The sequence below is a fragment of the Galleria mellonella genome, unplaced genomic scaffold (assembly GCF_026898425.1).
Source record: "Galleria mellonella isolate WM207_F2 unplaced genomic scaffold, CSIRO_AGI_GalMel_v1 utg270, whole genome shotgun sequence".
Classification (NCBI taxonomy): Eukaryota; Metazoa; Arthropoda; class Insecta; order Lepidoptera; family Pyralidae; genus Galleria; species Galleria mellonella.
In genome coordinates, this window is record NW_026442062.1 from 3,166,193 (window position 1) to 3,298,522 (window position 132,330).

Consider the following 132,330-nt stretch of genomic DNA (forward strand, 5'->3'; position numbering starts at 1 on the left):
TGTTTTAATGATGTCTTAAGTAAAGAGGTCATGTTATTGAACAAAAGTTATGTCATGTTACCCGATGACCTACTTATATAAAATGTAGCACGTACATTACATATGTTTTAAATACACTATTGGGACTAAACGTTACGCGATTGTACATTATTAGTACCTATATACCTTTTCTATAATTTGAATAAACGACGCGAGAGTTTAAAATTAGCTAAGTATTATGTGCGTAAATATATCTAAATAAGATATAAGGTATGATGCCACGTGACTGTGTATTTACATAAGAACGCTCATGGGGTGCCTTCTTAAAAATGAGACGAGAATGTGATCAGCCAGTTTGAACACGTGCAGTACCTGTTTTCTTTTACACATACCCACAAACTTTTAAAAGGGAAAGTCACAATACATATATAACTATAGATATATATATGATATAGAGTACACCAGCTTTATCCATATTTTTGCATTTATAAAATATTCCGACTCTCCCATACTAACGAGTTGTGTTACTATGGGAGCTGTTGACAGCTTGGTTATCCAGTTTATATATATATATATATATATATATATATATTATAGTAAAGAAGCTGATGACCCATCTAATGGAATTCATCATCATTGCCTTGCCTTTTCCCATTTATTTGGGGTCTTCTACAACGTCAACTGTCATTTCCGGAGTCACCCCTCTTTTATGCATATCATCTTTCATACAGCCCATTCACCTTTTCTTCGATCGTCCCCTTCCTTCACATCCATCCACTTTCATACTTAACACTTTCTTTAAATCCTAATGGAAATGACAACCGTAAAATAATAAACAATATACAATGTTGTTTTTTACTTCATAACATTTTTATTCATAAAAGAGTACATTTCAAAACTTATTATATTTATGTTTTACTGGGATAAATATACCAAATAAATTATATGTACATAAATGACGTATAATAATAACCATTGGAGTTACGAAATATCATATAAAAAAGAACTATACAGTATTAGGTCTTTTTCGATATAACATTATTAGTAATGTACAGTAATTTATTAAATTACAAGATTGACTTGAATTGAAATATTTTTATTATCAAGATTACTAAGGAATGTTTCGTTCAAATGGAATTAATCTATTTCATCCAAGCTGTAACCTCGTAGAATAATAGAGTTGATTAAATTTTATCAAAAGTTATGGGGGTGATTACATTTCCAGTAAATGAAAATAAAGGTCTGAGAGAAGAGCCCTGGGAAACGCCTCTATGTAATTTCTAGCCTTAAATAATAATTCAAGGCTTGAAATTACATTGTGGTTACATTGATAAATGTATCAGTCGATATTTCATTCAAAGTTTTAGGTAGTTTGATGATTATTTGGTAGTAGAAACTGGGAATGGAGAGAGAAAGTATATAGAAAAAAATATAAAGCGAAGAAGATAAAAAGATTTAGAACAGCATCATTATAGAGAGACAATAAATAGGATTAGAAAAATAAATTATAAAATATGCATTAATTATGAATGGCAATTGCTAAGGAGTACCATGAGCGGCACAGTATATATCAATTGGCAACTGTTGCCATTGGGTAACGTTACAATTGGGTCGTCAGCTTGTTTGTTATTTTAAGTTTCATAATAAAGCCTTTGTTTAATAGTCATTCATAACAACTATTATATAGATAGGTAAATACTAATTTCAATTTATAAAAAAAATTCAATATCTCTTCATCGTTTTTTATTTAAAAATGGGGGTAGTAGAAGTATTTTGAGGGTTACAAGTACAATAAAAAAAATTTTCTTGTACTTAGATTAAACTATTAATCTAACTCATGGGGGTAAGATTATATATGGATACGTTATACACATCCCATATTCGAAAGACGATAAATTTTAATTATTTAAGATAAATTATGGTATTGAATATCGTATCAAATTCCTTCCAATCTATTACATCCAAACCACGATTTTCCATTAGGGTGGTATTACACAAGCGTTTTTTAGTCGTGCCACAATCCGTATCAAAACAACACACGTCTAAACACACACACACACACACGCACATGCACACTTTTGCGCTCACACGACCATACACACACGCAAACATACACTTCCACACACACAAATTTTATTTTTTTATCTTTCTTAAATTACAGCAACGTAGTTCAAAAGCCTCTTATATAATACAGCTCTGAGAGTTGTATTTAAATAAATGCTTAATTCAGTCATGATTGCTGTTAACAATTTCATGGAAGGTTGAGAATAAAAAAAAATTTATAAGCGAGCTTCTAGTTCTTATATAAATTAATTTGAGACTGCTGCAAAGAAAGTTATTCACGGAAAAGGAGAAAAATTTAAAAAAAAAAATGTTGTTTATTTTCCTCTATTCGTCTTGGGCGAGAACGTCGCTGACGAATATTAAAGTAAAGGGCTGTCACATGTCTATTTGTTCAAATTAAATATTATTGTAAGAAATCAAAAGAAATGGTCCTATTAACGTTAGTTGATGATGTGATATTTTTAACAACATGTATTTATGAATTTTGTTCTTTTTACACTCAAATGTGTTCATTTTTATTTCCTATTTTTATTTTATTTTATTATAATAAGTAACCGGCAAGCGTGTATGAAAAGATTGATGAATGTGGAAGAAGCGAAAGAGGTTTGTTTGAATCGCATTTGGTGTTCCATTGTTTCTGCCTATCCTAATGGGAGACAGGCGTGACAGATATGTATGTATGTATAATAAGTGTATATGTCATCACATATAAATATATTAAAAATAACTTAAGTCGATTTCAATAGAAAGAAAATAATTGCATATAGTAATTAAAAAAAAGATATAGAAGTTCAGTAAAGTAAGTTCTTTCTTTAACTATTTTTTTTAAAGATATAACTGATAGTTCAATTTAATTATAAAAAATACGAATAAATTATTATTATTAATTAAGAAAAAAAAATTATGCTTTGAAATTTTAATAAGTAAATTTTGTCAACACTAACTTTTACAGTTCAATCAGAATAACAATCAGGATAAACATTTATTATTTCCATTGTTTACAATCCATTCCTCACGTCACAATTCGGGACAGGAAAATTCCTTATTTCACTTGACGATTTAGTAACGAAAGAGATTGATGGACGGGTGTGCCGCTGGTTCGTTAAGTGAATGTGGTATCCACTTTGTAACCTTACAAATTGCTGCAAGTAAATGGACGCTTTAAAATTTATCATAGCTAATGCTTGTGTAGTTAGGTTGGTTATGGCAGTAAAATAACAGAATGAGGAAGCATAAGATCATAGCATAGGCCACAGTGCATTCTGCAATATCTGTGGTATTGTACCGTACGACATGGGTTGGTGGTTGTATAGATATATACAAGCACATTTAAATAAATGAGTTTAAAAAGTTACAAAGGATGATCATGAGTGTAGAGAGAGACCTAAACAGAGAGGGACTATATAATAGTTGGCATGTTTCGAAAGAGAGTAAATACTGAGTTGTCTTAGGTGCAAATAGAAATGAATAAAAAGATACGCCAACTCCGAATAAAGAAAGGTTAGGAGGATGATAACTAGTAACAATCATGCCTATTTACAATTATTTATATACACTTCCTAGTAATAAGTAGGCGGCAACCCTAATAGGAAACGTTTTATTTTCCCCTCGGATCTCTACAACTTATGTCGCCATGTACTTTGACTGATTACCTGGGCAATTTAAAGCTGCAATCGCTCTAAAATTATACGGCATTACTTTAAAAAAAAGTCACTGTAATAGACAGATGTTGAATACACGATTAGTCGTTTTACTACAAAAAGTTGTCTAGCATTTCTTTGAGCCTAAACAAAAGAAGTCTGACTTATTAAATATAAATGTTTAAAGTAATAAATTTTATTATAATATTCTATAATTTTTATGTAGGCAACGTTTTAAATTTTTTTTGTATTAAGACCGGATTGACCTCATGAAAACGGCCACATAGCAATCTATTGTGAAATGCTCTTGCTCGACTGTGAGCAGAAGAGGGCCTCATCGACAATCTACTATCATCATAAAAACCACAACCACTCTGTCAACATTGTACGACTGAAGAGAGAGAGAGAGAGAGAGAGTAAGATCTTTAATATCATGTAAAACACAAGTTTTAATTTTTGTGTATAATTTTTAAGCTTAAAAACATTTAAAAATAAAAAGTAATTTTTTTACATTTTTTTATTAATATTCTATATTTATATTTTTAATTTATATATGTTGTAACTTTTTATTAAAAAATTCTTTTGATATAAAAATAACATAGTAAACTTTTTTTAATTTCAATGGAATAGGTACCTATGTTTCTTAAGCGTGGTTTTTCTTTCAAGTTTTCCCTATCTTCAAGATAATATTTTCTCATCATTTAACGCGAAATGTTGAGGAACGATCGACATTTATACGACGTTCAATTTATTGCGTGATTATTTATTGTAAGAAAATATAATAATTGTGTTGTTTTCGTCCGCAGTAAGTAGATAACAATTTTAAACCCTTCAATTAATAACAGCTGAATTAATTGAAGTGACACTCGGATGAATAGATAAATTATTTTCTTAGTAAATAAAACAAAACAAGTATGGCGGATATTTATCTTGTTTTTGATGTAGCATAATAACAATGTAACAAGACAATTTCTAGAAATCAGTCAAATCGTTTAGATTACAGTGATACCAAAGATTATGCATCTACATCCGAATATATTTATGAATTTTCTTTATTTGGCAATCGAATAAAATAAATAGTTTTTATTTTCTCGACTAAATTACACGTGAGTTAAACCAGTAGTTATTATATTAAAATGTAATATCTACTTACGAAACTTTTAATAATAAAATAGGTTCGTCATATCATTATCACATCAGTAGTCAATTGTCCACAGCTGAATATAGGCCTCCCTTATTAGGAGGGGTTTTAGTAATAGTTGTCACGCTTGGTAGGCGCGTTGGAAACTATAGGTAGGCTTTTGGTAATGTTTTAAGTGGGACGTTGATGCCCATCCCTCGGCCATTAAGTTCCCTTGGTCATCTCTTACAACATTCACAGAATAGGAAGCTGTGGCCTATTTTGTGTCGAGACACATGGCAATAATTAACAGAATTTAGTAATTAATATTTTAATTACTCGAAAAATCGAGCCGAACATAAATCTGTTGTGGTTCTTTGAAATTAATACATACTCTGTTTTGGTTTTGTGAAACTTATATATAAATTATATTTAAACCAGTTTCATGCTACTTGTTTCGGTAGGCTTAAAGTTTGGCAGTACATTTAACCTTTCTACGATTCAGATCACACAGCCCCAGAAGTGGCTAAACTAATGGACAAGGGTTAGGGGAAGATATAAATATTGTATAGCTGTTGAAACAAGTTCAGCGTGACGTGATTCTGTAAACTGAAATGTAATAGAGAGCCTCTTTCCAACCGTATCACGTACTGAATGATTTTTCGTGGGGAATCATTTGTAAAGAAATGTCTTGTACGTTGAATATTCTATTACACTGCTAATGAAATTAGATTATTTTGAGCTAAGAAAATAAAGTTTAACGAGCTCTTTATTTTTTTTTATTTAAATAGACTTTATTGTTTTTAACATTTAGAACAATACACGTATTAGACAAAATACATAATAATAATAAAATTCTAACGAGAAGATAAATATACATATATAAATTAAAAAGATAAACGGTAAATGAGATATATTTAAAAAAAATATTGCATGGAGTTCTTATTAAAAGAACAATAGAAGCCGAAACAATATTTTTTATATTTTTTTGTCTATCTGCCTGTATATCATTTCAGTATTACGAAAAAATACTGCATCATTTTGAATGCGGACTCAATAATTACATTTCTGAAGGTCTAACATAAAATCTGCAGGCCTGCTCTTGAATTTAATACCAATATCAATCCAATCTAATGTCAATGACAATTTTGTAATTCACTGGCGAAATAACAATTATATTGAATTAAGTTTAAATTGGAATCGTTTTGCAATAGTTTGCATTAGCAAGTTACACTAATATGAATCTATTAGAACGGTATTGCAATTCAAGAGTATGAAATGTTTCAATTACAATATCGATCTATTGGAATTTAATTCAAGAGTAATCACACTGGTGTATGAATTTTTTTAATGGGTGATAATGGAATTGTAATTTCGCCTGCGCTATCGATATACACCGGCGATAGGTGAGGATGAAGCAGGTCAGTTAGCCCATCGCGATGAATTTAACAAGAATTGTTCACGATGGTTTCGAGGGGAAACCACGTGGAGGTCGACCTAACAGGGCATATTGCTAGCGACGGGGCTGTCAAACTCCATTGCTAACAATCCCTTTCTCCCCTGGTGTATGTATTATCTTGTAGTTGCCACATTTACCAAAATCTTTGCGAATTTGCAGGAAAAAGCTATCACAAAAAATACTACAATACCCATGGCATAGATATCTACTTTGAGTACTCCTTCTCTATGTTGTGCAATAGCATGTCAAGATTATGTTGTATTGTGATTAATCAGGGTTATGAAATTAATAAGTGTAACCTCATAAATCATATTTTACACCATACATAAAGTCGAAAGCACAGATTTATAGCTGCGAAGTTTCGTCTAACAGTAATTTGCAAGCTTTTAGATTTAGTTTTGAAGTTTATTTGAAATCGAGTCTATAAATTGTACAAGGAATTTCTTGTAGAATTTACAGACGTTGGCTCTATATCGGGCAATATTTGAAGTGTAGATTTGATAGAATTGGCACAAATATTTGCAAATGGTAGGTTGATTTTCCGTTACACCGAATTGAGGAAGCGAACTTTTCTAAATTAACTCGGGTCCGGATGTTATGGGTTGTCAGAGTATGCTGTCTTTGCTTATGATAATTCTACAATGAATGTGAAAGCGAAGTAGAACAAAAAATATAATGATCAAATAAATAAAAAAAAAAATTAATAGCGTTGCTATAGATTGGCTGTTCGATGTTTTTGTAATTTTATGTATTTTTCATACGCTTCATTTATATACCCACATTTATATATAAGATTAAACATAAATAATTTTCTGCTAGGAGATTTATTCATACGTGTAAAATGGTGAAAATATTAAAATTGTGAAACGCCATATTCGTACAAAATTAATTGTATTTTAACACAAAGTACACAAATAATATTTGGAAATATGTTTACTTTCCTTAATAGAATACTCTCTTAAAAACATGCTAATGATATCCAACTCACCTGTATATACTTTGTATCACTTATCACGGGAGTTTTCCTATGATTATATATGAGTATATTGTAGAGTTATTGAAGTGGTTTAATTTGAAGGAACATCGTAACCTGAATAATAATAAATGAATCAACAGAGATCTGCAAAACAAACCACAAGCGGCTTATATCAATAAATATTAATTATGTAAGTACTTCAGTAAATTTACTCGAATTTGAATGTGAAACAGTTTGTAAACTTTCTTTTAACTTTCGAGTTTCAAGGCGAATTGAAGTCGTGAAGGTTTTATATATTTTGTTTGTCTGTTCTGGTTAAATTTTACAGTTCAGTTGTAAAAGTAGGACGTTTAATTTAGGTCTTCAAGGTTGTCTTGTTTTCTTAAAAAGAAACAATGAAAGAAGTTTATTAAAAATGAATAGTCGACAATTTTAATTATAAACAAACGTTTTCGTTTTTTATTGTCGTCTAAATTATTTATCTGACAATTTTCAATATTATTTTTTTTTATTTACTTATTATTTGAAAACTACTCTAACGAACTAAAACGTTAATCATAAAATAAATTACTCAAAAATACTAATAAAAGATTTGCATCTACTTCATATTTTGCCTTAAAAATTTACGCATATATTTTGCTATCAAAATGCAAATTTTTACGGCAGCTTTATAAAAATCTTGTTGCATGTTTAATATTTTAGTTCGCTGAGATTGCACTTTTTAAATAATCAATGAAAGATATTGAAAACTATTGAATTTTAATCAAAATTTAGAGACAGGTCTGATATTGCTGTCTTCGCTTTAAACTGTTAAAGTACAACATAATGACAGTGAGGTAAATCATAATTTCAGCTATTATCCGTCCACTGCTGGACTTAAGCCTCCCACATAGGCTGCCATTAAGAACGGTTCTGAGCCATTGACTCCTTGCAATGCATTTCAGGTCGTCACTCCATCTAGTGGGGGGTCATCCTACACTGCGTTTGCCTCTACGCGGTCGCCACTCAAGAACCTTTCTTCCCCATCGATTAACATAACATGACTAATGATAGTGTAACATTAATTAAAGATTGTAACCTTTTTACGTGGTGTAAGTGGAGACAGCACGTAGATATTTTATTTGGTCTGTGGTGTAAAATAAATATAGGTATATAAATAAACAATAATAAAATCTTTATTTCACTCATTGTTACAATATAGTGTGAAGTCCATAGTCATAAAAGGTTAAATCTTTATAAATTAAATAATCAGATTTTTTGCGACTTTGTCACTTCCATTTACATGACAATGTCACAGAATATTTATCGTTTTTATATTATAATTTGTTCGTTATTTTATAATTTGTTCGTTATTTTATAATTTGTTCATAGAAATTTATTAGTACTTTTATATATAGTAATAAAACCTATACATCAGCATTGATGCGTAGGCTGTTAAAGAGGGCTACGAGAGGCACTGGAGTATTCAAAGTGGCACTCAGAACTCAAGTTGGGACAGAAAACCGTTGATTGGCTTTGTCGTATTATGCTCGTCAGAATTTATGTAGTAAGACTGACAATGTTTTTTTATCATCTATAAAATACCTTGTGATAAAGAGATATTGACTATTGCAAACTATTTTGATATATGTTGTCTATGCTTTTAAGTGACTTCGAACAGGAGAAAATTTTGAATGTATATTTTTGTGGCTATGTTATGTGATTATGCCAGTTTCGTATCGATTTTTATACTTAATTTTTTTTACGTTAATATTTTTTTAATTCTCATTCTTATAATAATTTTGCGGTTGTTGAAACTGTCAGCTTTATTTTCGGAACAAAACATTGTTTTCGTATTCTAAATTTAAAGATTTTCAATTTATGAACTTAGAACATTTATGTGTCCATGAAATATCTCATGTACAATTTGATTTTGTATAATTCCAAGGTATGACTGTTAGTTAATTGCTTCCATATTATAATAGTATTGTATAAGTTATATAGACGTAGTGCTCTGTTTGTGTTTATGAGGAAAACGTCTTCAGTAATGCTTCGGTCAGAGGAGTATTATATTCCTTGAAATCTTGTAAATATTTTTACTCGCACAATTTTTAGTTTATTGTGTTTCGGAGACTTGTTCCATTTTATGGTTGACAATCTATATACTGAATGATAGATTAAAACTCAGCTAATACTGCTATGTACAGAAACATGATTTTTTCCTAGGATTTCTTCTGTAGGTTTAATTGATTACTAGAAGCTTTCCTAAGTACTTATAATGAACTAACATGTATTATTATTGTTAAACTGTGTTTGTTCATACTTATGAGAAGTATTAACAAGAGAAATAAAAGACAAAAAGTCTTTTTTTATATTTTCAGTTTGTGGGAAATAAATTACAAATTAAGACGTTTCACATTCACGAATTGTAATACTAGCGACATAATGGTTCTATATTGTTCTGATAGATGTGTATTAGTGTAACTTGCCAATGCAAATTATTGCAAATCGATCTCAACTATTAGATTGTCATTGGCAATGGACTGAATAGATATTAGATACAAGAGATAGATCTTCTGTGCGTATGTTTGTTCCGGAACCATGCAAAAACGAACACACTACATCGGATGTACTTCTCATTAATGTACTCGTGAATGTTAAATTTAAAATATAGTTTATGTTTTATCTTTACATACCATTTAAAAATTATAGTAATTTATTTTAAAACTTCACAAAAAAGAGGTCACGGGTAAAGGCTAGTCAAGTAATAATATTATCTATTATAATAAAACCTAGTTATACTGAACGTTTGTGGCCTTATTGAGCGAGGTAAAAGAAAACAAAAAACTAGCTAGTGGTTCAACACGGTGCTTATTTATATTAATACTTCCATTATCTCGAGCCTAATGGACTCCAGGATTACTTTACGTAATCGTATGTAATCCTAAATAATAGTCATATTTGTAATGTTAGTATAGATTTTATATCGTTACTACTATAAGATAGGTATGACTATATTTTCATACGTTTTACATTATAATATTTACATGTTGTACATATATGAGCTTACATATTCCATTATATTTAAAATATTTAGTGCTGTACTTATTATAATACTAATAATAATATGATAAATGTATTAACAGCTTTTTTTAGAGCAAATTTGAAATAAATTGATATTCCATTGTTTTAAAATTCATTTTGTACTTATAAGATATTTTTTTGGCGAGATACATAGATAATATTTTTATATTGACGATTTAAATTGTTAAATATATACGACTTTTCCTTGAATATAAAATATCTGTAAACAGTTTTTTTTTTATTTTCCTATTTCTTATCTTAATACCGGTGTATTTTCTTATTTTTTGTCAGTTTGAAATTTTATTTTTTTATATCACTGGGGTGGCCAACAAGCTTACGGCCTGATTACCTGTATAAAAATTTTTATTTATAAGTATATGGTTTGAGCTAAGAATCGAAATTGGTTATTAATAGAACATGAAACTTACAAACGCTAGAGGTACACGATAGACTCAAAAACTTTTATATCATTATTTGAAGTTACAGAGGGATAAATTTGATCTGTATCGTCCATTGTTGAACACAGTTGTAGATTTGTATTACAGTATCATGCTGACCTAAATATGGTATAGAATTTTCATAGTTGGGTTAATTGTGATATTTAGCTTTCAATTGACGTAGGAATGTGCGACTATACACTGTATGTGCGTAGCTATGAGTTTGTATGCTTGTATTTATACGTGGGCGTATAGGCGTATAATATATACCATATACAAAATAAAAATTATTATTTATCCAGTATTTTAATATAATCATTTTGAATAGTCATTTCTTTTTTTTTTATATACTCGTATACAAATCTGCCGCCCAGTTCGAAATGTAATATCAGCAGAACTGGCAAAAAACTCAACTGTTATTATGTATATATATAGGTTTGTATTAGGATTTATATATATACGTTTATATTGCATTTTATTTTAAATTCTTGTAATAATTAGTAACTAGTATTATCTTTCAAGGAGTCTATTTATCGCCAACAAACTGTCGTGCAGTTTGTCGATTTAATGTAATATGTTAATAAAGTGTATTTAGTGAATAAAAAAGGTATCAATGTAAGTGGGCGCCACAGGAGATATTCATTAGTAAAGAGTCGCATTTAATTCGATTTTATATTTATACATGTAAGGGGGCGTCACTTCATCATTAAAGAATCTCATCAAATTCGATGTTATGCTTTACTTATACTTTTTAATTGAACAGCGAGTAGCAGGACGGCGCCAACAGACTGTGTGGTACAGATAAACTTTTTTAACGAGATGAAAATAGAATACCCATTTTGCCTGCGCTATCGGTATACGCTGAGACTTCGTTTATTTACTTGTACCAGTGACTAATGATAGATATGAATGAAGTCAGGCCAGTTAGCTCGCCGTGATAAATTCACGTGTGAGACAGCGTGGAGGTGATTTACCTACTTTATTGAAAACTCTTTCTGTCTGTTTCTGCGGGGACTGCCATAAAGTTTTTCCCATGGACGCCGGATCAGTTAAAACCGATCCTGGGTGTAAAAATGATCTGTATTGTATGAGAATTAGTAAAATTCATTTTAGTTTTCACTGTGATACTCAATATTCCCAGATTTCACCGAGCATACTTGAATCAATCACTGCAAGGGCAAAGTTAGGTGCTATCGTATTTCAGTTTAATTGGGTTTGTTGAATAATAACTACTTACTGTGAGTCACTGAATTGTAATCCTATCAATATTATAAATGGAAGAATTTGTAAAGTTGCTTGGGTATTTGGATTTCTATGACGGTGTGCATGTTACTCAATCACGTCTGCATTAGTGATTTTACTTGCATATTAATTGGTAAACAGATAGAGCTTATCTTGGATTAACAGGATAATGAGAAAAACCGCACGATACAGTTAGTTACTTATTATTATTATCGGCTTTGGTATAAATCATATGAAAACGTTTATATAGCTATATACTCAAACTTACTAGCGTATAGCTAGTAAGTATGAGTATCAAACGAAAATGTCTTGAGTATCACAGGTTTCTAAAGATACGTTTAAATCATTGAAATTATATATAGAAGGAACAATAAATACAATTAAATATTAACCCAGACAATTCACGGCGTACTCTATTGTACGTTAAAATAAAAAACATACAGATAAATGTAATTTATTCATAATTTTTACATAATTTATGTTAACATTAATTGACTGTATAATAACTGAATACTTACAATTAATTACATGGCCCACACAAGTCCATGATGAGTATTTTATTAATGTTGTGTATAGGGAATTATTGCCCTTAAAAGATAAGAACCCTCGTCTGCGCAGTTCTCAACAGTAGCCACTGTGAAACTTTGTATCTTGATTGGTCTCAATTTCATTGCATCATATGGGCTTAATTATTTACAGTCAGGAGATTCGATCTCTCGGCTGTAAATCGCTAAGCTGGGAACTGAGCCATGCAACCGGGGGTTTATATGCTGCAATGCGTACAATGCTACGCAAAACTAATTTAATATTAGCAGATTAGTGAATGGAAATTCATCACAATTATATCGATATTGACCTCGAATAACAATAGAGTGAAATATTATTTCATTTTCAATTTGAATGAATGATTGTTGTAATATATAAAACTTATAGAAAAAGCGAGTTAATACTTTCAAATTGAGAAGTTCAAAGAAAATATTGTAATTTAATTTAATATATAGAGATATTTTCATAAATATTATTTTATTAAACGGATTTGCATCCATATTGTCTTTTTAATAAAATCTTTCATCAAAAGTTACCTGTCACCCATAGTAATAGTGAAATATTGTCTTTTATTTAAACAGAAATTTCTTTAAAGAAACAACCTATTTAACTACAGCAACTGTACTGTACGTAGTTGAACATTTTAAAATCGATCAAGTATTTTTCGAGCATCTCTATTATATAATAATAAACAAAAAGTAACAATTTTTGTGTTATAATATTTTATATTGAATCTGCCGTTGACTGTCCACAGATTTTACAGGCTGCACTAAATGGCTCTCAAATATGGATATTTGACTCCTCTGTTACGATGCTATATATAATAATTAGCCTATTAATTAATTACTAAATAAAAATTGTTACAACTTGTATGTAGGTTTAATTGTCTATTATTAAATTATAATTATAACAGTTAACAGATGGAATCAGATGTTGATGAAAATATTAATTAAGAACTTCGCGCTAATTTGGTTAATCTAGGATAGATTAGCGGTGAACTATCATTGTGATGAAAAGGTTTTTTTAATGGGTGAAAATGAAATAGGGACCCTGTTTGCTCTATCGGTATACACTGGCGGGGGAGTAGTGAAAAATAACAGGTGAGGATAAATGCAGGTCAATTAATCTATCGTGACGAATTCAACAATTATTATCCACGATAGTTTTCAAAGAAACCGCGCGGAGGTTGACCTGATATGTTATATTGTTAAAAAGGGGGCAGTTAGACCCCTTATAATAATCCTTTTCCCTCATGATGAAAAGGTTTTTTTTAATGAATGATAGTGGAATGGCAACCCCGCTTGCGTTAACGATATACGCTGGCGGGTACACCAGTGACTGGTAAGTATGAAAAGCAGGTCAGTTAGCTCATCGTGATGAACACATCTAGAATTCAGTACGATGGTTTCCAGGAAGGACCACGTGGAGGTGGACTGGACAGGATTTATTGTCAGTAATGGGACTGGTTGCCCGTATTTTTAACAATCTCTACCCCCTGATGAAAAAGTTAGGTTAATTAATGAGGTGCTTTCGCATTATATTCCTAAATAAAATAAATTGTTAGTTATCCACACAGTCTTATCTAGTCCTGAACAACTAGAGCTCGTATTATATGCTTGGGCTATCTCTAAAAACGATGTAGAAACAAAAGATATCAGGCGGTAATTTATTCCGGGTTCACGCGAAAAATTACTACACCAAATTAGATACGGTTTTCACAGTTACGTTTCTGAAGATTTAACTTAAAGTCAAACAAACACTATTTGTTTTATCCTCATATGTTATTGAGAAGTTTTCTACTCATTGTGTTTCCTAGTTCCAAATTCCACACCTGTGAATTCCTTAAAAAAAAAAAATAGTATGTTTTAATAAATTAGGAAGCATGCTCGACAGCTTTAAGATATACCTAATACAAATTGTTGTTGTCAAACAACAAACGGTACATCTAAATCTATAGCATAATCCAGGTTTAATTATTTACAACCTCGATCAATTCCTATTCGTAATTAGTCGAAACACAATCAGCGTCAAAGCAATTAGTGTATCGAAGCAAGTGAACATATCGCTTAAGTGAGATACCGAACTTACTACATAGACAGAAATACGTCACATTTCTGTTTTAACTCTGTGTTGATGATGATAATTTAGTGAAAAGGGCAAAATTTATCTTTATATAAGTCGTTCGTATTTAATTATAATGTGCCTTGCTGTGTAGATACATTGCAAGCAATGGTTGAGAATGGGGTCTAATAACTTACCATTGTTAACACCCTATCAAGTCGACCTCATTTGCTCCCACTGGAAACCACCGTTGTTAATTTTTGAAGAATTAGTCACGATTGGCCAAATGATCTGACTTTTGATATCATTCATTGGTACCTAGCCAGCGTATACAGATAGCGCAGATGGGGTTGTCATTTCATTTTTGACTATTAAAAAATATAGGTAGTGTGCATTATTGTATAAAATTTTAGAAGTTTTATTATGACTAAAAGAAATGTTTTTACCAACTTTATTTTGTATATAAAATCTTTAGTTGAACTTATATAAACCTGGAAAGATAAGATAAATACTTATAGAAAAAAATTTTCTTGCAGATAAATTATTCCTCGTTTGCGTAAACCATTACTCATCACAATAGATAGAAAAAGAACATTGTGAGGTCATGCTTACTAAAAGTGACATATAATGGACGAGATCTCCTATAGGATTTTGTTGTTACTCAACCGTTTTGGTGGATTCCTTTTATAAAAGGAAAAGTTCTTTATTTAATTGCTTTTTGAGTGTGATAGGCGATATCTTGGCCTACTCTCATTCGTTATTTAATAGAAAGAATTTAATTTAATTCAAACTCTCGACCATCGTGTGATCCCAGCATAGAATGGGCCAGCCCTTCCTTTCCCGTGGGTTTTGTAAGAAGCGACTAAGGAAGGGCGAGGAACGGGCAGCAGCGTTCCTCTTAAAACACTAAAACCTAACTGCGGTTGCCAGTCCGTCTGCCATGCATAACAACTACTGGCAAAACCCCCCAAGAGGGAAACTTTATGTTTAGCAGTGGACAGTTAAGGATTGATATGATGAAAATGATGATGATCCTTAGAATATAATTGCTCCCATATACTGAGTAATATTTTTTTATACCACAAAAGTAGCAAACATCATATTGCCTGTCTAATGGTAAACGGTCTCTATAGCTGTAGTATTAACGCCTGTAATACTAGAGGTGTCACGTGCGCGTTGTTGACCGTAAAGAAACCTTAGTATATCCGTTTTGAAGAACCCCATACTGTAGTCTCTAGGGAAAACCACGGGAACTTAATGGTTGAGGGCCGGTAACAGTTTCTCTTTTAAAACATCTCCAAAGCCTAAATGCGATTGTCAACCCGCCTGCAAAGCATGGCAACGACTGGTAAAACCCCTCCTTATGAGGGAAGCCTATGACCAGCAGTAGATAGTTAACGGTTGAAATAATCGTCTACTCATATGTTAATCCAAAATGTAGTCTGTCAGTATATTATTTTTATTGATCAATCGAATTCAAAACAAGAAGGTTCTCAATTCCATCGTATTTTTTAAAATGTTTCTTACCACATAACTCCATCAAGCCTAAACTGATTTGGGAAACACTTGTTTTTATCTAAAATATACTCTTTCAGATAAAAAAAAAGTCTATTACTAGGTTTTTTTTTATGGGACACAATCTTTAATTATTGTGACTATGTTAAGTAAATACGTTACAAGTTTTAAACCGAATTTGATCATTATTTTTGCAATATATAGGATAACTATTGTTGGAATACAATTTTATACAGTTTATTTACAAAATTTTATTTCAATTGAAAATTCTAAATTTATTGTATAAATGCAAACAACTTGAATATTATTTTTATTCAAGTTTAAGCGTGTTTGTGTAAAAAATAACCAAACATCTAAATGTCCAAATATTTTTGCTAATATTCACATTTATTCACATTTACTATTATACTTATTTCGGACTATTATAATTATCTGTTCAGAAATTGTTTTGTAATTAAGAAATAATTTCTAAGTTTTATTTATTAACTAGTCACCATAATATGAGCTCTGCAATTCCTTTTCAAATGTGTGCATATATAATAAGTGTATTACGATATATTTTCTAAAAATAAAATATAATAAAAATATCTAAGATAAAAATACTTCGAGAGCAAACTTATTTGGAGACACTATAAAAATACCAACATGCGTCTTGAAGTCAATCGTCAAAACTTGATTCGATCGTTAAAACAATAATTTATGTTTAAATTTCCTTACAAATTATTGTGAATAAATATTATCATATTATTAAATACGTACGGTACGGTATTATACGGTTCCATGGATACACTGGACGAGGAGTCACGTACACGTCGCTTGTCATACCTTTCATATGTCACTTTAGTTTCCTTCGACGTGTTCTTTGTTGATAAATAAAATTTCACAAATTCATGCATATCAGTATAAGTTTTGTTTATATGATATTACTTATGTAAATGCTTCTACGTTTGTCATTATTATTTTTTTATTTATATATTTATTTAAGAGAGCGTAAAGAAATAATTAATATATATATATATATATATATATATATATATATATATATATATATATATATATATATATTATATATATATATATATATTAAGTATTACTTTATGTTTCCTAGATTCAATAATGCATCGTCTACTTATTTCTCGGTTTGCGCATTGATTGACTGGTGGAAAACACCCTCCGATGTTAAGTCCGCCAAATGTACATTGAATTTTACTGTGTATTAAAGTTTAAATAAATAAATAAATAAAAATCCACGTTTGGTTAACTGGCTTCACGTCATTCTCATTGTTTCATCCATCATTGTTTCATCTGTTATCTCGCCATTGTATACCGTTAGCATAGGCGGGTGTACTTTTTTTATAACATAGGAGGCCAACAAGTATACAGCTCACCTAATCGTAAATGATTACCGCCGTCCATGAGCCACCAGCAACACCGGAGGAATTAAAGGTGTTCTGACGGCCTTTTAAACAGAAATATGCTGTTTTGAAAGTTGTAATGTCGTATAGGTTTCATATCATTCTATTTTCATTCATTAAAAAAAACTTATTACTACTCTTTGCTTGTATGTTATTTTCGGCAGTACAGGAAAACACAACAAATAATCCTAATGTGAAAATTCATAGAAGTTAACAGAAACGTGACGTCTGTAGGTGTACCCTTTTTCTGCATCACTGCGCTAAAACTATTGATTCAATTTCAAGTTTTAAGTGGATTTGCGTACAATAGTGTTTACAGTTTCCTGCACACACTCGTATATATACAAGCTGTGCTCGCGAATTCGTTCGCATGCAAAATTTTACTGTTTTCTCATAAGAATGAGAGATTTTACCATAGAGAAAAGTCTCTTAAAATTTTGATCCAAGTATTTACTACAATATTATCATTACTATAAATGTATCTGATTAGATCGATCTCCACGCGGTTACTGACAGTATCGTCATTAATTCCGGTTGAATCCATCATAATCAACTGATCTTGCTTCGATCTTACTTATTATTCCTTACTGGTAACCAGGACAGGATAGGAGATAAGATAACATTTTATGTTCATCTAATAAAAACGTACGTGAATAGGTAAAATTTAACATAAGGAATAAACTTATTTCGGTAATATTTTCCTACAGGAAATTTCATAATCAAAGTTTATGCAAACAAAGTCGATAACATAGCTAGTTATAAGAATAAAAGAGATAACTATGAAGATTATTTTTGGCTATCCTTCCAAAGCCATAAAAATATATTACTATATTTTATCTTTCAGCACAATAGTCCCGGATTTACGACAGAGTAAGTATACCCACATTCATAAAGACTAATGACCCATCCTACTCAGTTTCCGAATAACATATTTCCATAGTACTCTATAGAGTATATTAGTAAAAATTTATGTTATAAATGAAAAAGAGCAAATCTCTATTTTAACAAATTTTGGGGTTTTATAGGTATTTAAGACATTTTTTTATAACATTTAGGTAATAAATAAGTATACCTGATGATAAGCGGTTACCGTAGGCTATAAATGCAATACCACGACTATTATGTGTACGTTGATGTCCCTGAAAAAATCTCTTTACCTTGCTTTTAGAACTTATGTTTTTTTTTTAAAAAAGCAATAAACGGCTGTAGCATTGCAGGCAGAGAGAAAGATAATACATTAATTTTGTAAAGTCGAACTTTGTATATATGTTTGAATATTTATTTTTCAAACCAGAAGGAAACTTTATACAGAAGTGTCTGTTCCATTCGTGTTTCTATTGCGAAGCTACTGAAGTTACATGACTATATTTCGATTTGAGAGATAGGATATGGTAGCGAAATTATAAAATTCGGAGGTTTAATATCTTAGTCTTCAGGTAATGCACGAAGGTGCAACTAACTAAACTTATTTTTTTAATTGTTGATCTCTTAAACTTAATAAGGAGTACTAGGAAAATATTTATTCGTGTCTACAGTGTTTTGAATTAAATGTCGAAGAAATATTTGTTCGACGTGTTATTGGAAAACAGACAGGCTATTTTCGTTTATTCTAGAAACTTGCCTGACAAACTCGAAATAGTTTGTGTGTCAAATACGAGCAGTCAATTATTGTTGTATGTGTTTTATTTTGAGCAACAATTTCACTACAGTCTATTTTTGAAGTAACTTTAGGATATTGTTAATTTGTCTTAATTAATTTTAAAATAGAATTCACTAGACGTGTTCTTGATAATTCAGTTCTTTGAACGTGTGATTTCAACCTTTTATTTTGCATAACTGCCTACCAATTTTATTTGTATTACTCTAATGTAGATACTTTAAGTATAATTTAGTTGATTATATTTGCGATGTCATGTGCATTTAGTTAAATATTGTTTTTATTGGTGAAATCCTGTAATTTGCTTTTTGTCTTTACTGTCTTTTTTTTTTAATAATTATTAAAATTTTTTAGCTGCTGGTTTTTCTTTAAAAATAAATAGATAAATAATTAAATAAAACATGATTCCTCGTTCTAAATTCAAATATGTACAACATAAGGTACTATTACTACGAAATATGTCGTCGTCATTCGGTGTGTGTATGCACGACTGGAGTCACTTTTTTGAGTAGCAAATTGTACTTATTTATATCTATACTGATGACAACGCAAACGAAATTGACGGAGTGAGGCAAGCGTATTCACAAGTGGTACGTGACGACACGTAAGGATAATCTGTTTCCAATCTGTCCTATTTTGGTACCGAAACGAAAATTAAATTAGCCTAAATGAATTTTTTATTAACAGTGCTAGAACTGTAGTGACTATCTTGAATTCCAGTCATAATATATATATGAATATGCCCTGTTTTAATTAGGAAGTAGAGATTATAAAACTGAATGATGATTCCATTTCGTAATATCGGAAATTACCTTAATAACGTCTTAAGCAGTATAAAAACGTTGTTATCTGTAAAAATTTGTTGCGTGCATTTAATGATTCCTTAAACATGATAATAAAACAGTTCATGCAAATGCGTATCGTCAATTAAAATGAAATAAAACAATAGGAATAAATAAACGAAAAAGTTTTGAAAAATGCGCAGATGCTTGATGAAAGCGGAATAAATCAGTTTTTATTGTTATTATAGCGATTTAGGTTATTGTTATATAGCATTCAATCGTAGCAGTGATTGATTATTGTTGAATCAACGTTTTTTATGCTGACGTGTATCATATAATCGGCAATATACTATCATATTCAAATGACATCAACACTAGTTTTTGTAAACTACTTCGCTTGCATGTCAGGAACAAAAAAACTTTTGCATTTCTTTATTCCAAATATAATAGGTATATATCATATTCATAAGAATTGGATGAGCTATTAAGGCGCTAATAGATGATAAACAAATAAATAAACTGACTTTTATTTCCCTGTCATCGATTATACACGCCGGTAACGTGGACGAAATCGTGGGTAGAAACTAGTAAATCATAAGAAAATTAAATTTTTGTTTAAAAATATTTCATTACGATTTTTATAAGGCTTTATGAACACAATAGAATCCAAAACAAGGATTATTTCCACATCTGTACGTACACTGTCCTTGGCATTAAAATTGATCAATTTATATAAGGAAGTAGTTAATTATTATTACTGTACACAACAAATTTTAAACCTATCATATAGTGGTGGATCAAAACAAAATAATTAGTAAGCGCGACACAGATTAATAGAAGAATCTCATTCAAGTAAATAAGACGTAATTACGAGGAACAATTTGGCCTAGTTGAGTGACGAGGTCAATTTAAAATCCCCAGTCTGAATGGTGAAGCAATTTTATGTAATTTCTATTAGAGATGGGCACGAATATTGCATAAAATTAAAATCGTATGACTGTTTCAATTTAATCGTAATTAATTACGATTCGAATGAATATTTACATTTTGTATTTATAAACAATATTTTCACTTTATGTGAACGCAACACGAAAGTGCAGAATTGAATTAAAAAATAAATTGTTAATAACTGATCAGAATTTGCTATATACCTTAATATCAATAAATACATACGAAATAAAATAATAACTAACCTTTGAAATAATAAAGGTATTGATGAATTCATTTGAAAGAATATATATATATATATATATATATATATATATATATATATATATATATATATATATATATATATATATATATATATATATATATATATATATATATATATATATATATATATATAGTCTCCAATATTTATGAACGCCTGCAACACTAGAGGTGTTACGTTCAATATAAAGCTGCGACCAATAATGTCACTGACACTGTACCCTGAGATTACATTCGTAACTGTTTTCAAGCGTTAAAAAAAAAGTTCTTAATTTGTATTTATTTTTTTATGTGTATGTTACTCGATATCTTCGGCAATTATTATGAATCAACTTCGATAATAATTTTTGCAACCGATAGCGGCAGTATCGTGTTGTATTAAAAAAATTACAAAATGAAAAATGTACATTTATAGAAATAAATTTTAATAGATAAAAAATTCGAAACGGCTTAACCGATTGTAAAGAACTTTTCTAAATTTGATTATTTGCTTCAACTTGTGACAACGAATAGTTTTTTTTATTCAAATATGAAAAACTAATCCCAATGGTGGCAAATCAACGCTTGCCAGCTAGTCAACAATTAGTAAGCGAAAACATTGTAAGTGAAAATCTCTTTTTGCATGTATAGGGTATCAACATCACTGTCTGATTATCATTATTAGATAATATCGAAGATTTTAGTTATATTAAGTATCAAAATACTAAAATTAGTTATATTAAAACGAGGACTTAAATAAATTATAACCTCTTCTTCAACTAAAACTAAATATAAAATATGGAAAAAATATATAATTTAATAATAAATCAATTTATGTTTTTATAGGTAGAAAATTTCCTTAAGGTCACCGCCGACTGGTAACGTACACAGGAGGTCACAATATCTAATTATGTCTATTAAATAGTATCATACATCTACACGTAACTACTTCTTTTTTATAAACTTTGTTTGATGATATACAGGATTACCGTTGTCTATAGACGCCTGTAACACTAGGAATGTCACGCGCGCGTGGCCGACCTTTAAGAAATCATAATCATTATGAAGAACCCTTCTTGAAGAACCCCATGCTGTAGTCTCTAGGGAACGTATCTATATATTTAATATTTATTATAATGAAAAAAGTGCAATTGTGTAAAAACGTGTAAAATATTGTGCATTTTTAAACACGAATGTACCAGTTTGTAAATGTAACTCAATGCTGACTGCTCGTTCCAATACAATCAGGAAGTTAAAATTACAAAAATTCGTTGTTTTGATTTTGCAATCAAACATGCATGCGGAGTTTTTAGAATATGAAAAATATAAAACATCACTCTCACATTGTGACCGGACATTTTAATGGATCCGCAGTAAAATGGAAAAATTGAAACCCTTATAAATTTGTCATATCATTGTCTTGCTATTTATGTAACACGATAGCAGTTATATTTTTTTTCAGTATCCTAAAATAAAGCATATTTTACAACTATTGACTACGGATACAATCAATGTAAATCTATAGACATAATTAAAAATAATATCTATCTTCATTTATAGACACAAATGCCAAAGAGTTTATATAATCATAAATATATAATGGGTAAAAATGACATGGTAACTCCGCCTGCGCTATCGGTATACACTGGCGGGGTACCAGTAAGAAGTAGGTGAATGTAGGTATATAAAATAGGTCAGTTAGCCAGTTAGACTTTGCCAGTAATTGTCACGCTTGGCAGGCGGGTTGATAAACGCAGTTTAGCTTTAGTGAAGTTTTAAGAAGGACGCTACTGGCACTCGGCCATTAAGTTCCCTTAGTCGCCTTTTACGACATCTACTGGAAAAGAACGGATGGTCGGTACCGAGCCACCTGGCCATCGTGATTATAGCAAGCTAATGTCCTTATATGCTAAGGAGAAACCTGTGTCTATTTTTCAGCGAATAATTTTATTTGAAATTATATAATATATATAATAAATAAACCCTATACATTTATTTGAAAAACTCTTGGTTTGTCTATGTTCATTTTTTAATGAGTATTCGATTTTTTTTTAAATATTGCATTAGAGATCAGAATTTATGAAATAATATGAAATACAACAATAATACGATATATACCCTACATCCAAAATACCTCAAAGTTGGTGATAACCTACGGAATCGAAACATGTTCCTACACGGTTGCCCGTATGCAAAAGCTTCAACTTACTCAGCCAGTTATAGAGAGGGTTATGCTAGTATTTTGCGTGATAGAATCCGGAATGACGATATTCGCAAAAAACTGAAGTGACAGACATAACCCGAAGGATAATGAAGCTAAAATTGTAACAGGCTGGTCACATAACTCGAAGAAATGATAATCGATGAGGAAGATAGTTTATTGGGTGGCGACCCTGTACAGCAAACGCAATATAGGCTGGCCCACACTAAATGAAGTAACGACCTTAATTACATTGTAAGGAGTCAGTGAATACAGGTAGCTCAAGACCGTTCCTTATTATAAATACTGGTACGATGATACGTATCGAAATATGCATTATTTCAGCTAATTGTATTTTACTTTTATATTCTTTATTGCACTTGAACAAAAGGTACAGCGATTAATTTAACAACTTGTTAGCAATGGTGGGTCTATCTCTAAAAGAGATCTCTTCCAGCCAACCCATGGCAGTTAGGCAGAAAATAATTATTTGGCGGGTAATCGTACAGGGGAAAGGTACAGGTAAAAATCATGTAAATAATACATACATACACAAATATAACAGTTAGTGCATATTAACATGTTTATTAATTAAAAGGTGAGATTTCAATCTTTTCTTGAAGAAAGTAATAGAAGGGCTATCCTGTATATTAGCAGGTAGCCTGTTTCACAGTTGCGCACCACGAAATGGGAAGGAATTTAAAAAAAATGGGCATTACCAGTAAGGAGTTCTAATACTTTAAATATTTTCTAATTATTAACATAGCAAATTTTTTTAAATTTTGTTTTTTTAACACATTACTACTCGTATATTATTAAAATATTGTAAATATCGAATAAACTGTAAGTACTACTTTTCTGATTTTGTCACATTAAATTCCTAATATTCACTATAAAAAGTAACGTTCATCTAAATTGAATTAAGGCTACCACTTATTATGAAAATTTCATAGTCGCTGGCGGGTTATCCCTCCGGACACAAGAATTTTCATTTTTCAATGGCCCATTTATCATTCATCGAATCCGGAATTCAGCTCAATCAAACTGTGAACAAAAGATCGTATTAATATGGAGATTATGCAGTTTTGAACAATAGAAACAAAGCATGAAAAATGTTATGAAATATGTCATATGGGTTCGCCAATGGCTGTCCGCGGGTTTTGAGAATTGATGAATCGAGCTGGAAAGTAGAATAGTCGTCATATATACGTAATTATTTTTATTCGTCAGCAAATGTAGAATTGAATGGAAAAAATATATCATTTAATGTCTATATACATATACAACGGGAAATTAATGAACTAGTAAGTAATATTTATGTGTTTATCGTAAGTAGTATTTATGTGTTATATGTGTATTTCTTATGTATTATTATGTATAATTATTTCAGTATGTTGCTATAATTATGTCACATATTTTTCACCACATCTGCCCTTCATACGCTTTCTTTTTTTACCTAATGGGTAATTGGCATTAAGCTCGTCACTTGTACAAAGTTTTATTGTGCAATAAAGAATAAATAAATAAAAAAATAAAAATATGATAATAATAATATTCGATTAATTTTTCTAAGATTAAATTAATATATATTGTATGTATAAGAGTCAATAAAGCTTATTATATTATTTTATATTCTATTGAAATGTTCTGCTGAGAAGATATATGTGTACACATGTTACTATCACTAATAATATCAATATTAACGTGCAAGTTTGTAAAAATGCTAAAGTTTTTGTTTTATTCAGTTACGTTTTAATTTAGAAACGGATTTGAACTATACTATAAATTAATACGTACATTGATAATACATTTCATTTTAATTCTCACATGATCTAGTTCATTATACCGTTTATATACTTAAGTAAGAACCATTACATTTCACGTAGAATTAATGCTACGTATTAGTGCTACGATAGCGCTACGACGTAGTATTACCGTAGATGAGATGCTACGTTGAAGTTGGACTGATGACAAATAATTCTATTTCCAAATGTTATTCATGTAATATATGAAGAAAGTACAGTAACATTCCTAGTTTGTTAGTTATAAGTGTCTTGCATATAATCATTAATTTAATATTAGCAATTATTAATGTTATTAATGTGAATAACTGTGAACTGCACGGAACCAATTAGTGATGACTATTTATATAAGTCCTAAAAGGACAAAATTTAAATATATAATTCTAATTGAGAGAGTGTAAGTAAAATTTTCCTCACCAAAACATCATAATCATCATGTGAGCTATTACTGAACTATTCACTGCTGAACATAGGCCACCCTCATGGATAATTAACTGAAACAGTTCCAAGCTACCTGCATCCACTGGCCTTCTACTAGATGGAGCGATAACCTCAAATGCATTGCAAAGGTAGTCAGTGAAAAAAAATATATTGCGATTCAATTTGAATTTCCAAACATAGTTAATTATTTTAACGTGAACAGCGATTGTTGTGAATACCAGTTAAATATTACGCATTTAAATTACTGAAACTAAACTACGGATCTGAAGTTATGGGCACTCTCGAACAGTTACTTTTGGGTCTCGGTACGGAGCGGTCGTCGGTCCTCACAAAATTCCTTAGTGCGATCGAGTGGAGTGCTAAAAGTGAACTTGTGTACTTATATCGTGTTTTTTTTTTTAACTTTAACATTTTTGTGATTGCAGGTATGTAAAACAAAAATTACTAAAAAAAGTTTTTTTTTGTGCATTTAATTTATTAAAAATATATATTAAAGTTTACGTAACGGCAAACTTTAAAATAGTATTTTACAGTTAGAAATTTATACAATTAACTTTTATATTTTACGCAATAAATTCATTTAGGTGTAACATTAATTTAAAAGTCCATTTTAAGATGTAATAAATCAATTAATAAAGTTTTATCGATTTTTAATAAAACTGATCGATGTAATTAGACTAATGTATTTTAAATTAAAAGAGTCCGATTTTAGAAAAAAAATATAATCAAGAGATTCTCTCTTAATTATATTCGATATTTTGATGAAGAACAGTGAAATGACGGAACTTTACAAATGGCATTTAATTAAATTTTGGACGTCAAATATTCAATTTTATTGTTTACTCAGTATTATTGATATTTCTTGTGCAGTTATTTAAATAAAATATATTACTTTAATTAAATATAAATTATATATGATTTTAAATGGTGTTTTAATAAAAAAAACAATTAATGTAAACTGGTTTATGATGGGCAATATAGTTTGTTCTACAATGTCTATGGGCATTATAGAATACTTGTCGGGTTGTTTATATTTATATATGACGATAAATATTTTACATTTTTTTATTACGTATTTGTCATTTTAAATTAAACTTTTAAACATTTTTTAATATTAATTTATTATTCAAAATACACTTTTCGTATAATAATTATTTTTCTCAATTCGTTTGAATGTAGTTTTTCTATATTATTATCTAATCAAATCGTCATCATAATTTAAGAAAATACAAAATAATTTAACATAAAAAATAAATTTATTAAAAATTATACAGCACAGGCAAAGATTGTGTTATTGTTACAGTATCAGATCATAAATTTTAAAATATATAATATAGTATATGACATATCGAACATATTGAAACAGTATACTCTGTTGTGTCCATGGTACTGCTCATGTCTATAGGCGACGGTTACTACTTTTCATCAGGTGGGTCGTCAGCTTGTTTGTCATTCTAAGATATATAATATATATATAAATAATAGAAATTAATAAAGTAAGTCAGTTGCAGTGCCTCTACAGGCAGTACCCGTTCACGAGTATGACGGTTGAGCCAGCCATTATTGCGCTCAACCATATTTATACTATTGTACATACTATATAACAGTTAGAGTATCTACAAATACACACAGTAAAAGGCATACGTTAATTAATATAAAACCGCTACACAATCTTAATTTAACAATTCTAATCTAATAGTATGATACAAAAATATTATCGGCAAATAAAAAGAACTGAAAAGTAGATTGTTTTTATATTATTATTATTTATAATTTTGTCTAATGCTTGAACATATTTTCATAAATTATTACTAAGAATCATCACACTTACATCATTTTTCAAACAAAAAACCGTATTAAAATCGGTCTATTTATTAGCTCCCAAACTGTGATGCCACAGCCAGACACACAGATAGATATGTTAAATTTATAATACACCCCTTTATACGTCGCAGGTTAAAAAATAAGGTAACTGCGTCGCGGTATTTAAACTCCGAATATAAATTTAAAACAATTTTTCAATTTTAACAGCTTGTACACACAATTCAGTCTGAACTTTTGACACCGATTGAGGGTTGTGAAGCCAATTAGTTCAATTTTTTTTTGTACTACTGGGATTGACAAAGTGATTGATAGTGCATATGATTTTAATGAAACCTCATGCAACTGCAATTTATTCAAATACTGGCTTTTACTCGCGACTTTTTCCGCGTGACTGGGATATGTTTACTGACCGGGATAATTTATAGCCTATATTCTTTTTCATCCCATATAGTATTATGTATACAAAATTTCATAGTGATTGGTAAAGTCGTTAAGGCGCTTTAAGGTAACAAATAAATAAACTCACTTTCATATTTATAACTTTAGTAAGGACTAGTGGCCCATCTCGGCTTCGCATGGGACATTTTTACATTTTAAAAAGTGGCCATTAAGACTGCACACGCGACGGAAGCTTAAAAATGGAGTAACTTCTTCCGTTTTCCCAACATTTCCCTTCACTGCTCTGCTCCTATTGATCGTAGCGTGATAAAAAGTATACTATAACCTGCCCAGGAGTATGAAAAATAATTGTACCAAGTTTCGTTAAAATCCGTCGAGTAGTTTTTGTTTCTATAACGAACACACAGACAGACAGACAAAAATTTTACTGATTGCATTTTTGGCATCAGTATCGATCACTAATTACCCTTGATAGTTATTATTATTTTTAAAATATATTTCATGTATAGAATTGACCTCTCTACAGATTTATTATAAGTATAGAAGATTAACAAAAAAATGATGGTGCAGTTCATGTCTATGGGTGACGGTTACTACTCTACATCAGATGGGCCGTCTGCTTCTTTGCCGTTCTATCATCATCATCATCATATCAGCCTTTAACTGTCCATTGCTGAACATAAATCACGCCCTTGGCATGATTTGCCAATAGTTGCCACGCTTGGCAGGTGGATTGGCAACCACTGTTAGGCTTTGAAGATGTTTTAAGAAGGACGCTGCTATCCATCTCTTGACCATTAAACTTCCTTTGTTGCCTCTTAAAACATCCACGGGAAAGGAAAGGGTGATCTATTCTATGCCAGGTCCACACGGGTATGCCATTGCCATTCTATACAGTATTATACTAAAAAGCTAGTCAGTGATTGCTTAACACGTTGTGTATGCCTATTGCCGAGTATTTCTATGACGTTAGTAGAGATTAATATATTTTTCTGTATTAAGGATAACAACGGTCTTAAAATGAATAATTTTTAATTATGAAGCTGGTTCTATATTGGATATGTAACATTACATTAAATTTATTAGTGCAAAAAGGAGGGTTATGATTTTGTATATCTCTCTCTCAGAAAAATATAACATTATATCAACTGGTTATTGGATATGTAACATTACATTAAATTTATTAGTGCACTCTCTCTAGAAAATATAACATTATAAACGAAGAAAAATTCTAACAACCTTGTATTGGGTATCAAATAAAAGGGCTTAATTAGCCTTAGCTGTTGCCTGCGGCCTTTTTTGCAACACACCTCAGATGTGGACCAAACATATTTTCTATTCGAGTTTTTAGTAAATCTGAGAATACTTTATCAAAAAATTATTACCCTAAAATAATTTAAATAAAAATTAAGATTCAAAAACTAAATCTCGATTATTGAAAAATCACGCCTTAAAAATACGTACTAAATAAGAATATATTATTATAGGATCGCTGTGGTTGAATGCCATCTACCCTAACATAACAATGCATTCTAACAATAGTAAGCGATGGTAAGCTTAGGGAAAAGTTCACCAAATACATCTAGAGGGCGCCGTATGACCATATACGTTTTAATTTCAAAACAAAATTTTTATTTAAATTAGTTTAGAGCAATAATTTCTGGATAATAAATAATTATTAATTGTTTTTGTTTTATTTAAGACTAGCTGCGCTCTGTGGTTCCGCTCTCGTAAATCGTCACATAAAGTACTTATTCTATGTGCTAACTTAAAATATAACCTACTCGTGTACCAAATTTCTACGTGAAAGATTACCAAGTATCTATCCACCCATCGTTACAAATTTTCGCAATTATTATATTAATAGGATAAGCTTTTACCTGGTGCTTCATCTGTATAACCGGATTATGTCGTTTGAGTGAGATAAACAGAAGCTATTGTCCTTCTCCATTTCATACAGTAGGATTATATCAAATTTCATGACGATTGGTTGAGCCGTTAATGTTTTAAGGGATAAGAAACAAATGAATTGTTTTTCGTATTTATAATTTAAGTAAATAATGGCGGTATAGTCCCGGTATAGAATACGCCACCCCTTCCATTCCCGTGGGTGTCGTAAGAGGCGACTTAGAAAGTTTTTGGCTAAGGGTTGGACAGCGGCGTCCTTCTTAGGACATCACCAAAGCCTGACTGCGATTGCCAATCCGCCTGCCATGCGTGACAACTAACCTCTTTTGGAGAGGCTTATGATCAACAGTGGACGGCTGATATAATGATGAAAGACGTTTTTTTTTTAATCTTTAATTTTTGTATCTAATTGTATAAAAACACATTATAATCTATAATGTGTACTTGTTTTGATCTAATAAAATTGGTTATATTATATGAATGTAACCTAACCTTAATATAAGTATTTTTTTGTTTCATTTCTATTAAAGTCATAATGTAACCAGGTACTAGAGCCGGCGCCACTGAAAAAGTCCGTGTCTTTCTATTTGCACTATGATCAAAAGATAGAACTATACTCATGCAAACAAAAATTCGTATTCCAATTATAAATTTTCAACTAACTACAGGTTAGTTAGTAGAAAATTTATAATTGGAATTAAGGGTAAAATTATTAAGGATATAACTAGGAAAATTTATTGATTCGAATAATAAAGGTTGGTCCACCCTCACTAAGTTATATAAGCATATATGAAGTTACAAATTATAAGTATAACAGATAAAACATTTCATTATCGAAATAATTTTAAAAAATATTTTATAATATGCAATAAATAATATATGCTTATATTAATAATAAAATTTATTACTTTTAATAATTATAATAAGAACTTGCTTCCACATTTGATATTTTTATTATATTTATTCAAATAATACCTTAACTATTATATAAAACTCTTTGATAACATAAATGATATTTTCCTTTTAATTTTCAACTTTAATATTTAATAATTAGTAAAAGACAAACACATTTGCTATATAATTATCAAAGTTACTTCATAAAGAATAATTTTATTTACTGTTTCATATTCATTCTAATTCAAAGTATAAAGAGCAATTCAACAGTGTTCTAATTACTTCGTCATTGTTTTATTTGATTCGCGAAGGCTTAATACAAAGCATATATATATACGTATGTACTAAATTTAATAGATTATTTTTTATAAATTATGAAAAATTAAAATTTTTGCAAATTGTAGGTAATTAATTAAGGTAACCTAGGTTAGGTTAATGACGTCAATTAAATGACAATAAAGGGAAAAATAAAAATAAAAAAAATATATATATTGATAAAAAAAATCGGTGTTTTCAACATTGACACGAATCACTTTTTGTCGGGTCGTGTCGTGTCGGGATGTATTGGTCCTGTCTGCGAATGGTGATGCGAGATCGTTTTCCATACCGCTCAACCACGCTGCTTATGATACGGTAGTGTGTCCAGAGGCGGCTTACGACGCTATGTGTAGAGCCAAGAGCGACAGCCATAGCACGTTGCCTGGAACCAGCTTGCAATATTTCGATTGTTTTTATTATCTCTTCTCGTATCAAACGAATTCGTTGCTTCATGTCGATGCAGTTTCGATGTAAAATTTGTAACATAAATTGTAATTGTAATATGATTTTGTAAAATTGCTATTATGTACTTTTATAGGAATCCTGATTGATAGTTTTTTTTTTTATTTTTAATCAAAATTTGAAGGAAATTTTTTATTCATTATTATTATTTCTTTATTACCAGAGAGAGAATATGTACAAAAGTCGATTGCTTAGGTACCTCTGTCCCATTCGTGTTTCTACCGTGAAGCAGTTGTGTTTGCATGGCTGTGTTTCGGTTTAAAGGGTTGGATATGGCGTGAATTTACAGGATACAGAGGAAAAATACCTAAGTCCTCAGGAATGGCAACACGTGGGGGGGGGGGGGTATCATAGACGAAACAGTATACTCTGTTATGTCCATGGTACTGCTCATGTCTATAGGTGACGGTTATCCCTTTCCATCAGGTAGGCCATCAGCTTGTTTGCTATTTTGAGTTATATAAAAAAAATTCAAATAGGGAAATTGACTTAAAGGAATAAATAACGATTCAAAAAATAAATAAAAATCCTTAATTTGCAATTTTTCTAAATTTGCTCCCTAGATACTTTAGATATATGTATATAACTCAGTTTAGGTGCTAATTTAAACTAAGTTACATTACAAAATTCTAAAGATAGTTATGATAGGTGACAGCTAGATCAATATTCCGATTAAACGGATTCGATACAATATGTCTCACTTGTAGAATTTAGTTATTTTGAGACAGCATTACCAAATAACCTTTGTAAAGTCATGATTAAATATCTACGTCAATAGGTTCTATTCGACTTCACTTTAGTCAATGAAGAAAAGGGCTTAAATAAATATTCTTTATAAACTTTTATAACTTTCTTTCGAGTTTAGACCGCGATGTTATTTTAGTACGTCAAGTCTCTGTCTTATTTATTTTGTAAATGATAGTATAGATGAAAAAGCTAGATTCTTTTGATTTCTAGTAGAATTGGATTAGCTAGTTGCGATTTATTATTTTTCCTCAAGTTGGAAATTTTTTTCTGTAAAATTTTTTTTTTCTAAAATTAATTTACCAGGATGATTTAAAAAAAAAAGATATTGTTAGTTGATTTTTCGATAAATAATTGTTGATTGTCTTCAAAAATAAAAAAATCGCTTATATTTTTTTATGTTTATTACCCTATAACTACGTCACTTATAAACCGATTTAGAAAATTATTTTTTTTTCTTATAGGATATATATATATAATGACTTATATTATAAGTGGATATATATTATTCAACGGAGAAGAATATAGATTTGATAATTTTATTTTTATTTATTTAATGCAGTAATCTGTACTAATATTATAAAAAGAAATGATTTGATTGTTTGTTTATAATAAATAAACTTAAAAATTATTCAACTGATTTTTTAAATTCTTTCACCCATACAAAGCTGCATTTTTTATACAACTTAGAATGGCAAACTAGCTGACAGCCCACTTGATGGAAAGTGGTAACCGTCGCATATAGACATGTGCAGTATCATGTGCATATAGAATATAAAAACATACCGCTAACACATAGTACTAGGTGTACTAAGCATAGAAAAATAGATTATATTTAATAATAATAATAGTAAATTTTACTAGACTTTATCCGAGATTTTGTCCGTGTGATCAAGATATGTGTACTGACCGCGATAAAAAATAGCCTTCATTCTTCTCCATCCCATATAGTATGTGTACACCAAATAAAGCGTTTGATTAAAGCGTTATAAGATAACAAACAAAATTATTTCCAATTTTAAGAAGGATTATCTACTAGTTTTTATTTTGGACTTCGCACACGCGAAGGATATTATTGATTGACCGGGATAAAAACCTATGATCTTTATCTGGACGAGTGGCGGTCCTCCACCGTGCGTTTTTCAAGGCACTTTCTTCCACGCACAACCACTCTTTGTATTTCCGTACCGATGACAAAAATGTAAAAAAGAGAAAACCATTATAAAACTACCTGCAATGCCATTAGTGTTGTGGGTGATCATGGGCGGCGGTAGTCACTTACCACCAGGTGAGCCGCATGCTCGTTTGCTCCCGGTTTGGTAAAAAAAAATTTTGTTTTTAAGAAATTTGTTTGTAAAATAATACAAATAAGAAATATAAAAAGGCGTAAATATATGTGGCTAATACGTCAGCAACACGGATCAAAATCTATGTTCAACTTTATCCTTTTTGTTGTATACACAAGTAAAAAAGAAATTTGTTAATTAAAAAAATATTATGTATAATCTATAAAATATAAAAAATTTGTCAGTAAATACTATTCACTATTCGGAGGATGGTCTTTACAAAATTTAGAAAAACGATCTTGTTTCATCGTCATTAAAGAAGTTGTTCTCTTGGTAATTTTTCCATTAATGAGGTATTCGCAATTATATCTTATATTTGCAAATCTAGGACATTCTGTTATTATATAAATGATGGTCATGCGGTCAAAGTTCACTGAGCACCTTCTGCTCCTGAGGGATGGTCATCGGGGCAAATGTCGTAAGGACCATCCACGAGCAGGGGTGCTCCAGACCATGTGGGAAACGTAGGGTTCGGTAACGTCAAAAGCGCTGCGTGGTTTGACAGGACCAGCTAAGAACTCAATAAGAATCGCCCCGAAGGAAATATATTTTGATTGAAAAAGGAGAAGGAGTGAGAGGGAGACAAGATCCCTAATATAACAAATGTAAACGAAGCACAAATTGTAAATATAAGAATATTCAAATTCTTTAAATTAATAAAACACCTAATTTGAAATTGAGAAGGGTATTTCGTGTTTCCCTTACGAGTTGCTTCCTTATTTACATAAACTGTGAGCAATGTAAAAGATTATTTTTAAAAAGGTGTTTAAGTATCTAAGTAATTCTCTTTTAAACATTAATACGGCGGTTTTGAATTGCCACTAATAATAAATAATGCAGACTAAACAAAAAATAACAAAATTTTACAATATGACAACCTCGATTACAAAGTGGTAGATACGTTACTTTTCGTACAAATTATTTACACATTAATATACAATTATTAATTAAAATGGCGATCAATTTCAATTATTTTGAAAATGCCTATAATCATATATAAATTAATTAATAAATATAAGGACCTTTATGAATTATTATGCATTGATAATCCCGTTATTTCAAAAAATATTCGTAAATTTTGATATAGTTTTATTTTACTAATTTATCCTTAGAATAGAATGATCGTGTGGTCTCGGCATAGAATAAGCCATCCCTCACTTTCCCATGGGTGTCGTAAGAAGCGACTAAGGAAGGGCGAGGAATGGGCAGCAGCGTTCCTCTTAAAACATCACTAAAACCTAACTGCGGTTGCCAATCCGTCTGCCATGCATAACAACTACTGGCAAAACCCCCCAAGAGGGAAACTTATGTTCAGCAGTGGGCAGTTAAGGATTGATATGATGAAAATGATGATGATCCTTAGAATATAATTGCAAACAAGCATATTGTCTGTCTGATGGTAAACGGTCTCAATAGCTGTAGTATTAACGCCTGTAATACTAGGGGTGTCACGTGCGCGTTGCCGACCCTGAAGAAACCTTAGTATGTCCTTTTTGAAGAACGCCATACTGTGGTCTCTAGGGAAAACCTAGGCAAGGAGCTCATTATGGTAAATTTATTTACGAACATATGGATAAAAAAGTTGACCTTTTTATGGTGAAGCATTTGGAGATATTCCATTTGTTATCATCATCATCATCATATCAACTGTTAACTATTTACTGTTGAACATAAACCTTCCCATAAGAGTGGTTTTGTAATAGTTGTTAGGCTTGGCAGGCCAATTGGAAACCGTAATTAGGCTTTTAGTGATGTTTTGTGAATGACGCTACTGCCCATACCTTGACCATTACGTTTTCTTATCCGCCATTTACGACACCCACAGGAAAGAAAGAGGTGGGGCATTCTGTATCGCGACCCCACGGCGATATAATATCTCTTTCTGTATAATCTAGGAATGTTACCTAAATTTTATTCTCATTTATATGTTTGAGAAGGGCATTGTAGTTTTCAGACAGCTAGTCAAGATAATGTTGTATTTTGCCTCCGTCAACTAAAGCAACGTTTACCTAGTGCTGTATCTTTGTCACCTTGAGGTAGAAACTAGGTACTTACCTAATTTTAACCTTGAAACAAAGCGAAGGTAAATGCTTCAGGCAATCATGATATTTAAACTAAACTTTTAAATGTTATAGTATAATATATATATATATATATATATATATATATATATATATATATATATATATATATATATATATATATATATATATATATACACACACATATATATATATATATATTCTATTTTTTGTTTAAAATTTAAACGACTAAAAATTATACAGTAAAGGTATTTTTATTCCATATTTTGTATGTACAGTCTGTTTCGATAGAACTACATGAAACGGTATCCGAGTTTTGTTGAAATGATCACAAAAACATTCTCCAAGTTAAATTGGAAACAAATCGGAATATTCAATCAATTGATCGTCTTTTGTTTTGAGATACTACTAGATATCAACAGACTGTTATAAACGAGTCACTTGTTTGTTTACATTTTCAGTTCTATTGAAATAAACTATAATTATGTTTTTTAAATTGACTTCAACTTAATTTCTACAATACTTTAATAATACTTTAATAATACCAGAGGGAGACTTTGTACGAAAGTCGATTGCGTGGGTACCTCTGTCCCATTCGTGTTTCAACCGTGAAGCAGTTGTGTTTGCATGGCTGTGTTTCGGTTTGAAGGGTGGGATATGGCGTGAATTTACTGGGTACAGAGGAATAAACCTGAGTCCTAGGAATGGCAACGCATGGGGGGTATCATGGGCGAAACAGTAACTCTGTTATGTCCATGGTACTGCTCATTCTATAGGCGACGGTTACCACTTTCCATCAGGTGGGCCGTCAGCTTGTTTGCCATTCTAAGTTGTATAAAAAAAAAAATACTTATTATAAATACAATAGAATTTCTAGCAAATTAGGTAAGGTAAAAAAAATTCATTTGTTTATAATTTTTTAAGTTCTATTTAAATACTTATCTTCCATAACATTTATTTATTATTTATTGCACAATAAAACTTTGTACAAGTGGCGAATTTAACGCCATATGGTATTCTCTGTATTCAATATCATTGTTATTTCTTGATTAACTTTTTGTCAAGATAGAATCAGTTTTATCTCATTTTATGATATAAGCAATTTGAGAAACTTCTTCATTTTTAAAATCAGTTGAAAAGCAACTAGAATAGATAACATAAAACCAACTAGAAATGTTTGTTTTCAAATTCAATGCACAACAAGTTAAATGCGTAAACTATTTATGTTCTAAAAGTCAACATTTGTTAATATCCCAAACTGGAACTCGTCGAGTTTCCTTTCTTAACTAATTAATTAGCGACAGCATAATTAAGTATAAGATTTAATTAAACAAAGCCGAACATGCTTCATTTCTACGAAACTTAACAAAACAAATTAACTTCGTCAAAAACTGAAAATTATTACCGAAAGTTATTTTATATATGTATGATGACATTGCCGTTTAATCATCATTAGTGCATTTACAAATTAAACTTAATAAAAAGTCGTTGACTTTATAAATAAAATACGTACCAATATAATAATGTTTTGTTTGCCTTTATTACTAAATACATAAGTATTAAACCTAATATACTTAATCTTATTTTCTTTATTTAATATACACATATATTCTTTTTTCTATATCTACGTTATATTTTATATTTATAGTAAAAAAATGAATTAAATAAGAATTTGCTTTGAATTACTATATTATTTATATGCTACTAATAATATGGAAAATGAACTCATTGATAATTACCATTATTATCATTGACTTAATGTACAGTTCAGTTACTAGCTTACTTGTCAGTATGAATAATAATAATGTATAATAATATATACTGTAATATATAATTATAAGTATGAATATTGTAAGTACAAAAAATCTACAGACATTAGAATCCAAATTTGTATGTCACGTTGTCATAAAAACTAAGTTCACTTTCCAAATTAAATATCTAAACATCCGAATATTTTAGTAGGAAATTCAAAAGTACCCTAAGAAGTAGATATATGAATCGGGATATAAGTTGCGGTCAACAATAAATCGTCTAGACAGGCATATTTTTCCGCACCACTCCGCTCTCCGCGGCCTCAGTGATCCGATATAATAAGAAACTATATAAAAAGGTTTCAAAATATGGTGTAAGAATAGATTTAAAGAAAATTGTAAGAAGCACAAAAATTGTTATACCTACTTATGGGTAGTTTTTTTAATGAAAAATCTTGCTAACTTTATAAATGTAACTAGATGTGTCGCGACTCTGTCCTCGTGAATCAATACATAATGTATCCTATGTAATAAGTAAGGGTATGACCTATCCATGTATGAAAAATCATTCAAGTTTTTACGTGAAAAAGTAACAAAAATCTATCTATGATAGATAGAAACATACTTTTGTATTTATTATGTTAATAGGATTTTCAAAGTTTGCTATATTAAGCACGCAGTAGTTGACAATTCTGAACTGATTTTGACAAATATAATAATTTAAAAGAAAGGTTTTGTCTCTTGAAAATTTTCTTAAAAACGCATCTGCTTCTTGAGATATAGTCTACGAGAATAGTTGTAACTTTCAATAACTTAATAAGTTATTACAAAAGCATAAGTTATATTACAGAAGCATAAGTTATATTACAAAATATAAATATAAATATCAAATTGTCAAAATTCTTCCTAAAGAAAAACCTTGTAACTATAGTCTTTCTGTGTAGGAGAACCGATTTTAATCATGCTTTTTTTAAACGGCATAGATTATTCCTTACTGATCTAAAATTAATTTTACTACCTACAGAAATCGATTTTTTTTATGTAACAATATATTTTATTAGACAAATTTTTTAGTTAGGTATCTATGTTTGGATATTATTTTTCCTACCATATCGTTATATTGAATGAGATATATCAATACTGCAGTTAGTTTGAAGAGGCTTTTACCTACGAATTAATACAAAGTGGACAGTAGGCGCTTTATATCCGAAGCAAGCTTCTCTACGTTGGAAAGCCACTCACGCTTTTCCTTATTTATTTAAGCCCGAATTATTCAGGTCTGTACTATCACTGTTTTAGTAATTCATCGACTCATCGCTTCGGGGCTTGAAAGAAAATATATTTACACGATACACAAAAGGATATTCGTATCTATTTTTTGTTGTTTATATTACGCGATTACGTAGAAAATACTAACCGATTTTTATTAATATGTTTACAATCAGCATGGTTTGCTTCTGTATTAATCCTAATATACATTTTTGTACATAAGTTACTGATTTTCTTTGATAAACAAAAAACTGTTTCGAAACAGAATCTATATGTAGCATTTAATTAAAATTTGCATTAACACACAATTTCAAATTTTTTAATTTAAATATTTTCAATTTATAACGAAAAATATTTAGTTGCTGTATACTTGTGTTTATTTTTTAACGGAGAAAAAAGTGTATTTCCTAGCTTTATCTACAACGTGAATCACTATATAAAATACTTACTTATAATGTCTAAATATTTTACTTTAATAGCAATTCTACATTACACTTGGCTGTCTTTTTGTTAAAACTTATTTAAGATTATACATAAAAAAAAAATATTTCAATTATGGCAAAACCAGTTAATTCAATTTAAAAACTAAACTATTAAACTGATTTTAATAAAATTTCAATGGAACCAATCTATAAATTCTTTCATATAAAAAAATCCAATACGACTTATTGAAATTACAATCGAATTGAGAACCACCTTTTTGAATTCCGTTAATAACCTTATTTTTGAACAAAAAATAATAAGACCATAATTTCATTGTTTCCTTACTAGTGGTTATCGTGCCAATTGAGAATTTCCTCCTTTCTGAGCTTGCTTAAAACGTATCCGGAAATATGCAGGCGTTATCTCTAATGCTCGAAAATATACTGGTCTCGCAATTTTATAATACCTACTGTTTGTTCCGACCCCTATTTTGTATTACATTGTTTGCCTGTGGCACAAAGCAGATATATTCTGTAAGGAGATAAAGGTTTAATTAATCTATACGTATTTTATTAAAGCAAAATATTTAGATTGTTATTTAAATGAGTAAGTAATTAATTTATACTCATGTAAAAAAATATTCCGAATGGCGGTAGAATGGTAAAATAATGACTTCAAAAATGCTTATATTTAATTTTACTTGAATAACAGAATATTCTTATTCTTATGCATATATTTATAAATTTTATTTAAATCTTGCTCTTGTTATATGTATTTATAGCTTTATCTACGTGGAAAATCAAATTTAGGTAACATGTCTTGTAATTTGCGACTTATCTAATATAAATAACCAAAGTTTCAACCCAAATTTAGGTTATATGCTTAGAGATGAATGGTTTGATGAAGTGAGTAAGATAAGTGCAAGATTAGTACAGAATTATCTTAAGAATGTTTTATGGAGATTTTTCGGTATGCCCTAAAATTAAATTATATAGATAGAGCATCAAGCCTCTAAAATGGGTCCACTTTTTTCAGTTAATTGTCTTGTTTTAATACTCAGTGTTCTGTATACTTACACACATAATGTATCTTGCATATCTATATTTAATTATATAATAACTAAAAAGAGTTTTTACGCATTGAAAAGATGCAAAAATTATAAAACAAAATAAAAATAGAAGTTATAAAAGAAACACTAATGACTGTTTACCACGCAAAATTGTATGAAAAAGTTGAGCCGCTTTTCTCAAAGCATTTGTATAGAGACACACTATCTACATAACTAAGACCTTAAATTAACTCACTCATTTTTGTCACAAAACTATTTTATGCATGTACAGACAAATATCTAATTTCACTGACAACTTAATTCCTAATTAAGTTGTACTTAAATTTCAACCGATAATTGGACTGTTATTTAAACTTACAGTATGAATAACATTATTCCATCTCAAAAGAAATTTCATTTTGGCATCTCAAATACGAAAATAGCATTTCTTGAATCAAATGTACAATGAGGTACGAATAGGATTTCTTAGTATTATATTTAATTAATGAAGTTTGTTCCCGAGAAACGCAATGTTTGACTCAAGTTAGACATTATGCCAACGCTGATTATAATACATAAATCTAATTAACACATTATAATACCAATGTCACGGTTGGTGACGTTCCATTACGCGTTAATCATTAAAGACCTCCAGCAGTTATATTGCCATTTTCATAATTTATTCCTCTTATCAGTCTCTTGGGACAGAAAATCAATGCCAATTATTGTAGCAGTTTCGATTAATGAAAATTAATTCGGAAGATCTAATCTGATTTATTATGACTTGATGGAACATATTTATCTATTATTATACGTATATATCAAATATATCATATTTAATAATAATAATGAGTTCTTTTCTCATCGCAAACAACTAAAGAACTTACTTTAACATACAGAACATTGGAACGATGTTCTTTGAAGGTGTCTACACTAGATGATAAATCTATGTTACTAATCTACAGATCCTTTAGTTTTATCAATAGTATAATTTTATTCTAAGCAGTATTTTCTTATTTTAGATTATAGATTGATCCGTGACTGTCAGTATACATAAACAAATGATTACTCTTTTAAAGAATGAAAAGGAAATGGACAGATTACTAGCTCTATTGGTATACGCTGCTGGAGTATCAATAAGGGATGGAAGACGGATATAGTTAGGTCAGTTATTATTATCATTTCAGCCATTATCTGTCCACTGCTGGATATAAGCCTCCCCCATAGACTGCCATAAAGAACGGTCCTAAACTTTCTGTAACTACTGATTCCCTGCAATGCATTTGAGGTCGTCACTTCATCTAGTGGGGGTCATCCTACACCGCATTCCACAAGTCAGGTCAGTATTGTAGTGAAATCATTAAGTCAATCAATCATCATGTATTTTTTTTTATACAAATTAGAATGGCAAACAAGCTGACGGCTGTCATGATAGTTTCCAGACGGAGCTTTCTGGAGGTCAAGCTGTTATGGTATATTGCTAATAAATGGGTACTGATATTCTAATTTTATACTAATTAATCCTTAATTAATAAAAATCCAGATAAGGTTTTTTACTTAAATACTTTAATATTTAACTACATATAAAATTCAGTTGAATTGAAAATTTTGCTACTTATAGTTATTTGTAAAACAGGTAAGAAAAAGATTGAAAACTTTTGATCTACTATTTATTATTGGTATTATTTGATTTTAAATAACTAACTTTGTATATTTTAACTTTATCTATGTTTACTTAAAATTGTTACATTCTAGGTAAATAATAATATTTGGTATTTGTATACCAAATATTAATAGTCAAACCTAAAATTTAACACCTTGTTTTCTTTATAGAAACTCGATAGATAAGTTAACCTATTTCCCAATGTTTATTTTATCGCAGAATTTCCATGTATTTCACTTGGAAATATCGCGGTTTCGCCCACGCAGTATTCGTTACCATCTGTTCCATTGAGAATTTCCGAACCTTAGTGAATTTCTTAGTAAACCTTTGTGGGAAATATCTACATTCTAGGTTCAGTGATTTGGATTTATTTCATATGTCAATGAGGTGAATATTTTATTCTTTCTATACTAGGCGTATAGTAGTGTTTCACAAGAGTAATTGAATTATTTTTTTAAGAGTAGAGACGGCAAACTCATACATTCGTTAAATGTAGAACGCTATGTTTTCAATTGATCGCTTTATGGGTCATATTGTTCTTTTGTGTGCTTAGGACGGTGTGGCTATATGTCGTACTATTACAAGAAAATCCAAAAGGTACAAATTCCGTGATTCAAATTTACATTTTTCATTCTATGTCTGTAACTATCAATTACATACATATGAAATGTCTTTAATATCCATTTAACCACAATTTTATTGCAGAGCAAATTAACTTTTCTATTATTACCGGCGATTTGTATAATTCAGGTATTTTATACAATGCCTGGGCCATACAGCGCATACCTGGGATATCCAAACGACGTATAAAATATTATTGTGCTATGTTATTCTGCTAGTTAATATATACAATACTTAGAGACGGGAGGAAGGGATTATTAGTAATGAAGCCTAATAGCCTTAAATAATAGGTCGAAAACACACTAATATATTCGATTCCACATTAGATGATGCTGTATCGCGATAGTCCATAAAGGAATTTACCAAGACACGATGTATTATTAATTCGGATCAGTGAGTCAATTTCATACAATTAAATATGACAGAAAAAAAACATTGTTAGTTAACAAAAAAGTGAAGACATGTACATAAACTCAGAATTATTTTTTAATAACAATAGTCTATATGTATTAGTATTGTAAAGAGGAAAGATTTTATTTTTTATGTTAGTTTGTATTGCATTTTTTATTTCTTCTAACGGTTATTCATACTGTGGATAATAAATAATACGAGTATTATTTCCCTGTTCTCGGCTTTTACATTTATATTACACTAGAAAAAGTATAAAATAAATAGTATTTTATACATTACCTAAATATTTTAGATCTATACATTGTCTAGATTCAATACAGAAGAATGGTCTAAGGACGTTATAGAGTGGTGTCCAAAACAATATAAAAGAAAGAAAGGGAGACAACGTCGTAAATAGAAAGACGATATTAAAAAAAATAGCAGGACACACCTGGAAAGGACAAGCGCAGAATTGCATTCAATGGCGAACTCTAGGGAGGCCTATGCTGGACAGCAGGACATCTTCACGTACGGTACGGTGTTAAACAGTTAAATAGATTATTGTAACTATATTGTAAGAAAGATTGTTAAATAAAGGTTATTATTAAATTAATTATACATTACCTAGATATACAAATTGTCGGTAATATTATCATATTAAGGTGTTAGCATATAATATGTAGGTATGTACTTTTCACTGAGACCTTGAATATAACTTTGCGTATCTAAGAGACGTAGATACAGATTCCCAGAAGGATATAGATACTTGAAACCTTTGAAATATTGGTACAACGCAATGCCTGATACAACGTAATTAACTCTTGAACATTATTATAATAGGCAAAACAGGAAGCGTAGGGAAGACGTTAATTAAAAAAGAAAAAAGTTGGAGTCACGTTTTATCAACATATTAGAGATTTATTAAATGCCATAGTGATTGCCAAACGTTACTGACAGTTAAATAAATTATTGTTACTCGATTGTATGATACACAACCTTTTGCTTGCTACTTTGCACCCGTAGATTTCAGAAGTAGGAAAACCAATGAAATATACTACTTCTAGATAGCGTATCAAGATAAAACATACACATACATACTTTAAATTAGACTTTTACGAATACAATTGTGAAACCTGTACTTATATATTTTAGTGAAGTAGTTTTTGTGTGATGCCAGAATAAACGTACAGATAGACAATTTTTTTAAAAAATATTATATGACATCTATTGATCTTATAAAGACCCCTTATATTCTTTTTTCTTAAATATCTCCCATGCATAGATTAGATATCTATGCACATATTACTTACAATTTTATTATGTTAGTAAGAATAGGATTATGTTATTATATCGTACAATCAAAATTAACAACTGCTCAAAAAAAAACCATTAAAATATTAAAAAAATACGAATATATTTGTTCGGTGGTCTTTACAGTGTCACAGAGAATTTAAAACTAATTTTATAGTTTCAGCCTTTGCGAACATTTTGCAAGCATAATTTTCTAAATGAAAGTGAAGCTTATATGCCTATATAAGTGTAACATTAAAACTAACAAGAAGCTTTATTTAGGAACCTGTTTGGAAACTTTATAGTTAAATATGAATTATGAGACTGAAGTGCGACAAAATTTTGACCTTTGTTGAAATATTTAAACAACATTACATAAAATTAATAGAAAAATCATGGCTGTCTTTCATGTTTCAAAAAAATTAAAAAAATCAATATCGTTGTCTTATTTACTTTATAATTATAAATAAAGTGTTGAAAATGTAATTATTTCATACGAATGATTCACCTTCAGTTTTGTTAACGTAAGCCATACAATAAAACTTATAGATTATAGTATAGGGGGATTAGATTGTCATCTTTCTTTATTAAAAGCACAAAATAAGTCATCTCTTCCTTTCCTGTAGATGTTGTAAAAGGTAACTAAGAGAATTTAGTAGCCAAAGGATAGGCAGCACCGTTCTCCTTAAAATATCATCAAGACTTAACTGCGGTTGCCAACTGGTAAAACCCCGCATAGAGGGGATGCCTATGTCGAGCAGTGGACAGTTATAGGCTGATATAGTATACGGTTCTCTTTCTTCGTCCATTTCATTACAAAAGGTCGTGTCATCAAATATCATAAAAGAAGCAACGGTACACAGTACAGGTTTGTTATTTACTTTTTAGCTGTAAATAGCGACTTTATCCGTATCAATAAAAAAACATGTTATTACACATGGTCTTTGACTATTGGTTTTTGACTTGTCATTCATGAGAACTATCCTTATGTACAAAGTATGATATATAGACGATGGATACCATAGGTATCATAGTATTTTCCTATCTATTCATGATCAATGAGTTTATTTGCCATTACATATTGCATATTTCGTACTAAGTATTTTATTTCTACGTATTCCATAGTTTTTTCATTAATAATATTTATAAATATTATTTCTGTGAATATTTATATAATGTAATTATTATTATTATCATTACAATATAACATTTGATTATACAATTTTTAGTGTGAACGAACATTTTTAATCTATATTAAATATCTATTAATTTTTTTCAAAACAGGTAATACATTCATTTATTTAACACATGCTATATACTTCTTATATTCTCATAATAATACACTATACGAGTATTTTAAATTAGGTGTAAAGCTCACATAAAATTATTCGTCTTATTGTCTGGAAAGTTGTTATTTATTGTCAGTTCATTATCCAGACTTTATGAATCTTTCACAGTAGTGAAAGTATAAAATTTTAGTTTACAGTTTTGGAAAAAAGTTTTCTTTATCATTATCATTATCAAACCATTATTAATTGTTATGAACTAACACGGTATTGGTTCCATACAAATTTATTTGAAATGTAAACCGAAATTCTTTTAATTTTTTTTTATGTTTGACCAATTTTAGAATAAACTGGTTTTATATATTTTATAATGATATATTCTATAAGTTAAATTCTATCAGTTAATTTATAAAAATGTTAGATATTTATAGATCAATTCAACTTTAACCTTTAAGAAAGCATATTCCTTTTTAAAAGGCTGGTAGCATCCCTGCAATGCCTCTGGTGTAGTAGATGATCATGGGCGGCGGTAGTCACTTACCATCAGGTAAGCCGCATTGTCGTTTGCCCCTGTGTTATATGTATTAGCAGTTTTTTTATAGATAATAATGGAATGGTCATCCTACCTGCGCTAACGGTATATGCTGGTGGAACACTAAAGGCAGGTCAGTAGCCCATTGCGATTAATATATATGTTATACATAAATAGCAGTTAAGATATTGTTGGGTTGTTTATGATCTTATTTCCAAGGTATATATGGAAATTTCATTTTCAAAAACATTTTTAACCATTTACATATAACTGGACATTGTGAGTCCAACAATGATTTCACTGGCTCTGCGAGCTGCAGCCCACAGTGCATGGTGACGTAAGCACTCACCTTGAAGAAAACTTCCGGATAAGGCAAAGGAATTGTCGGAATCAACAAACATAGTAATGTCATTAAATTTTTGTACTATATAAGTAAAAGTGTGATTTAATAGTATCAAGGTAGTTTTTTTTTAAAAAAAATCTCAGTCTGAAGAGTTCCTTACATCTGATACTGCTATTATAAAAATTGCCACGTTTGTCTCGGATAGCGTCTGGAGACAACAATGCCATTAACATAACATACAAGAGTTATTATGTTATATAAAACAATGTCGAGGTGTTAGCTCTTTTTTGTCTAGTCGTGTTTATAGCTCAACTAGACTTTACCCACGGTTTCGGCTGCAAAAAATCATTGTAATAAATTTTACTGTTATGTTGCTTTGCTAATCATATATATTTATTTCGCACAAAATTATTTTAATTTCAATTGGTATTTCAACTGGAATATAACTAGAAATTAAAAAAAAATAAAAAATGTACATTAGAATAAGTTACTCCTTCCTTTCCCGTGGGCGTCGTAAGAGGCGACTAAAGGAACTTAATGGTCGTAGAATCAGCAGTCGTAGGCAGCAACGTTCCTCTTAAAACATCACCAAAGGCCTAACTGAGGTTGCCAACCCGTCTGGCAAGCGTAGTAACTACTGGAAAAACCAACCTTATGGGTAGAACCTATGTTCAGCAGTCTACAGTTAACGTTTAAGAAAACAGGTATTATACAGACGATATAGTTTAGGGCTTATATAAAATACTAGCTTTTCTCGCGACTTTGTCCATGTAACAGATATATTTTAATTCCGGTCAATTGTATGTCAATAATGTCCATTGACCGGAATTAAAACTAACTTATATCTTTTTCCATCCCATATAGGTACGGGTATGCACATCAAATTGCATAACGAATGCTTAAGCCATTAAAGTGGTAACAAGTAAAATACCTTCATAATTATAATATTAGTAAGGACACTGATAGATCCTGCCTAGGCTTTCCTTAGAGACTACAGCATGGGGTTCTTTAAAAAGGGCGTATTAAGGTTTCTTAAGGGTCGGCAACGCGCCCTAATGTTACAGGCAGCGGTTTTCTATCAGACGGGCCGTATGCTTGTCTGCCACCATAGTCGTATAAAAATACAATACAAAAGACTACAACTACAAAACATACAATAGTGCTTACATAAAGAAAGAAGGTTAATTCTAAAACGTTATAACCAATTTATCGCGCTAACATGATAATAGTAAGCTATATATGTATATATTTATTTTATGGGGATAGACTTATGAATCCATACCTATTAATATTTATTAAGATAGAAGGCCTTTAATTTTTATTAAGATAATAACAAACTTACTAATTTGTAATTTTTTTTATACAACTTAGAATGACAAACAAGCTGACGGCCCACCTGATGGAAAATGGTAACCGTCGCCTATAGACATGAGCAGTACCATGGACATGACAGAATATACTGTTTCGCCCATGATACCCACCATGCGTTGCCATTCCTGAGAACTCAGGTGTTATTCCTCTGTACCCATTAAATTCACGCCATATCCCACCCTTCAAACCGAAACACAACTGCTTCACGGTAGTAACACGAATGGGACAGAGGTACCCAAGCAATCGACTTTTGTACAAAGTCTCCCTCTGGTGAATTCGCCTACAGTTCCCAAAAAAGCTTTACCAGTAATTATATAACAGACTATTATTGAATCTTTAGACAAAAATACAATTCCAAAAGAATCCCTAGGTACTGCAGATTTCGTCCGCTGTCTAGCACAAAAATTACATGTCAGAAAAAATATTCCTGCGTCACACATGTTATCTATTACGTGTGCTGTATTCACAAGGAATACTTCATACCTACTTAAGTATTCTTATCAGCTGAATATGAAATATCATTTTATATAATGTGAATCTAGTAGTTCCAATTGTGAATTATTATGATTCATGAATTTTAATGAAAATAAACATATTCACTACCACTAACGCATAAGCGTTTAAAAGACCCCACGAGGAAATATACCGCAACCATAAGAAAAAACTAGGTAGAAGTGACATATGCTTCCTTTTATCAATGCGGCAATGCTGCCTAAATGTACGCTTCTTTCCTTCAAACTCCGCATATGTGACAACCCTCTTAGGGTTGTCACATATTTATTTGCATTTAATAAATAATTGGATGGAGTGACGACCTGAAATGTGTTGCAGGGAGTCAGTGGATGCAGGTGGCTCAGGACCGTTCTTTATGGCAGTCTACGGGGGAGACTATGTCCAGCAGTGGACAGGTAATGGCTGAAATGATGATGATGAATAAATAATTTTAATATTTGACTCAATTCACGGGATACAAGCGCAAGCGAGCAAAACGTAAGCTCTCACTATGTTGTCTGTTGCGTGCAATCCCTGACTGATAGAACATCAATTGGACTCGAGCAGTCAGTCAACGAAATTATTATTAAATTCAAGGTAGTGTCATTTCTACCTGGATATTTATTGTTATGCTACAATACTGTCCAAATAGTAATAAGCCATTTGTAACAGCCCACCGCAACTTTACAGAAAGTTGACGTGCCGCGTGGTTTGAGAGATTCTTCTATAAAAAGTATGGAAGTAATAATTTATACCTCACCACAAGGTAAAGTATTTCATCGCACTACATTTTGCAGCACTGTACTACGTGCTTTAGAATGTAGTGCAATAACCATCTTAACCCAAAGAGTGATGTAGCGCCATGCTATTGTTCGCCAGAGAATTGGCAAATTACATTGATATATACACATATATCAACAAAATAGTGTAAAATTTCACCACCAATCGTTTAAAATCAATAAATTTAGTAATCTTATCTTTCTTTTTATACTATTTTAAAGTTTTGGATAAGTATAGCGTAGCCATATAAGCGACGTAGCGCTTCAAACCTCGAAATTACAAAATCTGAATAGTAGGGCCTAAACTATGTTTGATCCAAAGTTTGTATTACTAGTATTATATTATTTGCGGCTTTGTATAATTCAAATTATCTGTTCAACTAATTTTGTCTGTAATAGGGTTTACACCACGTTGAACCTCTAATATAATGTGGTCGAACCTGATCGATCGACATCTGTACCGACCGATTGAATTCACAGAATGTAGTTCACAGTAGAAAATACCCGAACTTTCGAGTGAAACTTTGCATTTATCACTACACATTAGACCCTCAGGGTTGATTAACATTGCCACTACTATAATAAATAACTTAAAACTTTGTTTCACATAATAAAAATTATTTCAATCGGAACAAAATTAGTGTGCGACCAATACAGAAGTGAATACTGGATATAAAAATAACAATCGAACAATCTGTACAAAATTCGCGATGATATTGTGTAATATAAATATAGAGAAAAACAATGTATTCAATTTTGAAGGAGATTGAAAAAGATTGTCAAATATATTCTTAGACGTTAAAATTGAATCTTGCCATACTGTTCAATTTTCTTTGCGAGAGTCAATTTTATACAAATCTAGTGACAGATGGACAGCTGCGCGGATTTAATGGCAATTCAAATCATTATAGAATAATTTTCTGCCTGTGAGCATACTTTAAGTCAATTATGGAGGTTTTCTGTAAAAGAAATGACAACTAGATTATGTTCCGCAAAAATTTCTGGCTTCAATCGTCATAAAATAAATATTTACTAGTAATTTCACTATATATGACAAATAAAGTGCACTGATGAATGTTAAAATATTTTGTAGATAGATTTTGCTTTATAAATATATAGTACTCATATCTATATACTAATGTACCAATGTATAATATGAATATTTCACTTTTCCCCTAATATTAATAATATGGGATTATCTCAGATAAGTGAATCCTTTCATTTAGAAAAAAAAATATTTTCATTAAAATTATCTAATCAATAGACGATTAGATAGTGACTGATTAGACAAAGAGATATATTTTTATAAATAATTGTATTGTTCATAGCAAATTTAATGCCGAGGAGTTCAGATTCTGTTAAGGCACCAAGATAATGATATACTCGTAATAAGAGAAATAAACAAAAAAACTCGCTTTTACAGTTATAATTTCAGTAAGAATGTATTCAGACTAAGCTACTATAGAATTAATATAGTCACGATATGTATAAAATTCATAAATAGCTGGAGCGGAAAAAACTACTTTTTTACAGTCAGATAAAAGCTATCCTTATCAGGTATTAACCTCTTAATTCTAACCTCTGCCCTATAAAGTATTAAGCAGAAATCGGTTTCGTGATAAGACCCGCATTAATTTTACTGATTTTCTATAAATAGCCTACCTATTTACATTTTAAGATAGTACTTTATTCTAGGAAAATGCCTATGTGTTATCAAAGGCTAAATTAAAATTCTTATTGAAATGGATACAATTATATTGAAATAATAAACATTGTGCTTGAATAAAGATAGTATTTCAACTTACATAATTGTATGTTTAGGTCTCTCTCTATATAAATTAATATTAGGTATAATTATCTAATTAATACTAAATCATTTTATGTAATACTAGCTTTTACTCGCGACTTTGGTCGCAAGACCGAAATATTTTTATTTATTTATTTACATTTTTTTGCACCGATGTCTATATACATATATACACAGACATCGCTAAAAAATGGACATTTTAAAAATAACAACTTTATTACACTATTTACAGAAATAATAAATAGAGTAAATTTTATTAAAAAGTGATACAAAAGTTGACCGTATCGCTAAGCAATCTCTTCCAAACAACCTTTGGGTAGAGGACATTAAGAAAAAAGATAAAAAAGATAAAGGGTAGGTGGCACTACTATATATGTTTACTGAATAAAAAGTAGTCCATATCCCTCTCCATTTCGTAAAGTATGTGTAAGTGATTGGTTAAGCCATTAAGGTGCTGTAAAATAACAAACAAATAAACTTTTACATTTATAATATTAGTAAGAATTGCAAATAATATGGATTTTTTAACTTAAAACGGTATACAAGCTGACTGTCCAGCTGATGGAAAGTGGTAACCGTCGCCTATAAACATGAACAGCTTGTAATATTAATCTAATTTAAAATTGTAAATATAAAAGTGAATAAAGTCAGTCTATTTGGTTTTCATAGATATTTGATGTGTAAAATGTACGTAATAGTGGAGGTATTTTATATATATTCATAATACAGGCGGTATCCATGAGTAATAAAATGATTAATAGATATATTTAATATTTCATTCTCAGCATTTAGTAGACTTGTACGTTGACAACTTTGTACACATATTGTATTACAATGTTTCCTAATTATTATAAAATTATTATATCAGCCGTTAACTGCCTACTGCTGGACACAAGCTTTCCCATAAGAATGGTGATGCCAATAGTAGCAAAGCTTGGCAGGCTGGTTGACAACCGCAGTTAGGCTTTGTTGGTGTTTTAAAAGGGACACTGTTGCCCATCCCTCTATCATTAAATTTCCTTAGTTGCCTCTTACGATAACCACAGGACAGGAAGGGTTCATTCTATGCGGGGACAACATGGTAATCTTTTCTAATACAAAATATAAATATTACTTTACAATTTGATATTGGTTTGTAATTTGTTATTAGTATGACATGCTAAAAATACAAAATTAATCTTATTTGATCATATTGGACAATAACTTATTGAAATTTATTGGTTTAATTTATATCTTTTTTTGCCATGAATTTTGTATAATCATAATAATCAGAGGTTGTTTGTAAGAGATTGCCCTGGTGATAAGACCGCCTTTTGTACCGTTTTATGTATAGTTTTTGATCTTAACTTTATGCTACTGTATTTCAATTGAATTTTTTAATTGTCTTTTAATTGTATTTTTATGTAATTGGTGCAATAAAGAGTTGAATAATTACTAACCGAATGTTGTTAATTTAATTAATTAATACAGTGACTTAAAATTTGCATGCCTACAATTTTAAGGCAATTAAATAGATACCAAAAGTTCTTTCAAGGCTTTTATTACGTTAAATGTCTGTCTAAAGCAAATAAATATTTCATTAAATTTAATCTCATTTCGTTGTCATTTCACAACATTTTATTTTATTTAGAAATACTAACACTCTTCTATAAAGTTTTATAATAAATACCTAATAACTTATTTATTTATCACAGTTGTATTGCATATTATGAGTTCAGTTTCACCAATTAAAGCATTTTTAAAGTTTTGAAATAAATTATTTAAATTTGTTATTATGTACTATTTCCATGTCATTCCCATTTTTATGTCATTTCCATGTCATTTTTCAATTATTTCTCAGAAGAAAATAATTATAAATAAACTTTGAAACATTCCAAAAGGGTTAAGTCGATTAGATATTTATTATAACATTTTGTAGAAGAGTACGTGAGTGTTCAATAATAATATAAAAGAGTGAATATTATGTTTAATTTCAGACCATCCTATTAATATTATAAATGGGAAAGTTTATAATGATGGATGGGCATTTGTCACTCTTTTGCCCAAAAGCTACTGAAGAATCCCAATGAAATTTAGTACACGGGTAATTTACGCAGGTGAAATCGATTACATGATACAGCTAGTAGTTTAGACAGTGTTGGTAACTATAAATGTAGAGCCCAAATCAGTTTTCCAGATCTGACTTTTGATCCTTCTAGCGACGTCTACCGATTTTCTTTAGATGTACGGCAGGAGAAAAGTTGTGTAATCGTGAACTTACAAGGTACAGAGGAATAACATCTGAGTCCTCAGGAATGGTAACACATGGGGGTATCATGTGCGAAACAGTATACTCTTTATGTCCATGGAACGTCATGCTTGTCTAAATTATATAAAAACGGTTACCACTTTCCATCAGGTGGGCTGTGCTTATTTGCCATTCTAAGTTGAAAAAAAATACTGAATGGATTTGCTGTAGTATCCGATGTCAAAGAGTATCATCATTAAAGTAACAACTAAGTATACACTCGTCTCAAACATGACAAATGAGCTAGTTGTAATTACATCCTTATTAATATTATAAATCTGAGAGTGTTTTGTTTGTTCGTTTCCTTCAAGCACCTTAAAAATTTAACAGTCGCTATGAAATTTGCTACACATGTACTAAATGATGATGAGATAAGGGTGAGGACCTGATGATCTGTAACACACGTTCATCCTACTTCAGACATCAGTTCTTCACAATACATTAAATTGTGTAATCTAGAAAAATATATCTTTTGTAATAATTTATATTGAATATAATAGATATATTAAATGGTACAGAGAAGGATATATGCTATTTTTATCCCAGTCAGTAAACATGTTCTAGTCACCTGAACAAAGTCGCAGCTAAAAGCTAGTTAAATATATGTTTTGAGAGAATCCAGAGATTGAAATAGATATCGCAAATGGATATTATAAGAAATCAAGCGTACAATACGTTTTCTATTTGGATCTATTTATTGAAAATAGTATTCTCTTAAAAAGGTATATACACTAGCTACCATTATACAAGCTACCTTTTTGTTTTTCCATTAATATACTTTTTTTTTATAATAAACGATTATTACGAGATTCATACTAATGTGTATTATTTTAAAAAAGAGTTTATTGTTTATTTCATTGTTTGTTATCTTGAGTAGCTTAATCATTCGTCACAAAATTTGTACACACATAGTATTTGGGTGAATAAATTCTTTATAGAGTAAGCAGTACAAATCAATGAGCATAGAAATACTAGACAATTTAATAAAGTCTATTTTAATCTTTTAATAATTAAAACATGAATCTAGGTACTCTAAGAACTCGTGAGTTGTATTCACAAACATGAAACAGTTCTTTTCACGAAAAGGTGAGAAATCCTATTTCAAAACATGGAAAATAGGCTAATTGCCTACCTTGTAGCTTATGAATGCCACGGCCATATTCTTGGTGGGCATATAAACACAATTACGTCGCAGTACAAAGATTATAAGTATTAACCTTGTGGTGTTATTATATTTTAGGTGTAAGCATGTATTGCCATAATATATAATTTTCTATCAAAGCTTCTATTATGTATTTTATTTTGTTGGTAGTCTTTGTGAGTCAGACAAAAAAATTAAATAAATACAACTTTAACCACTAAAACTTTATTTAACTTTATAAATTTAACTATTATGATTATATGTTATACTACTATTATTATACATTTTTATTAATATTTACATGTGTAGGTGTATACAGTTACTTTTTTATTCTATTATATGTTCAATTTTAACTAGGTATTATTGTGTTTAACTGCATGGTGTTCACCCTTGAACATTCTATAGTTTTCATGTATAGCTTTCAGCTTCTCAAAGGTTAACTGTAAGAGATCCCTCTATGAGATAAGTTCGCCATTGTATATTAAATCTTTTAAAGTGTCCAATGTAAATTATGTACAATTAATATTTTACAATACAATACAATATGATCTTGTTATGTGTTGAATAATTTATTTGTTTATTATTAACTTGTTTGTCATTAAATTTTACTTCTCTATTTTGAAGATATAAATAATAATTTATTTAATTGGGTATTGAATATGGTAAACATTACTGCAATTGAGGAATTGTACGAACTCATCATTTACCTTTGGTTCTTATCAATACTATTCGAAACCGTAGAGCCGTGGGGCAGTTTATGGTTCATTGAAAATTGATATACAGTTCAATTCGAAAGAAATGTAATCCTTTTAAGAAAGTTTTCTATTAGCAAAGTGACTATTTTTTCTAAAGAAATGCTACAAAAAATAACTTACTTGTAACTTGAGAAATTGACTCTTCGTGTCAGTATGGTAGGATGATTTTTGTCTTTTTTAATGACTTCCAAAATAATTAGGTAGCATCTCAATTAGTCATAATTTTTTATAATTAAATATGTTATATTATACTTAAGGATTGACTATTATTATTAGTAGAAGTTATACAACTTTCTCTATTAGACCCCGCTCCTTTACCAATCGGATATAAATACTGCAACAAAGCCGACATTGAGTTTTCGGGTACAGAACTAAACACTCACCACGTTGCAGCTGACTAGGCAGGCAGTAACAATAGCTTCGAGCAAGAGAGAGCGTATTGAACAGTATTCCTGGACAAATTCCTTTTCCAAAAGGCATTCGACTGTGTATGTTACAACAGTCTACCGTTTAAGTTGGCTACCCAGACGGGCATGCCAAGAAGGCTAATCCTAGTGGGTGTTCCTTTCCTTCGGAATCGACGCTGTATGGTGGTGGTGAAACAAACCTATTCAGATGGGGGAAGAGATTGTTAGTAATGAAGCCTAACAGCCTCATTGCTAGCAATATACCCTATCAGATCGACTTCCACGCAGTTCCTCCTGGAAACCATCGTGGTCAATTCTTGTGATTTCGTCACGGTAGGCTAACTGACCTGCTTTCATCCTTATCTTTCATCTATCACTGGTGCCCCGCCAGTGTATACCGATAGCACAGGCGGGGTCACTGTTCCATTTATAAAAACCTGTTTGGATGAACGTCCCATCCTGCATGCATCCTACCTGTGCTTTACGCACAATTCACCGACGACATTCCAACTTCGTCATAGAACTTCTATTAATAATAGATAATAGTAGCCAATTCTCAAATGTTAGAAGTCGCATGGATAATATTAGATTAGTATAAGTAATAGTAACGGAATTAAACAAAATAATTCTAATCAACTAACCAATGGTATGTATTTCCGCGACATAACACCTAATTCCGTCAAATATTGAGCGACTGTTTGGGCAATTCTGAACCAATTTTCGCAATTATTTATGCAATTGATAGAGTGTATTGCATTAAAAGCTACTTCGATAGAAGCTGTCGTTTCTTTGCGGAGCAAAAACTGCTTGTTGCAAAGTAAAATTTTTATATAAAAACACGCAATATTTACAATACAAATTGTTGTAGAGAAATATGAAAATGAAATATCCTGTCCTTTATCGGTCCATTCACGGTTGAAGTCGCTTTCTTTTCAGAGCAATATATACTTGACAGAATATTTCGTACCTCCCATATATTTGAGACTTAACACATCGTGTTAGAATGGGAGGACGTAAACGTCCTTTTTCGGCTAATGTTGCGTTATCGATTTCATATTGTACGCGTAGGTACGTTTTTCTTCTCAAAAGTAGACAATATTAATGAGTTATTCATATATAAAGTAAATATATAGTTTAATGAGTAAAAATACATTAATTTTTAAACAACCAGAAGGGAACATTCTCAAATTCACTGTATTTTTTTTTTGTAGTATCATGCTATCTTCATCAATTATATGCCGATTTTTTAAATTATGTTTGCTATCGTTATCAATTTGCAAGTTTCTGTTTGCGAAGGTTTTCTCCTATGTTGGTTTAGTATCAACATTGTCATGTTTTAAATGTCCAATCTTGTTCGAAAGCACAATTTTATATTGTAGTAATTCTTTTTGCATTTAATAATATTTTGTATCGTGTAAAGTTTATATCTATAATATAAATAATAATAATAATTATTATTATTTTTGCTCTTATTTGTCTACTGTTGAATGTAAGCCTTCCCCATATGGAGAGTTTTACCAGTAGTGGCCATGCTTGGTAGGCGGGCTGGCAACTGCAGTTTGTTTTACAACACAGGGGGCAAATTAGCATGCGGCTCACTTGATGGCAAGTGACTACCGTCACCAATGATCACCCACAACACCAACGGCATTGCAGGTGTGCTGCCGGTCTTTTAAAAAGGAATATGTTCTTTTCTTGAAGGTTATGAGCAGTTAGGCTTGTACAGATGTTTTAAGAGGGGCACTGCTGCCCATCCTTCGACCATAATATAAATATTAATATTTATTTTGTCGTACTTTGCATTCAATTAGTTTAAATGCGAATATTCTTAAAAAATAACTATGAATATAAACTGCATTAAAGAAAGTATTTATAGTAAGATATATATTATATAAGAGGCAGTTCATATAAAACCGTTTAGTAAATGTCACACACTAGCTGAGCCGAACAAAAACCAATAATAATTAATCTTTTGACATAAAACCCTTTTTTCTCTAGAATTTTATTTAATTTTAATAACTATTATTACAATAAAAAAGACAAGTTATTTACCTTTTAAAGCAAGCAAGAAATTAAACACAGTTTAAAATATTTCTGTAATTTTTCTCATTAAATTCCAGTGTCATTAGTATGATGTCTGACGTATTTTTGAGGGGATAACGGCAAGTATTCGTATATCTAAAAAATACATGCATCAAGAAATTTAAAGTATTTCGCCGTAAATATGTGTAAATAAATATGACACAACTGCAAGTTACAGCAATCATTAAGGCCTTCATTAAAATAGTCTCGGACGAAGTACAAAAACATATGTAATAAATTTCATATAAAGCTAAAATAATGATGATAGTACTTTTTTAAATGTTTGGATTTTATTTTCTTTTCGTTGTTTAGTTATGGTACTTTATGGAGCGATGATGCAGTATGAATAACAAGATACTAATAAAACAATTATGGTATAGATGTTTCTTTTACTTATTTTAATAGAAAAAACAGTTTCGAATGATTTATAATTTGTCTTATTTTCCCATTTAACGAATCCATCCACTTTGACATATTGTCAGTTGTGGGCGGTCAAAAAGCATACAAAAATTTATATCGTTACGATGGTTGTTCTGATATCTACACAAACAAAAAATCATGTTTTACCACGACATACACAAAACTTAGTTTAACCGCTCTATACATATAATATCACATAGTTTATATGAAAGACGATGTATAAATTTATAGAAACACTGTGTAATGTTCATACCAAGGATTGTTCGCTGCATTGTACTTGTACTGTAATTTAATTATGTCTTACAACTTTGTAAATAGTTGTCCAACATATGACCGCAACGATGACCAAAGGGTATGATAATATTAGTGTAAACTTATCCTTTTCACTGACTTATCGATCAATATTGAACTGGTCTCGCAAATAAGCCTAAATACCTTATAATCTGCTTTGTATCGCTAAAGTTTTCGCTATTTGTCCATATTACTTTGATGTAATATCCGCTTGGGAATGTTCATAGGTCCCCAACCCTATTACGTTTAACTGGCCTTTTATACACTGTCACAGTATTATGCATGATATCTAGGTAAAGTAATTAACTTTAAAATATTACAGATGGTTTTTGAGAATTAGAAAATCGATATTAGACCTGCTACTATAGGAGAAACCTTACTTCAGTTATTTGTTTATGAATTAAAGTAGTGATATTTTAATTTATTATAAATTATCTTTACTTTATTAGATCAGTCTAATTGTGCCTGTGATTTCTTTTACGTGTCCGGGATATAAGGAAGGTTATGTATAATACATGTAGTCTTCTTTTTATCTCTTTTGTTTTTTTATCTTATATTTTAATCCAGCTTTTTTTATATAATAGTATATGTATGGACAAATTTTGTATCAGTTGTTTTAATCAATAAGAATCCAAGACGTACGTAACTAAAGTAACTTAGAGATTAACACATGAATCTTTGGAATAGTTTATAATTATTATTGATTCTATTCTCCATCAATGATTAAACTATAAGGACTCCTATTCTTGCTTAAATTGGAAATTAAATTCAATCATGGGTAATATTTCTAAGGATTCTTATTTACGCATAAATTGTTTGCATTTCCTAGAATACAGAGCTTTTCTAAAACATTCGAGATAAATATTTACTGTCCTATAATCTTTCAATACTTTAGGATCTAAAGATTTAATTAAAAAATTTCGAACATTATTTAAAAGATATTATTGGTAAAGACCTTATTTAAATTGACTTATCTTTATGTTTACTTTGCAAATATTTTGATATTATTATTTGGCTATTAGTTATACCGCAGTTAGGCTTTTAGAGATGTTTTAAGAAGGATACTGCTGCCCATCCTTCGCCCTCCCTTAGTTGACTTTTACGACACCCACGGGAAAGGAAGGGGTGGCTTACTCTATGCCGGGACCACACGGTGATATTTGAGATATATTCAAATTTAAATACAACTTTATTTAAATAGATTTGTTTATAAACACTTTTAAATTGTATTTTTTTATGAATCTACTGCAAGGTTCGGAAAGTTGTTATCTATTGAGAAAAACTCGCAAGAAACTCAACAGTTAATTTTTTTTAATCTCTGTTAACAGTATGTGCCTATATTTATTTAAATGTACTATATCTAAAATTCTTAGATTATATAGATAAAGTATCGAGCCTCAAAAACGGGTAAATTTTTTTTTAGTTATTTGTAAAATTAGCTGATGACTGCGTATATACAGAATTGTTTGCGTATATGTATCGTGAAGTAACGATGAGAATATTCACTTCTTGATTCCAAGAAAACAATAAAATCAAGTGGTTCGCTATTTAATTGTATCGTAGAATTGGAATTGTAATTTTAGATAGAGAAAAATTTTGTTCAAAAGTTCAATGTTCGATTTTTTCATTGCTTTTAGTTTTTTTTTTTTTATGAAATGAAAATGAACTAGTAACTCTACTTGCGTTATTGGCATAGGACGGCAGGCTACAAGTGAGTGATAAAATTAAGTTAGTTGACTCATCGTGACTAATTTACTACGAATTAACCACGATGTTTTCCACGGGAGTCAGCCTAGAGGTCGACCTGATTTGTCGCGTAACAGTCACTAGTTCCGTTATTAACAAATCCCCTCTTCGCTATTTAAATTTACTAATGCTATATCTATATATTTAGCCTGTTTGTAACTAAAACTGTAAAAACTATTAATTTTAATCAGTTTTGAACGTGAATTATACGTATTTAAGATACAATCTAGTCACAATGCTGCTTCATTTATCCATGATATATTTATATATACCTCCTAGTCAAATGGGTTCTATTGTTACGTTATCGCTACCATTAAGATAGTCAGAATGAGACAACAACAGTCGACGTCTTATTCTTTCTAATGTGCGCGATAATAAAAATTTATCTTCCTCTACATCCATTTGCATAAAATAACGATTTTTCAGTTTGATTTTAAGTATCGGGTTAAAAAGATAAATAAATTTCCACTCAGGAAATTATTTTCTTTTTCTATTATCTTTTTAATTATAAGTCGCCAATTCAGTGAAGCCTCATACACTGAAAATTGAAACGCAGCAGGGGTAAATTCAACCCTTGAAAATTGCCTTTATCAACATTTCACTTGATAATTTAAATATACAAAACACATCAGCAATTTGGATCGGGATCATAGCTATTCGAAATATGTTTAACAATGGATCAGCATTGCATTTTTCCAAAGGTTTTGAAAAATAAACGTTCTGCACCGTCAATATTTTTTCGTTAAAATGTTTATAAATGAATAATACCTTATTCACATTATACAACTCAGTATTACCAATTTAGTTCTTTTGGGTTAAACTTAGTCCTTTTTCATCTAATTTAGTTTCTTATATTTTATTCAACTCTTAGCCCGAAATCTATCTAACTTTCTCAACCGTCGACTACTGTAAGTCAATATACTCATATTAATATAATTTAACGATATTTTTTTATATTTTATGATCTTTTATAAATTACTTACATGAAAAAAGGATTTAAAATTTATCACTTTATTGAATAGATAGATGACAGATTAATAGCAATTTAGCTAAATTTTTAAATTCACATTATTCTTTAAATTTATCTTTACTGAATTGGCAACACTAACAAAACCATGAAAACAAAAACAAAAGATTACAGTAGATTCACTTGTACAGATACGCTGTCTTATCACTGAAAGTAATCTTTTCAAAGTAACTTTAGGGTAAGGGATTTTAATGTTGAACAAGTAGGTTAGTATGTAAATAAAGGGGGACAAAATAATGATTAAATAAATTAAAGAAAATAGTGATAAGGGAACTAGTATTCCATGGTGTTAGAATTATAAATGTGCATTACAAGTATCAATTATATATTCAGTATTAAAATTGTAAATATATTATTATATTATTGGTAATAAAATTAATAATTTAATCATTTCAGCTGTTAACTGTCCACTGCACTCGTTAACTCCATAAGGAGAGTTTTGCCATTAGTTGGCACGATTGACAGGTGGGTTGGCAACTGCAGTTAGGTTTTTAGAGATATTTTAAGAGGGAAGACGCTGCTTATTCTTCTACCATGAAGAATTCACTTAGTCGCCTCTTACGACATTCACATGAAAGGAAGGAGTAGCCTATTATATGCCAGGAACACACGGCCAATAAATAACTTAATAATACATAATATTGGGAAAATAAGTGACTTAGTAATAAATAATATAAGTATATTAAGTAACCTCTTACGGGGGCGGAGGGGGGGGGGGAGGCTATGTTTAGCAGTAGACGGATAAAGGCTGATGATTAGGCATATTATTAAGTTTCTATCCAATTTATAATTTCAATAATATAAAATGAATATGTATGTAAATATTTCATAACGATCAATTGAGTAGGTAAGGCGCCAAGATGTAATGAACAGACAAATAAACACACTCACTATAAAATTTATAACATCACATAAGTAAGGATTGTTATATTGTGTGACCTACATTCTGAAGTTAGAAATCAGTGGGTCTTAAGAGGGTGATCACAATGATTGTGCAGTTCGTATGTGGGCAGGGTCAATTGTTTTTGTAATCCGATCTACGGTCTTGGGGAAAGTTGTTCACTTTCATGAATATTACAGCCGGATTTCTTTTCCACTTTTTCTATTTCTTTTTAAATGTATTAAAAAATATCTATGTTATAAGTATATTTATTTATTTATATATTTGGAAGACCAACAGCTTTTCCTACAAAAATAATAAGTCTCCACGGATAGTTAAGGAATATAAAACAAACGCGTGAGATAGGCAACAGTAAAGGTATTAAAAGCTAACACTAGAAATATATATATAACAAGAATACAACAACAAAATTGTTATTGTCATGGAGAGTATCATGGACGAAATAGTATACTCTGTTGTACTTACTGCTCATGTCTATAAGCGACGGTTTCTACTTTCCATCAGGTGGACCGTCAGCTTGTTTACCATTCTAAGTTGCCTAAAAATATATAACATATACGTTGAAAAATAAAATAGGCAATTAAAGATTTTTAGATGAAAAATTTCCGACACAACACTCCACTGTCGCGTCAGCATTAAATGGATCTATATGTGATAGCACCAGTGATTTATTATAAATATTAGATGCTCGCCACAAAAATGTGTTTTAATAATAGTCGTTATATATAATAGTAGTATTTAGTCTCTTTTTTAAAGATTTCTGTATTATTGTATTTTTTTTCTGTGGTCATTTATGTATCATTGAAATAAAGAAAAAATATGTAAATAAAAATTAGACAAACCTATAGATATAGCCTGTTTTAAATGGAGTATGAATTTTGTTTCTTTGCCATTTAAATTTGCATAAAAATAATACTGGCGAACTCACTTAACTGTAAATAAAGATGCAAAATTAAATTTTTGTACGCTGACTGTAGAAAATATTATTTCTAGTAAACAACGAAGTTTCTTGCATACGAGACGTTGCCTTGCATGTTGTTTTCAAGTAATACTCGTATACAGTTTTAATTTTCTAAAAAGCAAATAATGGTGTAACTTTCAAATTATTTTAATAGTATTTAATTGTTGCAGAGATTCTTTAAAAATAGCAATGTTTGAATTCTACCCACTCCAATCTAAATCGCCCAATCTAATCGACCTCCATGTAATCATCTTGATTTCTCTCTATGAATTTTTCTTCTATTTATGTTTATGAATTCGTCACTATGGATCAACTGACTTGCTTTCACCCTCACCTATCATCTCTCAATGTTTCCTCGCAAGCGTATACTGATAGTCCAGGCAGGGTCTACAATTCTTTTATCACCCATTAAAAAAGCTTTAGAACTCAGGAATAGCGATGCACAAGAAGAATCACAGTGTCACAGTGTATTAGTAATATCCATGGTACTGTTCTTATCAATAGATGACGGTTATCACCTTATATCAGGTGAGCCGTCAGCAAGTATGAACAGCATTTCATCTTGATAGTAATAGTTTCACGAATATATTTCCAAAACAAAAACAAAACTATTTTTATTAGATTGCCACAAGTAAATAGGGTAATATTTGATGTATGTGATATGTGTCAAGTATGTCGCGTTATATAGATAAGTAAACACGAACCTTTGAAAGTATAATGCGTACTCTAAATGATTTGATAGATTTTTATAAATGTTATGCCATTAGATTCCTTTTGTATAATTTGGTAAAAACTCATTTCACTTACTTTGTATCATAAGGGAATGAAACCAGATGCTCACTGGCATAAAAATTATAAAAAATAAGAATATAACAAAACTTTATTGGACAGTATTATGCATTCAATAAAGCCCAATGAAGTTGTCCAAATTGAATCCGCATAAGGACCTCTATCCAAATTTATTTCAGGACAAAAGAGCAGAAAGTCCCCGTAGACTCATCTTAAATTTAGTGACACTCGGAAGGTAACTGAATTGTATAAATTTCACCCGTTCTTATCTCGCTCGAGGCTGGCGACTTGGGATCGACACATCACGTGGGAGTTTTGACGCCACATTTTATTGCTTTTTTAAGCTGCAACTTTAATATTCAGATCAGACTATACCTACAGTGAAAATAAATAAAAATGCACAACCAGCTTTTAAAAATATGATGCTTGTATGTTTTGTGGATTTTACACTCAGTTTTTCCTCTTTTGGAAAAATATTCAGTTTTATTTTTGAAAAGATGTCAATATTTTTATCTTGTGAAAGAAAAAAAAACTAATTTATTTCTATAAATAAACTATAATTTTACTAATAAAACTGTAACTAGATCATATATGTATAAGGGAGATATTTCAGAAAAAAAATTTAGAAGTCTAATAGTAATAGAAACCAAAGTAATCACTTTTAGAAATGTTGTTTGTCTGTCTGTATGTTTGTTCCGGCATCATGCAAAAGCTACTGTACCAAATTGAATACAGTTTTCACTTTTGTATTCCTGAAGAAAGAACATAAAAACTGATGTATGTTTTATCTTGATCTAAAAGTAGTATTTAAAAAGTATATTTAAAAATAAAAAGTAGTATAATTCTAAAAGTAGTAACGGGTTCTGTCCGCTACTAGTATAAAATATTAAGACATGCAAAAATTAACTTTCTGTAGTATAAAATGACCATTAAGTATCGAAATCGTACGATTCCAAGAACATCATAACCAATTATTTATTTATTTATTTATTCATTAGTACAAATATGTGTACATGGCGGACTTAATGCTAAAAGCATTCTCTCCCAGTCAACCATAGGGAAGTGTCAGAATACTCGAATGCGGTACTACTAATTATTAATATACATACGTACTAAAATTATATTCTTTTATTTCCGAGTACGTAAGTTACAAATATACACATTGAAAGATCATAGCCTAATAAAATTGTACGATTTTGTAGGTTCGAAAATTTGCTTTGGGACAATCCATTTACACAATATTTAGTTATAATAATTAGTAACGTCGTCTTAAAGAAACAGTACCTTTATTTCACCGCCAATTCGATACGTGCCGATGTTGGGCGGGTCCCAATAGCGGCTCAATAAGTTCACCAATAGTTACGTGCACGTTTACAACTTGTAATTTATAGCTCTTCGGCTTTCATAAGGTATAATGACTACCTAAATTGTGATGAAAGTTTTATTACATGTAAATATATGAGCCTATATGTATTCTACTTGATAATAAAATATATTCTACTTGACAATAAATTACTTTGATTAAAAAAATAAACTTTTAGTAAATAGAAAATTATGCAATTTAGAATAGTAAACAAACGAATTTTGTACAAAATTTCGAGTTAGTTTATTATTAGATTTATATTTTCTTTTTTGAACAATATTTCTAATTAACACTATATCCTTCTTTCATTTTAGATTTTTTTTCCAATCAAAACGTTTTTATACCAAACTCATGAAAGAAAGTATAAAGCAACTAATCCGCAAGGGTTTCGTATAAATTGCAATCGGACCGAAAACTTCGTATTGGTTTTCTGATAGGTAGGTACTTACTTATGGCATCGTAGTGTAATATACGGAACTCAAAATAGAAGCAATGTCACAATAAGAAATTGTTCTTATTGTTATTGTACATCTTTATTGTACGTACTTTACATTAGACACATGAAAAGATTTAACATACAATGGCGAATTTATCCCATAGAGGGATCACTTACATTGAACCTTTGAGAAGCTGAAAGGAATCAATAGAATGTTCAAAGGTGAATGCTGTACAGCCAAAGATAAAACTTTAACATGTCTATTTAAAGTATGTATATTATTACATTATTATGATACAATAAAAATAATTGCATAACAAAACATATACATTTACGTATGTACGTAATTTAATTTCCTTAAGTTGTTATTATTAAGGCAATGATAAAAATAATGTTTTTCATCTATCCATCCATCGTTTTTCTACCGTTATATTTTATACATATATATACATACACATCAACTGAATGAATAAAATAGAAACTCGTCAGCAAAGCCCCATACGGTAGGAAAATTTGGTAGAACATGTATAAATATGTAGAATATATATATTTCCACCTGAATTCTGATAAGACATATTTTCTTATAAAGTTAGCTAACATAAAGTCGACCAGAGAGTAAAAAGCGGTACCGAAATAAAGCAGAAACTTAAATTGTGCACACACTTCTAACCATTGGGAGTCAAACATGTTGAAATATTCTTACAAATGTAAAATTATAATATTAATATAGAGATATAGGAGTTTCATTTTAAAACAAGTATTGTATCCCACTCATAACTTGTTGTCTTTAACAATAGCTAGAGATTGTGTTTTTTATATATAAATTTGGGACAATTTTAAGGAAATCCATGAAGTCTTGATTTCTTTTTGTTACATATATCTTTAGCTTCATCTACTCTTACGTATTGATAATGTCCCCTATTAGATAATATACAGAGTTAATAGTAACAAACGGTGTTTTCATTTTGATTCAAAATTTCTATAAAATAAAAATAAAAAGCTCTTTGTTTTTTTACAACGCAGAATGGCAAACAAGCTGACGGTCCATCCGATGAAAAGATCCGTGGTAACCGTCACCTATTAACATGAGCAGTACTATGGACATAACAGAGTATACTGTTTCGTCCATGATACCTCTCGTGCGTTGTCATTCCTAAGAACTAAGGTGTTATTCCTCTGTACCTTGTAAATTCACTACCATATCCCACCCTTCAAACCGAAACAGAGCCATATAAACACAACTGCTTCACGGTAGAAACACGAATGTATCTACTGTTAACTCGTTTTCGCATGTTAAGAAGTTATTGTTGGTGATTAGCGTTTTTTTATGTGTCCTTTATAAGATATCCATCTATCCTATTTAAGAGCTGCGCTCTTGTTGGTGGAGCTCTTGCCACTCACTGCGATTTTTAGCGAGTCTCTTCACCTCTTGATACGACACGACAACAACTCCTTCCTTGATCTGCCTGATGTAACTATGTCCCGATCTCCCTCTTCCCCTCCTTCTTTCTGTCTTACTTTCTATTATAATGTTCATAAGTTCGTCATGCCCTATCAAATGTCCCAACATTTTTCCCTTTCTGTCCTCAATAGTTTTAATAATTTGTCTTTTTTCCTTAACCCTAAAGATATAATATATTAAAATTATTAATAAAGCTATTATTTACTATATGTATACTCGTAGGTACTGTTATATAGCCGTGGTTATGTACAACATACGAACATAAAAGTGCTGAACTGCATTTTCGAAACAGTCAGCGGTTAACAATAAGGTATGCGTCATACCATCCATTTCCAGCGATTTTTCGATATATTTTAATTCAGACCGGATTTGAACCTCAGACGAACAAGACGCTTTGTTAATTTTCATAATAAAGACTCGTGCTAATTAAAATAATTTTCTTTTTAAAAAGTCTCATCTGACCCACCCCGTAACAGTGGTGTCAGAAGTGGGATTGTTTTAGCATCGTAATTGCTAAACTCCCATCACGCGCGGGGAAATATATGAGACCTTCGTTCTATTCCTAACACCGTGTTGTGCTGAACTCTGTGTCGTGCTGAACTCTATGTCATTTTGAACTCTGTCTCGTGCTGAACTCTGTGTCATTCTAAACTCTATATCGTGAGCTGTACTACATTATAATCACGTCGCACCAGTGTTTGACAAAGTCGCGACAGTAAGTCTTGAAAATTAATAATTAAGCCTGCCGACTTGTCAACCGTTCCACCTGAAGTCTGCTGCACCGAGCTAATATAACCGTTCCGGTCTCCTACGCGTTACAAGCGTGTAGCCTTGTCGTCGCCGCTTCGTGTCGCCACCATCTCTTGACAATTCAAAATAGTCTACCTCCGCTTCGCGATGTCCTCGAGTTTACAACTAGCCATCATCCTGTGAGTAAAGCATTTGTATTTCTGTTATTGTCACGTTCAGTCAGAGCATACTTTCAACTTTCTTTTCCATTTCTTTCAATTTTATATAGCAGAGAAATGACGAGCAAATCAGAAATGTCTGTTAATGAACTATTCCCCATTCAAGTTCTATGTAATTTTATAAATACATATCGGGGAGAACGCGAAACGCTTACAGCATTTTTAACTAATTGCCAAAATGCCTTGGAGCTTGCGTCCGAGAATCAAAAAAATTTACTATTTAAATTTATTATATCACGACTTGAAGGAAAAGCTCAGATAACATGTTCAAACAAAGTTTTTTCAAATTTTGAGGACCTTAAGTCCTTTTTAAGACAAAATTTTGGAGAGAGAAAACATTATAACCATCTTCTATTAGACTTACAGTCATGCAAACAAAGTGCAAATGAGTCAGTCGCCCAATTTGCATTAAAAATCGAAAGCTGTTTAACCGATTTACAAACCGAAATCCATAATTCTGACTCATACAAAAAAGATATACCAGGTAGAATCGCAATGACAGAGGATCTAGCTTTGTTCACTTTTTGTTTAGGGTTGAATCCTAAATTATGTAATATTGTGCGTTCAAGGCATCCGAATTCCTTAAATGATGCTATAAATATAGCCTTAGAGGAGGAGAAAATACAAAATCTAATATATAACTCTATTTCTAAGTCTAAATGTAAAGTTTGCGGAAAGCTAGGACATTCCGAGAATGAGTGTTTTAGTAAACAGAGACGCGTAAGTCATGGTAGCCAACCAATTCTTGTGCCCTACAAGCCTTCAGCGTTTACGCCATATCAAGGTAAACTTGCCTTTGAAAATTCTTCACCTATTATTTGTAGGTATTGTAAAAATATAGGTCATGATATTTCCCAATGCCGAAAGCGACAATATAATAACTCGAGGTTTCACAACCAAGGTAACAAGAACCAAACATATTACAGGCAAAACCAAATTTCAATCGAATCGCCGCCGTCGCCAGTTCTGTGTAATGAAAACAATGACAACAATCATTTAAACTGAAATATCGGGTATCAAACTTTTGCCGCCCGATGCCCGATACTCAGAATGGCGCAAAAACAATTGAACCAATTTCTTCGAAATCGATAAAATTACCCAATATGGTCACTGTATCCTCTGTTTCAAAGAATCGTAATAAATCCACTGTATCTAATAATAATTCTATTTCCACTGTTTCTAACACTGTATCCACTGAATCTAATAATTACACTGTATCAAAAAATCCTAACAAATCCACTGAATCCGACTCATCATTAACTTCTATCTCGGCACCTGAGCCAATCCGTAATGATGGTCCCTCTGAGTCTCCACTGTCTTCTATTTCGCATGAGCGTGCCACTGGCAGTGAAAATACCTCTCTTAATATAAAAAAACGAAAAATTTCTAAATCCACTGTGTCCAAACCTATAAAAAAACAAAATCTACTAGACCGACTCGACCTAGAGGAATGTCCCATGATCTATGACATATCTCAATCAAAGAAAACATCTCTCCCATACATCCAAGTTAATACGTCTCATTCAAAAAAAAAACCCTTAAGCTATTAATAGATACAGGTAGTTCTATTTGTTTAGTAAAAGCATCTAGTTTAACAAGTCCACTGAATCTTGAGTCGAACACGGTTAAATTTAAAGGAATTAACGATGTCAATTCCTACTCGGAAACAAAAGGCAGATTAATGCTTTCTATAAAATTAAATAGTAAAATTTCTTTCCCATTCTATTTCCATGTTGTTGATAATGTGAACCTTGATTATGATGGAATTATAGGTTCTAATTTCCTAACTACTAACAAAGCGACGATATCTTATTCAGAATCAAAATTACAAGTTTCCGACGAGCCTCACGTATTCTTCGAATTAAAAACTGCTGAACCAATTTATGTAATTCCGGCCCGAAGTGAAATGTTGATAGAGTGTTCAGTTTCTAATCCGGACTTAGAAGAAGGATTGATATTAAATACGACATTGCAAGCTTATCCAAAACTCTGTTTCTCGAAATGCCTCACTAAAGTCAAACCTAACGGTAAAGTAAATGTATCAGTACTAAATACATCGGAACATGATGTTACACTACGTTCCATACAATTAACCTTAGAACCAGTTTCATTCATATTGGAAAATAGCAATTCAGACTCTTCCGAATTTATTAATTACGTTTCTCCCGAAAATTCTATCTCTAGTCTTAATCGAGAAAAATTAATTCAAGACGCGCTTCGCTGTGAGCATTTGAATAAAGAGGAAGAAGGCGCCTTGCGTACTTTATGTTCGGAATTTCACGACATATTTTATTTAGAGGGAGACCAATTAACCGCAACAAAAACAATTAAACATGAAATCCGTACAACATCACAAACTCCTATACACGTTAAAAGTTATCGTTTCCCCGAAATCCATAAGGAAGAGGTTAGTAGACAAGTAAAGAATATGTTAGATCAAGGTATCATATCTCCATCTGTGTCCCCGTGGTCTGCCCCTATCTGGGTAGTACCAAAAAAACAAGATGCATCTGGTAAGCCTAAGTGGCGCATCGTAATCGACTATAGAAAGTTAAATGAAATCACAATAGGAGATGCCTATCCTATTCCCAATATCACGGATATATTAGATCAATTGGGGCACAGCAAATATTTTACTACACTTGACTTAGCATCTTCCTTTCATCAGGTAGAAATGTCAGAATTTGATGCTGAAAAAACCGCTTTCAGCGTTCCCGGTGTTTTCGGACAACCAGGTCACTACCAATTTAATAGAATGCCATTTGGCCTTCGAAATGCTCCATCTACATTTCAAAGACTTATGAACATCGCACTGTCCGGTCTTCAGGGTATACACTGTTTCACATATATGGACGATATAGTCATTTTCGGTCATGACCTTGATACCCATATTCGTAAATTAAGACATGTATTCGAAAAATTACGTGAACATAACTTAAAACTTCAACCCGATAAAAATGAGTTTCTGAGAAGGGAAGTTCAGTATTTAGGTCACATTATATCAGATGAAGGAGTGAAACCTGATCCAAAAAAGGTCGAATGCGTACAAAAATTCCCAGTTCCTAAAAGCCCACGTGACATAAAGTCGTTTTTGGGACTAGTTGGTTACTATCGCCGCTTCATAGACAACTTTTCACATATCACGAAACCTTTAACTAGCCTACTAAAGAAAGACACAAAATTCGTTTGGCTATGCGATCAACAGAATGCTTTCGATCTCCTTAAAAGTAAGATAACTACTGCACCAATTTTGCAATATCCAGACTTTACTAGACCTTTTGTACTCACCACCGATGCCTCCAATCACGCCGTCTCCGCAATCCTATCCCAAGGCGAAATAAATAAAGATTTACCAATAGCATATGCCTCTCGAACTCTAAATAAAGCCGAAGGTAACTATTCTACCACCGAGAAAGAGTGTCTCGCTATAATTTTTGGCACGAAAGTATTTCGTCCATATCTTTACGGACGAAAGTTCCATATCGTCACAGATCACAAACCCCTACAGTGGCTGTTTAACTGTAAAGATCCCAGTTCAAAATTAATCCGTTGGAGACTCAAGCTCGAGGAGTATGATTACGAAATTGTATATAAAAAGGGAAAAATCAATTGCAATGCCGACTCTCTGTCTCATAACCCCATTCCTTTTACTGGTCCAGAAATCGCTGTTAGATCTGAAACATATAAAAACAATTTTTATATTAATAATAATAATACCCAAAGTCCTACCTCAGTTTCCTCTAAACATGTTCTTCCTGTTGACTCCGATGTCCCTTCCACATCTGAAACTTACGAAAAGTATTTACAAATTAGTCAACAACAAAATAATACTTACAACACTATAATAGAAGAACATAATGAATCACTGCTTAAAGCTAAATGCAAGATGATCACTTACCCGTCTGCTATCGATCTTGACGACTCTATCCCATACTGTTCTGAAATTATACAATTATCCAAAAATCAGAACGACGTAAATGATATTCGAAACATAGAGCGCGAACTATACACATTTTATAGTACTTCGAATGACAAACATATATTCACACATTTATTTTTACGAGTCCATCACTACGATGAAATCTCTTATAAAGATATATTTAATATGCTGCGAGATTATAGAGATATGATAACTACTTGGTACATGGAAGAAAAGGAGTTCGCCATCTCAGATTTTAAAGACCCTTTTAACAAAATCTCATTCTTAAAAATTTACAATATGTTATCTTTCCTATTTCACAACACAGGCATCAAAATTCACATATATCACAATAACATCCTATTTCCGACTCCTCCTGAGGTCCTTAAAATATTAAAGGACCACCACGACTCACCCTCTGCAGGTCACCCAGGTATTACACATATGTATGATCAACTTAAAACAATTTACTGGTGGAAAAACATGTACCAAGATATAGAGAACTATGTCAAAGCATGCAAATCTTGCCAAATCAACAAGCCCATGCGTCATACGGGTAGAGCCCCGATGATAATCACGTCAACTGCTACAAAACCCACTGAAAAAATATTTCTGGATATTGTAGGCCCTTTACCTAAGACTACACCAAATAAATATCGATTCATTTTAACATTACAAGACGATCTAACTAAGTATTCCCAAGCCTATCCAATGCTAACTTGCTCAGCCCAAGAAACAGCCCAGATGTTAGTTCATTTCATTTCTCATCTTGATATACCAAGAAATATTGTCAGTGATCAAGGTACAAACTTTTGTTCAGATGTATTTAAACAATTAGAAAGACTTTTCGGAATTAAACATATATTCGCATCACCATACCATCCGCAAACCTGTGGTGCACTAGAAAGAAGTCATTCAACGTTAAAAGAATATTTAAGATCCTACATAGACGAAAATTATCATACATGGGACCTTTACCTAAATACTGCCATGTTAGCATATAACTCTAATGTTCATTCGACTACAGGTTATTCCCCTCTCGAACTCTTGTTAGGATTTAAACCCTATACGCCTCAATCCATAGACCGTTTAGAAAATAATACATATACAGACTATATCCGCGCACTTAATCATAGGTTATACTATAGTCGTAATAAAGCGTTACAAAACATACACAATTCAAAAGAAAGGTCGAAAAGATATTACGATTCCCATTCTAGGCCAGTAACATACAACGCCGACGATATGGTGTACATACGTTGTCACCACAAACAAAACAAAGCATTGTCGCCAGTATGGAAAGGTCCATATAAAATCATTAAAATAAACGGCAATCATACAGTGACACTCTTGATCAACCGTAGACATGTACGTCATCACTATGACGAAATAAAACCTGCCAACCTGTGAATCACTGTATGTAATAGTATCCTTCTCCGTCTCATTTCAGACACGTCACAATGCTGTGCTCGTGCCGTCAGTTTGTCTCACCGATAATAAGCAGTCCCGGATTATTCTTTGATAAGTTATTAGATGTAAAGTATACTAACGACGAATGGAACGTTGTAACATATATGGATATAGCTCGCGTCCAGCCTCATTTAAGTCATGTAGAACAGTTATTCGAAAAAATAAACACATTTTGTAAAAACTTCGCCTCTTCAAAAGTTCAAACGGACTGTTCGAATTCTCTTTCATCACTACAAAGTCTACACGTTAATAATGTTAAAAAGTTTTCTTCTATATCATACCTTATTTATGGACATCAGCCTCGCGTTAAGAGAGGTCTGATAGATGCAGGTGGATCATTACTCAAATCCTTGTTCGGAACATTAGATTCGAATGACGCTATTAAATTCTCAGAAGCTATCGATGATGTACAGTCAGACGAAAAACAGTTAGCTCATTTAATGAAAGAAAATATTCATGTTATAAAGTCTACAGTATCTACCTTTAATGACACATTGTACAAAGTTACTGAAAACGAAAATAGGTTAAATAAAAATTTTGATATTATCAATAAAATGTTTGAACAAATTACAAATTCTAATGATAAGCTAGAAATAAAAACCCACTTAAATTCTATGTTAAATTGCCTTGACAGCATAATTATTACATTATCGTTCGATATAGAAGATATTAATAACGCAATACTATTTAGCAAATTAAATATTCTGCATCCGACTGTACTAAGTCCACATCAATTATATAAGGAGCTCGAACGCAACACAAATAACTTGCCTAAGCATTGCGAACTCCCTGTATCCTTATCACTACAAAATATACATGATATCATAGATGCATCTAAACTAGTTTGTTATTATCATAACAGTAGAATTATTGTAGTTATAAAAATACCGCTCGTCCTTCCTCAACTTTATAATCTTTACCATGTAATACCGATTCCAGTGCCGTATGATATCTCAAAACCTGACACCTATGCGCTAATCGCGCCGACTGCTCGTTATGTGACAATAACAGCTGATCATTTGTTTTATTCATTTGTTGACGATGTTTCCAAGTGCAAGCTAATAAGTGATAAATACTATGTGTGTGATTTAAACAACGTGTTTTCTACTATTGCGTGGCCAATGTGCGAAATAGTGTTGATAACGGAAGTAGTGAGTAAATTGCCAAACTCTTGTGAAGTGAAACTTTTAAAAGGTAACATAGACACGTTTCATAGAATAAGTAACAATCGATGGATCTATGTCCAATCGGAACCCGGGAAATGTCACATTTCCTGTGATAATGATTCCAATAATTATAATGAATTACTGTTTGGTATAGGTATATTCAAGTTAGAAGAAAATTGTAAAGCATTTTTCAAAACTCTCCAGTTTACGTATAAGAATAGCATAAGGTTAAATGTAAGCGCTACTACTGAAATTTCAAATTTCAACCTCATCGAAGATGACTGTTGCGAAAAGAATAAACTAAATAAAACTTTATCGAAATTGCCTTTCGTAAAATTAAATAATGTTCATAATTTAGATTCACTTTTGCATGCTAGTGTCCATCTAGACAGTTTCGAAAAGGAATTAGACAAGTTAGAAAATCCTACACATTTTCAAAAATATAGTGTTCAATACATGTCTGTAAGTTATGTTGTTTCAGTTATATTTCTATTGTATCTGTTATATAAGAGTAGAAAATTTATGTGTAAACGAGATTCGTCACGTTACTGTGTTCAAATATTTAATAACTGTAGCAATAAACAGTCTGGTTCTAAACAACCTATACAAGTTGTAAGCACTATTGATAAAGCAAATAAAATCACCGACTCTTCAGATACCGAAGAACTAGAGATCCAGAATCCAACTCCAGTAAAAAGAAATATTATCTTTAAAAAGTCATCCCAATATCAGAATTAAATAAAAACAACATTATACTTAGTTAAATAGATATTATAGAATCACTGGGTCACTGGTTCATCTTAACTTTACTATTTGTCTATTATTAGTATTCACTTAATTCTAATAATTTTGAATGTAACTCTAACATAAATAATAATTTAATTATTACCAACTGTTAATTATATTAGTTCATTTAGTTTTCTATTTATGTTCTATTACGAATGTTTTAACTATGTTTAAACCTTAACTTTACTATATCAATCACTTCTATATTATTCTATATCTTATTACACTTAAGGCTCATTCTTTATTTGTCCGACTGAGTTTCACATCTTATCATATTGAATTTATCATCATTTTCAACTATGATGATAAATCTTAATGGGGGGGTTGTTATATAGCCGTGGTTATGTACAACATACGAACATAAAAGTGCTGAACTGCATTTTCGAAACAGTCAGCGGTTAACAATAAGGTATGCGTCATACCATCCATTTCCAGCGATTTTTCAGTATATTTTAATTCAGACCGGATTTGAACCTCAGACGAACAAGACGCTTTGTTAATTTTCATAATAAAGACTCGTGCTAATTAAAATAATTTTCTTTTTAAAAAGTCTCATCTGACCCACCCCGTAACAGTACCCAATAATTTACTGCTCTTGTTAAATAAAACCAAAATAAATAAATATCAGGAGAATGATGTTCCTGTCGATACAGGAAATGAGTAAAGAGAAGTTCTATATTTTAGGGCCGGAAATTAGAATTTCAATCATTTGGAAAAACCTGTAAAGTTTGACATAAGTAGATAATTGTTAGAAACATTCTTACTGAACGGACTTCTCTCTAACATTTTATATTAAATCCATGTAAATAATATTAATTTGGCATAAGCTATCTACCTATCTATCTACCACCACTTGCGTGCACTTATCTATAACTAATATATTTTAAAATAAAATAACAATTCCATGTATTGGAAAAAAAATAATTTGTTATTCAATAACTGAATGCAAAGTAAGTTTAAAATATTTAAAATATTTTCTTGGAAAATCTTTTAGAGTGTGAAATCATTAATCATTTTCAAAAGATCCAATATTTTGAAAATGATTAATGATAATTCGAGTGATTTTTATTTATTGAGTTATAAGCCTTATAAGTACTTACATGTATTCCTTATATTTTATTCAAAGCAAACTAGCTTAATATTATACTGCTTATAACATTCGATGCAACGGAATGAAAACTAAACATTAAAAAAAACTATTATAAAGCAAAAATTAATTATATTGTTGAAAAAATATAGTTTTATAATCTTCAGCTAATTATCGAAATTACAATATAATATAAATGATATATTTAATTATCTACTTAGGTTTCGAATATTAACTTATAAAATTAATGCCTATTATATTTTTTAAAATTAGAATCTTTGTATTTGAATATTTCATTGGAGTTATGAATATAAAATTTGCAAACATAAGCCTTTAAACCGTTTTGACTAAAGGGTTTAATGGAATTACATGGGAAACCACATTAGCATGTACCCGCTAGTTATGTGTTATTATACCGGATCCCTCAAGCCACAAGACCGGCGTTAACATGACACTGCTATAAAATACTAGACCGTTTTCTTCTTATAATATTATCATAATAACATACCTACACACGCGAAAATGATGAGAACATAATACGTCTTTATTAATATTTCGAGGAGCAAAATATTTAAAAATAAAATAAAGATGATTATGATTTCCGGTATACAAGTCAAGTATTCATATTTCGTCCAATGTGTAATGTAATGGTACTCCGTTGTCTTTCTTGGCACTATTTAACATGTAGTCATGGCTAACATAGCCATTTCGGCTCTACTAAGAAGCACAGAAGCTTCCTAATATCTTTACAAGCTTCGCGGAGGATTTATATCTAATAATATAGCCATAAAATGGAATAAATATGTTTTGTATGTACTAAACATAATTAATTTAATCTATTAACGAAGATTTAGTTTAAAAATTTAAATTAAATAATTGAAATGTTTCCCTATTTCGAATTCGAAGAAGTTTAATATATATATATATATATATATATATATATATATATATATATATATATATATATATATATATATATATTAAACTTCTATAATATATATATATATATATATACATTGACACATTTATTGTTCAATAAAAATAATAAATAACAATAAATTTAAACAAATGATCTATTATCAAGTAAAATATTTGTCGCCTGAATTGAAGCCAAATGTTTTAAATCACCCAAGAATTATACTTTCTTCTGTAATTTGTGATTTAGGGACATATTTTATATATACTATCATAAACCTAAAAAAAATATAAAATAACTCGTGTACTTATTTCATTTTTTATGCAACTTATGATACACAACTGAATGACAAACAAGCTTATCACCTACTTGATGGTGGTTGACACGAGCAGTATATCATGGACATAACAGAATTTTAAAAGCTCATTTTTTTGGGTATACCAAATTTAGACTCTCAGAATATCAACACAAATCTGTTAAAAATTCAAACGTTTAAAGTGAAAAACTGGAAAGATCATTCGAAACTCATTAGTATGCGTTTTTATGAAAAGGGCAATCTAAGAGGGCAATGAAAAGGAAAGCTCTGAATAGACGTTACACTTACGAGCGCAAAAAGAAAACAATGCAAAGAGGCCATTAACGGCGGCTCATTTATACTTTTCTAACATTTCTAATAAACTAGTCATTAGTTTGTATTCTTAGTTTTTAACAAAATCATTTTACTTCAAATGAGTACCAGTACAAATGGTGTACTTACAAAATATCTATCTATCTGTAAATTTTCCAGTTGTTGTTAAATGCAAAACTCGAGTGCGGCTGGACTATTTCAGCTTATTTTTCTTTTTCACATATTCGTTAAAGTTAGAGGAAGGTTTGTATCAGGAGAAAAATTGGAAAAAAAAATCCTGGAAAAACGTAAAAATATCAATTTTCTTATTCTCATTAAATTTTTCTGTTTTGATCCGATAGGGGTAAAAAACGTTGGTCGGGTCAGCTTTTTGATAATAAGTAAGTTTAAAAAAAATATAATGATTTCAATAATGACAAAATTATACAGAGTGAAATAGAAGTCATTGGCATGTTGTGACATTCCTTGTGTTGCAGTGAAACGGAATAATTTCACGAAAGCAAGTTGGGTCAAATGTAGCAAAAAATTGTGAGTCTCCCATACCTACTAAGGTGGCTCGTATAGCTGTTTAATTAGTATATAAATTTATGACATCCATACATTTCTTGCATTATCAATTTCATAGCTAGTCTAATACATACGAGTACACGCTTATTCTATTGATTTTGGTTTCTACTATAAAATGATAGCTGAAGATGTCCATGCACTTGTGATAGGGCATTTCGTCAGAACGATAACTAAAACACAAAATAACCATTCCCTGGTTCGTTGCCGTCCTGACCTAATGCCTCTCAGGTTTATTAAATTATAACCAGTAAATTAAATTATAGAGGTAGGGGCCGCCCTAGACGGACGTATGTTGACCAAATAGGCGACGTGCTGAAGAAGGGCCAAATTAAAAGTACCCGTAACCGGCGAGCGTGTATGAAAAGATTGATGAATGTGGAAGAAACGAAAGAGGTTTGTTTGAATCGAAGCATTTGGTGTTTCATTGTTTCTGCCTACCCTAATGGGAGACAGGCGTGACAGATATGTATGTATGTATGTAAATTATAACCATTTTTACTACTATAATTTTAAGTATAGTACTAACAAAATAGATCTTGTTGTCCGACATTAAATAAATTTGAATTTGACCGGTATATTGCCTATCTAATCAAGATAGAATAAACTCAATCTCTCCTAGTATTTGCATTCTTCCATTTTTCCGTTATATGTATAACTATTTCGGGATCCTTTTATCCAACATTCTTCTTGCATCAATAACGCGAACTATTTACAGTATGTTCTTTTTCAGTTTTATACCAATTCTTTATTTCAAACCATTATTCCTTTATTGTAAGCCTTACTTTGCAGATTTTATACAGTACTGGCCTTAATATTTATAGTCAAGTAAAACTAACAAGAATTTCTTTTGATTCATCCGTAGTAGGTTAGATATCTAATACAGCTGAATTTTATATTATGAAAAATGCTTTTATAATACCTCATGTTTTCTTAACAGCTTACATATTCGCCTTTTGTTAAAATCCTGAATGAAATCAGTGGTATAAAGAAGAAATTTGCTAATATTCTATAGGTAAATTAAATTAATTCATTAGGTGCTTAAGGTTCAATATTTGTTTTAAGAGACTTTATTTGTGCATTTACTAAAATTCATATGTAATGTTTTTTTTTGTTTTGTATATTTGTTTTTTAATTTATCTAATTGCTCTAATTTTCTAAAATCTTAATTGAAATTATACAATACTCGCTATTTAGCATTTTTTTACGTCGCCCTAAAATTTGTTAATGAAATCAATGAAATTAGAAATTTGTTGATATTCTTATTAATATCACAAATGTGAAAGTATGTTTGTTATCTCTTTACGCTTTAACTGTTTAAACAATCGTTATAAAATTTTGTATAAGATAGTTTTACTTAAATGGCTGTTACCACATTAGTTTTCGTTGGTAGTTTTGCTAGAAACGTAATAATAGAAGTTCGTGTCTGACTTTAAGTGTCTACCTAATATTGGTAGACTCACGTTTTAGTCCCTTTGACTTTAACATCATAGAAATGGGCAGCCTACAGTACTTTTTATTTTTAGTAACTTTAAAATGTGTGACAGCTCTTATAAGATATATTGTTATTAGCTACTAATTTTCGTCATAAACAGGACGACGTTAATTCCCACGAAAACAAATTTTATGACCTAAATGGTGTATAAAATGAGTATTTCCTTATCTGATTAACTATTATGATTTGTATTTGTACCTAAGGTTTTTGCAAATGAAAATCGCAAATTGCACCCACCTATGCCAATGATATACAATGGCGGTATATCATGTGAGTGAGGTGATGAAGATGAAGTCAGATCAGTTAGCCTATACTAGTGAATTCGCTATGGATTAACCAATTGCTGGCAATATACCCTATCAGGTTGACCTTCACACGGTTCCCCCTTGAAACCATCGTTGTTAATGCTTGTAGAATTTGTAACGATAAGCTAACTAACCTGCTTTCATTGTCACCTATCATACTTCATTGGCGCTCAGCTAGTGTATATCAATAGCACAAGCGAAGTAACCATTCCATTCTCGCCCTGAAAAAAAAATATACATCCGGCTAGCAAAAGGGCTGTTAGTAGTCATGAGAAACACAAGCAGAAAGGGTTGTTAATACCCTTTCTGCTTGTGTTTCTCATTCACAAATCTAATTCAACATAAGGAATGTTTCGGTTAAACTGTTCACGTGTTATATTGGCATACATATCACAGGCCAGGTTTGTTAACAGTTATATTTCTCTAGGAAACAATCTCAGATTTACCTTTACAACCATAATATCTAATTTTTAAATATCGAGACATATATTTACTTCAAGTAGAACTTTATTACGAGAACCAGAGATCAATTTTTTATTAATCTAATTAACACCATTACACGACTTTAATTTCTCGTCAATTCAGGTCAATTCAGAACACAAGTTGTATTTTTTTTTTATTTTTATCACAAATTATGTTTAAATGAGTAAAATTGATAAGCGGGTCTGTTATACTCGTTATTACCGTATTGATAATGTTATTTTAATTACGGTGATCGACTATGGATATCATTTTAAAATAACTCTCTATTGTTTCAGAAAATGTCATCGTCAAACAATAGAGCCAGTCGACGGGCGTAGTCTCATGATATCAATATCTGATCAGGAACTGATAGATAACATTATAAAATGGAATACCACCAGCATAGAAACAGAAGTAATTATAGAAAACACAAAAGAAAAATACAATATTACACAGAATATTTATCATATAGTAACAAGAGATGATGACTATCAAGTGCCAAGTGCGACGACGTTGTGTGATAATTTTAATATAAGTAAAAATAATTTAACTCAGCTTAATGAAACTTGTGAAATCGAAAATGATTATGATATATTTGAAGTGTTTGTAGTTATAATACTTTTTTTATTGATCGTAGTGACTGTTATTGGTAATACGTTGATAATTTCGGCGGTGGTGACTACTAAGCGGTTAAGGACAGTGACTAACTGTTTTGTGACAAGTTTGGCTGTAGCTGATTTGCTGGTTGGCATATTTGTAATGCCACCAGCAATTGCTGTTCATATTACTGGTATGTTACTTGTTTGCATGATATTTTATAATGCTTTAACAATGCCGTAATCAAATATGGATAGCAGTTATGTAAAAGTGTAGCTAAGATATCGCGCTTTTTCTATGCAACTATACTTGTGCCATTGACTGGTCGGGTACCAGTGAAAGAATATAGTGGAATAGATGAGGATAAAGTCCAGTCAGTTGAACTATATAATAGTTACGATTATTAATTTACCAGTATCATCAACCAGATGTTCGATCTGACAGGTTATATTGGTAGAAATGAACTAAATTCTATTACAATCCCCAAATATATAAAATAGAAATACTTGAACGTATACGGCCTTCTCTGGATAGATTTAAATATATAATTTGCAAGGAAAAGATTCTTGGTAATAGCGTTTAATAGCTCCATAGCTAACAATATAACGTATGAAGTCGATCTCCATGTGGTTCTATCTGGAGACTGTCGTGGTTAAATCTTGTAAAATTCGTCACAATGACCTTACTGATCTGGTTTCGTCCTAACTCATCATTTCTTACCATAACCCATAAGTATATACCGATAGCGCAGATGGAGTTATCATTTCATTTTCACTTGTTAAAAATAATATGTATGTAAATACTTCCACTGCTATATTCTAAAACAAAACTATAGTTTACATTTACGCTTATTCTACGTTTATCAATACCTTATGTTGTATCTAATTCATTCAAAACAATCTTCTAATATTAGATTATATAGATAGTGTCTCTGTATAAATGCTTCGTCAAAAACAAATCTACTTTTTTATCCATCTGTGTATGAATTGGGATACCAGATATATAAATATTTACTTTAAATTAAAGTACATAAGTGTTTTATACACTGTCGTAGTATAAATTATCATTATTGGTATTTATTTTATTCTGTATAATATTTAATTTTATTTTACATATACATTTAATTATTATTATATTAAAAATAACACAAATAATTTATATTGAAAATAAATCACCGTATTTGTGAAATTTAGATCCCATTATGAGACTTTCGAATACTTGCAATATTGAAAAATGGCGCTAATTCTTTATTCTACAGAACACTTTAAAAAAATCAAGTCTGCTAATTTGGCAGTTGGCAAACTAAATGTTGACTTGTTTTTGATACTCAATATTTCATCCATCCATGATGCCCCATGTATATAATCTAAGGTACTAATATTGTCTGTGTTTCTTTAGTTACAAACAAATTTTGTCATTTATACTACTAATGTAAAAGTGTCGCCCTCTAGTATCCAAAGTTTCCATGCTGCCTTCATTATATACGAAGAACCATATAATCTATGGGCTTCACTTATTATACTTGCGTTGAAACGAAAGTCTCTGACATGGCTTATTAGGTGACATCTTTATGTGCCCTCCAACAACATGAGCAAACAACAATCATTTTTAAACGATCCAAACATGAATTTGAAAATCCAGAGGCTTAGGCTGGGATTCGATTCTGGGATCCATGGACCGCAGTTAAGCGTTGTCCGATAAAGCTGACCGCATTGTCTTGGGTACTAGCATAGTATTAAGTTGTCTGCGTTGTGACATGGGGTGAAAATCCTTATAGAATCTTAATAGTAAAAAGGCAAAAAAACATTGTTTATATTTTTTTACATTAGAATGTTAAGTGTAGTTTTTAAAATTCTAACGGGCGAATCCTAAATAAACAAAACGGGGATAGATAAATAGTCAAGTTCATTGTTAGACTGAATTAATTTCATATATATTCCACAAAAATATTTAGCATGTTGTTTAAATGTAAAAATAAATATTACATCTGTAATATGTATATATATATATTATATCACCTCTGTCTCATTGTGTTTCAAACGTGAAGCAGTTGTGTTTGCATGGCTGTATTTCGATTTGAAGGGTGGGATATGGCAGTGAATTTACAGGGTACAGGATTGGCAATAAATGGAGGGTATCATAAGCGAAACAGTATACTCTGTTATGTCTATAGTATTGCTCATGTCTATAGGCGACGGTTACCACTTTCTATCAGGTGGGCCGTCAGCTTGTTAGCCATTCTAAGTTGTATAAAAAAAAACTTATATGTATTAATTCTTTTTGTTATTCTGTAGACAAAATAGCATAAAATGAATGAATGAGAATAAACCATTATCACTATATTAGCTCTTACCCGTGACTTCGTCAGCATGACCGAGATATATAAATTAACCAGGACTAAGTGATGAAACTTTATATGTATACGACATATAAAGTTTCATTACGATTGTTTGAGCTGTTAAGATGGCAAGAGATAAAAAAATCAAAGTACCTTACACATTTATAATATTAATAAGGATTATTAAACAAAAACAACGTGTCATGAGTTCTTTTCATCCATATGTAAGAATATATCGTAAGAGGCGACTAGGGGAACAAAGAACGATATAACAGTGCAGAAGAAGGGAAACTAGAAATAAAATCCCATAATAAGACGTCTGTCCAGTGTGGTAATAGTGGGATTCTTCTTTGTCCTTTTACCAAAGACAAAATTTTTCTTTGTGTCAGCCGTGTAACTGTTTTGTACAGACATATGTCCGTTGTAGCACACAATTTGATCTAAACTAATATTACAAAGAGAAAAATATTTTATTTTTTCGTTTATAATGGATAAATACAAAAATACCATACCCATTTAAAAAAAATACTTTACCTATAGATTAGTTATCTTAACAGCAAATAACACTGGTTGTTATATACTAGCTTAGACTATATAGATAGTATCTCCATACAAATGTTTCAAGAAAAACGGGTCAACTTTTTCATATAATTTTGCGGAATAAATAAATATTAGTGATTCCTTTATAACTTCTATATTTATTTTATTTTATAAATTCTGCATCTTTTTAATGCATAAACACTCATTTTAATTATTAAATAATATGTTATATATATCTTAAATAATAAGATACATTTTATGCGTAAGTATATAGAATATTGATAAAAAAAACGAGTCAGCTAATTTGACAATTAGCTTATAAAAGGTTGGCCCGTTTTTGACGCTCGATGCTCTATTTATATAATCTAAGGTTACTGACTTTTACCCGTGACATTGTCTGCGTAACTGGCAATATGTTGATTGACTGCCATAAACAGTAGCCTATGTTTTTCTTAATACCACTTAGTACTTGTATACCAAAATTTCGTTACGACAGCTTGAGCTATTAAAATACTAAAAGTAAGGAAATAAACAAAAAATCACTTTAATATTTATACTATTAGTAAATAAGTATATTGAGATAGACCAAATATGCGCTTCCAACAAAGGTTAAGAAACAATATAGCAAAAATTTACCAACCTCAACGACGAATCTTTGAAAGTAATACCAAAAATTATTATATTTATTCATGAGTACTAAAATTCCAACCCGCCTCATAACTTAAGCTTTTAGCGATTCATGACCTTTTCTTTGTTTATAGTCGATAAGATACAGTTTTGTGTCCGTTTAAAATAATATTATTTATACGTAGTTATGTAAAGTGTCTGAGAAGCTAAAAGCTTTTTTATGGGCTTATTATTTTATTTATCACAATATTTTTATTTGTTGAAGTTTCAATACGTTTATAAATACAAACTCTATATCAATCCAAAAATTTAAAAAATATTTCAAAGTGATTTTGATTCAAATTCTGTAGACTCGAATAGTTCAATGTACCTACTCACTTATACATACATTCTATTTTGTGGTTCTAAGCCTGATTATATATATTTTTTTATGAAACTTAGAATGGCAAATAAGCTGACGATCCACCTGATGGAAAGCAATAACCGTCGCCTATAAACATAACGTCGCCGAACACTTTGGGATACCCATGATATCCCTCATGGATTGCTATTCTGGAAGACAACGGTGTTGTACCTTGTACTCTGTAATTTTACTATCATATCCCATCCTTCACACCGAAACACAGCTATTAAAGTGCTTGACGGCAGAAACACGTATGGGAAAGAGGTACTCAAGTAGACGATTTTTGTACAGTCTGCGTCATATAGCCAAAATAGGTAAAACGGAATATTATAATTTCATCATGACTATTATTTCGCTTTGCAAACGCTATTTCAATTGTAAATATTCACACTCTCACATACGCACGAGTAACGAGTTGTTTCGTAGACATATTATATTAAAATTATTTGAAATTAGAACGTAAATCACGTCTTATTGTCAAAGAAGATGTTGCTTCGCAATATTTCGAGCAAAAAAAAAGCTTAGCTAACAATAGGAACTACAGTTTATCACACAATTAAAATGAGACTAATAGAAGGCAAATAGTATTGATTCCAAAAAGATTTATGTGAGATAAATGAAAATTAGCAACGATATCAAATAATAACATATGTAGTAAATTCTTTACTTTTCTACTTTAAAAATTATCTACTTTTAAATTCTCTACTTTTCTATTAAAATATTTAATTATATAAGTATATAAAAAAAAATTAAACCTATTTAACGTTTAAATTTGATTTCTTTTTCACTTTATTATATTTTGTCTTTTATATTCAAAATATAATAAACAGAGAAAAATCTATCCTTTGAATAAAACTATTCAATAACTACTTATTCAGATAAACTGAATACAGTTACATAAAAAACGAATTCAGAGATTTTACAAAATGAATAACTATTGAATTGCTCGCACATTGAAATAAATTTCTAAATATATATACATACATACAACACATTCACTGACATAAAAGCAATCAACATAGCAACAGAAAATTATAAACAACTCCAATAAACTCAATGTGGGAGCGACGCAATCGTCAACTTATCGTGAGGATTGTCTGCAATCTCAAGCTCATAAATGTCATTATTTATAAGGGGTAATGACCATCGCTCTACGAGTTTTAACGCTCATACTTATAATGACAATGTATTTTGCGGAAATGTTTTACATGATTTTAGTAGTAAAATTCTGAGAGAAATGAAATTTACTATGCAAACAACAATGCATTCATTTTTCATCCATTTATTCGTTCAGTTTTATAGCTAACACAGCCACTAACACTTCAAGCATAGCACTTTAGTTCTGAAATTATTTATATCGGCTTCCGATATATACTTCCGATTGAATTTCGGGGTTGCTCAATTAGTTTCGGACTCGATAGTAGTCTTTATTTATAGACATGGTTTACGTTTGTGTTGCGAGCAGCACTGCGTGACCAGAGAATTATTTTTGCAACTTAGTCCTGTGGAGCCATGCGTTACCGTATGAAGGTAGGTATTACGGATGTCATAGTATATGTGTATAGGTAACTTCTTTAACTAGCTTTTTTGTTTGTTACTTCATATGCGTGGATTTCAGATGCAGGAAAATCTATATAACAGACTGCTATTAGATGTTATATTAGATTGTATATTAGAAGATAAAACCTACACCAGTTTTTCAGTTAAACCTTAAAGAATACAACTATGAAATTCCATTTAATTTCAATGGCATATTGGCAATAGATAATATTGTCATTGCTATTGCTTGCATGAGAAAGAACGAAAGAGTTAGACGGTACTGTTACATTTATTGTCGTGCATACGGCAGCGAAAACGTGTCTGTCGATAGATTAATTTTCTCATTTCCTAAAGAGGCAAGGTTTTATTGCGGATTTTACGGGCTATAAGTACAATGCGGTATTTTCAACAAACCTAAAAGACTCAACTTTAACTTAGGAAAAAGATAAAAATAAGCCCTAATGAATATTTAGCAAGACAGAGCTGCCATCAATTAAATAAACACCTTTTAAGTAAATACAGTAGTAAAAGAAGTTAATTATTCCAAGAGGCTTTACGTACACCATCAATCATTTAAAGACCCTTTCTGCTGAATGGTTGTGGTTTTAATCGAATTTATTTGCGCTAAGTATTTTAAAAGCTAACAAACATTTTTAACATCTTTAAACAGGAGAAAGTTATCAATTCAACTGCTGGTATATTTTCGTATATGTTACGCGAAAACAGTCTAGTTCCAAACAGATATTAAGGAAAACCTTTTAATAAGATCATCATAGGAAATCGCGGTTATTATGTTCATATTTCTTATAACGATTTTGGGCATAACCACAAACACGCACACATACGCGAGAAAGAGAGAGAGAGAAGTACGTATTACGTAGCAGGGTGTTATATTAAATCATATTGGGTATGTACACAAATAAATACTTCTGCTACTAATGTTCAATACAAGATAAATGTATTTGCATTTACGTAGTACATAAAAATTTGATTATTTTGTGAACTCTGTTTCGCTATGATTAGATACCGCACTGCATAAGAGTAACGTAATGACTATTTGCAATGATGCACGTGTTTTTCTTATTTTTTAGTATGTAGTTTTTACACATTTTATTACTTTTTATTTTATTTACAATCCAGCTTATTTTTTTAAGTTTTATGTAAAGTCTAGTAAATTTAAGTTGGACACTAATAAACAAAAACTAGTCGGCCTGTTAACCGTTCGTAAAATAAGATGTTACAAATTGAAATTAATCGTCCGGCAACGGTTATTAGTGGACTATATGAAATAATTACGATAATGGTAGGTAAACAATGAACACAAGAGGATAATGAAGGTGGAGACAACTGACCTGAAGCTTTGTAGTTAGCAGGATTCGGTTCTGGTTTTAGGCTTTCCAGAACTTCTGGCTCGTTCGAACTTACCCTCAGATCCAGGTTACCTATCCACCGCCTTCAACCGACCAGCAGTGCAATGCCCTCCTCTCAATCAGCCTCTTGGTTATGTGTTATATAATTAAAAGCGGTACGAAACGATATATATTAATTTATACGATATTCGCGGCAATATATGCACGCGCGCGATAATATTCGAAAACGAGAACGACGACAACGAACGCTCGTTCTACCGACACATTCGATAACAATAGACAAGACTTTTTTTTTTCTTTTTTACGATATTGTTGCCAGGCGAAATTTATTAAAGCTACAATTCTTAACATGGCCAATTTGATAATTAGCTAACAAAAAATTGACTCGTTTTTAAGACTCGATGCTCTATCTATATAATCTAAGAATAAATTATTAAATGTTTCTAAAACAATTGAAACAACCTATTTTGTCGCCTTGTATTTTACCTGCTTTGTGACCTAGTTCTCGTTTATAATATTTGCTATCATTTTTTTTCGTTGTCGTCGAGTCTCGAATCTCGACCAAAACAATCGAAACCATAAATGCAGAACACTTATACTCTTCAACAAAAAAATTAAATAAATACCTGACCGATTTCACCGTTTCAAAGATTTTTTCCATGCAATCAATTGAAAGAAAGTGGCTAAATTTTCCGTCAATTTCTCGTACATATAATATATCTAGTCGTAATAAAACGGAGCAATCGTTTACCTAAAACCTAAAACTAGTAGTCTAGTTTTTAATTAGGATATGAAAAAGGCAACGGAATGAATAAACCCAGAAGCCGACTGAGTGATTATTATGCAACTAACTAAACTAATTTTCAAGGAATATAGGTCGAAATATGAAAGCAATTTTTGAACCTTTCATCACTTAAATGATCGATTACGTGACTGTGCGGTTTGTATGAAAAATATTATTTCTGGTGTTCCGATCTTCGATGAGTTTTCTTATAAAAAGTTGTTGAGTTATATATATATTTGCGTTAGATTTTATATTGTTATTTTTGTTATATTTGTAGATAGATACATATTCGTATAAATCGACTAAAAGTGATTGTTTCCAAAACAAAAATCCATTGTTTTTTTTTTTTGTTTTTTCTTCTTATCTCTTACTTTAAGATCTATTGACTGACTCTCACATTAGGATTTCGTGTATACGAGAAACCAAACGGCGAATGTAATCTGAAATGTTCGCTTGGTCATTTAGAGGTATGCTCTAAAATGCCAAAATCGGAGGAAATTGAGAAAAATATTAGTAGTATATTTTTCTCAATTTCGTCGGATTTTATTTAATATTATATACAATTAATATTATATATAGAAATAAATGTTTGTTTTAATTATTATTATTTTATTCAAAAGTGGTAATATTATCGTGTAACATAGCCACCGAAATTGTGAGCTCCTCAGTTTGAAAGGCGCTTAAAAAATTAAACTAGGTGACGAGCGGCTGCTTCCAAATGCATCTAAAATTTAATACAGCACTAGCCATGTTGAGTTTTATTAATTTCATTCGCTTTTGTGGAATATCCGAGTGCATTCCTATCCAACTATGTAAAGTCAAGAGGAAGAGTTTTCAGTTTGTATTGTTTTAAAAGTTATGAAGCTTGCTAAGTAAAACGCGAGTCAGTAATATAATATTAATAATATTGTATAAAGCCCGAATAACTAAGCAGATATTATAAACTATCCGATAACTTTTGACCTGACTAGATAATATGCATATCCAGATCCGATATGATTATCCAAATAAATATTTTATATTGCAAGCACCCGTTATAAAGGATATTTTTTTTTAGTTGCAACTTTAAGGGGAAACAAAGACAATTTTAGATTACTAGTTATCAATCGTGATTCATTCCACGTGACCAGACATTATTATTTTTGATTGACAAATATAAAAAGTAGCCTATGCTCCTCTCCAAATTAAATATAATATCACGCCAAATATCATGGATATTAAATTAATTATATTATTACGACATAATAAATTTATAAAATTTCCTGTTATATGTATACGTTATACATATTATGAAATGACTGGTTGACATAATAATAAACAATCTAACTGTCATATTTGTAATAAAGATAAGCATTACAAAACATTATTTTTGTATATTTAACAATTTGAAATGAGTTTTTTTTTCTGTTACCCCTTGAGAACCTTTATATTTTAAAGGCAACAAATATGCATGAAAAAAAAATATAGATTACAGTCATTATAACGATTATTCGAAGCTATGGGCATAACTAGAAAAATATAATTTAAAATAAATATGATACCTTTTCAGATTACGTTTAGTTTACAATCAAATGTAATTAACATAAAGCTATCAACATGAATAGAAGCTTGATAGAGTGTTTGAATGACATGCGATGTAAACATTCAATAGAGCTTTAGAAACATGAATATGTAGGCTAAAGAGCTATTTAATCTACGTATACAAGACTGGAAGTCTCGAAATCTTGAGTCTCTTTATTCAAATTTCACAAAGATTGAAAATATATTAGTCTGTACAAGTGAAGTGTGAATACAGATAAACCAGAAGACCAGATATATCATGTGGACATAGATTATATATATATAGAACATCGAGTATTAAAAACGTTTCAATATTTATTCAACTAAATTAATATTTGGCTATATCTATTTGACACTTTTTTTTTAATCTTTTGTGTTGATTAACGATGCGCCATTTTTCCAGTGTTACAAGTAATTAGATTAAATATTTCCCAAATCAAATCGATATTTGAAATTTAAATTTGGAACTACATAATCCTTTTGATATTAAATAAATAAACATAAGTTCGTATTGGTTACGAATTAATATATGTACACGTATTAATTAAAATGGCGGGAACAATCATTCTCAACGATTTTAAAATGAAAACATATTGTACTGAATAAAGATAAGCATCATTTCAAATGATTATGCACTATTTATCTTATTTTTTTTTTAAATATATTCATAAGAATTTTGTATCATTTTTATTTTTCAATTTAATATTACTATAAAATTACACACATAGTAAGTATATATGATGGAAACCTTATCCACGTATACATAGATAAAAAATTTAGCACTTATATGAGGATATTATATCTATATAATTTAAGCATGCAGGGCATAGTACCCTCACATTGCTATTTTAAAACCACTAACCTACTGTTTCCACCAAAGAACGCACAAACGATCTCCCTTATGTGTTCATAGGTAACAGGAACTACTTCATGTAATGGAATAGTAAACTTTTGATAAATAGTAAATATTTTAACGACTTTTTTGATGAAAAAAAATATCTAACGACATGTACATAAACACAACATGTTTTGGGATCATGTAGTTTAATAAAAATAATTGTCTTCTATAATAATAATTACTAGTGTAGTAAAAACATGTTTAATACATTTCTTAAACTTACAATAAATGTTATATAGTTTCTAATTTAAAAGTCAAAATCACTATAGTCCTTTATATACCGTGTTATACCGGTATAGGATAGGCCATTCCTTACTTTCCCGTGGGTGTCGTAAGAAGCGACTAAAGGAACTTAATGGTTGAGATATGGGCAGCAAGGTTGCTCTTAAAACATCACCAAATCCTAAATATAGTTCCCAACCCGCCTGCTAAGCGTGGCAACTACTGGCAAAACTCTCCTAATGGAGGAGACCTATGTTCGGTAGTAGACAGTTAATGACAGTTGATGTGATATAATAATTATTTAAGGAGGAACAGGTCAACATATAACAATCAATTTTGAAACTCCAAATACTATTTTTAGATCTCAGGTTAATATAATTTTATAGTTTTTCAACACACGTTGTTTGGGAAAAAATGTTCAGGGTCATTCTGAGACGATATTCTTTAAAATTTTTATTTTAATTAAACAGATTCACGAAAATAATATTTCGTGAACTATCATAAATAAGTTATAATAAAATTGACTTAAATGTTTTAGAAATTTAGTTCACATTAGTAAAAATTCAACTATAACATCAACTTATTTTTTTTATTTAAGAAATAGGTCAGTGGCGCCATAAAACTTCAAAGAACATTAATGATTTCGATTTCTTCTATATATTATGATCCATGTATAACGGAAATGTAGTGTATAGTGTTATACCTTTAACGTCAGAGATAATTAGCATATTTAAATATGTATCACTGACAAATTGATATGACAAACCTTATATGCAGATATCTCTTCCTACTCATAATCACCGGAGTATACTTAAGCTTCAACACAAATTATTAAAAAACAAATTGAATATAACATCAGTATTGTAAGACAATTATTATATGATAATTAGAAGGCTTTATCTAATTAATTAAACTGATTAACTGTTTAAAATAATTTTAATCAAGTTTCCTAATCAGAAAAGCAGTTAATAAAGCTGCAGCTGTGACTATCAATTATCCCTTGGAACAGTTGAAATGTAAGCCGAAGTAAGACCTAAAAACGACTTTATAAAACCTTTCCGAGACAAGCTTTGAACTAAAAGTGCCTTTTCATCTAGACTCTTTGTGAACCTTGTTTTTTTTGTCACTTTTGAGAACGGTGTCCTACTTTGTTAATACTACTACTCCTTTAAGTTTTTATCTATTTTTTTCTAATCTAAATGTCTGTATTTTGTAAGCTAATATTTTTTTGCTACTTTATTGCATTGTGTTTGAAATTTTAAATAAGAACTAGGTTTAATATAGTCAATTAAGTTTATGGCAGGAATATATAATTTACGACATTAGGTACATATATAAATCAATTTCATAATTTCGAATCACACTTGAATTATTCATTTTATTTAATAAATATCCAAACGTATTAATGAACTTTTACCCTAGATAAAGTCACAGCTAGTACTTATTATATACGCGAGATAATTCAGGATAATAGGTTTGTCTGTGAACCAAATTTTATTAAAATCTATTCAGCTCTTTAGGCGTAATCAAGCGTAATAAATAAATTCCTCAAACGTTTTTACAAACATACATACATTTTTACATAACAGTCAACTAATACGCTATTAATTTGAAGTTTTGTAAAGTTATTACTTGGATTAATACCTACTCAATCACTCTTTAAGGGCTGAAAAGAATTTAATTAAATTTCGTATACGACAATAGTCTCGAATAAAATATAAATAATACTCTATAGTGGTTTAACCTGCCAAAATCGTAACATACAATTAGTACAGCAATAATAAAAATATATAGTTAGCTAGAAAAAGATCTAAGCGGTCCCTTTTATACTAAATACTACGAAAATCATGTATTGTTGCTAAGTCATACATTTATGTTCATTACGTTTTATGAAGGTTTTTCTTTATTACATCTCTCTTTATACAACAATATAATCATGAGATGATAATATTGTTCTACAAAGAGATTAGAATTGAGCTTAGAATACTAATCCAAGCTCTAGAACTTTCTGATAATTCTATCAGAACAATAAACAGTTATTAAAATCAGTTTGAATGAAAGTAATAGAATTAAATTAATGGAAACTGTAATACCTGTGGTACAATTTCACAATGGTTATATAATGGTTATTCTGATAAACGAATATAATCATAGAAATATTCATACAATATTTCTATTTATGTTTTTGTTATTATATTCCTTGTATGCTGTGTGATCCTGACATATAATAGGCCACTGCTCCTTTTTTCCGTTGGTATCGTAAGAGGCGACTAAGAGAATTTAATAGTGGAAAAATGGCCAGCAGTGTTCGTCTTAAAACCCTTCTTATGAGGGAGGCAGTGAGATATATTTATATCTATATATAATATTTCTCAACAATTTATTATCTTTACTGATAGAGTTAAATGGAAAAACTCCAGATATAAGTGCAATGAAATCTATGACTAATAAGCAATAAGCTTAATAATATTAACAGTTCCACTTGTGCCTACCAATGTGTAGGTAAGAGTGGAATTTTATTCTATCTTTTTCCACTAATAGAAGTGAATAGAAAATATTTTTTGTTATTTACTTGAATAATATCTTAATGTAACTAATTACAAAAATAATATTAATGAAGAAGCATAATCTGCAGTATCATCGCTGAAAGCGATCGCTATTTAGCAATTACGTTTATTTATTTGTTTTTCTTTTCAGGCAAATGGGAACTCGGCTGGATACTTTGTGATATATGGATAAGCTTAGACATCCTTCTCTGTACTGCATCAATTTTATCGTTATGCGCCATCAGCGTGGACCGTTACTTGGCAGTCACCAGACCATTGACGTATTCGAGAAGAAGAAGATCAAAGAAGCTAGCTTTGACCATGATATTGTTTGTTTGGATTGCCGCCGGTGCTATCACGTGTCCTCCTATGTTTGGATGGTAAGTAAATGCTAGTAGGTATGCATGTGTAAGTTTTGTTTATAACAATTTTCTTACAATTTTTAATATATACCTCTATGTATAAAAGTGTATATATATATATATATATATATATATATATATATATATATATATATATATATATATATATATATATATATATATATATATATATATAACATGTATATATATGTGTATAATATATATATATATATATATATATATATATATATATATATATATATATATATATATATATATATATATATATATATTTACAACCATGATGGTTGGTAAAAATACCTACAATTCAGAATTTCAAAGTCCTTATCTCTCTCATTTTGATGTTCTCGTGCTACGCCAGTAGCGGTAGGCATATTGCTTTGCGGTTCCGGAATCAATTGCTGGGTGGATAAATAAAATAACGAACATTTCTAAATTGTCTTGGATGTATTGACTGGCTCCGAAATCTTCGTGGCACTTATTTTGTTTTTATTATTTCTTTGTTTAAATGGTTATGTAGTATTATACAAACATATAAACAAAAAAATATAGTAGTAAAGCCTACCCGTATCAATTGCATAAAGAATTACTAACATTAATTCAGAATCAGCGCATAAGAGGGAGACTTTGTACAAAAGTCGATTGCTTGGGTGCCTCTGCCCCATTCATGTTTCAACCGTAAAACAGTTGTGTTTGCATGGCTGTGTTTCGGTTTGAAGGGTGTGATATGGCATCAATTTACTGGGTACAGAGGAATAACACCTGAGTCCTCAGGTGTGGCAACGTATAGGGGGTATCATGGGCGAAACAGTATACTCTGTTATGTCCATGGTACTGCTCATGTCTATAGGCGACGGTTACCACTTTCCGTCAGGTGGGCCGTCAGCTTGTTTGCCATTCTAAGATGTATAAAAAATAACCTTTTTGTACCTTATAAATATAAAATACAATTACTTACTTTACCCAATCTAATAAAAGAGGAAACTTAGTAATAGAGCCGGTACAGCAGGGTGTAGAAATATGACATTTTACACGGGGTTCTTTATATATCTTCCCACTAAAAAGGGATTACCCAAAAATCCCTCGGGAAAAGGGTTCTACGTGCATGAAACGCGGTAAATATATAGTTTAAAATAAATGTAATAAATCTGGTCCATGTGACGGTGGGTATCCCTAAAGTGCTGATAGCATTGGCTTTCTCTAAAGCGAAGCTGATACTCTGGCCAAAAAATGCTTTTGGAATTCAAAATAATTATAAAAAGATGAGATTGACTAACTTATTACGGAGATATAAGTAATCTATGCATCCTATTAAATGGTGCCAAAATACCTACCAAGTAAATACCTGCATGCACAATTTTTATTTTTGATGTGTTAGTTTTGATGGAATGGAATCCTCGCCTGCGCTAACAGTATATGCTGGCGAGGCATCAGTGAAGAGAAATCGATGAGAATGAAAACAGGTCAGTTAGCCCATCATGATGAATTTATCAGGAATTAACCATGATAGTTTCCAAGGGGAATCGCGAGGAGGTCGACTTGGTTGGGTTTATTTCTAGCAATGAGTTTCTCAATCTCAGTGCAGTAAACAACTTATCCTTCAAGTAACTTATTAACCTTTACAATTCCTTAATCTTATACAGGCCAAAGGTATCTCTTTATAAGGTGAGAATATTTACTACACAGGTGGCTTGGTAGGTACAAGTACTTCTGACAGTTGTGTCATCAACATCATCTTCCTGCCTTTATTCCAATTATTTGGGATCAGCGTAATATGTATGTATCCATATTACCCAAACTTTTGAGGACTTTTGGTATTACGACTTACCGCTTACCTAACGTCAACCTTCCTTAGTAATGCATTTGTTGATAGTATCCGTTATCTACCGTATGGAGAAAAGTATTAAGGACAAAAAAGAAGAACGTTGGAAGTGAGTAAAAAAAAGAATTATGATGTATGTTATGGGGAAAAGGAGAAGGAAGGCACTGCAGTTTGCAGAGGAGGTACTGGTCAGAAACTTGCGGCTCGGAAAGCTGGGGTCGCATGCCCATATACTCTTACTTTAGAACCGGACAGATCACTAGAGGAGAACATCCTTGGCACTACTATTACTCCTTAGAGTCATGTATTGTACTTTCTGGAAATGAAAAACAATGGTAATATACTGTATTTTTGCTAAGCTGCACATGAAAGCAGGTAATTAATTTAATTTAGAGACTTAATAGCTTTTTTAATTCTAAAAAAATATAATAAAATATTTATAAATGTATTATCTGACACAGCAAATGTTACTTTGCCATCTACCGCCACCTACACATCCATTTTTTCTTATTGGGGTAAAAACTATTTATAAAAGAGTACATATTTATTAAAATTGATAAATAGGTACTCTTTGTATTAATGAACGGTTTTGGAGATTAGCATGAATAAGCATATATGGGACGTATATAATATATACGAGTATTAGCTATATCCTGCTACTCTGTCCGTGTAGTATATAAAATGTCCTATTTGCTAAATAAAAATATAATCTACCAGTGAACCAAATTTTATTTAAATCTGTTCAGTAATTTTTACGTGAAATAGTAACAAACACCTGTCTATCCATCGTTACAAACTTTCACATATCCATTAACACAATAGAGGTCTTTGCTTTGAGTTCACGAACTAAAAAAACTCTACCTAACCTATCTAACTCTATCGTTAATCGTATCTATCTATTTTAACCTATGATGCCCCTCTGCTAAGCTAAAATCTCCTTCCTCTTCTACCTATTAAATTATTAAAATATTAGCTTATGTTTTTAAGTATAAATATTAATTGAACTTACCAGAGATAATCCAATGAAATTCACGTGAAACACGCAGTAAGCATTCTTGAACAAATAGAAAAAGTAACATCAATTTTAAATAAAATATTCTTTAATCTTTCATTATTTCTTCTCTGTATTACTTTTATTTTCATAAGAAGTTTGCTACATTATAAATAGATGCGTGCCTGTTCAATATCGTTATAAACCCATTTTATTTTTCTACTTTAATTTAAGAAATTATTTTATTTCAATATTAAAACATAAGATTCTTTCGACTTAAATACGATATTACCTTCATTATATTTTAATTTCAACAAGTTAATTCCAATGTAACACAACTTTTTGGATAATCCTCAAGAATTCTTCATTGCGTAAATAACATGACACTCCTTATTACGAGGAAAAGTTTTGTGTTTATCATCTTTGTTATACGACATTGTTAGTCATGCAATGAAGTTTGTTGTCCCGTTCTATTCATCCATTTATATATTTATATTACTTTATGTATTTAAGTTAAAAGTCATATCTAATGTGAAATTTTCAATTAAAATAATGAAATGATTCAATCCTGTATTATGGAGTGTGTAGTATAACATTTTGTTTAGTGCCGAACTGCAGACATTATCCGAAATGCACATCAAAAGCTTTCGTGTACAGCGACCTTGTAACTCTTGATACTAGAGGGCGACAGCCTCACAGTTACAATAGTGGATGAAAATAGAATGCTGACGCTATTGGTTTACGCTAGTGGGATTCCAATGAGGCATGAATGATAAGTGAGGATGAAATTCAAGTCACGTCAGGTGGCTCATTGCTACAAATTCACCAGGAAATAATGACAATAGTTTGTAGTGAAACCATGTGATCTGGCAGAGTATATTGTTAGCAATAGATCGCCTGGCTTCATTAATTACAATCTTTTCCCTTCTCTAACACTAAGATGACATAAATAACTTCATAAAAACTAAAACCTTCTACAAATCTATTTTAACTATAACACTGTTTTGTCATTTTTCTTTAAATAGGAAATTTAGTAGAAAAGAAAGAAACAAACCGTTACAATAGCTAAAATATTTGAAGGTTTTATGAATAAGGTTAGTATTAACGGTATAAATAACAAACAAAAACATATCGTAACGAAATCAATGTGTTTTTAGGCAATACGTATTTCTCATTGTGATATTATTTTAAGAATATCACAATACTTCAGTCTTTTCCTGAGCCGAACCAAAATGAAAATATTGGGGCTGAAATGCTAACAATGCTTACAAATTTTACCTTCACAACGACCGTTTCTAGGGTAATTGGGCTTTGCTGCTAATGCTCGCTTTTCCAATAGCATATTTTCGCTGAGGATTTTCATGTCATTATAACACATTTTTATGGTTAGAAAAATATGAACCGAATATTTTGCTTTATTGCCTTATTGCTGCCAAAATAGATACTCTATTTTGATAGCAACAAGGTAATAATAATTTCAGAATTAATTTTTCGTAATAGATATTAGATATATAGAGTTGGTGTGATAGTGCAAACGCTTGAAAATGTTTGTTGTTAATTTCTATATTTATTTCTTAATGTAAGTTCGGGAATATAAAATAAGTATACTATTATATAATTAGCCATGACATAGATATGTTTTTATGTATTTTAATGTATTGTATGTGATTTATATATTTATAATTTTTGTAAGTATATTATTATATATGTTAATATGTTCATTTATCTTAAAATGTATTATTGTTATTATTTATCAATATATTTATTGCATTTACCAATTAATTTTGCTACACCAATACACCGCCATTTATCCTCTCTGTTTAGCGTAACGGTTGACTGGTAGAGAACACCATCAGGCATTAAGTCCGCCCTGTAGACATATTTTACTAACTCCTGAAACACAGGTTTTTTCATACCTACCTCGAGAGTTAGGGACTTCACAGTATATTGTAACAATGAGTGAAATAAAGATTTATTTATTTATTATTATTATTATTTTAATGTATGCAAAAGTACAAATAAATAAAGAATGTCTCAATTCGAGTGACGAAGGGTTGTTTGTGATAGACACTAAAAGCTTAATCGCTAGCAATATACTCTACTAGTCATTACTGTCTACATACTGTGCCTAAGAGAGATTGTCTTAGTCTTACTTATATCATTAGATAACTATGCTTATACGACTATATTTTGGACTACTTAAAAGTGCCTTTATTACATGAATAGTAGTAAGAATGTTGTAGCCATAACAGTATATTCTGTGACATATACATAAGAAACGGTTACCACTTTCCATCGGATGATCCATTCCATCAGCATGTTTACTATTTCAAGTCGTATAAAAAAGGATTATGTAGCTACTTGCTTATCTGACTTGAAAATCGTAAAGTTTTATTTCAATCTTGTTAGAGCTTTACCCAGGGATAAAGATACCTATGAACCAGACTCGATTACTAATAAAATAAATACCGCACGAATGGAATTGCTTACAAGATAGAACAGTTGTAGAAGCAAAATACATAGCTACTATAATAATTGTCTATTATTTGATGTCCCAATCAAGAAAGGGTCAGTTGTCACTAACTTCCGCTCTGAAATTCAATTTACATATTTGCATGAACTACAACTGTTTGAATTTTGCGAGTGATGCCCTAATGATATTCGTGCACCTATATATAACTGACCATTTATATATTTATCAATACCGGCCCGATTTAGGAAACTGCTATTTCTAAATTGAACCTATTTCTGTTTTAAAACCTGACCTGAAACGATTCTCAGTCAATATAATACTCATATATATACAGTCATCAAAAACTAAACAACTATCTCTATAAAAGAATAGAATTTGGGATGATAACAAAAAACAACAACGGCCACTGCTAAATGTAATATTTCCTCAGAATTCCACTATAAAGTAAGGTTCCTGAGGTAGGTAAAATTTAAAACAAAAATATAAATAAAATTATATTTACAATTTCACTTATTGGAATACAGATACTATGTATCACTTATTTCATGTCGTTGCCGTTCATATCTATAAGCGACGTTACCACTTTTTATCGAGTAGTAGGTCGTCAACTTGTTTGCTATTCTAAGTTACAAAAAAAAAAAATGAATTGCATATCCTATGATGATTTTGATGTATACATATATAAGTGTCCATTTATATAGATATTTTATGCATTTTCTTTAACTGTTTTCTTAACAAAAAAAAACTTTATTTCTCAGGTATGAGCCAGATCACAACCAAGGAGGTGTATGCCGTTACAACCAAAACCCTGGTTACGTGGTGTTCTCGGCTATGGGGTCATTCTTCCTGCCAATGGCTGTGATGGTGTATGTATATGCGCGGATATCCTGCGTAGTAGCCAGAAGACATCAGCAGCTTGCTAGCACAAGCGCTAAGTGTAGCAAAGTGAGTACTGAAAATATAAGCTACTAGTATTTTGACAATCCTATCATATATCTCGTTCTTTATACTTTTTTATCACTATTTTTTTATTGTAATCAATAGAGAAGCTATTACGAAGGTAACAAAGCAAAAATAACTTGTAAAACAATAATGTACTTATGTTTAAAGGAAAGAAACAAATTGTCTTTGAAAATAATGTAATGTACAAATGCAACATTATATTATCTGTGACAAAACTTAGAGACAATTTATGATGACCAGTGATATTTACTATACAAAAAATACCAATGGTAGTCCTTCAATTTTGAACTTGTAAACTTAAAGCTTCATATTCAGGCTACTAGTAATTAGTAAAGTTTCGTGAAGATGTTTGAACGTTGGTTCCTGGCCACTGAACTGGACCCAAGTACTGCAGTATAACTTTCCATGGTATAGCTGGTTTAACACGTTTAGTCTCTGATCAACGTATGATGTACCTGTATAAAATAGAAAATGGATAAATTCAATAATTAATATTTGCATGCCATTCGATGTGGCGAAACATAATGGACATCTTATAAACTTCACAAATGCAACACCTTTTCTACAATGTTTCTAGCAAATAAATTTCATTTCATTTCATTTCATTTCATTTCATTTCATTTCATTTCATTTCATTTCATTTCATTTCATTTCATTTCATTTCATTTCATTTCATTTCATTTCATTTCATTTCATTTCATTTCATTTCATTTCATTTCATTTCATTTCATTTCATTTCATTTCATTTCATTTCATTTCATTTCATTTCATTTCATTTCATTTCATTTCATTTCATTTCATTTCATTTCATTTCATTTCATTTCATTTCATTTCATTTCATTTCATTTCATTTCATTTCATTTCATTTCATTTCATTTCATTTCATTTCATTTCATTTCATTTCATTTCATTTCATTTCATTTCATTTCATTTCATTTCATTTCATTTCATTTCATTTCATTTCATTTCATTTCATTTCATTTCATTTCATTTCATTTCATTTCATTTCATTTCATTTCATTTCATTTCATTTCATTTCATTTCATTTCATTTCATTTCATTTCATTTCATTTCATTTCATTTCATTTCATTTCATTTCATTTCATTTCATTTCATTTCATTTCATTTCATTTCATTTCATTTCATTTCATTTCATTTCATTTCATTTCATTTCATTTCATTTCATTTCATTTCAACGACTTTCAATATACTCATATTCAAATTAAAGCTTATTATAAATTTCATGCAATTCTGATCGTAAATTCGTAATAATTTGTGACCTTTGGGGGATTTGTAATTTTAATTACACGAGCATTAGTGCAACTACACGTGTCCGAATATTTCAAAGATAACAATCAGTTTATTTCTAACATAATTAAAAAGGTAAACTTCTTTAAAAACTCAATAAAAAAGTTCAATCCTGATAAAAAAACGCTACTAAATAATATTCCGAAGAGATATTTAATTTAAAATATATTTAATTTGAATGCGGAATTATGTGCCTGCAAGTATATTTTGTTTGGAAACAATCATGATTTTATTCCGAATAATAACGGTAACTTCAATTGTCACAAAATTAATACGAGATCAACGTTGAGGAAATAAGATTACAAAAATAAACATGAAAATCGATTTAGAATTCATAATCGTGGAATATAGGCACAAACTATAAAAATAAACGTCCTCTTTGAAAGTCGTTCAAAAATAAATGTAGGTAATTAACAAAATCCTGATACCAAAATTGCCACTGAGAACAAACAAACTGAAAAACTTTTCATATTAGGGTATACAATGTGCGTATCACGTCTCTTTTGTAATGATAATAATAAAATTAATGAGTTATAAAAGTTGTAACATGTTCAACCCCATACGGTGTCTTACACTGCATTAACGTACTGCATTAGTATTATTACTTATGGTTTAGTACTGTAAACTGCAGAGGTAAAGGGGTTTTGTGTGTAAAGCAAAATAATATTTTTTATATTACCTATAAAATCAACAACGCTATATGAAATTTTAAAGATAATTAAAGTACCATAAAAATAAATATCTGTACAATTATTAATTAAGTATTATACAGAATTTATTCCCAGCTAAAATTTTTCCCTAGATACAGTACGAAGCTTTAAAAAAACGCGAAGATTTCTTCAAGATCAACAATGAGCACGTGACACCTCTCGTCTTGCTGGCGTCCGCAGCTTGCAGTAACTGTTTTCCATTAGACGGACTGTATACTTGTTTGCCACCTTTGTGATATGTATATATATTTAGGGTGGGTAACATATAGCAATATCTATATATTTTAGTTAAAATATACCGGTCCAATAAAGAATATGTAAAAGTCTAGTATCCAAAAAATAATATACATATATCTTATAGTCTTTTAACATATTCGAAAATAGATGTCCGACCGATATGGACGATATCGAAATGGGTGTTGACCTTTTTTACGCCATCAATGTCCACAGAAACCCAATATACAGATAGCGGATCGATATCCATATTACCAGTGCCTAATGTATAGGTACATATTAAAATTACGCTATGAAGTGTCTGAAACGAGATGGATTTTTGGAATATCTATTGACAATCCAGTCAAGTCCACTACAACATAAATAAATTGAAAAACGTTTTAGATTCCTTTCCCTGCGTCTCCTTTTGAAGTCACAAATCTAGAGATACTGAATTCTAAGGCAAACCTTATATTAATCGGATCATCTCTCACAGTTCTTTTATGTTAAATGCCGAAATATTTTATTGCGTATAATTTAGATACTATGGCGTAAATATGATATTATTTATTTATTATTACAGGAATCCTATTTCTAAGGTGTAGTAATTTTGTTACATGACAAAATGTTTTGATTTTAAAAATAATTATAAAATATTTACAATAAACTTATATAGATTGCAAGTGGCAAGGGGAGATCGCTGTATTCCTCAGTTTGGTTTTATATTTTAGTACCCAACAACTACACATAAAAGTTTATCTATTAGGAATTCTTTTACAGTATAATAAATTTTATTAATTAAATAATTCATTTTAGTTATACACTTTTCTTCTTTTTTTTTATAATGTCAGGAATTATATTAAAATTTACCTGAAATGAAATGAAATGAGATTTAACATAACTGTAGTTTCTTAACTAATATATACCTATAATAGGGATTCGCTCTAAATTTTCCATTTTAGGCTCCAAAAAGGTTAGTTGGTTTCATCGTCTTGCATTCGAATATGGCCATTTCTAAGATATAAATCGATGATAAAGTTAGTATTTTTATCCTTTTAAAATGAGGTTTACAACTATCGATCGTTTGATATTATTATTCTCATTCACTTTTTCTGCATTATAAACAGATTCTGGACATCCATAATTTCACCCCATATGATTATACCGTAACGTAATCATACATATGTATGATTACGTTACGTTACCAGAGGGAGACTTTGTACAAAAGTCAATTGCATGGGTACCTCTGTCCCATTCGTATTTCAACCGTGAAGCAGTTGTGTTTGCATGGCTGTGTTTCAGTTTGAAGGGTGGGATATAGCGTGAATTTACTAGGTGCAGAGGAATAACATCTGAGTCCTCAGGAATGGAAACGCATGGTGGGTATCATGGGCGAAACAGTATACACTGTTATGTCCATGATACTGCTCATCTCTATAGGCGACGGTTACCACTTTCCATTAGGTGGGCCGTCAGCTTGCCATTCTAAGTTGTATAAAAAAAAGTAATTTTCTGCCAGGGCACGCTGTATATTTGTATTTTTTTTTTAATATGGATAGCACGTAGATAAATTTTGATAATTTTGTTTTAGTATTTAAATATGATTTTTTCCAATGATATTGGTATATTCCAATATAATTGGCATATGGCATATGTATTGATTATCAAACCAAGTAAATTAAAACCGATACTTCTTTTATTTAAAGTTAATATGTACATTTAAGATATAGGACCTAAACTGAATAATTTTCGTATTGTCCATATTTATTTTAAGATTGTGGTCTCGTAGGCATTCCTGTACAATAATAAAAGTATCATTTATGTACGAGTTATTATCGCTATCACTAAGATGATATATCATCAGCGAAATGGACATAGGCTGACTTTGTAGTTTTAGGAAGGTCGTTTACAAGAAAAAGCATGTATCCCAGCACGCTTCCCTGTGGAATAGAATGTTCGAAATTTAGTTTTTCCGATAGTTTGCCTGTTTTGTCGTCAAAGTTACACATAGACCTGTACATATTGCACTTTGTTTGCTAGTCATGATTTTAACAAATTATATATTAGGCTACGAATCCCTGTACCATTTAATTTGTGAACCAAATTTCGTGCGATACATTAACACGCCTATGTAATGTCTTATAAAAACCTAACGGTTATTTTTTGCTTCTAATGTAAGTTAATATTTGTTACATATGTTATTAGATTATTATAATACCTATTATATTCTATATCTGTCCATTTCCATAGAATTTTTCATAATAATTTTATCTGGATATTTTTCGTGCTGCAAAGTAATATTGAAAATATTTTCCATAAAAACATATATGAGAAAAAAAAACTTCCCGTACTAACTTGACAGCTAGTATTCACATATTAACTTGACACACTATGTTAGTCAGTTATTTGTTCAATTTTATTAGAAAATTACCTCGATAATAATTTTAATCTCACCTGTATGGGACGTTTCCTTGACGAATCAAAATAGACTATTTCTAAAATAGACTATTATTTCTCTGTTCAGTACTGCTCTTTAGGTTTGCTACTGACAGAAAGAGTATATTTTTATGGTTGCCTAGTTGGAACTACGCACCTACGGAACACGTTTTAATTTCACAAAAAACCCACAACGAAATATCAGCTAATGTGACACTAGCCTTAGTCCCATAAAATTTTGTGTTTGCGAGCGTCGTACCGCAACTATTTTCACTGCCCTTTTTAGCGTCATAATTTTCTTATATACGAGTTGGTGAGGTAGTTTCAGTATATGGTACAGTATACATAATATGATTATGTAAGCCAGAGTAATTGTGATCTACTACATCCATATAAAGAGTAATCTATATTACGGTATTTTATAGTTAATTTAGGTTGTATCAGAACATAAAGTACCCTATATTCTAAATTAGGGTATATGTATTCTTTTTTCATTCCACAAAGGTGCAAACAAGCATACAGTCCGTCTGATGGTAAACGGTTTCCGCAGCCTATGAACGCCTGCAATACCTAGAGCATAGCATGCGCGTTGCCTAAAGAAATCTCTTTACCCCTTTTTTAAAGAACTTCATGCTGTAGTCTATATCCTAGGTTATAACCTAACCATATAAAAAAAATCATTCAAATCCTTTTACCTGTTTGTGATTTGCGTGAAACAGTAATACGTCCGTCCTCTTTTGCATTTATAAATAGTAGTAGGATGTAAGAAATGGTAATCATAAAGACTGTATTTCACAAAAACAAAATTGCACCGATTTTGATAAATTTTCTATGGAACTAATCTGAAACTATATTCTTCCGGATAAAAAAAAATTAAATCGATAAGTTACTCGTAGCTAACAAACATAAAAAAAAAATCCATCGAATTGAGAATCTTTTTTATTTATTTATAGTTTATTGTACGCGCTGATAATACATAAAAATATGACAGAGGCAAGTAAATGTATAAAGGCGAACTTCTTTTTTTTTAAGTTGATTGGTGGGTAGGTTGGAAATCGAATTCTCTAGTTTTTTGTATATTATTGTGATGTCAGAGACATTAGAATCGTATATATTATGCCTAATTAATTGATTTATGGGAATGTTTCATACATACTCAATACGAAACATCCATCATTATTAACTTAATTTCCCATTGGATCGGTATAAATAAAACGCAAGATACTTTTTCGCATTTCTCCAGGGGACCTTTGGTAAACTTTTTTATTCCGCTTAATAACAAATTGATTAAACTGAAATGCGTCGGTAAGCTCGCTTATATTACGGTTGCGTACAATATGTTCGCAAACATATAGCTGACTGAAGATTTATTACTTAAGATTTGTAAAAAGTACTGTCTAGTTAAACACGTCTCGGCTGATAACTAAATTCCGAAACAATTGTAGAATTTTAAAAATTAAAATAAAATGCATTGAATATTCATTTTAGAGAGACAATAAAACGCAGTAACTAACTAGATTAAATTATTCATAAAACAATCCACCGTATGATATTATACTTTAACGAGTATGTTATTTTACCTACCACAGTTAAGGATTTTTTTTACATTTTTTCACAATTTTCATTACTACTAATATTTATAATTAAATTAAAAATCACCATTCAATATGTAGCACTAAAATTTCACTAAGTTAATTTTTTTATGCAACTTAGAATGGCTAACAAGCTGACGGCCCACCTGATGGAAAGTAGTAACCGTCGCCTATAGACATGAGCAGTACCATATACATAACAGAGTATATTGTTTCGCCCATGATACCCTCCCCCCCCCCCCATGTAAATTCACTGCCATATCGCAGCCTTCAAACCAAATACAACTGCTTCACGGTAGAAACACGTAATATTACTATATAATATATAGGTAATATTTAATGAGGGTTGAATACTGTTGTCTGAGATACAAGTTTTATAACCTAGTTCAGACACAGGTGTTTAAGCTGATTCAAATGTACTAATAAATTTGATCGTACCTAATTTTACTGTAATTTCCAGTGCTGAGTTTGTTACAATTATGGTTAACGCAATAAAGTTATTATTATTATTATTATAAAAAAAACTCATAGTTCATCTTTCACTTCCTTAAATAAATTATATTGATTTACACACCGAATATACTTGCCGCAGTTTATAATTTAAACGGTTCTAGCTTACCGTTGGAATTTTCCGTAAATTAACGCTAAAACTGTACGCGTGAAAATCCTTACTAATATTATAAATGTGAAATTTAGGTTTTTTTTTGTTACCTATTAAAAGACTTAACCAGTTACTATAATATTTGATATACACGTACTATATGGCATGAAGATTGTTATAGGCTACTTTTTATCCCGATTAGTAAACATATCCCGGACACGCAGACGAAGTCGGGGGTAAAAGCTAGTAATTAAATAAATATCGTCCCCATTGGAGCAACAATGAAATGTGGTAGCTAGCAGTTGACTAGTTTATTCATAAAGCAATCGCGCTTACCCTTCGTTGTATAATAATTTATATACTATTACATATTCTATTGTTCATTTATTTATATTCCAAAGATAAAAAAATAATCATATTTATACTTCATTTTTGTATGCAACATATTTTGCGACTCGCTATAAACCATACTATATCTAATATTAAAATATTAGATATAGTATGGTTTTTAAAATAACTAAAAATGCAAAACTCATATTTTTGTATAACAGAAAAACTATCTTGTTTATATTTACCTGCTGTTCGTGTTTTCTCCGTTTTTCTCTAAGTTTAATGCTTAAAACGTTTCCCAAAGTACTATGAAGTCGAAACTTCAAAAACCATATTATAAAATTCATTCCGATGCATTTTATATCGTAGTTATATACTTGATAAAAATATCTTTTGCTACATAACACGCTTATGGGTAAAATATTATTTGTTTTTTTTTTGTTAATATAATATCTTCCTTTTGTCCAATAGACATAACATACCTATAACATATTAACTGTCCCTAATTATAATAAGGAAACGAAGACAAATTGAAACCGTCGCTTAATCGATATTTGGTATTAAACTTTATTGTAATACCTGAATATTATACAAAGTATTAAAAAAAAATTCATATCAACATCTGTTCTGAAACAATGTTCTCCACCGGCAATAAGTGTCCGCAATTTGGTGCTGAACTCAGAAATTGCTCCTATAAAAAATAACGATACCAACTGGCTATCTGCTTTTACGTTTCATTACTCCAATTAGCCGTTGTAAAGTAGAGGTTAATGAAACGGTTTATTTTTAAAAATTATAAATCAGTTCATATCTATAAAAGATAGGTATGGTTTATTTAAAAACAGACATAGCGCAAGGGTGGCCTACTCTATGCCTATCTTAGTACTTTCCTGTGCGTGTCGTAATAGGCGACTAACGGAGGGCAACAGATGGGCAGTATCGTCCCAAAGCCTACCTACCAATTCGCCTGCCAAACTTGGCAACTAATGACAACCTCTTTCCAAAGAAGAGACAGTTAAAGTCTGATATGATGGTTCTAATTTCATACCTTAAGGTTTTTAGTGTCTCCTATCAACAATACAAATTAGATTATAAAACCTCATTAATTAAAACAGTAGATACAAAATGTGGTAAATGTCAAATCATATCAAATCTACTAATTTAATTGCAAAATATAGTACAAAAAATGTCTTAATAATATAGCATTCATTCAATGTATTTCCTCCATATAGAGTCATGCAAGTTTTTACATTTTAATAGTCAAATGTAACAAAGTTATACACAAAATTAAGGCTATGAAAACACTTAATAATAATAATAGACAAACAATACGAGTAAAATGTTATATAATAAACGTTATAGTAAGTTGTTTGTTATTGTTAAGATGCTAAAAAGGGTCTTATGCCTCAAACAGTCGTCGTGAAATTTAGTATTCATGTACGAGTACAACATTGAAGAAGGATATAAACTATTATTTATTCTTGTCAATCATCATATTCCGGTCATGACAACGAAGGGTAAAATGTAATGCTAATTAAGTATGGCATTATCAAATTAATAGTAATCAAATTTAAATTCTTTAAAACATGGGTGAGTAACGACAAAATATCCAAACATCTTTACAAACATTCACATTTATAAATATTAGTATGTTTTCCAATATATAATATAAAAAGTCAATATATTCACAAATGAGAATCCATTGTACGAATTGAAGTCACAACCTACAGATCTAGATTCCAAAAGCTTTACTCATAAATGTTGATTTATTTTTTATGCTCATGTCATTCAAAAGTCACATTCAGGTCTCTGCTTTCAATAGATATTTAAATATAAATAGAACGTCCTGAATGTCAAATAAATCATTGATGCTAAAACTGTGTTGGATAGTTGTTATGACATAATTAAACTAATCCAATTCCCAGACGTGGAATATAAACGACCTAATTTGATAGTAATATGGAACACTAACATTTACCCTCTAAAACTGGACCTGGCCTATTTTTGTATTTATTACCTGTCCGTCTGAAATAGAAATTGTTCTAGCATTGTAATTATATAATCACAAGTGGATATGGCAAAACCTAGAAGCGTAAAGAGAAATCTAACACAATTAACTCCCTATGTATTGATAGTTTATGTATATCATATACATATAACCTTCAAGATTCACGGTATCACACAGAAACTACTGCGCCAAAACGAATGCTGTTTTCACAATTGTATTATTGAAGGTCTAATTTATGTTTTGTGTATGTTTTATGTAATATGCTATCTAGAAATTATCTATTCCGCAAATTATTTATACTTTTGAAATAAAATTGTTGACAATAAATTTAAATAAATCTTGGTTTCACCTGGATACAGTTCTTCAGAAATAATACTATAATTCTTGCATCACAATTTTAGTATCTTTTTAAGAATTAATTACAAAACAACACATAGGCTTAAATACATTCTGTATTAAATCTATATATGAAATTAATAAAGAAATTCTCTAAAGTACAAAGAAAAAATACATTGTAATCTATTTCGCAATTTAGAACAACTAAGCGAACAAATAGATAGAAGCAGACAATCATTTTGTTTTATACTGTTTTGTGACGAATTTCTATAACAATTTTCTTTGTTGTTACAGAGAGGGAAACTATCCTGCATCCGTACTGAGTCCGACTCTGGCTCAGATAAACTATCCTTGAGACAAAGCGCCTCGAAACAAACCTCGAAGAATTCTAACCAACAAAGCGACTGTTCATCGCAAGCAGATCACAAATGCCCTTGTTGTTTTAAAGCCGAGAAAAAAAGATTAAAACAGCTGAAAGGAAAAGACAAAGAGTCTAGATTCTACAACGAGATTCCTTTTAAGGCTAACTATAAATATAAAAACACTGGCAGGAATAGAACCCATTCTATGAGAGATCACGTGGAGAACAACAGAGTCTCGTCATTGCGTCGAGAGACGAAAACTGCTCAAACTCTAAGCTTAGTTGTTGGCGGTTTCGTAGCATGCTGGTTACCATTCTTCCTTTATTACTTAATAACACCATTTATACCTTCAAGCTATGTCAATCCTGTATTAATGTATATATTAACGTGGCTAGGCTGGTTCAATTCAGCCATTAATCCATTCATATATGCGTTTTATTCACCGGAATTCAGGTTGGCGTTTTGGCGACTAACTATAAAGAAATGTAAAGGGAGTAGTAAACAATAATTTGTTCTTCTTAAATAATATATTAAATAGAAATCATTCATCTTGATATTATTTATATCAAAGTCATATTATTACACGCTTTTCTATCTCTTGACCGTTTTCCATTTTGTGCTACGTCTAGAAACATTAATATTTTGTATAAGTGTTCCTTTTCAATAATATAAGTGAGCACAACGAAAATACTTTTTGATATTCCTAAATGAACGACATATAATGCGAAAACTTTCATACGAGTGGCACTGGGAAATCACAAAAGCTTTTATATTTTTTAAACTGTTTTTATCATTATTGGTTTTGATAATTTTTTACCATGATTATTAAACGAAAATACATAGATATCATATTATATAGATACATTTTATTGTTCTGTCTAAAATATTACTTTATATTAGTATATAATAAGCAAAAGTTACAAGAAATAGATCATACAGAGAAAAATTATCTCTACTAGGTAACCATTGACATCATCATTTGAAGTTTTATAATTGTATCAGTCATAAACTTAACAACTTATTTTCATCAACTTAATAAGACAAAGACTTTTTGAAAAGACACGTTACACGCTTAGAAAAAAAATCTAAATAAATTTCGAACATAGCAACAGCACACATTGGCATTTTACCACATTGTCAAATAATATAAAAGAAATGGTATGATTAAAACAATAAGAATATTATTCTTATAATAAAATAAAGAGTAAATAAGATGGCTGGTTTTTTGTCGTTTGTAAGGAAGTAAATATAAATCTTACTGTGGTTTCAATAGTGGTAACAAAGCAACCATAACATAGCATATAAAATAATGTCGATCACAGTTCGCATTTGGTTTGATCTCTATAAAATATAGTTATTTCTTTATAATATCATTGTTTTCGCCATTTTCCTAAGGAACTCTGATTACCTAAATTACGTGCGGATCAAATCGGGGTTAACTACTGAAAAATACATTGCACGTATCTCATATAGAACATGTTAATGACATTTATGATGAATCAAAGCATATTGAACTCATTTCCATGTGAAAATCCTATCAAAATGCATTAAAATTTTGTGGAATAATTCAATTGATTTGAAAAATATTATTCTTGTGTTTATTTATGTATAGAATAAATTATGTTTTTTATTATTATTTAAAAATAAATTTGTCCATTTTAAATAATTTAAATACGTATTCCATTTTACATAATTTGTTTTTTTTTTTTTATAATGCCTATTAAATGTTTAAGGATATAGCAAAATTTTTAATGTTGTTCCTTGTCAATAGATTAATAAGCACTACAAAATAATGGTAAACAAAACATATTGATAAATGTTTTATTAAATGTGAAGGCTTAAACGTAAATCTACTTCAATATAACTTTATGTCGTAGGAGTCGAGCATTATGTTACAATACTAAATATTACCAAATTAAGTCAAAGATCTAAATATGGTATTTATCATCATAAAAATCGACTCTAATCTATTCTAATCTATACTTGAAGGAAAATTGTTATCTGATAACATTTTGTGATTAATATTTGTACATTTCCGTAAGATAAGCATAAAAATAAATCTTAAGAAGAAAATAAATAATTAACGACGTTCAGTGAAATGGCCACAAATCTATTGTGCACCATTTTTCCTTTTATTCTTTAAGTACTAAAGTCTATTTTAGTGTACGTGACGTTGATAAATGGTATGTTCCAAATGACTGGACGAGAAACAATATTTTTTGTTAGAGTATTAATTTATACAGACTTTTATGGCAGTTTTATTGTAATACTTTTAGGCAGATTTATAGACTACATGCTATTTCGTAAAATTTTATATTATTATTATTGACTTAATTTCTTTTTATACCACTAAGATAATAAATATGGTCTAACATTTTGGAAACAAGAAATGTACAGAAGAAAAGAAAGTTAGAATCCAATATGGCAGAACGACCTACGGCCATTTGTCGAATGTGATACGTAAGTGCTTAGTCTGGTTTACTAGAACTTAATGAAAAGGTAAACAAGTTTTGTTGAAATTATCACAGAAATACTCTCTAAATGAAATAAGTGACAAGTCGTAAACATTCAATTAATCAGTTTTTATTGTCTTTTTGTAGGGTCAATTAATCGTTTGTTTATATTTTCATTAAGTTTAATTGAAACAGATTAAGTGTTTGCCAGATTAGAAATCTGTGTTTGGGTTTGAATCAGTGTTGGGGTCTATACGTCGTGATAATAAATCACTAAGCCACGACGCTTCCCATTAAAACTTGTATTTAACTCAAATTTATATCAGTACAACGACAATGACAACAAATAAATTATACAGATAATTTCAACATTTCAACACCGGCTACTATTTTATTAAATTAAGGGAATTGAAAATTGTGTAAATTCTTTTGATTAAAAAAAAAAAACCTCAAACCAATTCATAAATTAAGCAAAGACAAGTTTATTACGTAACTTACACAAAAACAAACAATTAAAAACCTCATCCATTTTGGATCCACGTCGATTAAAAAGACTGGGAATTTACAAATAGAAATATTTAATTCCCTTAATTCCCTTTTTATAGGATATCGATCCATGTAACGACCCACAAAAGATAATAATCCCGTCTCCTTAGATTTATTTACGAGAAGTAATCTGCTTTACAATAAAATTCATTGGCTTTTGTAATAGCTTCAGTTTCCATTCTGTTTGACTTGAATAATTCCGTTTTTAAGTGAAAACTTTGTTAAAATTTAACGACACAGATAATTATTAAAATCATTGCTGACTATAATGACATTTCTTTCTCTTAGAAAAATAGAGTGTCGGAATGCTATCAATGAGGTAAATATCAAGGAGCTAATCGTGATTTTGTTTATTTATTATGAAAGTAAGGCGTAGTTTTTAAAATAACTATGATGTCAATGTGAGTCAGTTTCACAGACTGAACCACTTATATAAGAGATTTTCAACATTTTTCATTATGAGACATGTAAATAATTATTGTAATTGTAAGAAATTTGTGTAACTTGTAATATAATAAAATTAGCTTCCTGAAAAATGTACTATTATTATAATGTCTAGTCATCCTAGCTATATAATAATTAATACAAAGTATTTTTATTAGGTGGGTAATATTAGTATAAAAGTATACGTACAGAGATCAATTAGGGCTACATTTTTTGTGATAAATATAAAAATAAATAATATAAAAAATGAATAACTGTTTTTTAATTTCCTTTTCATACTCTTAATTGAAAAAAATTAAATCAAAAGTTACTTTTTTATATTTTATCTTGCATTATAATAATATACTTACAGTATATAGCTACAAATATGTTATGTAATAATACTTATTCATCTTATTTTTCCAATAGAAAACAGGTCAGAAGATGAGAATTGATGACTTAATTACAGAACAAAGAGCTGACAATTAGTATAGCTATATGTATAGGAAATTAACCGCTGCTCCACGTAACAGATTGTTCGATATATTTTTAGGGCACTCCTTATCCCTTTTCTATTTTATGGCTACGAGAAATTGGTTTGTGAGCAGATTAAACCGATGAAATCAGATCATTTTTATATCCTGCAAGATTCCATGAAAAAATTGCGGATTACGTTTCAGTTCTGAGACAGAAAGTAATTCTTAAACATAAAGGTGTAACTATTTATGTGTAGGAATATAAAAAATAAAAAAAAAAATCATATGGCAAACAAACATTCAAATGTGATGGACCACGTGACGAAAAGTGATATTAGAGTATCAAACGAGCTGTAGGTGTGCTTGTTTGTCACTATAGTAATAAAAAAATCAACTCAGCTATTTAATATCACCATGTCAATGCACATAGTACAGTCAATGGTGTCTCTTACTGAATAAAATGTCAAGACACAGCCATAAGAGTAAATAGACTGGAATTTTTATGGGGCTATTTCTTCTTATGGTATACCCCACAAACCACTTAATCTTGTAACTTAAAATTTTATACAGAAGTTCTTTAATGATCTAGAATTATGTAACAAGAATTTTTTGCAAATTTTCGGAAAAGAGAAAGAAGTAGGTTTAGGAAATATATTATTAGGAATGATTTTAGTTAAGAAAAAAATATTAATATTCTGTTATAAAATTTCAAAAATATATATATAATAATATAATATATAATAGTAAGAAGAAGGTTAGATGTCAAATAAAATAGAAGTGAAGTAAATAAAGAAGGAAATCACTAAAAGAAATGTTTTTATTTTATTTTCTAGGCGATCTAAAACGGATATTTAAAATCTAAAAGTTGACGTATTAGTCCAAGTGGGCATCATGAAAGGGCATCATTTATAGATTTTAAAATTGATTTTAATTTATTCTTAATCGTTAATGTTATAATCGAAAATGTGAAAATAAAGAATTCCCCCCCCCCCTCCCCCCCCGTCACCGAACTATCTGTAGCAAAAAAAAATTAAAATAATTACGGTTTATAAAGGTAGGTACTAGCTTTTACGCGCGACTTCGTTCGCATGACCGGGACGTTTACTAACTAAAATTTAAATTATCCTATATCCCTCGTCATTCCATATAGTATATGTTTCATAGGGACTGGTTAAGCCAGCATGCGGCTCATAACAAACAAACAATACAATAACTAGTAAGGATATATAAATATTACAAGGACAATAAAACGATGTTTTTAACTAGCACCATATTTAAGAAATTATCAAAAACCTCCAAAAACAAAATTATGCAGTTCAGTTTTTAACCACAATTATGGTCTAAAATAAGAAATTAGAAATGTAGTATCAATAATAATAACTTCATTTAATGTGAGGTATATTTATGGCCGGAATCCTCGATGTGTGAGTTCAACTCGCATCTAACCTTCCCCTAGTCGCGTCTTACGACACCCACGGGAAAGGAAGGGATGGCCTGTTCTATGCCGAGACCACACGGCCAATTTTATTTATTTATTTGGCTTAGATCCCTAAAACTACAACAATTCCCTAACCTGTCACTGACACTGAATCTAATGGAAAATAACTGTTTCAATAGCAAAAGTTTTGTCGACAAAACATTTTGTCGGTTAAGTTCTTCATTGCAGCAACTCAAAGATTCTTTCGCGAACTTTGGAGTACCTACACCTTGAGCAGTTCCATCAAGTAAGTCCCTAGTTGGAATAGTTTCAACAATCTTGAAAATATTTTATATTGTTTCTTAAATTGTATTTTATTTATATGTATTTTTTATAATAGGTGAATGAACAATACAGAATAATAGAAATAATAATAGATAAAATGATAGAAGTTGCAAAGTAATAGAATGTCTTGGTACAGTCATATCATGCGCAGAAATGATGCAGAAAGCTATGTTTTAAGGAAATTAAGTATGAAAGTGGACGGATGTAAAGGAAGGAGATGACCGAAGCAAAGCTGGGTGGATTGTGTGAAAGATGATATACATAAAATAGGAGCGAACTCGGAAATAACAGTTAACAGAGGTTTGTGGAAGAAGAAAACATGCTGCGCTAACTTCAAATAAATGGGAAAAGGGCAATGATGGTCAATGTTAGAATGTTAACTCCACCTTCGCTAATAATATGCGTGGCGGCATACCAGCGAGGAATGATAGGCGAAGATAAAACAGATCAGTTGATCTGTCTATAGACCAACTGACCTGCTCGTAATCAATTTATCAGAAATTAACCACTTAACCAAAATTAACCACTGCGATTGCTAAACTGCCTCCCAAAAGTAGTGGCTGATATGAAGATAACTACGACAGTTTTAGAGAAGAGGGGGCTATGTGGAGGTCGATCTGAGTATATATCTTAATCTTCACTAACAATCCTTATACCCTAATCTACTAACCTATGCTACTTTTATTTATATGTAATTTATTTTTTTAATTTAAAATTTAAATTAATTTTATTTTTAAATACTATCTATGACAGTGAGCAATAAGAGCAGCAACAGGGGTAAAAATTGGTTTAAGTCCTTTTCCATACCAAATACTACGTGTCTGCCTAATTTCATAACGATTGATCGAGCCATTATGGCGCCAAGAGCTAACAAACAGTCTTCAGTAACAAACAACGCTTTCACATTTACAATAATAACATAATATTATAAATTTCTTCAAGTTGGTGAATAATTTGCATGATATAAACGCTAAAACATTTCTTTTCTCGTTTTATATTTGTAAAAATATCACCAAAACTATCGTTTTACTGATTCTTTTTTCGATTTTTAAAATGTGCAAAAAGTATAAGTACAGTAAATAAGTCCAAGTCGACTCTAAACTCTTGTCACATCCAAATGACAAACGTTAGAAGCGTGTTTACAATTAACAAATGAAGTATTCCGTCCTTTCGCATGTTAATGTGTTAAACATACTAACAAAAAGTGGGTCAAAAGCATTACCATATGAACGTACAAGAATGAAACGCAGCGTGAAACTTTGAAATTTTCAAATTCTGAATCCTTTGAAACATTCTAATCCTCACCAAGCCATCCTAAGGATTTAGTTACTATGCCTTTGTACTCTGTAATTTTATTACCATACACTATCCTACAAACTGAAACACAAGCATGCATTCACAGCATCTCTGAGGTAGAAACGAGTAAAAAAAAGGTGTCTAAGCAGACAATTTATATACAAGGTCTCCCTTTTGGGAAAATTAATTCTACTATCCGATTAATATAAATGTGAAAGTTTATAATGATATTTGTATGTTTGGATGTGTGTTACTTAATCTCGTTTAAACAGTTGGACGAATTGAAATTTAATTTGATAAATAAGTAGGTTATATACGTTAGAATATTTATACACACATAGGATATTTTAGTAAACGATAATATAAATAAACGCGATACTTTTCATCTTTTAAAAACGATAATTCATTGTTCTTATTCTGCCGTAAATAATAAAATTGTTTTATTTACAGCCTTAAAATGTTACGAGGAACGTGTAAACAAACACCCCACACGTCAGCAACATGTTGGGAGTGATGTATACCGCTCCAAGTTTCGACCGAGATTTACGAGATATTTGCAGAAACACTGAAAATAAATAGCTAACATATAGCCGCAGGCTTTGTTCGTGCTAACGGATATATTTTTCATGGGAAAACATATCTGTTAGATACAGAATAACCGTAGAAAAGAATGCCTATCTATTCGATATATATCACAACGCGTCCAGCTGTCAACGTAGTATGGGAGGTTTAAAATTTTTGTCGTTTTTCGACTAATATTTATTTAAAAAAAATATTTAATTTAAATAGAAAAAAAATATCTTATAAAAACAGCAGTGACTCACCTGTTTAATTGACAATTTTACTTTTTACAAATGTTATTAATATCATATATGTTAAGGATGTGAAATTTTGACTGGTTTGAGGCCTGATATACTTTCACCTACTGATGGACGCCTAATCGATCTTTGTATAATACAAACATATGTATTCATAAGTGTGCATCTATTTATACTAGTCTAGACATTTTCTATGTATAATATTAAATTCGTCGCTAGGCTGATGTATGATATGGTTGGATGTAGGTTTGAATGTAGATTTATCTGCATTGAGGCCTACATCTGACCATAAATTATTAAGTTATTTTCCCTCTCTCTCTCTCTCTTCCACCTATGTATATCATATAATTTTCCACGACATTTCTTTTGTTCTTGTCATTTGATTTTGCGGGGGTTACCTTTTGACTTAAAATAAATCCAATAATTTACTAAAATTCATTAAGGTATGATGGAACTACGTCAATACAAAAGTCAATACCAAAATACCTAAATAAATAAAAAAATATAATAAATAAAATTGAATAAATCAATAATAAATTGCACTCATAAATTCATTAAGTTCTTCCATACATATTAAAAATAAAAAATCCTTTATTTTTATAGTTTCTGAAACTACTAAAACTGTTTACAAATTCTTATACTAATATAAAGTTATATATTACCCCTGAGACCATTTTTTATAGTAACCGCGGAGCGTAATTAGTTTTATATATTTAGTATATTTCAGTTGGACGGATGTCTACTAATCCAGGTTTTGAATTAAAAATATATAATTTACACAGGAACATTTTAATTAAAAGAAGTTTCTATTCATTTCATTAGGGTTTTGTTTTTTTAGGCAATACAGAGCATTTTTGATGTTTCTTAGAACTCGAAACTGGAATATTCATAATTAAATATTTTCTTGCAGTACTCTCCTTGAAGAAACGATGCTACTGTTATATTTTACTACCCTTTAACCCCGCGTGGTCGGGATATATTCACTGGCCGGAATAAAAAATATCCTATGTCCGATTTCATCCCATATAATACTTGCATATCAAATTTCATGAATATTGTCTGCTTCATAAGTACCCAAAAAAAACAAATAATCTCATTTTCACATTTATAATAAATATAATACTAGGTTTTATCTGCGACTTCGTCCATATGAGCGGGATATATTTATTAACCCATATAAAAAATAGGAGAAGAAAATATCTTCTCCATCCCATATAGTAGGTATATATCAAATTTCATTATAATTGGTTCAGCCGTTAATATGCTGAAGAAATTAAATGAAATTTGGTATACATAATATGAGTATTCATTGTGATTATGAAAAACGGCAATGAATAGGCATTTTCTTTCATTAACGATAAATGAATGAATAAAATCTTTTATTGTTTCCCTAAAAAAATGTTGTTGCATATGTAACTAGTACATTCATCTCGTTATGACTTTCGAGGCAAAGAATGAATCATTCATCGTAATTCATTCATTCATTCATCAATGAATGAGATTATGCTTGAAATAAATCCCAATTGATCGATATTGAAATTGAGACGTTTCGTGCAATTTCATATTGCAATACTAGTAATATCATTACATCACATCAGCTGTTAACTGTCCACTGCTGAAAATAAGTCAGTAGTTGCCACGCTTGGCAGGCAATATGGAAACCGCAGTTAGGCTTTGATGATTTTTAAAGCGGGACGCTAGTGGCCGTCCTTCGACTATTAAATATTATAATTGTATCAACCGTTAATTATACTCTGCTATACATAGCCTCCCCCGTAAGAGGGTTCGCCAGTAGTTGCCACGTTTGGCAGACGGATTGGCAACCGCAGTCAGGCTTTGGTGATATTTTAAGAGGAAGATTAATTACTAATAATATTACTAATATTAATCTATTGGAACAAATTCCAATAGATACATATTAGTATAGGGAGCACAATGCAAACTATTGCAAACTGATCTGTATTCTAATCTATTTCCTAATTGTTGTTGCACGAGTGCTGTACACAATTGTAACTGGCAATAGTTAGATTGATATTGATAGTAGATTAAAGAGTACAGAGTACTTGCTAGAGCCTAATCAATGGAGGGAGCTTTGCTTGGAATTTCTAGGGGATATTATTCAGATCGAGGAATTTTAACAAAGCACTAAAGTGGTTAGTGTAGATGTCAAAGTCTACCAATTGAAGCAGCAGGGGTCCATCATATTTATCGAATTAGTGATAGTAAATGGAGAAAGAAGATCTTGGAGTGGAGGCCGTGTATAGAAGGATGGAGCGTGGGGTGCCCTCTTTCTAGATAGAATGACGATTTTAAGAAGTCTATTGCAAATGAAAGGATACGAAAATCGGGGGATCGCACATTAGGAAAGACGTTAGGAAAGGATCATGTCTAGTAATGGATAAATAAAAGTTGATGATAATATATATGTACATAATAAAAAAAAACTAAATTACAAAAAGCTGGTTTTCACCTATTTTTAGTCAACAAACAACTTTTAAATTGTCAATGAGTAGTAACTTCCTTCAATAGCAATACTTGAATGTTTTTTTTTTTTTTTTTATTAATTCTATATAATATTCTTCCAAAAGAAGTAGCTTGACAGTTTTTTTTAATACGGTACTACACGATTAGGCCACCAATCCTGAACTAATTTTTACATTATTTTTGGTTTTGGTTTGGTTTGGTTTTAGTTGGACTATCGAATATATCATGGGGAATGTTCTGAGGAATTGTTCGAATTGATATCTACTGCTGATTTTCACTTCTGTACAACCCACCACAAACTAAAGTTTCATCCCAATCATCTGGATGAGTAACGATCCTCTACCTATTCACCTGTTCACCTTTTCACTTGTTAACCTGTTCACCTGTTCACCTATTCACCTATTTACTTATTTATTTATTTAACTCTTTTTGCACCAAGAACTTAAAAAACTCAGGTAAGCCGCATGCTCGTTAGCCCCTGTATTATAAAAAAAAGTAATTATAGGAAATTAATAAATTAAAATATAAGATTTAAAAATAGGTTTAGAGAAATAGCGCCTTAAAATCAGCACAACTGTGTGTATCTATAATACATGTTATTGTTGGATATCTACAATACTTCTTGTCTTTTATCGGTGCGTTCACTGAGTCGCTATCCTTGTGGAGCAATTTAAACTTGTTTAACAGAAACACGTAGAAACTCCGAATCGAAATTTGACAGAGTCCAAATAGGGTCTAGCTTATTGCTAAAAACTGACACGCAAAGTATATCAATTGCGGCATCAATTTCGTATTCATATCTGTTTTTAAAACAACGTGGTTATTCCAATCACATTTATTATTACAATACAACTCCCACGTAATTCCCGGTTTGATTTACAGCGACATCGATGCGAAATTCTTCCATTTATTAAGTGCCACCTGTCACGAGAGTTTTTGATTAAATCGTTTTTGTGAATGAACAAAAACTCGTTTTGTTTTGCTTTAGATTAGGTTTTACTCGGTATTTTATAAACTCGCATTAGAATTTGTATTGTAAAACCTTTATATTGGTTGCTTGTTTTTATTTATATATAAATCTAAATAATATATGTGAAATTTATGTATTTGTTTTAGTACTTATAATTTATAAGTCAACAATAGAAGAAATCCTACTAGTTGATATTATTGTATAATATACACTTGTTTGTTACCTAAAATTTATCATCAACTAGTCCTACACCCACGTGATCGGAATATGTTCACTAATCGAGATAAAAATATAGTAAATCCCATATAGTACATACTTACTTTGGTAAGTGTACTTACTTTATAATGATTGGTTAAGCGGTTAACATTTAAAGAGATAACAAATAAACCCACTTTCATATTTATAATATTATTAAAGATAGCTGATTAGATATGAATGAAATATAGCAAATGGATGGACTATTTCACAACCTCTGTGGCGCAGAGGGAAAGAGATTGTTAGTAATAGGATCTAACAGCTACCTCGCTAACAATATACACTATCAGGGCAATCTCCACGCATATCTACTTGGAAACTATCTTGGTTAATTATTGTGGAATTCATCAAGATGGGCTAACACACTTCTTCTGACTTTTGCGTATCATCCCTCAATGGAGACCGCTCGTATACTAATAACGCGAGCGGGGTTTTGTTCCATGTTCTCCCATTAAACCTCCGTGGTGCACGTTGCTTTACATAAATAAACTATTCTAAATTAGACCGAGTCTAAATGGTCTGAGTATCATACGTTACGTAATCATACGTTATAATGGATTGTGAATGGATTAAATACATCATCATCATCATTTTCATTTCAGCTGTTAACTGTTCACTACTGAACATAAGCCGTCCCCATAAAAGGGAGTTTTGCCAGTAGTCGCCACGCTTGGTAAGCGGTTTGGCAACCGCAGTTAGAGTTTAAGAGATGTTTTGAGAGAGACGCTGCAGCCCATTTCTCTACCATTAAGTTCCCTTGCTCGCTTTTAACGGCACCCATGAGAAAGAAAGGGATGGCCTATTCTATGCCAGAACCACATGGCCAATTAAATACATAATATAATATAACAATACAATATTTTTTTAACAAATACAGGCTTACACTATTACATATTTTGCCATTATTTTTAAATTAAAGTAATCTGTGTCTTATATATGAGCTTGTTTCTTTCAATGTACAAAAACAAGTAAAAATGTTACTTTTTTTAGTATTTCCATTTTTTATAATTTATTTTTTTTACTCTTTATGTGCCTGTCTATTTGCTTTTGTTGTTGTATATAAAACGAATTTGTATATGCAGATTTTACATTATCGTCTGAACATGAAAAACAGAAAGGAAAGCATATCGTAGTTTAAACTAAAAAAATACAGCTAATAATTTATCCAAAGGTGTATTGATGAGTGTATGATGTAAGAGAAGTCGAACAGTGTATGTTTAAATTAAGGTTAAGTACTTTAAGTTTTTTTTATTCTTTTTTTTATGCAACTATGAATAGCAAATAATCTGACGGTCCACCTGATTAAAAGTGGTGATCGTCGCCGTTAAACATGAGCTGTACATGGACATAAAAGAGTATACTGTTTTGTCCATAATGTTTGTATGCGTTGCCATTCCTGAGGACTCAAGAATATTATTATTAATAGTAAAATGATAATACTTATATAAATAATGATGATGAGAGTGTTTTCCATATTTAAATGCACGACAGTAATTTTAAAATTATTGTTTCTTTTCATGTTCATAAGTGACGACCACATTACATTAGAAAGGCTAACGGTTTGTTGCTATTATTAGAATAAAAAACACATGGATCCAATTGGAACATATTATATTCCAATTTGTATGGGACTGACCTTTGGACAACGAGATCAGCGTGGGTAGAAATCTATACAAATTTCAACAGATCCATTCAACTAAATATTGTCAAAAACAGAAATAGTGTTATGTCTCCAATATTACAGGTTGTTCGACATATTCATGTGTAAATTGTAATATTGAGTTTTAGTAGGGCATCAACGTTTGATACATGCATATTTTGTGTTCGATTAAAAGGGAATATGAATAGAATGTGCTTACATTGACCATACGAAGAGATAGAATATTGAGTACTAAAGAAATGGGCTAAAGACAGTTAGCTAGTAGTGATTTTGGTATTTTAATATTAAAAAACGAACGCCTGGTAAAATTGTTAGTGTTGCATATAATTCGATTACAATTTCCCTAGATTGACTAGAATTTTTTGAGAATTGGCAACTATTTTTATCATATAAATAAACATATGTATATTTTGTTTATAAATTAATATAAACGTATCATTAATATTTTAGTTACTCTTAATAATTCTAATACTGAATATTATACTCGTTTAATTAAATAAATCGATTATTGTAATTGGCCAAGATAATCATTATGAATCAAGATGCTCTGTATACCCTGTTTTTTCTAACACAAGAATAATAAATATCCATATTTTACCTAAATTATCGCGTTCATTATCGTTTTTTATAAATTATAATTTTGTCAGCCAATAATTATGTTTTTTATTAAAGAAATTTTTGTTATTCTTATATTAGAAGTACCATAATCTATTTCACAAACTAGCGACTATAATACGAGACAGATGAAAACCAAGTTACTTAGCAGTTGGAGTCGCCCGTTTATTAAAATTTCCATTTTTCATCTGGGCTTTGAAAATAGATACCTAGCATACTATGAGAATACCTAAAGGTCTAATTACATTAACCAAATTTCAGTACACTAAACAACCAACTATTCCTTGCTATTAATACTGCAAAAAGCATTACTTTAAGAATAAAGCTAAAAAGCTAGCATGCTAGATAGTGCAACCTCGCACGGGAGAAAAGGATTGTTAGCAATGGAGTTTAGCAGCCTTATTGCTAGCAATATGATCTATTAGGTCGACCTCCACGTGGTTTCCACTAGAAACCCTCGTAAAGTATTCTTGTTAAATTCGTCACAATGGGATAACTGACCTGATTCATTCTTACCTATTATCCTTCACTGGTGCCCCGCCGGTGTATACCGATAGCGCGGGTGGGGTTAGCATTCCATTATCACCTATTTAAAAAAAACCTTCCCACAGTATCTTTAATTAACCAGGTCCTTTAGAAATCACGAAATCTCATGATTTAAGGATATATATTTTTTTATGCAAAACAGTACAACAAACAACCCACCTGATGAAAAGTAAAATATTGGATAAAAATTATAAATTAACATATTTATTTATTGAAAATTTGTTACATGTACAAATGATTATTAATTTTTCAATGATACATTTTGTAAAAAACTATAAAGCGATGCGTCAGATAACGCAGAGTTAATATTAAACACGCTAGATCTGTTCATACTATCCAAACTGAAGCACTAGCTAATATGCCAGCTAACGGCCATCAAATCATACTAGATTTTTAATTTATTTAGCGGCTTTAATGGTGAAGATTTTGAATACCCTTAGGATTACTGTAATATAACATATATTAAACCTGCATTTTTTTTAGATTTAATTTAATATACAAATAGAGCTCTCAAACTGAGATTACATTATGCAATGCTAACGTAGCTAGTGTACTATTGTATTTTTTATAATAACACGACAAATGACAACGTCATTCTGAGCGAACACAAGAACATTCATGGACTATCCACAAATGCGATCAACCGAAAAGTGAGTGGAAAGTCAACGGTTAGCCGCACTACGTCGACACACTAATTGCTTTTTCACGCTACGTTGGAAGATCGGAGCTTATAAGACCACGTCATGGGAACGGCCATTCCACAATGTTATGTATGATGTAAATGCGGCTTAGGACTCGGAATTATTATCGGTAAAGAAGAATAGCTGCCACCAACCTAGAGGCTATTTATTTTGTCCACAATTGGGTGTAATAACGCTCGGGGAGCTCTGAAAATGACATTGATTACAATCAGTATTGTTGAAAGGATCCTATTATGTGACGTTAAGAGCAGTCTTTCTATAAATGAGTAACTTAAATTAATGCTACAGTGTAGTTTTAATTTTATGCCAGTACCAATACTTCAACGCTTTCGCATACCCAGAACGATTATATGACAATTCGCATTATTGTCTCCAGCGTAACTGTTGGACTACTGGTAAGAACTAAGTTTACTGGTACTAACTGGTACTAAGTTTTTTAGTTCTAGTTTTAAATTATTAACATACATATATAGAAATATATGTATGTTATTAATTTGTAACCACACAAATTCTAAATCTTGTCTGTAACCTTTTTTTTTTATTTTGAATAATTTCGAGTCAATAGGTAATTTTCTTTAAACGTGTACTAAAATGTCCGTATGGTCATAAAGTAAAACAACATTTGATATTATTAGAAAATACTTGTACTCTACCAGAAAAACGTTTTTATGATAAATATTTGATCAGTTTTCCATTTAGGATAAAATATCCTAAAGATTAATTTTTCTCCTAAGTTCTAACAATCTTGACTATTATATATTATATATAAAACAACAATGTTTCTCCACTCCTTCTCGTCCTTAGGACAATGTTAGAATCATCTAAAGTAAAGATAAAATAAATATTGATTATTAATGATTATAAATCTATATTTCTGTATTGAATACAAAACTCTTTTATGAACAACTCCTAACTTTAATTACATAAAATAATGTCAAAATCGTTCAATGGCATTCATACAAATAATAGATACATTTATCTGATACGTATCCCATAATAATCATATGACCCATACAACCCATATTACAAGATTGTATCGAAATTTCCATTATGAAATTTCAGGCATGTCGTCATTAGGAGAGTGTTTGGGTTGCTCAAGTAGATTACGGTATGTTATTCTGTTACCCCTCAGTAGACAAGCGTACATAACTTAAATTTCGTTGATTCATCTTCAACCAAAGATTGACTGAACCGTACAAGTTAATATATATAGGTATCTGTACATATTTAAATATAATTTAAATAAGGAATATTTACTTTTAGTCTAAGGAAATATTAAGGCGAAGCAGCGATTTCGATTCGTCTACACTTTGTTTCAAAATTCAACAACGTCCAAAGTAGAAAGCTAACATAAGGCGTATTCCGATTAATATCGTATAGTTGCATTATTGAAATTTCATTGTAACTTTTTTAATATTACTAGTTCAATAACTAAATTTTAAAATAGGATATTTATTTTTCACATATGATAAAATAATGGTATAGTAAAACTTTGTCTTAGCGTTATCTGATTTATATCAGAAATGAGAGCTTAGAATATTTAACTTAATAATTGTTTTCCAGAAAAAAAGTCAAATTCTGATTTATACTGATGATTGTAATTGTAATATATAAATTGTTCAGAGTTATAATAACAGCATAACATTATTTTATATTAGATTCATCAACACCAATAAATTAATTTGAAAACATTAATTCATCAAGAAAGATTACAAATTAAACAAATATTCTCTAGCACTATAAAAACTGCGTTCAAATAGTGTTTTACAAAAAGCAAATTATTCCAATTCTATGTTACGTTGTAGGTATTATTACATATATATTGTTCCAAGAAAATGAAAATGCATTAATCTTAATTCATTAATTTTTATGACAATCACTATTGTAAATGATATAAAAAAATTGAATTAAAGTAAAAAAATCGAGACTAAAGTCTGTAGAGCATCTAATATTATGTCATTTCTTCGAGTAAGTTCAAGATGCATTTCCTTTTTCCTCACAAATTTAATAAAATTCTAATATTGAACAACTTGGCTAGTGTACCAATATATCCAACTTTTACGTGTTCAATAGTTACATGTTCGATCCTTTCACAATACAGAAATGGTATAAATACAATACATATAAAAGTACAATTATCGACTTTACTTACTAGACTATTGAGTCATTTTTCGACTTACATATATTCCTATGGCAAAAAATTTTAGTCGCACTGGTAATATATTCCTTTAAAAGAAGGTTAATTATTTAAAATCTATCTTGTAACAACTTCATTTTTTTAGTTGATCCAGCATATAAATATTATATGAAATATCATCTCAATTTATCCTTTTCATTTCCGTACATTCCTTATCTTTTTTTATGCAATTTAGAACGGCAAACAAGCTGACTATCCACCTGATGCAAAATGGTAACCGTCGCCTATAGACATGAGCAGTAGGTACCATGGACATAACACAGTATACTGTTTCGCCCATGCGTTGCCATTTCTGAGGACTCAAGTGTTATTTTTCTGTACCCTGTAAATTCACTGCCATATCCCGCCCTTCAAACCGAAACACAGCCTGGCAAACACAACTGCTTCACGGTAGAAACACGAATGGGACAGAGGTACCCAAGCAGACGACTTTTGTTCAAAGTCTTACTCTGATAAAATGATTATCTACGAAGATAGTGAAGAAGATTCACGAAGGCTATCAGCTTATCAATACTTAGACTTCCTTATAATTAAAATACAAAGTTTACGCTGAAAATGCCGAAGTTTATGAAGTAAACCTATTATAACACACAGTAACAGTGTAATGAAGACAATATTATTATAGTTTATAAACATGAAGAGCATTATTATAAGATAATAAGTTAATATACATTTCATTGATTTATTATATATACATAAGCAGTTGATATTAAATTATATAAAAATGTATATGTATAGTTACGCCACGAGAAATAAAGACAGATTGGAATTGCCAAGAACACGGCTCACAAAAACTATGAAACAAGGCATTTATCTAAAAGTAAAAATAAATATAATAAATTACCCAAAACAATATCACAATTGCCAAGAAACAAAATTTAAAAATAAAGACATTTTTTGAACAACATCCTTTTTACAATGTGATTGAAGACCTGAATGCCAATATTAAATTATCTGATATTTTATTTTTTATTTATTCATTCTTAATTGTAACATTGTAAGTCTGACATTTCCAATTTTAAAACTTGTAATCATCATTATTGACATGTAATTACTGTTATATTGGTTGTATTTTAAATAATTTATTGTATTTTAAATTATTTATCATTGGTATTATTATTATTTATTTTGTAAAGATAAATAATCATAATGTAAATATTGACTTGCCTTTATGTGAACAAAACTGGTTGGTAACATTGGTTAATAAAAAAATATTAATATATACGAGTATAATATAATTATCTGCAGAATTTGTACAAAAATCTTCTGAATGGTTACTGTTGCCTTGCTCTTGTCGTGAAGGAGGAAAAAGCAAAACATTGTAACAGATGCAGACGCTCTACTACTAGTAGGGGGTGAAATAACTTTTGTTTCCTTATTCTTTATTCTTATCAAATAGATTCTCTTCTTATAATACAGCATAACATTTGGTATTTCGATTTAAAATATAAGAAACAAATGAACAAGTAGTAACTTAAAGCATTTCTTCTTAGACACTAAATGTCGAAGATTTGTTTTTTATTCAAAGCGTAATTTAAAAACATCATTCAGTGAAATCAACATAAACGCTTTTTAATGCGACGAAGCCTCTCCTTACATTTTATTTTCACCACAATCCGAGCCTTCGTATTGATGGCCATTCTTCTTGAGTTACGATTATTGCCGCTCTGAAGCGCTTTGTATTAAATAATAATTTATGGAAATACTCTATGGAATGCTGTCCCTTATCCGAATTTTTAATTTCTCTTTCGATCTCCGCTCCAAATAATTAAAAGGGTATCTATAATTCGTATAATGTTTTTATCCGACAATAACTTTTTCATTATCTTTTTCAGGGTTCTGTAACAAAAAAATAAATAGGAAACTTTTTGGTCCGTCCGATGACGTCCATGTGTCTGATTAACCAATTTTAAATTTGGAATACTATTAGATATTGTTGATTATTTTATACAATATAGATGACAATCAAACATTTATAGCTAACTTAATGGTAAACAGTTGGGAGGAAAGGGATTGTTATTAATGGGGTATAATGGCCCTATTGATACCAATATAACCCTATTAGGTCGACCTCCACGCGGTTCCCTCTGGAAACCATTGTGATTAAGTTTTGTTTAATTCGTCACAATGAGCTGACCTGCTTTCATCTTCACCTATCATCCGTCACTGATGCCCCGCCAATGTATACTGATAACGCAGACGACGTTACCATTCCATTTTCAACCTTAAAAAAAATGCTAAACAGTCATCTGTAAAATTCTTCTACGAGAGATTTTCCTAACTTTCCGGACAGTGTAAACTCTCAATTACAATACTATGGAAGAAAATCCCGTCAGAGGCATTAAAAAACCTACCTTCTATGAATTACAATAGGATTTGGTTTGCATAACTCACCGAATATATATGCCTTTTGTACTGTGGGCGTAATATTATCGGATAAGTACATTTAACTTGGCAGGTTATATAAAGCAAATCCCATTATGATTAGTGTGCGACGTGTTTCAAGCCCCCCAATCGAGATCTCGGATGGTTAAATTTTTCATTATATTATAGATAATAAATTATCAAAATTCTCAAAATCTTCCCATTTTAAAAAAATTTACAAATGCACGATAATATAAGATCTCTATTTTAAAATATTAAATAAGAAATAATAGTTACTTCCCGTTAATGCTATTGCAATTAGTTCACTACTAATGTTATAAATATTGGCTGTATGGTCTCGGCATAGAATAGGCCACCCCTTCCTTTCTCACGGGTGTCTTTAGAGGCGACTAAAGAAGGGCGGAAAATGGGCAGCAGCGTTCCTATTAAAACATCTCTGAAGCCTAACTGTGGTTGCCAATCCACCTTCCACGTGTGACAATTACTGGAAAAACCCTTTAAGGCTAATTTCAGCAGAGAATAGTTAAAGGCTGATATGATGATGACGATTACAAATGTAAAAGTAAGTTTATTTATCTGTTACATCTTAATACCTTAACGGCTCAAGCAATCGTCATAAAAGGTAGACATGTAAGTGCTATAAGCAATAGAGCCTGCTATTTATCCTTGTTGATTAATATATCCCGGTTATACCAATGAAGTCATGGTGAAAGCTAGTGCATGAGACATATTACGATGATGAGAAAAAAATATCCCCGCTCCGTAACATCAGTAAATCAATCAATCAATTAATCATTCGGTTTAAGTTGAGACGTAATTGTAGAACCAGAAACGCCGTCAGAGCGAACTTGTTATTTTCTTTTTCATTCGATAAATCTAAGGCTGTAAACAAGTTATGTTTGCTATTCTAAATTGTATGAAAAAATAAAATTTGAAAATATTTTTCTGAGTAGATTTTTATATTAAATTTAGTTTTATTCACTACTTTGTTCGTGTGACCGGAATATGTTTATTGACCAGAATTAAAAATATTCTAACTACTTTTTTATTCATCATAAACAAAAAAAAACAAACAAAAGAAAAACTTTTACATTCATAATATTAGTAAAGACTAATAAAAATGATTATTAAGTACCGTTATATTATTAGAATCATTGTATTTTTTTTTTATTTATATCAGTTTCGTAAAAGGTAACAATTATGTATAGATATATTTCTTTTACGAATGAAGTATGAAGTGTCTTTATAAATGCTTCACCAAAAATTATCAACATTTTTATTCATGCCATTTATTATTTTATATGTTAGATTATAAGTACTAGTATAACATACACAAGAATAGAAATACTGAAATATTTTATTTATTATTTTAAATACTGATAAATGACCCGTTTTATTTTACTAAAATAATTAAGGTAGTGTTCCACAAAAAAATTCGACTTTAATTGTAGCAAAACAAATTGTAGTTGACTTAAAAACTCAACTACTGAACCGATTTTGATAAAATTTCTACGGGAATAATCTGTATCTAAAGATACATAAATATAGGACAGCATAGCGAGCATTTCTTGGGACCGATGTAGAAAGGGTCTTCATTGACAGTGACATATAGGCAAATAAACTCCAAGAGACACCGTGACAGATTAATAGTGCGTTAAAATTTATCTACCTACGATATCCCAGTGTAATAACAAATACCTCTCACGTGTATGTAACCTCATGTTTATGTTTGAAATAGGTAGACAATTACTAATACTTTGTATACAATAAAAAAGAAACTAAAAAGAGATTATTAATTCGATTTTAAACATGTCATTTCTAAATAAACACAAACATAAATTGCAGTACTAAGCTTTGGTTTGGAGAGTAAGATTTTTTATTTATTTTTTTTATGTAAGAGGGTGACAAACAAGCAAGGTAAGTGATCCCGCAGCCCATGGTCACTAACGTCACCAAGGGAGTCACCAGTACGTAGCCAGCCTTTATGGCTGTGGCAATATAATACTCTATAGATATCTCATAATGTTAAAAATACTAACTAAGAGGCCCATTAGCTCTTGTAGTTCTAAAATAAGTATATCACATACAATGAGTAGGTGCTAAACTATTACTAGATCTACTTAAAAGTAATTTTACATACTCTTGTACGAGAGTGTATTACGTCTTGTATAAGCATATTTTACACATAGAATCCCAGAGGAGTAACTAACAGATATACTTATGAATAAAAGTGTCATGTGTGGAGATCGAATCCGAAACCAACCAAACATTGTCATCTTTTTTTATTTACAAAAAAAAAAATATTTTTTGTAGTGTCACTTTCAGACAAACTGTTTAAAATATTGGCAGCTTTCCATAGCGAGAC

General features: G+C 30.5%; 2 protein-coding genes across 2 annotated transcripts; both read left to right on the forward strand.

The window, feature by feature from the left end:
* The first annotated feature begins 25,898 nt into the window (after nt 1-25,898).
* Nucleotides 25,899-114,020, forward strand: LOC113514420 (probable G-protein coupled receptor No18). Its single transcript, XM_052895329.1, has 5 exons — nt 25,899-26,015; nt 80,723-81,216; nt 94,002-94,230; nt 100,278-100,464; nt 110,311-114,020. Exons 2-5 carry the CDS (start codon nt 80,769-80,771, stop codon nt 110,884-110,886), a joined length of 1,440 nt encoding a protein of 479 aa, XP_052751289.1. The 5' UTR covers nt 25,899-26,015; nt 80,723-80,768; the 3' UTR covers nt 110,887-114,020.
* Nucleotides 72,778-74,921, forward strand: LOC116412932 (uncharacterized). Its single transcript, XM_052895281.1, has one exon. The coding sequence runs from the start codon at nt 73,008-73,010 to the stop codon at nt 74,919-74,921; it is 1,914 nt and encodes a 637-aa protein (XP_052751241.1). The 5' UTR covers nt 72,778-73,007.
* Nucleotides 114,021-132,330: the final 18,310 nt, after the last annotated feature.

Coding starts and splice junctions, on each gene's coding strand:
- LOC116412932 (XM_052895281.1), top strand. CDS start 73,008: ATGCTGTGCTCGTGCCGTCAGTTTGTCTCACCGATAATAAGCAGTCCC.
- LOC113514420 (XM_052895329.1), top strand. CDS start 80,769: ATGATATCAATATCTGATCAGGAACTGATAGATAACATTATAAAATGG. Junction 94,231..100,277: donor TGTCCTCCTATGTTTGGATG/GTAAGTAAATGC, acceptor TTTATTTCTCAG/GTATGAGCCAGATCACAACC. Junction 100,465..110,310: donor CAAGCGCTAAGTGTAGCAAA/GTGAGTACTGAA, acceptor TTGTTGTTACAG/AGAGGGAAACTATCCTGCAT.